The following is a 141688-nucleotide window of genomic DNA, read 5'->3' on the forward strand; positions in this document are numbered from 1 at the left end:
TGACGACAATGTCGTCCACGTACGCCTCGACGTTTTGTCCAAGCTGAGTACTGAGTGCTCCTAGGATGCCGTGCTGTCACACCCTAAAAATTTCAAATATATAGATTGTTGTTTAATTGGAATTATTAGAATTGATTTTAAAAGCCTAGAAGAGAAGATCTATTTTTTTAAATAATAAATTCCAATATAAAATGGGGCTAGATAAAATTTTATTAAATACTTTGCTTAATTCTATAATTCCTAGATTTTTCTGGGATTTATTTGAGCTAAGGAAGTATTTTTAATAAATGGAATTGCATTTCATGAATAATTTAAATGGAAAAAGGTTTTTAAAAGTCTCTTTTGGCTTTGGGCCGAAAGTCGGCCCAAAACCTTCTCTCTCTCCTCCTCGGCCCAAGTCGGCCCAGTCCGCAGCCGCAGCCGTCGCTCGCGCGCGCGTCCGCCCGCTGACAGGTGGGGCCCGCCTGTCAGACTCGTCGTCTTCCTCGCGCCGCTGCCGCCCGAAACCCTAGCGTCGCGCCGCCGCCGTCTCTTTCCAAATCCAGCCGATCCTTTCCGTTTCCGGTGAAATCAATAGAGGGGAAATGATCTTCTCGATCTCCTCTACCTTTTCCCTATTGGAACTTCGGCTAAAATCGTTTGGAAAACGGAGGATTCGATCTCGAATCGGATCGGTCTCTCTCCTCCGAACCCTAGACTTTCCTTCTCGTCGCCGGCCGCCGTGGGCCTTCGCCGCCGTGTTCTTGCCCCTATAAAAGGATCCCCGGTGTCTCCGCTACCCGTCGCCACCCTCGCCTTCGCCTCTCGTCGTCCGTAGAGCCCTAGCGCCGTGAGTCCTCGCGCCGCCGTCGTCGCCGCCGCTCCAGCCGTGCGCCGCCGTCGCTCCAGTCGTCGCCGTCGCTCGGGAAGGCCGCCGTCGTGGTCGCCGTCGCGTCGCCGTCCTCGTCCGCCCCTTCGTCGTCGCTGTCGACCGCCGGAACTCCGTCGCCGTCGTCAAGCCGAAGGTTTCCGCCGCTTCTTCCTCGTCGCCGACGTCGTCCGGTCATCGTCCGCCGTCGCTTTGGTCGTCGGTGAGTTCGCCGTGCCGTCCGCTACCCGTAGGTGCTCTCCGTTCGCGCCGCCACGCCGTCGTTCGCCGGCGAGCTCGCGCGGTTCGGTCGCCGCCGGAGATGACGTCATCGCCGACGTCATCGATGCCGTCCGCCGTGGTCCGGCCGTGGACCGGTCGATCTCGGCCGTTCGTTTTGGATGGATCGATCTCGGCCGTCCGTTCCCGTGAACCGTCGCTGTGCACCCGGTCCACCGCTAACCCTAGCCGCTGACGCAATAAATCCTCTTTTCCATTTCAAAAATAATTCATTATTGCGTCATAATTCAATTAAAATCCATATAAGTGTTTTAATCCGATTTAATCTTTAAAAATTCATAACTAATTCATCTTAGCTCGGATTTAGTTGGTTCAAGTCTTTAAATTTTTCTAAAATTGAGATCTACATGTTAAAAATATCCACATGTACTGTTCATGCTTGTTTATGTGCTGTTTTGGTGTTTTGCTCTTTTCTGTTTAGATTCCGACGTTTCCGGAGAGTCCGTTTTCGCAGGAGAAGAATTTGAAGAGTTCCAAGGCCAGCAAGGCAAGTCACACAGATCCCAAACAACCCCTTTGAGCATGTTGATCCCGTTTAAAGCTATTGTTTCTATTCAACTATTGCATTTATTTTCGAATGTCATTGGGTGGAATTAACCTATTGTTTGTTATAGCCCTTTTGTTGTTGATTACTTTATTCCTTGATACCTTGGGTTCTTATAAATTGACTAGTTGAGCTTTATATATTGGTTCAGCTAGATATTAGATGTGATTGCTTAGCCATGCTTAGAAACATTAGCACACTATTGGGATAACTTATGACTCACTATTATTCAATGATGGCTTAATGATAACTCATGATGGTTAATCATGATTGGTTAATTAATTAATTTGCCAACTAAAACCTGTTAATGGTGGGTTGTGAGCACATGGTTTTGATGGTCGTGCTCATGGCAATTAAGGACCGGTTCACGAGTTTCGGTTGTGAAACATTAACCGTGCCAACCACAAGCCAGCGTGGGCAACGGCTTTACCTTTTGTATAGCATAGTTCATTGCGGGGCACCAAACTGAGAAGTGGCGGAGATAAGCCCACGGGGGTCGCTGGGGAGTCCATGCCTTGTTTATAAGGGGGTGATTATGATCCAGGAACGGTGCGCTGTGGTGGATTGTGTTGTGCGAGGGGTACTGTCACAGCTCCTTTCTGAGGTACCTTGGTGGTATCAAGGCGCATGGTGACATGTCGTGGGGCTGTGTCTTGTGGGTACAGTGGTACACCTCTGGTCCGAGTAAAACTATTCGAATAGCCGTGCCCGCGGTTATGGGCGGGTTTAACAATGTCTTTCGTGATTAGTCTCATACCTCTCATCATAATAAAAGATACTATGACTGGTAATAATTTGATTAGCTCCTGGTTTGGAATGGTATATTCCTGGTCTGGAGATAGAACTGTGCAGCCGGGATTGGTTGTTCAGAATGGTTGGGCCTATGCAACAGGATATGTTGTATAGCGTTGGAATAATATTGTTTAATTATTACTCAACTGTTTTACTAAATTCTGAAATGTTTATTAAATGCTGTTTATGCAAATGAAACCCTATTATGCCATCCTTTGTTATCCTGTGCACTTGCATATTTGCTGCGTGGCTTGCTGAGTATGTCATATACTCACCTTGCAATCATTCATCAGAGGAGGAGTTCTACAGTGATGCTGATGGTGTGGAGGATTAGGTGTAGCCCTGGTCAAGCTGCCTGTGGAGTGGAATCGTCTGCGCTATTTATCTTATTTTCCGCTGCTTAGATCTTTATTGATTGAGAGGAACTATCTACCTCTGTAATGACATTTTATTCGCTTATTAATTAGAGTAATAATTGTACTCTATTATCAATTTGTTATTGTGTGCCTCGGCTGATTCCTGGACGAGGGTTCGTGCACATGTAAGCGTTTGGAATTTTGGATAGAAATTCCGGGCGTGACAAGTTGGTATCAGAGCCTCCTTGACCCTAGGTTATGCCAAATGGTTACCCATAGAAGCCCTCTAAAAATATTGGAAAAATAGAACTATTCTCCTCTCTTTCTCTTGTAATTAAACCAAACAAATGGCACATGCAGTTTATAATTCCTTTAATTGTTCTCATTTAAAAATTTATTTATTATTAATCCTGTGTTATTAGTACCGTACATCTATTACTGTACTAATGACTCATTTACCAGCAAAAGTTTTACAACATTATTTTATCTTGTTACAATGAAATAAATTTAGCAAGTTGATTTTATAACTTTTCTTTTATGTTGAAACCTGTTGTTCAAAAGTGCAAAATTTGTGATCCTGTTTCCAACTGTTTCAACTTATCTTGCAAGCTTGGTTTACCTTATTTACTTATCTTTTACTTTGATTTTCTAAATTTATTCAAATTAATCCAAAAACTTGTGCTATTAATTGGACAAACGTCTTAACTCCCTCCTTTCACTTGTCTTTAGATGCCGCACTACAAGCCTGAGTACTTGTTTGGTGTTGAAGGATTTGTCCAGGAGTTGCGTACGATGTCCTTTGCCATAGGATTTGGGACTGCCCCTATGTATGCCCAGATTCCTCATGATTGGGATGAAGAGAAGTGTCGAGTCAAAGCCACCTTAAACAGTAATAGTGAAGATATCCCATCAGTGATGTTCGAAGCTGGAGGGGGAAATTATATTCATGCATGTCAGGAGGTGGCAAGGATCGCCATAGGAGAGCTCCGTGATCGCTACAGTGATCAGTTGGCCGACACTGAGTATCGCTACCATCCTCGCCAACCCCAGGGAAGTGACCGTGGCAGCTACCTTGAGACTGAGGGGATTGAGAATGATGCTACCACAAGGCATTTGGTTGAAATGCTGTGGGCTATGGATGAGACCCGCGCGGAGGTTGTGCTAGCAGCTCAAGATCGTGAAGACCGGAATCGTGGAAAGATTTGCAAGCTAGAAGACAAGGTGGATCGTTTGGAGAAAGAACTAGCCGCATTGAAGGGGGAAGCACCGCCGCAGAAGGCCAGGGTTCGTCTTACCGCAAGGAAGAGAGCTCTATTCGTCCCTCGCTACCAATTGGCGCCAAAGGTCCGTGTGGTGGAGAAAGAAGTTACCCCAGCCCTAGCAGATCCTCCGGTCGTCAATATAGGTGATGATGAAGGAGAAGAATCGAAGCGCACCCATTCAAAGGTCGAGTGGGGAGCCACTCAAGATGATGAAGACGAGCCGAACGAGCCTTCAATCAACTCCGATGCCCGAAAGACCTAGAGTTCCTTGTCAAGCCGTTGTCCTAGATCGTTGTGTTAGTTTGCTTGTTTTAAGTTTGGTTGTGTGTGTGGGTCCTGCATGTGGTTTACATCAGTGGTGGGATGTAAGTGCATGCGTTTGTTTGCTTTCGAGTGTTAGGTAGTTGGTGAGTTTAGTGGTGTGAGAGAGTCTTCAGTTTTGTAATAATGAAACTCAGTTAAGATCAATAAAAGTTAAGTTAGTGAAAAAATTAATTCTCTGTCCTAAGTAGTTTTTTCCCCGGTTTCTCTTCCTGTGCTCTTGCCTGTGCCAGATGGTGCTCACTCGCAGCAACGGGAATGGCCCCAACAACAACAACAATAACAACAACAATGGAGAGAATCCCACACTTGCTCAAGTCCTGGCTCAACAGGCACAGCTTATGAACATGATGATGCAGCAACTCCAGAACCAGCAGAATCAGGGAAATAACCACGCACCTCCCCAGAACAAGTTAGCAGAATTTCTTCGTGTGAGGCCGCCCACTTTCTCTAGCACCACTAATCCTGTGGAAGCTGGTGATTGGTTGCACGCCATAGAGAAGAAGTTGGATTTGCTTCAGTGCACTGATCAGGAGAAGGTCTCATTTGCATCACACCAACTGCATGGCCCTGCCTCTGAGTGGTGGGATCACTTCCGCCTTAACAGGACTACTGCTGAACCTATCACTTGGCTTGAATTCACCGCTGCTTTTCGGAAGACGCATATACCATCGGGAGTGGTGTCTCTCAAGAAGAAAGAATTTAGGTCGCTCACCCAAGGGTCTCGCACGGTCACCGAGTATCTGCACGAGTTCAATCGTCTGGCTCGTTATGCTCCAGAAGATGTGCGCACTGATGAAGAGCGCCAGGAGAGGTTCTTGGAAGGACTTAATGATGAGCTTTCTTACCCACCCATGACTGGGGATTACCATGATTTCCAGAAGTTAGTGGATAAGGCTATTCGTCAAGAGGACAAGTACAACCGCATGGAGCAGAAGAAACGTCGGATTGCTCACTTCAAGGCACAACAAGGGAATAGTCAGAGGCCGCGTCTTACTTTAGGACCCCAGTCCATGCCACAAGGAGGTTCTTCGTCTGTTGTTCGTCCGCAGCGTCAGTTCTTCAACAACAATGCTGGCAACAACATCCGAAATCAAGCTCCACATCCTGTGGCAGCTCCAACACAACAACAGCCTGCCAAGAAGGAGCAAGGCAGCAAGCCCGGAGTATGCTTCAACTGTGGTGAACCAGGACATTACTCTGACAAGTGTCCGAAGCCCCGACGCGCGAAGATTGTCCCTACCCAGAGTAACTTTACCGCACCTACGCCAAAGGCTCGTGTCAATCATGTTGCTGCTGCAGAAGCTCAAGGTGCTCCAGATGTAATTTTGGGTACGTTCCTTGTTAACTCAGTTCCTGCAACAGTGCTTTTTGATTCTGGTGCTACACATTCATTTTTATCTATGAGTTTTGCGGGAAATCATGGGATGGAAGTAGAAGATCTTAGACGTCCTTTGATGGTTAGTACCCCGAGTAATCAAGTACTCTCTTTGCAACGTAGCCCCTCTGTCAGAATAGAAATTCAAGAAGTGCCATTTCTGGCCAACCTTATCTTGTTAGAATCCAAAGATCTTGATGTCATCCTAGGGATGGACTGGTTAGTCAGGTATAAAGGTGTGATAGACTGTGCCAACAGAAAAGTAACTCTCACCAGCAATGATGGTCGAGTTGTAACAGTTCATGCACTGTCCTCTGAGTCTTTAAGGTCAAGTCTGAACCAAATAGCTTTGGAAGAGATTCCCGTAGTACAGGAATACCCGGACGTGTTCCCGGACGATTTACCTGGTATGCCGCCTAAGAGAGATATTGAATTCAGAATAGATCTGATACCCGGAACAACTCCGATCCATAAGAGACCTTACAGAATGGCAGCCAATGAGTTGGTAGAAGTCAAAAGGCAAGTCGACGATTTGCTTCAAAAGGGATACATCAGACCGAGTTCATCTCCATGGGGAGCTCCAGTTATTTTTGTGGAAAAGAAAGATCATACCCAGAGGATGTGTGTGGACTATCGTGCATTAAATGATGTGACTATCAAGAATAAGTACCCGCTGCCCAGAATTGATGACTTGTTTGATCAGCTTAAAGGTGCCACCGTTTTCTCCAAGATAGATCTTCGATCAGGGTATCACCAGTTGAGGATTAAAGAAGAGGATATACCTAAGACGGCTTTTACCACTAGGTATGGATTGTTCGAATGTACTGTTATGTCTTTTGGACTTACCAATGCCCCCGCTTTCTTCATGAACTTAATGAATAAGGTGTTTATGGAATACCTAGACAAGTTCGTGGTGGTCTTTATTGATGACATTCTTATCTACTCCCAAACAAAAGAAGAGCATGAAGAACATCTTCGTCTTGCACTAGAGAAGCTGCGAGAACATCAGTTGTATGCCAAGTTTAGCAAATGTGAATTTTGGTTGTCTGAAGTAAAGTTCCTTGGTCACGTCATATCAGCCGGAGGAGTTGCCGTTGATCCTAGTAATGTGGAATCCGTAACCAACTGGAAACAACCGAAGACAGTTTCAGAGATTCGCAGTTTCCTGGGTCTTGCAGGTTATTACCGGAGGTTCATAGAGAATTTCTCCAAGATTGCTAAGCCCATGACACGACTGCTTCAGAAGGATGTAAAGTACAAGTGGTCAGAAGAATGTGAGCAGAGTTTTCAAGAGCTGAAGAATCGCTTAACATCAGCTCCTATTTTAATTTTACCTGATTCAAAGAAGGGTTTCCAAGTGAATTGCGATGCATCTAAGCTTGGCTTAGGTTGTGTTCTGATGCAAGATGGGAAGGTGGTTGCCTATGCATCTCGTCAGTTACGCCCGCATGAGAAGAACTACCCTACTCATGATCTTGAGTTGGCTGCAGTGGTTCATGCATTGAAAATTTGGCGTCATTATCTTTTCGGTACTCGTACAGAGGTGTACACCGATCACAAGAGTTTAAAGTATATCTTCACTCAGCCAGATCTGAACATGAGACAACGGAGGTGGTTGGAATTAATTAAGGATTATGACATGGGAATTCATTATCACCCGGGAAAGGCTAATGTTGTAGCAGATGCTCTTAGCAGGAAAGGTTATTGCAATGCTACGGAAGGACGACAGTTGCCATTGGAGTTATGCAAGGAATTTGAAAGATTAAATTTGGGAATTGTTAGTAGAGGTTTTGTTGCAGCCTTAAAAGCAAAGCCTACTCTAATTGATCAAGTTAGAGAAGCTCAAATTAATGACCCCGATATTCAAGAAATTAAGAAGAATATGAGAAGAGGAAAAGCTATCGGTTTCTTGGAAGATGAGCAAGGAACTGTATGGTTGGGCGAGAGAATCTGCGTCCCAGACAACAAAGGTTTAAAAGATGCAATCCTGAAGGAAGCTCATGATACTTTGTACTCCATTCACCCTGGTAGTACCAAGATGTACCAGGATCTCAAGGAAAGATTTTGGTGGGCAAGTATGAAGCGTGAAATCGCAGAATACGTAGCAGTATGTGATGTTTGTCAGCGAGTCAAGGCAGAACATCAGAAGCCCGCAGGTTTGCTGCAGCCTTTGAAGATTCCTGAATGGAAGTGGGAGGAAATCGGTATGGATTTCATCACTGGTCTACCCAGAACATCATCAGGCCACGACTCTATTTGGGTGATAGTCGACAGACTTACCAAAGTGGCTCATTTCATCCCAGTAAAGACAACATATTCCGGAAGTCGGTTGGCGGAATTGTATATGGCAAGGATTGTGTGCTTGCATGGTGTCCCTAAGAAAATAGTGTCTGATCGAGGTAGTCAGTTTACTTCACAGTTTTGGAAGAAGCTTCAAGAAGAGATGGGTTCTAAGCTGAACTTTAGTACTGCTTATCATCCGCAGACAGACGGACAAACCGAAAGGGTAAATCAGATTTTGGAGGACATGTTGAGAGCTTGTGCTTTAGACTTCGGTGGAAGTTGGGATAAGAATTTACCTTATGCGGAATTCTCGTACAACAACAGTTATCAAGCTAGTCTTCAGATGGCTCCTTACGAAGCGCTGTATGGTCGGAAGTGCCGCACTCCACTTTTGTGGGATCAAACGGGAGAACGTCAGGTTTTTGGGACTGATATTCTAAGGGAAGCAGAAGAAAAGGTAAAAATCATTCAAGAAAGATTGCGTGTGGCCCAGTCCCGTCATAAGAGTTATGCCGACAGTCGTCGTAGAGATCTAAGTTTTGATGAAGGAGATTATGTGTACCTTCGTGTCACGCCTCTTCGAGGAGTTCATCGCTTCCACACTAAAGGAAAATTGGCACCGCGTTTCGTGGGACCTTACAAGATTGTCAGTAGAAGAGGAGAGGTCGCTTATCAGTTGGAGTTACCTCAATCTCTAACAGGAGTCCATAATGTGTTCCATGTGTCGCAATTGAAAAAGTGTTTAAGGGTACCAACCGAAGAAGCTAATCTTGAACAGATAGAAGTCCAAGAGGATCTGACCTATATTGAGAAACCGATCCGTATCTTGGAAACAGATGAGAGAAGAACCAGGAATCGAGTTATCCGTTTTTGTAAAGTTCAGTGGAGTAATCACTCGGAAGAAGAATCAACTTGGGAACGAGAAGATGAATTGAAGTCAGCTCATCCGCATCTGTTCGCCAGTTCTTCCGAATCTCGAGGACGAGATTCTGTTTAAGGGGGGTAGGTTTGTCACACCCTAAAAATTTCAAATATATAGATTGTTGTTTAATTGGAATTATTAGAATTGATTTTAAAAGCCTAGAAGAGAAGATCTATTTTTTTAAATAATAAATTCCAATATAAAATGGGGCTAGATAAAATTTTATTAAATACTTTGCTTAATTCTATAATTCCTAGATTTTTCTGGGATTTATTTGAGCTAAGGAAGTATTTTTAATAAATGGAATTGCATTTCATGAATAATTTAAATGGAAAAAGGTTTTTAAAAGTCTCTTTTGGCTTTGGGCCGAAAGTCGGCCCAAAACCTTCTCTCTCTCCTCCTCGGCCCAAGTCGGCCCAGTCCGCAGCCGCAGCCGTCGCTCGCGCGCGCGTCCGCCCGCTGACAGGTGGGGCCCGCCTGTCAGACTCGTCGTCTTCCTCGCGCCGCCGCCGCCCGAAACCCTAGCGTCGCGCCGCCGCCGTCTCTTTCCAAATCCGGCCGATCCTTTCCGTTTCCGGTGAAATCAATAGAGGGGAAATGATCTTCTCGATCTCCTCTACCTTTTCCCTTTTGGAACTTCGGCTAAAATCGTTTGGAAAGCGGAGGATTCGATCTCGAATCGGATCGGTCTCTCTCCTCCGAACCCTAGACTTTCCTTCTCGTCGCCGGCCGCCGTGGGCCTTCGCCGCCGTGTTCTTGCCCCTATAAAAGGATCCCCGGTGTCTCCGCTACCCGTCGCCACCCTCGCCTTCGCCTCTCGTCGTCCGTAGAGCCCTAGCGCCGTGAGTCCTCGCGCCGCCGTCGTCGCCGCCGCTCCAGCCGTGCGCCGCCGTCGCTCCAGTCGTCGCCGTCGCTCGGGAAGGCCGCCGTCGTGGTCGCCGTCGCGTCGCCGTCCTCGTCCGCCCCTTCGTCGTCGCTGTCGACCGCCGGAACTCCGTCGCCGTCGTCAAGCCGAAGGTTTCCGCCGCTTCTTCCTCGTCGCCGACGTCGTCCGGTCATCGTCCGCCGTCGCTTTGGTCGTCGGTGAGTTCGCCGTGCCGTCCGCTACCCGTAGGTGCTCTCCGTTCGCGCCGCCACGCCGTCGTTCGCCGGCGAGCTCGCGCGGTTCGGTCGCCGCCGGAGATGACGTCATCGCCGACGTCATCGATGCCGTCCGCCGTGGTCCGGCCGTGGACCGGTCGATCTCGGCCGTTCGTTTTGGATGGATCGATCTCGGCCGTCCGTTCCCGTGAACCGTCGCTGTGCACCCGGTCCACCGCTAACCCTAGCCGCTGACGCAATAAATCCTCTTTTCCTTTTCAAAAATAATTCATTATTGCGTCATAATTCAATTAAAATCCATATAAGTGTTTTAATCCGATTTAATCTTTAAAAATTCATAACTAATTCATCTTAGCTCGGATTTAGTTGGTTCAAGTCTCTAAATTTTTCTAAAATTGAGATCTACATGTTAAAAATATCCACATGTACTGTTCATGCTTGTTTATGTGCTGTTTTGGTGTTTTGCTCTTTTCTGTTTAGATTCCGACGTTTCCGGAGAGTCCGTTTTCGCAGGAGAAGAATTTGAAGAGTTCCAAGGCCAGCAAGGCAAGTCACACAGATCCCAAACAACCCCTTTGAGCATGTTGATCCCGTTTAAAGCTATTGTTTCTATTCAACTATTGCATTTATTTTCGAATGTCATTGGGTGGAATTAACCTATTGTTTGTTATAGCCCTTTTGTTGTTGATTACTTTATTCCTTGATACCTTGGGTTCTTATAAATTGACTAGTTGAGCTTTATATATTGGTTCAGCTAGATATTAGATGTGATTGCTTAGCCATGCTTAGAAACATTAGCACACTATTGGGATAACTTATGACTCACTATTATTCAATGATGGCTTAATGATAACTCATGATGGTTAATCATGATTGGTTAATTAATTAATTTGCCAACTAAAACCTGTTAATGGTGGGTTGTGAGCACATGGTTTTGATGGTCGTGCTCATGACAATTAAGGACCGGTTCACGAGTTTCGGTTGTGAAACATTAACCGTGCCAACCACAAGCCAGCGTGGGCAACGGCTTTACCTTTTGTATAGCATAGTTCATTGCGGGGCACCAGACTGAGAAGTGGCGGAGATAAGCCCACGGGGGTCGCTGGGGAGTCCATGCCTTGTTTATAAGGGGGTGATTATGATCCAGGAACGGTGCGCTGTGGTGGATTGTGTTGTGCGAGGGGTACTGTCACAGCTCCTTTCTGAGGTACCTTGGTGGTATCAAGGCGCATGGTGACATGTCGTGGGGCTGTGTCTTGTGGGTACAGTGGTACACCTCTGGTCAGAGTAAAACTATTCGAATAGCCGTGCCCGCGGTTATGGGCGGGTTTAACAATGTCTTTCGTGATTAGTCTCATACCTCTCATCATAATAAAAGATACTATGACTGGTAATAATTTGATTAGCTCCTGGTTTGGAATGGTATATTCCTGGTCTGGAGATAGAACTGTGCAGCCGGGATTGGTTGTTCAGAATGGTTGGGCCTATGCAACAGGATATGTTGTATAGCGTTGGAATAATATTGTTTAATTATTACTCAACTGTTTTACTAAATTCTGAAATGTTTATTAAATGCTGTTTATGCAAATGAAACCCTATTATGCCATCCTTTGTTATCCTGTGCACTTGCATATTTGCTGCGTGGCTTGCTGAGTATGTCATATACTCACCTTGCAATCATTCATCAGAGGAGGAGTTCTACAGTGATGCTGATGGTGTGGAGGATTAGGTGTAGCCCTGGTCAAGCTGCCTGTGGAGTGGAATCGTCTGCGCTGTTTATCTTATTTTCCGCTGCTTAGATCTTTATTGATTGAGAGGAACTATCTACCTCTGTAATGACATTTTATTCGCTTATTAATTAGAGTAATAATTGTACTCTATTATCAATTTGTTATTGTGTGCCTCGGCTGATTCCTGGACGAGGGTTCGTGCACATGTAAGCGTTTGGAATTTTAGATAGAAATTCCGGGCGTGACACGTGCTGATATGTGTTGCCTGCGCTTATCAATCCAAAGGGCATCTTGGTATAACAGAATACACCGAAAGGCGTGATGAACGTTGTCTTCTCCTCATCCTCCTTTGCCATGCTGATTTGGTGGTAGCCGGAGTAAGCGTCAACAAAACTTAACAACTCGCAACCGGCCGTTCAGTCCACCAATTGGTCTATTCGAGGAAGAGGGAAGTTGTCCTTGGGGCACGCCTTGTTGAGATCGGTGAAGTCGACGCACATCCTCCACTTCCCGTTGGCTTTGCGTACCATTACTAGGTTTGCGAGCCACTCTGGATGGAGGACTTCTCTTATGAAGCCAGCTTTGAGAAGTTTGTTGAGCTGTTCTCGTATGGCTTGTTTTCGATCGGGTGCGAATCTCTGCAGTTTCTGCTTAACTGGCTTGGTATCGGGTCGCACCATTAGTTTGTGCTCAATCACCTCCCTAGGTATTCCCGGCATGTCTGACAGTTGCCAAGCGAACACGTCTGCATTGTCTCGGAGGAAGGTGATGAGAGCGAGTTCCTATCTATCGTCCAGTGATGCCCCGATCTTGACGGTCTTGTCGGGGTTGGCGCTAGAAAACAGGATGATCTTGATTGTGCCATCTAGTTTTGCCGTCTTCTTGGGCTTGCTCACTTTCTTCGGGTTCTCGGTTGTGGCGGGCGGGTTGGGAGTGTTCTCGACCATGTCGAGGCTCCGCTTGTCGCACTGTACCGCCAACTTGGCGTTCCCCTGAATAGTGATTGTTCCTTTCGGTCCAGGCATCTTGAGCACTTGGTATGCATAATGCGAGGCCGCCATAAACTTCGCAAGTGCAGTTCTCCCAATGATGGCGTTGTATGCGGTGTCAAACTCCGCAACATCAAAGGTGATCTGCTCTGTTCGGAAATTTTCAGCGTGCCCGAAGGTGACGGGTAGCGTGATCTTCCCTAGCGGTTTAGACGACGACTCCGGGGTAATCCCGTGGAAGGGCTGAACTGTAGGCGTCAGCTCCCTTCGGGGTATTCCCATTGCATCTAAAGTGCTGGCGAAGAGTAGGTTGATCGAGCTCCTGCCGTCGATGAGAACTCTTGCACCTTGATATTCCGAATAGTAGGTTCGACCACGATCGGATATCTCCCAGGTGTAGTCGCGATTTTGGGGTGGTCCGCTTCCGAGAACTCGATCTTGTGCTGGGACCACTTCATCTTGGCGGTAGTTGTCTGTGAAGTGGAGCAGACTTCGCGTTCCGCTTTTTTGTACTCCCTCTTAGAGGTGTAAGAAGTGGATCCGCCGAAGATGTGGGAGACGTGTAGGTCGTACTCTGGAAAGGCGGAGTCAGAGTTGTCCGTGGCGGCCTCTTCTACCGTTTCGACGACTCGTACTCGCTTTCCTCTCTTGATTGCTAGTTGTCTCGCGAGCTCCTTTTTGATGACGTAGCAATCTTCCATGGCGTGATTGCTCGTCTTGTGGATTGGGCACCATGGCTTGCGAGAGTCGTCGCCCTGGGGGTTGGAGCGCCTAGATGGTTCCACTTGCTCTGTGGCGAGGACCTCTCTTGAAGACTTGCGCTTCCCACTTTTGCGACTTCTCTTTTTGCTCGACTCTGGTGCGTCTTTGTCGGCCGACTTCTTCTTCTCTCCCGCTTTGCTCTTTCCCTCCTTGCGTCTCAGAGCATCGTCTGCGTGGGCGCATCTATCGATGATCTCGAATATTTTTCGGGCGGATGTGATTCGGCGTGTTGCCAACTCCTAGGTGGTGTATCGATCTCGGACGCCAGACTTGAATGCTTGGATGACAGAAGCGTCGGTGATCTCGGGGATCGTATTTCTACATTCATTGAAGTGCCGAATATAGTCCCGCAATGATTCGCCCGGGTTCTAGGTTAGAGCATGTAGGTCGTCCTCAATAGCGTGGCGCTTGTATGTCCCTTGGAAGTTGGCGAGGAATTGCTGCCATAAATCTTCCCACGAAGAGATTGAGTTTGGCGGGAGATGGACGAACCATGAACGGGCATATCCTTTCAGTGCGGCCGGCAAATAATTTGCCAGGGCGTTGTCATCTGCGCCAGCAGCATAGAGAACTGTGGAGTAGACTTGCAGAAATTCTTCTGGGTATGTACTTCCATCATACTTCTCAATCGACCCTAGTCGGAACTTCTCGGGCCATCGCATGTTACGGAGTGCAGGTGTGAATGCCCTGCGTCCGTTGCCCGGGGCTGGATGTAGTCCATGGTTGCGACGTCGTCGTGGAGGTCGATCCAAAGAAGATGACGAAGACGAGGATGAGGGGTCGCTCGGATCAGGAGCTCGGCTTCTCGAACGATGATCACGTCCCCGATCTCGACTCGGATGAGGAGATTGGGAATTTCGATATCGACGGTTGTCTTCGTCGTGTCGGTCATCACGGGATCGACGGTCGCGATTCTCGTTGGGGATGTTCTTTTGGCCGTCGTCCCGTTCTCGCCACGAGGGAGAGCGATAACGGTGTTGTCGGTGCGGATCGCCGTCATCACGACGAGAAGGAGAACGATGGCGGCGACGCTCGTTCTCGTTGCGTTCCCTCCTATTACGCCGACGTCCGTTCAGATGTTCGCGAAGGTCACCATCTTCACAGCGTGGTGGTGTGGGATCACGCCTTCGAGGGGAACGGCTGCCAGTGGCATCTCTTCCGTCGAGGTCTTCTCCTTCCGCGTCTCCAGTGGGTCGTTCTCCTTTCCCATTCGGCTCTGGACCGCCTGCGGCTTCGGCGAATGCGGCGTTGAGGTTTGTCACGGTCTCCCGCAATCGCTCTGCCCATCGGCTGGCGTCTGGGTTTGTTACCGGATCAAAAGGACTTTCCCTCAATATCGCATCCAGGTTCCGCAATTGGTGAGCCGGCGTTCTCACAACTGCGGATGCGCTTGTCTCAGTATTGTCGACCACGTTCACATCTCTGGGCGACTGCGAAAAGGATTCGTAGCCTTCCAAGAGGTGTAACATGGATGGCTCGTTCGCACCGACGAATCCCACGAACCGATCTGGAACTGGTGCCGCATCTGGTTCCTTGGCAACGCACGGGACTTGAACTCGTGGTTATTGGACGTGATGATGCGCTGGTTTGAGGGTCCTGAGGAAGATCCTGCAGTTGGTGAGATCATGAGCATTAGACCTATGGATCGGACGGTAGGTGGTACTTGTTGGAGAAGTGCGTTGTATCCCCCGTTCCCAACAGGCGTAGAGTTCAGCTTGCACATGGAGTATCACCGGGTAGTCCTCGAGAGTATGCTTGGTTGTCTTATGCACAGGACACCAAGTTCTCGGTCCTGGGGCGGTCATCCTTGTCAGCTTTGATCTCTCACATGGAGGGTGAAATTAAGCCTCCTGAGGGTTCCTCCCAGGTGTTTGGGCCATCGATGTTCCGTTCTCCACCGGAGTAGGAGGAATTGTCGGCGGGGCGTCGTTTCTCTTAGTCGTTGCCGTACCTTTCTCGCTCCCGATGATGATTGGGCTAGTCGAGATTGGTGTGACGGTATAGACCGGAAAGACAATAGATCCGACTGGAGTCCACACCAGCGGTGTCGAGGTAGAAGCTCCTTGATTGGCGCTGGCGATGGAACCGTTGTCGGGAAGTCCTGAAGTCATACTGGTAGATCCTTGAGCACCAAGTTCCCCTACTTGGCGCGCCACTGTCGACGAGTGATACTCGCGGACCGGATGAATAAAGTATTGGGGTACGTTGGAACAGGGGTCTACATAGTATGACATCAAAACAGACAAAATATAAGGATTATACTGGTTCAGACCCCTTATCAGGTAATAGCCCTAGTCCAGTTTATATGGGATTGATGATGAAGAGGACATATTACAAAGAAAGTAACCGAAACAGGCGATACCGATGAGATCGTAGTCGAGGGATTCGACGAGATCTCCCGGCGAGTTGGCTCCGTGGACTCCCGCTTTGTAACCTTTGGTGGGTGTGTTGGTGATGAGATGCGATGCCCCTTTCTCCTTTCCCTAGGGGTCCCTTTTATATCGTGGAATACCTTGACCCTCAAGTAAGACTTAGAGATATGTAAACTGACACGATATACTAGAGATTCTACCCTTTCCGAGTAGGACTTCTGCGATTCCTTAACTTCGTGGAGATATTTTCCATAATTTGAGGCGAATTCCTAACAGCATATACGGAAACCAACCGTATACATGAAGGTATACCTTATCGGTATATTCCATAAGTCGTAGGATAGAGGGTATGCCTTATACGTAACCCTAACAAGATGCAACAACAGATCCAAGGAGCACCTCAGCAAAAGCCTTGGGCAGATATGATAGCTGATGTGACGAGGAATTTTGTGATATTTTGTCTTTAGGCTATAGAATTGTGAGTTATGGCCTTCGGCCGAAACACGTTAGTGTTAACCTTTGAAAAACAAGTGATTTTTCCCATGGCCCAAAAATTTCTCTAGTGCTAGCATCAGGATCTTTGCACATTAAGTTTGTTAATATTAAAATTACAATAAAATGTTTCTATAGTTTTTTGCCATCGGCAAGAATTTTCGTGAGCTATAGCCTTCAACCAAAATACTTGAATATGAACCATTTGAAAAAATGTTAGATTTTTTCCTTGGGCCTAAAATTTTACTAGTATTAATATTGGGATCTTTGCACATTAATGTTCACAATATTACAATCCAGATAGAAAATTTTCATCATTTTTTGCCACCGGCCTAAACTCTCGTGAGCTATTGCATTCGGCCAAAACCAGTGAGTGTTATCCTTTCAAAAACACATTTTTTTCCTTTGATTCCCACTATGGTTAACATAAGGATCATTGCGCATGAAGTTTGTGTATATTAATGTTAGTACAAAAAATTTCATGAAATTTTGCATCCAGGTTTATCAATTCTGAGTTACAGCCTTCAACCAAAAACACATGACTATTAACCTTTGGAAAGAGAGGCATGAATTTTTTTTTTCCTCAAGCCAAAATTTTGCTAGTATTACAACTGCGATATTTGTGCATTAAATTTGTGAATATTAACAACAAAATAAACAATTTCGAGAGTTATAGCCTTTGGCCAAAACACGAGATTGTCAACCTTTGGAAAAAACCTAATGATTTTTTCTCGGGCCCAACATTTTACTAGTATTTGTATCATGATCTTTGCAAATGAAGTATGTGAATATTAACATTGTGATAAAAAAATTTCTTATTTTTTGCCATAGGCCAAAAATGTCGTGAGTTATAGCCTTAGACCAAAACCGGTGAATGTTAACCTTTGAAAAACAAGTGTTTTTCCCCATGACCCAAAATTTCACTAATGTTAGCATCATGATCTAACACTCACGTGTTTGATTGTAATGTTTTTATTGTAATGTTAATATTACAAGTTTGTTAATTACAATAAAAATTTTCTGTCGTTTTTTGTCATCGGCCAGAATTTTTGAGAGATATAGACTTCGGCCAAAACCCGAGAGTGTTAACCTTTGAAAAAGCATGAATATTTTTCCTCTAGCAAAATTTCCACTAGTAGTAGCATTAGGGTCATTGCGCATCGAGTTTTTTAATATTATAACATTGGTACAACAAAATTTCATGAAATTTGCCTCCATGTTAAAAAAAAAAATTGTGAGTTATTGCCTTCGGCCAAAACAACATGAGTGTTGACCTTTGAAAAAACAAGTGTTTTCCCCATGGCCCAAAATTTTTCTAGTGTTAGCATCAGGGTCTTTGCACATTAAATTTGTTAATATTAACAGCACAATAAAAAGTTTTCGTGGTTTTTTTGTCACCGGCCAGAATTTTTGTGAGCTACAGCCTTCGGCCAAAACCCGAGAGTAGTAACCTTTTAAAAAAGCATGTATATTTTTCCTCTGGCCAAAAGATACACTAGTGGTAGCATCAGGATCATTGCACATGGATTTTTTGAATGTTAACATTGGCACAAAAATTTTATGAAATTTTCCTCCATGTTAAAAAATTGTGAGGTATAGCCTTCGATCAAAACACATCTAGTGTTAGCATCAGGATCTTTGCACATTAAGTTTGATAATATTAACATTGCAATAAAAAGATTTTGTGGTTTTTTTCATCGGCCAAAAGTTTTGTGAGCTATAGCCTTCGGCCAAAACCCGAGAGTATTAACCTTTGAAAAAAGCATGAATATTTTTCCTCAGGCCAAAATTTTCACTACTGGTAGCATTAGTATCGTTGCGCATGAAGTTTATGTATATTATTCTTACTAAAAAATTTAGTGTAATTTTTCGCCTCTAGGCTATAAAATTGTGAGTTAAGGCCTTCGTGCAAAACATGTGAGTATTAACCATTGAAAAAATTGATGATTTTTTCTTAGGCCAAAAATTTTGCCAGTGTTAGTATAGGGATCTTTGCACATTAATTTTGACAAAATTAACATTTAGATAGAAAATTTCTATTTTTTTTTCAACCGTCCAAAAATTCCGTGAGCTATAGCCTTCAGCCAAAACACGTTACAGTTAACCTTTGAAAAACAAGTGATTTTTGCCATGGCCCAAAGATTCTCTAGTGCTATCATCAGGATCTTTGCACATTAAGTATGTTAGTATTAACATTACAATCAAATGCTTCTTGTTGTTTGTCATCGGCAAGAATTTTCATGAGGTATAGCCTTCAGCCAAAACCCGTGGTGATTTTTTACCTGACCCAAAATTTCACTAGTGTTATCATTAGGATAATTGCATACGAAATTTATGCAAATTAATCGTACTACCAAAAATTTCGTGAAATCAGTGTGTGTGAAGTTTTTGAATATTAACACTGGTACAAAAAAATTGTGATATTTGCCTCCAAGTTAAAAAATTGTGTCATAGCCTTCGGGCAAAACACGTGAGTGTTAACCCTTGGAAAAGAATGCATGTATTTTTTTCCAGACCCAACATTTCACTATTGTTATCATCAGGATCGTTGCGCATGAAATTTATTCATATTAATTGTACTACCAAAAATTTTGTGAAATTTAGTCTCTAGGCTATAAAATTGTGAGCTGTAGCCTTTGGCCGAAACACGTGAATATTAACCAATGAATAAAAATTTTAGATTTTTTTCCTCGGGCCTAAAATTTTACTAGTATTAATATTGGGATGTTTTGCACATTAATTCTGAGAATATTACAATTCAGATAGAAAAATTTCATGATATTTTGCCATCGGCTTAAATTTTCGCGAGCTATAGCATTCCGCCAAAACCAGTGAGCTATAGCCTTTGGCCAAAACATGAGAGTGCTAACCTTTGGGAAAAAAAACCTCATGATTTTTATTGGGCCCAAAATTTTATTGTATTAGTGTCAAGATCTTTGCGCCTGAAGTTTGTGAATATTAACATTGTGATAAAAATTTTCATGATTTTTGCCATCGGCCAAAAAATTCCGTGAGCTATATAGCCTTTGCCAAAACCGGTGAGTGTTAAACTTTGCAAAACAAGTGTTTTTTACCATGGCCAAAAATTTCTCTAGTATTAGCATCAGGATCTTTGCACATTAAGTTTGATAATTTTGACGTTACAATAAAAAGTTTCTGTGGTTTTTTGCTATCGGCCATAATTTTCGTGAGCTATAGCCTTCAAACGAAACCTGAGAGTGTTAACCTTTGAAAAAAGCATGAATATTTTTCCTTAGGAAAAATTTTCACAAGTGGTAGCATTAGGCTCATTGCACATGGAGTTTTTGAATATTAACATTGGTACAAAAGGATTTCATAAGTTATATCCTTCGGCCAAAACACGTGATTGTTAACTTTAGGAAAAAAAACGTATGTATTTTTTCCTCAGGCCAAAAATTTTGCTAGTATTAGAATCGAGATCTTTGAAAATTAAGTTTGTGAATATCGACATACCAAAAAAATTGTCAAGACTTTTTGCCATCGGCCAAAAATTCCGTTAGCTATAGCCTTCGGCCAAACCACGTGAGTCTTAAACATTGAAAATACGAGTGATTGTTCCCCATGGCCCAAAATTTCTTCACTATTGTTAGCATCAGGATCTTTGCACATTAAGTTTGTGAATATTAACATTACAATAAAAAAATTTCGTGGTTTTTTTGCTATCAGCCAAAATTTTCATGAGCTATAGCCTTTGGCTGAAACTGCCTGTGAGTGTTAAACTTTGAAAAAACACGTGATTTTTTTACCTGGCCCAAAATTTCACTAGGGTTAGCATCAGAATCGTTGCACATGAAGTTTATGCATATTGATCTTACTGCAAAAAAATTCTTGAAATTTTGCCTCTAGTCTATAAAATCATGAGTTATGGCCTTCGGCCGAAACACGCAAGTATTAACCATTGGAAAAGGTGCAAGATTTTTTTCTCAGGCCCAAAAGTTTACAAGTTTTAGTACCAGGATCATTGCACATTAATTTTAAGAATATTAACATTAAGAGAGAAAAATTTCGTGATTTTTTGCCATTGGCCAAAAATTTCGTAAGGTATAGCCTTTGGCCAAAACATGTGAGAGTCAACCTTTAAGAAACTAGTGTTTTTCCCATGGCCCAAAATTTCTCTAGTGTTAGCATCAAGATCTTTGCACATTAAGTTTGTTAATATTAACATTACAATAAGAATTTTATGTGGTTTTTTGTCATCAGCCAAAATTTTCGTGAGCTGTAGCCTTCGGCCAAAACCCGAAAGTACTAACCTTTGAAGAAAGCACGAATATTTTCCTCTGGCCAAAATTTTTCACCCGTGGTAGACTGGTAGCATCAGGATCATTGTGCATGATGTTTTTGAACATCAACATTGGTAAAAAGATTTCGTGAAATTTGCCTCCAGGTTAAAAAATTGTCAGTTATAGCCTTCGACCAAAACATGTGAGTGTGAACCATTGGAAAAAATAGATGTATTTTTTCCTCTGCCAAAAACTTTGCTATTATTAGGTTTGAGATCTTTGAAATTTAAGTTTGTGAATATTAACATAACAAAAAAATGTCATGATTTTTTTTCCATCGGTCAAAAATTTTGTTAGCTATAGCCTTAGGTCAAAACTCGTGAGTATTAACCTTTGAAAAAACGCGTGATATTTTTTACCTAGCCCAAAATTTCATTAGTGTTAGAATCAGTATCTTTGCACACGAAGCTAATGTATAACAATATTACTACAAAAAATCATGAAATTTTGCCTCTAGGCTATAAAATTGTGAGTTATAGCCTTCGGCCGAAACACATGAATATTAACCACTAAAAAATGCAAGAGTTTTTTTTTCTAGGGCCCAATCTTACTATTATTATTAGTATCAGGATCTTTGTGCACTAATTTTGAGAATATTAACATTCAAATAGAAGATCTTCATGATTTTTGCTATCAACAAAAAATTTCGTGAGGCATAGCATTCGGCCAAAACCCATGAGTGTTATCCTTTGGAAATGCATGATTTTTTCACTCTTGACAAAATTTTCACTAGTGTTAGAATAAGGATAAATGCGTGTGAACTTTCTATATTTACGTTAGCACACAAAATTTCGTGAAATTTTGCCTCCCTGTTAAAAAATTGTTAGTAATAGGGTTCTGCCAAAACACGTGAGTATTAACCTTTGGAAAAAAAAGGCATGAGTTTTTTTTTCACGGGCCCAAATATCTTCAAGTATTAGCATCGGGATATTTGTGCATTAAATTTATGAATATTAACATTACTATAAAAATTATTCATGCTTATTTGTCATTGGCCAAAAATTCTGTGAGCTATAGACTTCGGCCAAAACACATGAGTGTTAACTTTTGAAAAAAGGAGGCATTTTTTCCCCTGGTGTTACCATCAGGATCTTTGCACATTATGAAGTTTGTGAATATTAACATTATGATAAACAATTTTCGTGGTAATTTGCCATTGACAAATATTTTCGTGGCCTATAGTCTTCGACCAAAACCCGTGAGTGTTAACCTTTGAAAAAAAACACATTATTTTTATTATCTGGCCAAATTTCAATAGTGTTAGCATCAAGATTGTTGCACACGAAGTTTGTGAATATTAATGTTACTACAAAAAATATTCGTGAAGTTTTGCTTCCAGGTTAAAAAAAATTGCGAATTATAGCCTTCGACCGAAACACGTGAGTATAAACCAATTGAAAAAAACAAGACATGTTACCTAAGGCCCAAAATTTTACTAGTTTTAGTATCGTCGCATTAGTTTTGAGAATATTAACATTAAGATAGAAAAAGTTTGTGATTTTTTGCCATTGACCAATAATTTCGCCAATTATACCCATTCGCCAAAACACGTAAGTGTTAACCTTTGAAAAAAGCGTGAAACTTTTTTCCTCTACCTAAAATTTTCACTAGTGGTAGCATCAGGATCATTACACATAAAGTTTGTGAATATTAATGTTGGCATTTCTTACGATCACAGATAAATCTACAAGAGCACATAATACCCTTGTACCAATTCCCCTTAGAGTATTCTAAAGGTATCGAACACGAGGAATGTGTGTGTACTATCTACGATCAAGATTCAATCCAAGGACAAAAACTAGGATAAATAGTCTAGAGAGGATTCCTATCTCTTTTAATTAGTTAATTAAGTTAAAGGTAAGACTATATCGAATGCTTTGGGCACCAGCCCTCCCTTGGTCTGTTAGGCTGAGTCCAGCCTTGAGCTCTATGATGTACCCGAACATGGAGGGATACGAAGGGCGGACAGGGCTGTCACCACCAGCCGTCTACCTCACTTTTCGTGGAGCACACAAAAAACTAAGGTAATTTTTAACCTAGACACCATGCCTAAGTTATTAATTACTACTCTAGCCTTGCGCAAGAACTTCCTTCTTTATCCAGAGTCCTAGTACTAGAGCACTCAATTGCACACTAAGCAACGAATCCGCACTGATGAGAACATATCTCATTTGAATAAACAAATTAAAGAACATAAAGAAACTCGAACACTTACTTTGATAAAGGAAGCATCCGCCGAGGTACAAGCGAGAGAAGAAAGCCGCCAATCTCGGCTTTCTCTCGAACTCCGTTGGAAGAATGCCGGCACTCCGGTACTCCTCCGAAAAATTTCTCAGAAAAGTTCTTCTGCATATGTGTAGAATGAAAGATCCTTTGAAACAAATAGTTTTTGTTTGGTTACAAACTTTGTAATAACGCTTTTTAAGGTACGATTGAGTGCAGATTAAATCAGTGGATCAGTTTGATTGGACAATAGTCAAATATATGAGTCTTAATTGGTTCAAGTAGACTTGAAGTTATAACAGTAGTACAGTGCAGAGTTAGTGTCGAACTCTTATAACACAGTCCACCCCTAGAGAGTGTAACCATGGTTATACAGTAGGTGCAATGGAGGACAACACTTGGGCTGTGGATACACAACTGTTGGTGTGTTGTAGGTTACAAGTGAACTGCATTATCAGATACAAAGTATTGTATTTCTGGTATTGTCTTCATGATATCTCAGTACATCAATGGATGCGTACCTTATTGAGATTAGTCTTTATTATTCACATTGGAGTAATCTCTCTAACGTGTTTTTAAAGAACTAGTAGATTATATGTACGTATACAGAAAGAGTCACCGCATTAGTTTTTCCATCACCCCTTTTGACAAGCCACATATATCTCATCTCATCAACAATCAATTTTGATGCTTGTGAATGTTGTATATCTCATTTCATCTTCAGAAAGCTCAGGGAGGAGAGGAGGCCTTGTGAGGCCGCTGTGTCAGATCTTCAAATAGGCGCATTGCTTCGCAGTCAAGTCCTCCAGCAAACTATACACCATGCAAACAAACAGTATTAGCACATGAAATGTCATGATCATCCATCAGCTTGGTTGCTGATAAGTACTCCATTAATTACCTGGTGAACCCTGTAGGCGAAACGCACAGTTTGAGCAAGGAGAGCCTCACCCCTTGTTTCCCTGTCTAGTTCCTTGAGGGCTCTCTTCACGTACACCTTTGCAAGCTTGAGTGATGACAGCCTCATCTGCTTGGGATTTCATGCCTTGTGCCTCAATAAAGAAAGAAACGAAGCGAAATGAGAACATGGCTAGTACCTTGGAAGCAATCCCTGAATCAAGCATCCAGTCAGTGGGTATCCTCAATTCTTTGTACGACGGCATCGCCAAGCTCCTCAGATTCACCAATCTGCTCATGCTCTTCTCCAGCCTGACATCCATTTCACAAGCAAACAGATGAGAAGTGACATATCTCATCATAATGACATCTTGCAGAGCTTTTTTGATTGAGTGTATACTTATGTTGCAAGGCTGATGTCTTGGTGAGAATAGCCTCACAGGAAGTAAGGGTGGATCGTCATTGGGAGGGTACTTAGAGATCTGTGTGAGAAGAGAGTTGAGATGGCGGTATTCAAAGGCCGCCTCCCGGAGTGCATCGGCTTTTCTCTCTGGCCAGCTGAAGTGCTTCAATACAGCTGTCTCATCAGACTGAAATGGATCGATCGTCAATCAATAATAAGAGCAAACAAATAAAGGATGAAAGGAATTTATAAGAAGGAAGAAAGAAAGAAATGTAGTCCACTTACCAGAGTTGATAGTTGTTGGTCAAGCCAATCCACAAAGGTGAGCACTTGGTCCACATCGGCGAATGTAGTTTGTTGGAGTTTAGCGATGAGATGGTTAATCAACCCTGCTTTTGCTTGTACGTCTGCTTTGATCTGCAATGCATGTCCCAGCCACCGGAAACAAGGCAAGTAATAATCCTCTAATTAGGCAATGGAAGTCTATCAATCTTCGGTAATGGAAATCTGATCACATAGAATGACTGACCGCTAACAAGTGTGTGGATCGGTTCTGCAGTTCGCCAACAATACCGGAGGCAGCGGTGTTGGTGTTGAAGGAGTTGTACACGTTGACCAGCGCCGTCGCCTTGGAAGGCCCTTGCTGCCTTGGAGGATTTCTTCTACTGCTGTTACTGTTACTATTAGTATTAGGAGGTGGTGGCGGCGGAGGTGGCACAGGCACTCCCTGAGGAATTTCGGTAGCACTAGTAGGAGGAAGAGGAGGCCGCGGTGCTGGGGCTGGGGGAATACTCCTACATGTGGAAGGAGGCGCTTGGGAGTTTTTGTCTGCTGCTACCTGCTGCTGCTGCTGCCAGAGCTGAGCCACCGTGTGGTGCGCGAGGGCGAGCTGCTGCTCTAGCTCCTCGTTGCGCCGTTGTAGCCTATCCACCTCCCGCCTCAGGGCCTCCGATTCCGACTCCGATTTCTTCTCATCCTTGCTGTTGCCGCTCGCTCTCACAGGACTCCTTGCCGCGGCTGGCCTAGTCTTAGCTGGTGGCGCTGCCGCTGCCGCTGCTCTGTGGAGGACTTGGTTGGTCGTGCGGGCACAGAGGCACCACCGCTGCCGCCGAGCAGCTGATGCTTCATCTTTGGTTAATCTGCATACATGAATTGGTGCTTTGGTTGGCATTGGCAATGCATGGAAAGCAGTCTTCTCTCCTACTCTACTCTGGCAATTCTTTTTTTCTTTCATGCAATCAACATTACAATCATATACTCTATAGCTAGCATTGGATGCTAAAGCCCAATATGATACCACTAGTTACTACAAGCAAAGCTATTATCTAAAAAAAGATTGACTACTTAGATTTTGGCAGGGCGTTTGACAAACAGGCTGGAGTAGCTGGAAGACTAGTATACGTAGTCTTCTAGGCCATGTGAGATCAACCACCTAAGCAATTAACCAGCTGAATTTACTACTGCTACAGTACTGCGTAATTAGAGGCAAGAAAATTGAAGAGGTAAGGGAGGAGAAAGTAGCCAATGTCTAGTTTTTATGACAGCTACAATAACAAACAAAAAATGGTAAAAGATCCTACTGAACATTTTGACGACTATCAGTTGGAATATAATTTGAATTGTACAGGTCAAGTTAGCAAAGCAAAGTTGTAACTATTATCGGTTGATAATGATAATTGTTTGCCCAGTATTGCTGAATGCTGGCCTTGAATGCCATCTTTATTCTCTTTCCTTGATAGCTGACTGAATCAATCTTGTCAGTTAATTTTGTACTTTAAGCAATGGCACAATCATGAAGTACAATTGTTCAGCTTCCATGCACTAAACAAAGTCGAAGTTAACTGACGAGAATAGTAGAGGGAAATACATCATCCAAGAAAGAAGACATATTCGATAAAGATCACAACCAAACCATCATAAAAAAAATTGCAGCATGGAAACACAAGAAAAAAAAAGGGGCAAATACTTACAGGAGATCATATTAATATTCCCAGAAACATGGAGAAAAGGAAGCACCTGAATTTCGCAGGATGCAAGACGAGCATCTCCAAAGGAAATTGGTGTGAGACCAGAAGAGTGGAGAGGTGCTGCTACTTATAGCTAAAGAGAACTAATTGCTGGAGGCTGAAGCAGTGGAGCTGGACAGTGGGAATGTAGGTAGCACATTTGGATCCTTTAAAGTGAGGCCGAACAATTCAATACAACAATCTTGTATTTATGGAAAATAATGCTAAGCTAGCTAGCTCTTGGTGGAGTGTCCCAATACCCTACCTTCACATCACTTGCAACCAACCCAACCCAAGGTTCCAAAAGGACCAAGTCTCATGCGACAGATTCTTTAACTAGTAATTCACTTCTTTTCTGATCAAAATTTACAATTTCTTTTCTGATAAAAGTATACAGAGCCTTTCATGTTCAAAATATTAAGTGCTGGCCTTCAATTTGTTCTGGACCTACTGCAGCTAACCCTGAGATCCAAATAGTTTCTGAACATGACACGACCGTTTTTTTTCCCCAAAACCGACCAGCAGAACTTTCCTTTAACTGAACATTTGCAGTTTGCTAGATTCCTATATATCCAATTGATGTGCGACCAGTATTGACTTATATGGAATTGAACTTATTCGTAGTATAGAATCAAACTACTGAACAAGTATTGGGTTAACAATTAACAAATCTGATATGGAGAGTCCATTGCAGTCAGCCTTGGACGTTTGGCAAGAACAATACTCAGTAGATACATGGAAAACAGGGTAGGTTGGTCAGTACTAGTAGGTATGGTGAGTGGAGCAAGTAAGCAAGTGCAAGCAAACACAAGACTGGTAGTATATAGCTCTCAAAAAAAAAAAAGACTGGTAGTATATATATTTTGTCTTGATGTTGAGAGCTTTGCTTAAATCTCAATCATCTGAAACAATCTCACTCGTGTGACTTGAATTTGGCTCTTTTGATTCGGGCACCTGTATTGCTCCTGTGGCTAAGATGCCTCATGCCTTCCAATTCCATGCCATTCAACTTTGTCTTGAACTTCTGCGCTTCCATGCTATCTACTGCTCCCGCACCATATCACGCAATAACATCCGGCAATACAGCCGGGAACAGGGGCTCAAAAGTCAAAAAGAGGCATTTTTTTTCTCTCTTTCTTTCTTCGGTCACTCAAGGAAGAAGGGTCCCCTCGGCCCTCGCACGCACTACAACAGCTATTGACCAGTCGTCTATCAAGCCTAGTTTAGTTTCTATTTCCTAGTTCCGGCCACTACCTGCGCGCCATACAACTTGGCCGAGTGAATTCCCTAGCTCTTTACATCGTTTTAATCACTCTGTTTCCAAAATTGTTCCTTTGATCATGTATGCCCATGCAAGCATTGAAAACGAAGCTGCCAAGGACCAGCCATTGGGGGAGATTGAGCGCCAAGAATTGCTCGTGTCTGGAATGTCTGAACCAAACTCAGAACTACTGGCAGATCCTGAGCCATCCGGGTTCAGCACTGATGGACCTGAACCAGATAGCGTAGTAGGAGTAATAGTGGATGATGCCGTAGGAGTTGTCAATGCAGGATTGTACCCAGACACGGAGCTGCAAGAGTAAACACAACATTTCATTGTTTTTAGACTTAAGGGCTTTTCAGCCTCAACTCTCAAACTCTCTTAATAATATATATTAAAAGGGCACGGTCAAGCACTAGAGTGTTCATGTTTTCAGAGTTGAAATGATTTTCACCTTGATGGTAACGACATTGACGGTGCCAAAACACAGCTTCCTGAGCCTGCAAAGGAAATATACACGCATAAAATGATCTTTACAACACCAACATAATGACACTGAAATGAGAGGAGATTCATCCTTACTGGGATTGACATTGACAAGCATTGCCGTCCCCCCAAAATCGCAGCTGGAGGGTGCAGGGCTCCTCTGGTAATAGCTGTTAAAAGCATAGGATGCATGCGCACCTAAGGTATTTGGATAATAACAAGTGCCTGATGGTTGTATTGCTAAGCAATCTGCTCCTCCAATGCCGCACGCGTAGTCCAGTGCGTTCTGAAGTGCAATATCTGCTGAGTCAGCCTTGGCCACACACCATAGTTGCTGCCCAGAAAGACCTGTGGCAGTGGGTGGAGTTGTGGTGAGAGCAGGAGGTGGTATGCTGATAGCAGGCGTCATTGGGTTTGATGTTGGGTTGGTTAATGATGCAGAAGGAGGAGAGGTTGAAGGCGTTGGTAGCGGGTATGCCGCAGGTGCAGGTGAGGTGGAAGGATTCACCATTGAGGGGGCAGTAATGGGTGTAGGGAGAGGATTCAAGGAAGGAATTGTGATGGTAGGGTTTGTGGAAGGAACAGTGATGATTATTGGTGCTGGGTTTGTAGATGGGACCGTGATTGGCATCGTTGGATTAGTTGCCTGTTCTGGATTCAGGTCATCGTGGGCAGTTTGTTTGCCTGCAGTTTTAACTAATAAATAATTAATTAGTCATTGAGTGTCATCATTAGCAAACCAAAGGCTTTTATTATGTCCTGATAAAGCTCAGGTCAGCCTTCTAAGATGTACTAGTACTTAATCAAAGAGTAGTCGTTTTTTTTGTAAAAAAAATCAGGACATAATTTGTAATACCCATGAGTAGGAAACGGTCGTGATTCAGGCAATTAAAAAGGACTAATGATCCATTAGGTGGGATGTGGGGTTGAACATAGATAAATTAGATTTCCTTTCCATGCTCTTGTACTATTCTACTAATAGTAAGAAAAGAGACGAAATAGTGTTATGTCGTGGTTCCCCCATTTCATTGGATAGTATATTATCAAATTTCTCTTTCAAACAAGACCAAATTGTTAATTTGGTCAAATCCAATCCCTCGTCACGCTAAGCTCTTGCAACCAAACAGGACTGTACAAGTCGAAATACCTCTAAAACTGGTGTAGGATTAAAGGAATGATGAAAAACCCTAGTCATATGCTAGCCAAATGGAGGAGCAAACGTGGTGCATTAGGGAGCTAGAGGGAAGGAAAAGGGAAAAACATGGGAACAGAAATGAAGATCTGGCCTTGTGGACGCCAGCAGCAACTGTACAACACTGATAGTTCATACACACTGAACTGAACTGAAGGTGCAGATGGAAGCAGAGGAACAAGCACACAGACCTGAGCAGCAGGGAAGCGCGTGGGAGAGGATGCAGGAGCAGGAGAGGAGGAAGAAGAGACCCCATCTCCTGGCCATATTTGTGCTGTGTTGCTGGGAAGCTCAAGAAATGCGATTTGGGAGTGGAGAAAGGGGGGTGGGGAACCGGCGTCGGACGGGCGATATGACTATGACAGAGTGTGCGTGCTTGCTAGTAGTACCATTGCTTGCCCTTTTGGCCAGGGAAAGTGCAAAGGGTTGGTCACTCACTCACTCACTTGGTCTGCAGTCTCCACTCTGGACTGGAGTTGCAGCCTTGCAGTTGCAGGCCTTCAAGGCAGGATTTTTTTAAAAAAATATGTTATTATTTTATATGAATACACACGATTGAAAAGAATTAGGAAAGGCAGGGCACACAATCGCTAGATGGGGACGCGAACTCGCTAGCCCCAGAATTTTATTTATATTTTAGACCATTTAAATAAATAATTTTAATAATATACTCCAGGAAATTATTTTTAAAAATAAACATTTTCACCACGCTACCCGTGATGGCGTGACCAAACTGACCTGCCACGTGATTGGTAGTGGCATGGCAAAAGGTGCCCCGTGGCAGTCGTTGCGGTTGACAAGGTTAATCGGGGGCCGACGTGGCAGGCAGACGGTGGTTGGGCTTGCCATGTCAGGCTCAGTGACGTAACACCGCCATGCCATCTCGCTGGCGTGGTGGGGGGAAATATCCCCCGATCGCTACCGCCGCCCCTTTCTTCCTCCTTTCTTGTTTCTTCTCCTCCCCGCTGTTCTCTCTCTCCCAACGACGAAGAAACCGGCGCCCCCTCCCCAAATCCATCCAAATCTACTCAAAATCTGGTGTTTTTGCTCCGATTTGAAGCTCTTTTGAGTGGGAGCCCATCCCGTAAGGTATACCTTTTTTTTGTCGTTTTCTCTCGTTTTTGCATGTATTTGTAATGTTTAATGTTGAATGTAATGTGATTGAAATATGTGGTAATGAGATTCATGGGGATGGATCGGAGTAGATCGAGGTGTATTATGGAGTAGTACTCGTTTATGTTAGAGTTATTTATGTGGAAATACGGTTTTTTTTATGATATGGTTAAAAGTGGGGTTAGACATGGGATAGCACGAACACGATATTTTTAGGTTTTTGTGATTATGTAGCATGTTGTGCTTATTTTGGTGTAGAAATTGTTGTATTCCACCGCTGTATTGTTCCATAACTAGTGCTAATTGTGAATATTTAATATTCGCTGTCGTTGATTCATTGCCACAGAGAAACCCATATCGTTCATCTATGCGACGATTTAGCTTTATTATCGTATGCTCCTAATGGTTTCTGCTATTGTATGGTTCACGAATCGAAAAGTAATGGATCTGTTTCATTTTTATTAATAAAGTTGCTTCCGCATCCTACTGCATTTTCTTCCTTCTACTTGCGTTCTTACTCCTCCATCCTATCACGATATTGTTCCAACTAGCATTCAAGTGATTGCTTTGTGATGCCGGATTTAGTCATTTCCATCCTTCCAAATTGCAGTGAAAATAGGGAATAAGGAATCGACAATGCTTGAACCATTCATATCTTCAACACATAAATCAAGTCCATCAAAACCACACGAAGTTTTCTAGTAATACCTCACAAATACCGCAGATACTTTATCCGATCTTTACCCATTTAGTACCAATTTTCTAAGTACAAACTTGTCACGTTTATCATAAACAACATTGGTCATGATATTAATAAAAATATTCCTAACACATGAAATTTTCTTATCATATTTTTTTCTTCAGAAATATAAAATAGTTGGGATTTTTGCCCTGCCATGCGAACAAGGCGGGCATGGAAGTAGCCACGTCAGCGCCCAATTGGCCTTGTAAACGGCAACGACTTGCACGGGGCAACCTTTGCCACGCCACAACCAATGGCGTGGTAGCTCAGATTGGCCATGCCATTTACAATGGCGTGACAAAAAGGTTCATTTTTAAAAATAAGTTCCTGGAAGGTCTATTATTAAAATTATTTATTTAAAAGTTCTAAAACATAAAAAAAATCTCTGACCCCGCGCGAGTTCGCTTGGCTGGACAGCGAAATGCCTACTAAATTAAATGTTGACAATGAATTAGCGGTTAATTAAATGCTAATAACACTAGAAATAACCACCAACTAATTAATTTATAGTGATGCTAATTAATTATTTAATCATGCGATCCACGGTGTCGCGAATTCGCATCCACCCAATTTTCTCCGTGTGAAGTCGTGCCCTAATCATGCAAACTTGTTATGATATCATGAACACATTACGAGTTCACACACTCACCGTGCAAACTCGCTGCATGTAACATCCCGGCCCAATTACGATTTGGCCTGTGTGGCCCAATTAGGATTTGGCATGTGTGACCCATGAGAATTGGGTGCTCATGTTTAGTACCACCTTACTAGTTTAGCAAGGTTAGAACCAACTTATAAGGTATTGTCCCTCCAACCATGTCACTCTCGGTTAACCATTTTACACGAAGCGAGGACGAAAGTGTAAGTGGGGTGGTATGTGTAAGTGGGCCCGTCCATCGGATGGGCTGGCTAAGCGGTTCTGGAGGGAGGGGCTGCGAATTCACACCCCTGTTTTTGGGTTCAGAGCGTGCCAGTTGGCGGATCAGCTGGATTGCCGATGACGTATGTTAGATATTAGCAATATATAACCTATACTTCAAAACATGTTTAAACTAAGTGATTAGGATAGATCGGACAACCGCTGAGACAGTATAAATCACTTATGCTTAAAAATATTTCAAAGGACAAATTATATGTATTCATAGCATAGCCGATAGGTAAATCTAGCGTGTATCGGCTATTGTTCCGATACATTTTTATACTAAGATATCATTATAAGTTAAATATATTAAACAAGAATCAATCTATTGTTAAGATAACCTAGGTAGATCGATATCGAGCTTAATATATTTCACTTTAGTGAGATCTTAATATAAAGGGCAGATTTAGCACATCAAGTAAATAGAAAAGGAACAAGATAGCTAAACCAGGTAAGATCGGCTGAAACTCCGATACTATCTCTATTAGCAATCATGAGACATGTTAGAGATTGTGGTTCTAAATTTTACTTAATAGATCAAACTTAACTAATGCAACATTAAGTATAAAGAGAAACATAAGATCTAAACAAATCAATGAAAGCCTTTTCAAGATGGTGGATATACTATATAATCTAACTCGGCGATATTATCTAACTCTATCGGCTGATTCTTATGGAAAAAAGCTAGCCGACAGGATCGGATAGTAAGATCGATCTAAATTATATAGCATATATGATAACTCGACGATTCACATAAACAATATTAGAGTGTCATAAAGATGTAAGCACTAATCCCGAGAACGCAAGCCGCCATAACAAGCTTTACCTCTCGTCGGAGATCGAAACCGATGCAGCCCAACTCGAAAGCAAGAACTCGTCGAAACAATGAAAGTAGAAAAAAGTGGCAATGCGCCGAAAGTGTTATTGAACTGGTGTTAATTGTTTACAAGGTATCGGGGTCATATTTATACCCAAAATACATAATATGTCCACATCGGACACGACTCCACTTCTATTACAACTCTAAAATACGAACAAGTCCCTCAGGCAGACTCTTACCAAAATATCTATAAAGAAAATACTAGAATATCCTAATTAATAGATACAATTGCCTCCTTCGGACTCAATCCATGCCTAGCAATACTTTTACAATGTCTCAATCGATTCCGACAATAATTCCAAAGTCATCTTGCCAGAATCGGCTACATCGGCTTCTCCCTTTCCAATTCGGTATAAGCCGATGCAGAAGGTAGCCGATACGTGCTCCGCTTCCGATAATCACGAACTCTTTTTACTAAACACAATGGTATACTTCTGCCAATTTCTACTAAACATGTATATAACTTTTTTCTTCAAGGCAGCAGGTGTCTGCCTAAAAGCATAGAGTAAAGCAGCGTTTTTAATAATCACTTCAACGGAAGTCCACTCGGTTATCATATATCAACTAAATAATGTAGGGTTTAGGGTTTATAAAAAAATTCAAAAAAAGATACGGTAGATTAATATGTAATATATTGCTCAGCAAACAAGTATAAATTGTAATAAAAATAATAATTGACTGTGAATATACATATACCAATTAAAGTTTATTTTGTTATTGTTGTTACAACTTGTAGAAATCGAATTTGACCTTACATGTTTATGGACTGATATATTACATATTAATCAATTTTTTCATAACAATTTAGTTGACATGCGATAAACGAGTGGACATCCACCCGAATGATTAGAATCCCTCTCCGCTCTTAGGGTCCATGTTTTGAAGGGGAAAAGTCGAAAACCGTAAAATTTTGAGATTTCAAGCCGGGACATAATCACGTTTCGAGGTAAATTTTGAATATATTTTGAGAAATTCAAATTTAAAATAGTAAATTTTAATAAAATTCCATTGGAATTTGTTAAAAAATGATGGAAATTGAGGTACCACTAGTGTCAGTATCCACCCATCCATGGGAAAGGTAAACTCTCACACTGCTAGAGAATGCTAGGGGTAGAGAGACAATGCTGTGGTTTTGGTCATTTTTGTTTATTCACTTTTTTATGCTAATATTTTATGGACTTAGAAAGTTTATGGGTGTGTTTCGAAACATTAGAAATTTTATGGACTTTTATAGCAATTGGTTTAATTTTTGTAGGATTAGAAGAATTCCCAAGTTCCAAATGAGCCCTTAATACTTTATGATTTTCATGACACCCTACCTGTCCATAATATTTTGCCTTTGCTTTACTAGTATGAGATATTAAGGCATATCAATCCTACTTTTAATCGTACACACTTCTTAATATGAGTACACTGGTCCAAAAGTTCAAGTAAATACACATGGAAAAAGATATGTATCTATTATGTGTCATCCATGCAAGTCTGTGATAGTTAAAAAAGAAAAAAAAATAAGGGAAAGCTCTATTTCTATCTCTTAATTAGAGTAAAAAAAACTATCTTTACAACATGAAAAATGGGTATTTTGTAAAATTTTAGGAATTTAACATGTTTGAGTATAGAATTATGATTATCCCTTGGATTTCTTGGTACATCTTTTTCTCAACCCCTTTGCTAACTTTCTAAACTAGTATATTTTAGAAAACCCTATATTTTATTGTCAGTGTTGTAGAAAACCACAGGTATGGTCACTTGTCGCATATAACCACAGGTTTTATGGTCTAAATTTTGTAAACCCCATCTTTATTTAAATCTTGATTACTTTAACCATATTTGAAACGATATCTTTCAAAGTAGCAAACAGTTAAACTATCAACCTTAGTAAAGAACTCAATAATTAAAAAGTATTCAAATACACTATGTTTTAAAGTTTTATAACTAATTCGCTCAACGTGCATAAGAGTAAGGTTTGTGAAACTTTACAACCATAATACATGGGGTTATGTGCCACCGGTCATAATATCTAGGGTTTTATGCAACTTTGAAATAAAACATGGGGTTTGCTAAGTTTTACTCCTTTTAAATTGATTTGTTTATTTTTCTCATCAAATGATTGGACCAAAGGTTCATTAACAACTTTCTAAATACTAGCTAATGCCCGTGCTTTGCTACGGATAAAAGGAAAAATATCACAATATTTTCTAAAATAAATCAATCATATTTTACATGAAATGTGTTACCCACATTTTTCCTATAGGAAATAGGGATATCCATTTAAATTTAGTTGTTATGTAATATTAAGAAGTAGGAGGGGTGGTAGGTTCAACGCCACCACCATTGGAGTGAGTATAGAATCTTGGTGTGCCCAATTGTATATGTATGTATATGTGCCAAAGGAATGAAGCATGTCATATGCCACTTCTATGCTATTTATCGCCTTTGGAAGTTGAGCTTGGAGATGCTGAGACCAAAAAGGATGGCAAACAGGGTGGGAAACATGGCCAAAATTATGGCTGCTAGTGGCAGTAGGTCACGGCGGAAACCGAAGTAGTCCTTGATGAAGGCGGCCACAGATTTAGTCTCTCCAAATACAGAAATCTCCTTCTCATGCTCATCCCCAAATTGTGTGGTAAAGAAAACGTTGAGTGTCCACGACAATGGGGAAGTGTAGTACAACCATATCCACCATCTCGGAATTTGCTGCCATATCAGTAAACCATATATTTATGCATTTTGTAATGCTATGTATACATACTTACATTATTAAGCAATAATTATTCAGGTGAGATGATGGTTTTGCTTACTGGTGCAGGCACGATGAAGCCAGACATGAGGTTCTGCAGGGTGTAGAACATGGATGCCAATATAGATGCCACTTGGATATTTGGGGGGAGTGCCACTATCATCATTCCCAAGTAGAGGAAGTACAGCAGCGTGCACGCTATGGTGTACATGAACCAAAAGAACTTAGCTGCAGCAGTCCATGCATACCCTATCATCGGATAAGCTATGAACATGATCAACAGTATTTGCACCAACACATAAGGGATCTCCATTGCAACCTACTCCAGCCAGCCCCAAGATGCAAATGAACAACAAATAGAAAGTCATATTAAGCCCAAGCATAATACAACTAAGTCTTTTACATATAAGGTTAAGGTCTTGAGGATATGAGATACCTGTGCCAAGGAGTAGGCCCAAGGAGAGTACATTCCTGCAAACCTCTCCCTATAAACGACAGAGCGCTCAATGGAGACGAACGGCATCACCGATTGGCAGTTATTGATGCCAGTAAAAAGAGTGGTGCCGTACAGGCACCCTAGTATGGTGAATAGACCTTGTTGGTCATTTCTACCCACCAATGAAACAAAAAAAAAGAAATTAAAAAAAGGATCAATACAAATCATATCAATCATATGCATATGAACATGCTTCCTCTATATATGTTTATCAAGGATGGACATAGTGATGGTTCACAATACATACATGTGGTTGATGTCGCCTTGCTGCCAGAACAATGCACCGAAGACAATGCAGGAGATTGTTATGAATACAATTCGCACTAGGTTGTAGGAAGGACTTCTCCAATATGACAAACACTGCTTCCAGATGCAGGCTTTTAGTTGCTCCCCAAACTTCTGTGGAAACCGTGTTGGGAAATGGAGATCACTCGTGCCTAGAGCTGGTTTGCTCAAACTCTTCACTAGAGCATCCTTGTCCCTTCAATAACCAATTACTTACATCATACCAAGTTTGTTTTTCCCACAGGTGAGAATATTGTTAATTACAAGTGGCGTGATGACACACTTAAGTATCATTTGGTCAATTATTTTATCAAGACCGCTCTTGGCACCCAAGCCCCCTTGCATTTTATGTGTAACTTGTTTTGGATATATAAATGGCGCTAGATCCAAATGTGCTGAGTTTTTAAAAACTTACTTGCACATGGTTGATTCCCTGTAAATTTGGGCAAAATCTACTCCCAATTGAGCTTCCATAGATGCACAAGTAACTTCGAGCATCCATGTTGATGGGTTGTAGTTATCCTTGATATTGGGTACCCCAAGAATTGTCTGGAAAATCAAAGAGAAAAGGTTAGGTACTCGATAGTGAAAAAATATATTCTTATTCCACGGTTCAAAAGAAGTGTGTTTATGATTATATTGCACGTCCCATCATCTAATACAGACATTAGAAATCATGGAATCCAAAGAATAGATTTTTATATGACACGTAATATAAATGTAATGTACAATGTACATTGGAAATAGTGATGCTTGGAGAAGGGAATTGTAAGAATAATGTGACATAAATAAATTACTTCTTGAAAATACAAAAGACATATATTTATTAAGGAAATCAAAAGATTCACATTGCTTGCTTCATCATATGCAATGTACATTGGAAATGTAACATCTGGATAATGGATTTATACGAACAACTCGCTCTACATATACAATGCCTACTATACCCAATTATACATATATAGATAGAGAGAGTTGAGGGTGATGATATGTTCTTCACCCACGCCCATTTAAAAACCTTTATGGCTGTAAAAATGTAGGAATACATGTATTGTTGTAAAACTTTGTAGGAAAGTATTGCATCTTTGCATATGTATATACATTTGTGGTCAACTTGCCTCATAATTATGCACACATATTAAGGATTTAATGGAATATAATTTTGTAGTTTAGACTTAATATATATTAGTTTGGATCCGTTGTAGCACATGCGCACGACGCTAAATAGAAAATAATGGACTGGAAATGTAGAGAAAAATCATAACTAGTGATTAGTTTGTAACTTCTTGAAAACTTAGGTCATGAAAATAACGAAATCAGATGTAGGTAGCTAGGTCAACTTTAATTGGTTTTCATCACAGATATATGAATGGTGATACGAATCAAATTTTATTTAGCTAGATACTTTTATACAAGCAATATACAAATGAACAAATTCAAGTTGTCAATTGATACCTTGAAATAGTGGATGACGTTAGATGAATGGAGGCCAAGAGGCCCAGCATATATCAACTCTCCACCCCTTTTCATTAGCATAAGCTAAATATATATTTAAGCTAATTAGTTATAAGGTATTTCACTTTTATTTTACTCATGCAAACTAAAGAATTTTAATATCACTAATGCACATAAATATACACAAAATATCTCCCATTATTATTGAAAAAAAAATTCATGCTTAACTTCTCCAACACCATGAATACTTAAAAAGGTTACAGTTGTATGCTCTTAGCCCAGTAAATTAAGCCGTAAAGATCTATCTACTATAGCAAATTAAGAAACTTTTGGTAATGAAGACATGTCGAGTTATCAACATGATGTTTTTGTCTAGAAAAGTAAATGAATACTCCATAGAAGTTGTAACTTGAAATACCCCTAGACTATAATCATCTTACATGTATTGTTTATGTAGTAAGTTTACGTACAAATATGTATCATATTTTTTTCTTCATATCTGATATAGTAATAGAGGGCGTGTGTAGTTGAACAAGTCTGCTAAAACTCTTATGAATAATTAATGTAACATATGACCACTTTAAAGCGTATTTTTTTAATTCCATGAGAGCTATTCTTTACACTTCATAGTTAGTCCTAGATAAGACTATTGAGTTATATATGCAACACAATAACTTGAAAGTACCTCATCAAAGGCCTCAAATATTTCAATACTTGGTTGGTGAATGATGCACACAACTGTTCGACCTGTGTCTGCGACATCTTCACCGCACGCATGACAATAGCAGCTGCTCGTGCATCCAAGCCTAATGTTGGCTCATCCATGAATATGACTGAAGGATTGGACACAAGCTCCACTGCAATAGTGAGACGTTTCCTTTGCTCTGTAGATAGCCCACTTACCCCTGGTAGTCCTACTAAAGCATCTCTAATATCATCCAACTCAATTTTTTGAATAACTTCATTAACAAATTCCTATGATGGCAAAAAAATTATATATGTGTTAGATCATAGTTCCATCTCAATTATGCAATATTAAATTGTAATAATATTATTATATTGATTTACACATGTATATTTCAATTTTTTTATATTTTGTTTTAACAATGAAAACTCACTCTTCTTGTTTTTGAATCAACTTCTGTTGGTAGCCGCAACCAAGCTGAATATGCAACAGACTCCTCTACTATGATTTGTGGGGAATGAACATCGGTTTGTTCATAGTTGCCTGATATCCTTGCAAAAGTTTGTTGAATTTTAGGATAACCTCCTACTCGTATATCTCCTTCAATAACACCACCGGTTTTCCTTCCAGCAAGAACATCAAGTAGAGTTGTTTTTCCTGCTCCAGTAACTCCCATGAGTGCTGAGAGAACCCCTGGTTGGAAAGCTCCTGTGATGTTGTGCAGTAGTTGTAGCTTTCGCTCCTTGTAACCTTGCTCCCTCATTTCCTAAATTGAGAATACACTCAACATTGATTTCAGCCTATTATACTTCTAAATATATGGGAATAGCCATGAAGCACATGCTAATAGAACAAGTGAATATATTGTTCTCTTTGACTACTGAAATTCATAACAGTCAACAACTAAGCATGATTTTCTTCCACTACTAATTGTCTTGACTATTAGGAGTTTAGAATTACCACGGGGGTGTCTACATAGTAGTTCACATCTTGAAATGATATTGTAAGTGGTGTGAAAGGTAACACCATCGTCCCTGCACAAGATCACATTATTGATGTATTTAATATGAGATGCATTTAGTCATAGAATGTATAGATTGAACTAACCAGTCTTGTTAGGTGCCAAAGCATTTCCTACTTGTAACTTAGGCATCCTATTGTCCATGTCCTTGGACATGTATTTGCCTCTTCGATCAAATGTGGCAAACTTATCACGAGATATAGGAAGTTCCTGGAGCTGAGGTCCATATGGTATCAGAATAATGGTTGAGAGAATGGAACTATTTAAAAACATCAAAGGGGCATATGCTTTGATAAATATGGATAGTGGATGTATTATTTAATGTTATTTCACATATCATACTTACGTTTCATAATGGTCAAGCCAATGGCATAACCTACATTAAGCAACAAAATAAACCCAACCAATGCACCGACGGAAATCCAACAGAAGTAGCTAGAGAAGTCTAGTCCTCGATCCATTATTACCCTCCTTCCAAGTGTTACACCAGACGTTGTGGTCTAATAACATAGAAAAAAATAGTCTTTTCATATTGGAATCTAAGTAGAAGGTACTCACCTTATCTAAAAGATAGGCTAAGGATGCAACAACACGTACCTTTAGCCATCGTGGTGCCAAAAACTCATTTACAGTTAACCCTATCTCAGCATATGACAATGGAGAGATCCAAAATCCCCATTTTAGCCAATTAGGCATAGATGCTGTAAAATATGGCACGCATGGTGTTAATTAGCAATGATTGTTTAATACATAACCAAGTACACAAGAATTAGTAGAAATTTCGAATGATGTCTTGTTAGCATAGTAGGGATTATGGAAAAGAGACAGTGGCTTACGTCGAGGAATGATAAAGCCCCCAAATAGAAGGATGACTAGAAATGACATGGTACCACCAACTGAACCAGCCACCATTGTTTGACAGTATGAGGCGACACATCAAAACAACGATAATGCTCCAGTGTGGACAAGGAATAGAATGAGGAGCTGGCGGAAAAATCTAAACACAAGAATTGAGTATGTTAACACACAACATAGTCATTGCATCTTAAAGATGAGGTAATACGAATAAACACTAAAATAGAGTCTAGATAGTTTTATATAAGGAAATCCTGTAGTCTTATTTTGGTAGCCAACATCATTGAAACCTTAATAGTAAAAATAAATACACCTATGTTTGCCCTATATATGGTGGCCGTAATGTTTAGGTGACAGGTGACCTCATAGGTATGAAATGTTCACACATAAGAACAACCGGAAAGAGCCAATAATACAGTGCAATCGAATGCGTACTTCATGTGTACAAGACTTTTACAATAGAGTGTAATTTAACTTGGATGCTTCTGGAGTATAGCCAATTAGGTAGTAAGATATTGATGTCCAAGTTATTGACTCAACTAAAGAAACTGGAATCTTTAGTATAAAAGCAGGTATTGCATAAGCCCACGCCGGATAGAAATAGTAGTCTCTTTGTTTGTAAAAGACAGGAAGTCTGGTAACTGCCATAGCCAACTCAGGGAAACCATTAACTAAAAGAAGGAGCATAATAGTCAGCATGGGCCCTATCGACCCCCATATGTGTCCGTAGAAACACTGTCCCAGTAATAACAACAAGTAATCCAAGCTAAAAAGAACATGTAATATGTTAATTTGTTGAGAAAATGCAAAAACTAAAGTTTTGGCTCATCCAAATTTCAAACAACTATATTATATACTACTCCGTCCCAAAAAAGGACCAATCCTAGCTACGAACCTGGATACGCATGTTTCTAGGTTCGTAGCTAGGATTGGATTTTTATGGAATGGAGGGCATATTATGTAAGATATACTCTTCTAACAAAAACCTCAATTCCTTGAAAAATAATAATGCCAAAGTTAATGTAATTCATGTGTCAATTGAAATATAGGAAGAATTTTAAAGATATCAAATTTCAACTAGAAACCTTGATATATTACAACCTCCATTGTTTTTGGTGTTGATATAGTACTATCTGTAGCCTAAATTGTGCATAGTAAACATGAGAAAACATAGCTACGTGACATTGGGTGTAACATCATAAATCAGGTGTCAAAAACTGGATGTTTTGTATCATAGAATGTATTCATCTATACTCAAAACTATGAACATTTGAACTGCAATTTTCTCCAAAAGAGATATTTCTACTTCCTTACCTGAACAGTTTTTGTTATGTAGATGAAGGCATTTCTTCTCATGAGAAGGATTTCCCTTGCAAAATATGCCTTGAGGAGATCCCACTTGGTTAGTGAGTAGATATTTAAGGACAATGCATTATTGTGTCCTTCTGATTTATCAAAGGGATTCGCAAGCTCTTCAACAAGATTTTGAGCAACTTGAGATGCTTTAAATTTCTCACAGAAGTGATCAACAGTAATAAAGTTGTATGTTTCCTCAGTATGACTCCAGTATTGTTGTTGGTCTTTCTTAGACAAAACCTATACGTAAGTTTAGAAGAGAAATATTAACCGGAAAGTCAAAGACACATCATACTAACCAATACTCAACTGCTTAATATTAAAAAGTTGTATCTTGAACTTGTACCAACATTATAAGTACAATATACAAAATGCAGAGACTAATTAAAAAGGCATGTCTCTATAAAACAATGGCTATTTGGAATACTATAGAACCTAAAATGTCCAATTTAGTTTATCCATATTGCATCGGACGAAATCCCTAAGTAGGACAAATGACATGGCAGATTATATTAGAATTATGGAAGCTCAAATATCCACTTCTTATCATGCCTAACTAATTATTTAGATAAAATGCATGGCCCAAGTGTCTTGTATTCCTCCTTTTCTTTCTCCAATATCATATCAAATAAACCATTAACTCTTGTTGTTTCAATTTGGGGAGCTATACACACCAACTCAAATACACACACTTCAACTTCAAGTCATTAATTTCCAACAAGTACTTGATGCTGATAGTGTTCATTTTAAACAATCTCACTTCGCTGATCAGTAAGACTTTTTGAACTAATAGTACTTTTCTCATGTACCTCCTGTAGAAAATCAGCTGCTCCTTTTCTTTCCGGGCACTTGAACCCGCATGATTCAAAAAAATTCATAATGCAACTCTTAGACCCATGGTATACAATTTTTCCTTCAGCCATCAAGATAATATCATAAAAAAGATCATAAGTCTCTGGTGCTGGTTGAAGGAGAGAGACAGGTATGGTAGACTCTGAGATATGAGCCACTTGTTGGAGGCAAGAAATAATTTGGAAGGTGGTAGAGCTGTCCAACCCGGTTGATATTTCATCCATGAAAAGTGCTCTTGAAGGTCCAACTATCATCTCCCCTGGTTCCAAGACGATGTTTCAATATAAATAAAAGGAAAAACAAGCATCTTGCATTGAATTAACAACTTGACTTGTCCCAAAAAAAAATTGAGCTTGTATGGCATAAATGAAGATAACCCTATTCCTTTTGTTTTTTGTTTGGAAAAAACTTGCTGGCATGATACCTTTAGTTTGGTGGCTAGCATACATGTTTTTATGAATAGAAAATATATACTACCTGTATTTGTTTTTTTATTGGAACACTACATGTATTTGTTGGTTAGCTAGAGTGTAGTTCAATAGTACTATTATGTTTAGCATTGGAATTTACAAGGGTGTAGATCCTCCCATACATAATTGCAGAATTTTAGTTGTTGAATTGAGTGTTTTAATTATTACTGCTATATTTCAATTGAGAGATACAAACGCCATCCTGGTATTGGTATATATATACGGTTAAATCACCTGTGGTTAGTCTCTTCTTTTCACCACCTGAAATTCCTCTTCTCATTATATCTCCGACTATTATGTCAGCGCAAATGTCAAGTCCCATAATCTATTAAGCAAGAGATACATTATACATAAGGTTAAAAGTTATGTATTAAGATCCCTGAGCATTGATCATTGGACTGAGCATTCTTCATTGGACCAGTTACCTTCATAATGTAATCTGTCTGCATGCTCCTTTCTAAGCCTTCCACAGATATTGCCTACAAAAATACCTAATTGAATTGTAATGGTAGAGCTTATGCCATTTAGATTACAAATGGCTAAACACCAAACTATTTTTTCCAACGCCAAACTGTATGAGGAAAATGAGACAAGTTTTCACTGTTGTTTAGATACACTATCCAAATACCAATGTGTTGCAATGAAATTTAAAAAGTATGTTATAAGTTTTAAATTTGAAATATCTTATATAATTCCTAAACAAATATCAGTTCATAACATATTAAGCAACACACACAACTATGTATTTGTCCTCAAAAGGTCCCTTCAACTCGAGAGGTGGTGGGAGTGGCAGAGTCACCTCCATCATTATTGGCTTCTTTTACACAATAGAGATGGCAAAAGAAAGCATTCCTATAACAGAGACAAGGGGAAAGAAATAAAAGGAATACATGAATGGGTGGTTAGTGTTTACCTTTATATATGTATCTATGTCAGGGTCAGGGGTAATCCCGGCCTCCTTCTCCCTCCTAATGACTTCCTTCATGATCTCTAGTTTGCACAAGAAAAATAACGGTACTTGGTTAAGTTGAGTAAGTAAACAAACATGAGACAGATAATTAAATGTGTTATATGTACCTGCTCTAGTGCCAACGCCCTGAAACCTTGCAGAGAAGTAAAGTGTCTGACAGTCATCTCAGGGACATGAAGATCATACTGAGAAATATAAGCTGATGTCTTCTCTGGAACAAAGGAATTCAGATTGGCCCCATTATACTCAACTTCGCCGGTCACCTGCAATGCAAAATGCATTATGCAATGCGGTGATAATACAGTGAGTAGCCGATTATTGATGATCAAAATATGTAGCTGCTGTTTGGCTGGTTACTTGTGATTAGATACTTAATTGGTGGAAGAATCACATGCAATTGGTTGGGAATGAAGAAGTAAATAACCTTGAGATTTTTGTCGAGCTTTCCTGCAAGGGCGAGCAGGAGGGTGGTTTTGCCGCAGCCGGGAGGCCCAAGGAGGAGGGTCAGCCTGCACACAACACATACATCTCGATGGATCGATCACCTCAGATCACCATGAGAGGCTAATCAATTAATCGATCGAGCTGGATGGGAGGAATACAACTATCGACATACCTGGAAGGCTTGAGGATTCCGGTGACGTCGTTGAGAATGGGGATCCTTGCATGCCGGCGGCTCAACCCCAGCGCGGTGGTGAGCACCTGCTGCAGGGAGAGCACGGTGTTGAGGAGCGTGGGCAGCGGCTTGCCGGAAACCACTTGGCAGTCGGCCTCCACTTGCACGTTGCGCCACCGCACCTCCACCGTCGGCTGCCGGACGCCCACCCTCTCCATCCTCCGCCGTTGCTTGCGGAGCAGCCTCAGGTTGTCGCGCTGGATGTCGGCCACCAGTCTCTCCACCAACACCCGCCGCTCCGCCACCCCCAGCCGCCGCACGTCCACCGCCTCCGACGACAGCACCGACGTGCGCATCCTGTCGAAGGTGGGTAGCCTCTCGATGGCCGCCCATGTCAGCTCAGCTTCCTCTTCGGCAGCGGCGTCGACGTCTCCACGATCCCAGCGCAGCGACGACGACAAGGACGACATGCTCCTGGTTGCCGCAGCTCGCAACGACGATGACAGCGCGCGCACTGACACCGCCTTCTCCTCTATTTCTACTTCTTCTTATTCTTCTTCTTCTTCTTCTTCTTCTTCTTCTTCTTCTGCTTCTTCTTCTTCTTCTTCTTCTTCTTCTTCTTGATGCTGCTGCTGCTTCTTCTTGATCTTGTCCTCCATCTCCACCTCTTCGTTGATCATGCTAGCTAGCTAGCTAGTGCTGCTCAACGCCGGCCGGCCCCTTTTGATTCTAGCTCATCAACAACAATTAATCTGATCAAGGATTAGCACCGACGTGCGCATCCTGTCCAAGATGGGCAGCCTCTCGATGGCCGCCCATCTCAGTGCGTCGTCCCCACGATGATCCCAGCGCAACGACGACGACAAGGACGACAGGCTCCTGGTTGCCGCAGCTCGCAACGATGAAGGCACTACTGATGCTTCTGCTTCTCGTTGCTGCTGCTGCTGCTGCTTCTTGTCCTCCATCTCAACCACCTCTAATTGGCTCATCTTAATTTCTGGATGCTGCTGCCGCTAAACGTTGAGGAGAAATTTCAGTTGCACTGAATTAGTTATACTGATGATTGTTGTTGTCTTGTTGACAGCCAGCATCGATCGACGTCATCCAACTATACATAAAAAAAACACGTTTTGCCCGCAGCTGGTCTGCGCGGTTGCTTGCTCCAGAGCAACTTCCATTTTCTTCCTTCTTTGTTGACAAAACGATAATTAATTGATAACATAATTATTATGGGCATATACATATTGTGTGGACAAAATACAAACCACTCGATCGATCGATTTGTATGATCAGCACATGTATTAATTGATGACACTCATTAATTGATCGAGTTGTGTCGTCGTCATGACACTCATCTGGATGTGTGTTCCTGGATTTTTCTAATCGATGCTATTGCTAAGCTAAGCAATGACGCCATCCGCACATGCATGACTCCTACTACGAAGTATTTCCATATATATATACCGTATATTTCAGGACCGGCTAGATGCATGCATGATCTAAGCCTAGATCCATCCGGTCATATATCTCAAATTAGCACATGCACGCACGCCTTGCATTGTTCGTTCCTGAAAATTAAATCAAACTAATGAGATCAGTGGACTATTCAAAACTAGAGTACTTATCAGTATATAAAACATACACATATATACATGGATGCCATTTTCCAAGTTGAAGTCAAGCATTGTACTGTATGTACAAGCAAGCTTACATGTGAAGGAAAATGGTTGGGGTGCACTTGATGTTAGTGATATGCCCTAGAGTCAATCATAGAGATGATTGTATCACATAATATGTTTACATATTTATCCGACATTGTTCCTTGAAATAGATAACTCCTTATTGGTTAATGAATATGTGATTCTTTCACGAGACTCTTTATGTTGTTTGTTACTATTTCTAAAGGATCCCTGATCAAATATCATATGTGGAACAAATATGTTTATATGATCAGCACATGTATTAATTGATGATCATGTCTCATGGATCATGGTATAGAGATACCAAATTAATAATGTGGACACATGTTGGTGAACATGTTGTTGGATAGACCCAACATGAGACACTGCAAGAGCCATATGTGTTGTGTCATCAGTGATCTCATTGAGTGTTGGTGTTGAATCCTTATACCTGAGATTATCATGGTTCTCAACATATGTAGTAGCTTACTTAGGGACTGCTAAACGCTACTCCGTAATTGGGTAGTTATAAAAGTAGTTTTCGGGTATGCTATGAAACATGTAATGGGATATGAATAATCAAAATGAGATTTGCCCCTCCTATAGAGAGATATCTCTGGGCCCCTCGATGTTGTAGATTATGGAAGTGCATGGCCATGCCAAAGGTGATTGAGGAGTCAATCACAAGTTATATAATCTATCAACAGGTTCGAGTGAATGATTGAGCTATTAGAGGATGGCACATATCTAGCCTTGAGCTTAATCGATATCGTGAGGCAAAGGGATTCATACAAGTATACACTAAAGGTTCAGCCGATATGATATTTATGTATGCCCGGTGGGTCAATACGTTCTGCTAGGGGCCGCTGTTGACGCGTGGACCGAAAAGGAGTTTTCGGGTTACAGCCGAGTATATATGAACCTACAGGGTCGCACGCTTAATAGGCCGGAATAAGAGGATTGGATAGAGATCCAATATGAGCTTAATTCGGATAGGAGTCCTACAAACCTTAGAGGCCCGAGTGATGGATCCTATATATTCGTGAGGGGTGTGACCGGCGGAGGATGGCATCACGTGAGAAACCCTAGCCGTCACTTCCCTCCCCGAGCAAAACCCTAGCCACGCGCGGGTGCTAGCACATATGCGCGTGGCGTTCCGTCCCTGTACGTGTGGATACCGGTAGAGGCGCCGCTGGTTTGCGGTGCTGATCGGCGTGGGAGTACGGCGAGGAGAACGCACGAGGAGGAGAAGGTCGAGCCGGTGTGATCGACTACTTCCTCTACATCGACGCGTGCTACTTCGCGAGAGTTCCTTCGACTTCTCAACGTCTTCTTCCGCTGCGCAGCGCGTCGAGTGGTAACGATCTATGATCTAATACTTGCATGGTTTCTGGTTTACGCGATAGAAAATTTTGATTTATTCTATCGTAGCCTACGCGTATCCCAACACTTAAGACTTGATAGAGTGATCGCCTGCTCGGACAAAGCTCTTTGGAAATTTAAACTCTAAAATTCTCTGTATCCTGCTTTGAAAATGAGTGATCTATGTTCTCCTTAATTTGCCTCACAAATTTACGTGGGATAATTAAGTTCGGTATGAAACTTTTCTCCTCCTCGTAACACTTCATTCACATCAATCAATATACAGTATATATAACACATCATTGTAATTTCTAATCATACTAATATATATACATGCATATGTTATTGACGCCCGAGGTAAAAGCAGATCTCCACGGAGGAGTTGGTCAACCGAATGTCTTCTCGCTGCTGTAGCACAAGTAGAGGAAGCCATCGCCCTCATCTTTGTATGACTCATACACACTGCCCATCAGCTGAACTGCAGCCACAACAAAATTGTACAGTATGTCTGAAGCTTCAACAGAGGATCAAGCGGGACCCAAAAAAACACTACTTCATATGCAAAACTCACCAGTCTGGGGCAAAGTGTTGTTGACAAACACAAACAACGCTGTTCCTGGAGACAAATGTAGCCTGGAACGAAGTATCAAAATAAACTGCCCAACTGGCATGTTACATGGAACCAGGTACCTGCAATTACTACTGCTTTTCAGGCTTCCAAATTCAACCAGCTTCTGAGAACAGGAGACTGGCTACTTACTTGCGCTTCTCCAATTCTGGAAGATTACTCCTCGAAAATTTCTCAACAATGACCTGCCAACATAGATTTTTTTTTTAGATAATTACCTGCTAACATAGATACTAGCATGTTAGCATAAAATTCAAGCAACACATAAACAAACTAAAGGGTTAATTGGATCCATGTCATTAAAAATATGTTGATTTCAAAATATACCACTAGTATTCACGTATTTGGAACCGTGCCATTATAATTTTACACATATTCGAGATATGCTAATTACCCCTTGGATTCATTTATGAAAAAAATTGAACCAACCTGTCTTTTTCCCCTTCTTTCCCTTTCTCCTTCCTCCTCTCTTCCACGGCGCGAGAGACAGGCGATAGTTCGGCAACGGCAGCGGCAAGCGTGACCAACGATGGACATGGCCACCGCAGCCGCCATCTCCTTCCTCTCCGGTGCTCCTTCGGCCAGGATGTCCGCGTCTCCCTCCACCTCGTGCGGCCACTGGCGTCCTCCTGCACAGAGCTCCACACTGACGACAACGTTGCCATGGGGCCCTCGGTCCCCGCCGCCGACGGCATCTTCCTCCAACTACCCCGACAATGCGGCTCCTCCCTCCCCTAGTCCCTCTCTGCGGCTGGCAAGGTGGAAATGGGGAAGATGGAGGCCGACGCTTGATGGAGATAGTGACGATGGTGTCCCAGATCCGTCCGCCTCTCCTCGCAGCGAGGAGCCCTGGGCGGTGGCGACGACAATGCCGAAGTATCGAAGGACCAAGGAAAGAGCGGTGAAGAGTGGCCACTTCTCTCCTGCGAGCTCCTGCACCTCCCTCACCACGCTCGCAGCTGCCCGATGCGCCATCATCGCCACCTCCGGTCCAGCAACTGCCTCCTCCACCTCGTCACTGATGACCACCTCGATGCCCGACGCAGCGAGGACGGCCTTCATGAAGAGCACCGGTGGACCTGCACGGTGTTGTCCAGCGTCGCGAGCTCCGGCGGCGGACGCAGACGGGTCGACCCAATCGGAGAGCAGCAGGGAAGCATCGCCAACAACGGGATTTGGGTCTGAGAGGAGCATGAGCAGAGAAAGAGGAGAGGACAAGGGAAGAGAGAAGTAGAAGATGAGGGTATTTTTGTCTAATACATGCAAAAATACATATCTTAGTGGCATCACTGAGATTACAAACAAGCAACAATGGCATCTTTACAAATACACAAATAGTAATGGTATATATCAAAACCGATAAATTTTTAATGGTACAGATCTAATTAACCCAAATAAATATGGCCTTCAATTAAGGGCAGAACGAAAAGTAGTCGGTGATTTAGTCTCACGTCTCATCAGTTTCAGTGTATTTCCATGGAATTCAATGATCCATAAGGTCCATCTAAATCAATTCACAACAGAGTTGACTGAAGCTAACTTTGCTGAAAAAAAAAAGCCGGCAGTGAAACTTAAACTATTTATATCTAGGAATACCGCAAGAATGGTGCTCCATATATATGATTTTGACCCTGAATCCTGATTCACTGTAACATAAAACAGCTAAGAAATATAATGGCCAAGGTCAACAACTCGCAAATAATAGAAGCCACCTACCTACCCTTTTTCATTTTGTACAATGGTATCAAAATAGAAAGTGTGTGATCACAGCCTTGTTGGTAGATGAATAAAAATAGAATATGTAATGAAGCAGCACCTCCATCCTCTTATTACAAGCTAGATAATATTACCCAAAACCATGGATCGCGTATATGCTCTGCCATGAAACTGCCACACGCAAATGTGCACTTGTGTTGGCAAGAACTACTGGCTGACACAAAGGAGAACCATATACAATGTCTGATTTTTGAGCAATCATCATCAGTACGGTATGGGTAAAGCTCCTATCCTGAGTTTCTTGTGCCGCTCAGGAGAAACTTGAACGAATTTGAATAACATCTTGAACAATCACATGATTATATGATGCACTATTGTGACACAATGATGAGTCTCATACTCCAATGATATGTTTATAGAAGTGCATGTGAAGAAGAAAACATACAACAAAAGAATCACATGCCGCCATAGCAGTCGGCTGGCACGGGTGAAGGGAATAATCAGGTGTTGTGTGTGTGTGTGTGTTTTTTTTTTCTGTATGTTGGGGTAGCAGCAAGCACGAGGAATTTGCAGTGAAAATTGATAGCAGTGATGAAGCATCAAAGAATAGGAGAAGAAATAGTACAGGGATCCTGTCGGGGTAGGAGGCGATCATGGCAGCCGACTCCTTGGCCCTCTCCTCTGAATTCGATCTCAGTCAATACTATCCATGAACATGAATAGTAAATTTGAAAGGAAGGAATGGAGGAGTAGTAGGAACTAACCCAAGGTGAACTCCTCCTTGAAGGGCTTGGGCTTCATCTCTGTCTCTAATTCAAATGAGTCTCTCTGCTCTTCTTCCTTCCTTCCTTCCTTGATGCGAATCTCTCTCTAGCTAGGGTTCGCTGGTTGCTTGCTTGTTGGTTTGGCTTTGGATTGAACAATTCGGTGGATAGATAGATCCGTCTAGACTCCAGAAGAAGAGGAAAGGACGAGAAGAAGAAGAAGAGAAGAGCAAAATAAAGCCCAAAACAAAAAGGAAGAACAGCCCAGCCCAGCCCAGCCCATGTTGACTCCACTCCGGTCTCGTCTTCCCCAGTCCGCACCCAACCCAAACAAGGAAGAGAAAGCAACTCCACCTTCCACCGCCGCCGCCGCCGCCGCCGCAACACCAAGAAGATGGCGGCGGACTCGCTGGACATGTCCCTCGACGACCTCATCACCAACAAGTACAAGCGCCGCTCCCGTCCAGCGTCCTCTGCCCGCTGCTTCCACTCCCGCGCCGCCACCCGCGCCGCTGCCTTTCCCGATCACGCCATCACCTTTCAGGTATTGTTTCTCTTCCTTTCTTTTTCTTGATTTCTCGCCCGACCCGACGACCACCATCTACTCACTAGGGTTTCTGCCTAGGCGCCGCCCACGGCCTACGCCCACCCGACGCCCGTCGAGACCGGCACCAAGCTCTACATCTCCAACCTCGACTACGCCGTCTCCAACGAGGACATCAAGGTACCACCACCCGCTCCTCCTTTTTCTTTTTCTTTTTTTCTCCCAAAAAAATTACTATAATCTCAACTCACCGTACCTGGATAGTTGCATTTACCTTTACTCTTATTGAATTGTCATCTTTATATTCCTCAACTCCCCCCATCTTTTCATTTCACCAAACCAATTTTGCTTATTATTTAGGGTACACCCCTACACACACTCACAACTGAACCCTTTTCTTATGGAAAGGAAAACCACAGCTTTCTTCATTATTATACTCTTAAGCCCACCTACAAGCCTCAGCTTTGTATGTTTTCAGACATTTAGAGCACTCATTAACCTTTTTCACAATTTATTTATTGTCTCATTCTCACTAAATTGCTCTACAATTTGCTGCTTACTTTACTCAGGAACTCTTCTCTGAGGTTGGCGATGTCAAGCGTTACTCTATTAACTATGACAAGAGTGGAAGATCCAAGGTTCCAAACCCCCACCTTTCTTTTTTCTTTTACTTAATATGTGTCGCTCTTTTTATGTTAAAATGCTCATTATTCATACCCTGTTTTGCCAGGGAACTGCAGAGGTTGTATTTTCCAGAAAATCTGACGCCCTGGCTGCTGTTAAGAGGTACAACAATGTGCAGCTGGATGGCAAACCTATGAAACTTGAGCTCATTGGTATAAATATTGAGCCACCACCACCTGCTTTTTTTGGTTTCGCTGCACGAGCTGGATACTTCGATTTTCCTCCCAAAAGGTTAGTAGCTTCCATATACAGCATTGTTTTTCTCTCCCCATGAAACAATTAACTCTCAAAATTAACTGCTAAGACCTTGTTTGGCACAGCTCCAGACAGTAGATTTGAAGTTTGTATGATAAATTATAGTGGTTTAAAATTTTGAAATTCATCCAAAATGTGAAAAAAAATGATTTAACTAAATGTTATCAATGTAATCGTAGATCCATGAATTTGTGAAGCTAGGAATACCCAACTTCTAGAAATCTTGGATCCTGAGCTGTGCCAATGAGGGCCTAAGATAAACCTGCTCTGCTCTGTAGGCATAGTCAGTAGTACATAGTTTGATTATTATCTGCACAAATAAGTACCAGCTGATAATGTCTGCCAGACAGAGCTTCCCCGGTCACCAGTAAAGTTTGTACAATGGGGTTCTGACAAGACTGAACTTCAAAAGCGGTTCTTCTTGGAAAATCTTGCCGTACTTTTGAGACAAAATCAGAGTTTATGCCAAGATCTGATGGAAATATAGAAAATTTTAGACGAAGTAGGTTCTCCTAGGACTCAAACTTGTGAGCTCGCATTCAGCATGATAGACACATACCACCAATCTGCGTTAGATCTTGCAATATGGTTTGTTTGTTAAATTACTTGAATTACCTATAAATCCTGAAGTAACTAGCCAGGTCTTCTTCTTAGGTAGTCTTGAATTTAAGATAACCAAATTTTGCCGAAACTAGGGGATATTTTGAACCTTGGATACAGTGCCACTAGACTGCCTTGAAAGTCCAAGCAGGACAGGATCACCTGAGACATGTATCCCTTGTATTTATTAAGAATCACCTGGAAACCTTGTTTCTTGCCTCAATGTTACCTGCAGATAGTATGCCCTGGCCCTATTACAGTGTCTATCAAATGTGGAGTGAGACTGTTTACTTTTCCAGGGAACCATTTAAAATTGTTTTGTTATATGATATTATGAATCAACAGAATTTGCACTGTGTTTTTTTAAGCCTAGTGTGTCAGGAAGATTCTGAGTAAAACATGTCCAGTGCTGAAATTTTCAGTGGACCTGGCAGGGGTGGAAGAGGATGGCCTCGGGGCAGGGGCGGATTTGGTGGGCGTGGTCGGGGTCATGTGGGTCGTGGGCGAGGGAGGGGAGACCGTGGGAGTCGGAAGGTTTCTGCTGAAGACCTGGATGCTGACTTGGACAAGTACCATGCGGAAGGAATGCAAATGAGCTAGATGACCCTCACGCTTTGTTGCCTTGCCTTGATTGCATTAGGTAGAGACAGGGGGACAAACTAGTAGGCCTTCCTTGGTCTCCTTGTTAGTATTTTGTAGGGATAGATGCAGACCAACATATGCATACTCTGTTTAGATGGTGTCGTAATTTTGAGCAGGGAATGGTTACGCTTAACCTGGTGGGATAGAAGCTAGCTCCATTTGCATCCAACCAGCATGTTTGAGGTGTAGAAGGTTGGTGTTCTACTACATATAGCGCTAGTTTGTGTGAGGTGTAGAAGGGATCGGAATGGAGATGTTTCAGATATATTTTCAAAGAGATTACGGGTTGAAGTGCGCTCGATGTCGTTGGCACTTGGCAGCGCTAGCTAGCCTGTATGTGCGCGATGTGCATTGCTGTGTTTTATTTTTGGTGCAGCTTCTGCTGTTTCTTGTTAGTTACTCCCTCTGTTTCATTCTACAAGACGTTTTGATTTTCTTTTTCAAGTAAAACTTCTATAAATTTGATCAAGTTTATAGAAACATATAGTAAATTTTTCAACACTAAATTAGTTCCATTAAATCTAACATTAAATATGTTTGTGATAGTATGTTTATTTGGTGTTGAAAATATTGCTATGTTTTTTCTACAAACTAGGTCAAAATTATAAAAGTTTGACTTAGAAAAAAAAATTAAAGCATCTTATAATATGTAACACGGAGGTAGCCCAACTTTGAACTTTTAGCTAGTGTGGGTTGATGGACGCACAAGCAAAGGCATGCAGCTGGCGGTCTGGCAAGAAGATTGAATTGATTATGTGCTGTAGTAGACAAGCAGAATAGAGATGTACAGTAGATGCTAATGAGAGAGGAGTACTATGAGGTCGAGCATGTAGGCCTCCAGCTGCAGGGCCTCCTTGGCCATCTCTCCCATGCAGAACCCAATGGAAGCCAATGCTAATGCTGCTCCTTGATCTTGCTGCTGCTGCTGCTGCTGTGACAGGAACGACCGCACCAGCATCTCTGGTGCCTCCTCGTCGTCACAGCAACAGGTGTCACTGCCGCTGCTGACCCGGATGCCGGCCTCCAGGTCCTCCTCGTCTCTGCTGCTGCTGATACGACCGAGTTGGAGGAGTAGGTCGGCGCTTCGCTCCAGGGATGCGGAGACGAGGCAGTGGAAGCGCTGCGTTGCATCCTCGTCTGCTGCTGGTATTGGAGTTGGATGCGCCTGTGTGTAGAGGTAGAGCAGCTGCGCCATCCTGCCAAGGCTCCCCGCCACCTTGTGGTAGCAGCTCGCCGGGAACGGCGGCGACCACGGGAAATGGGGCTCGCCGGCAGCCTCTGCCACGCATCTCTCCAGCAGGGCCACCTGCTCCTGCACCGCCTTCACCTTCACTTTGGTCGTCGTCTGTCGTCCCCGACTGAAGCAGCCTTTGAGTGCGGCGAGGCAGCGGTCGAGCTGTGCCGTGGCCTTGGTGGACGGCCTGGCGGCGGGCTGGAAGACGAGGTCGGCCACGATGATGCAGGCGAGGCCTATGAAGGTCTCCACCAGGCGTGCGACGGTGAAGGCCATGGGCGGCTCGTCGTAGCGGCGGCCAACGATGATGATGCCAGACACCGCAGCTGCTACACCCCCAGCGCCAGCGGGGCCGTAGGCACGACTGCGCTTGAGGAAGCCGGCAGTGAGGATGAGCCAGGGGAGCAGGGCGAGGAAGCGCAGCTCCATGCGATCGATGACAAGGCAGGCCAGCGCGCCATATACGGATCCGAGGGCGGTGCCGTGAGCACGCGCGATGGCGAGAGCCCAGGTCCACTCGCGGCCGGTGGCCATGGTGGTGGCCACGATGAGCCCCGACCAGAAGCCGTGGTCGCTGCTGAAGAGCAGGCCGAGCAGGACGGCGAGGCCCAGCGAGAAGCTGCACTTGGCCGCGGCCACCAGCCTCCTCCTCATGGTGCTTCTTGTCGTTTGCCGAGGGCACTGGTGTTTCTTCTTCCTCGTCTGCTCCGGTTGCTCTTCATCGTCGTCTTTTGTTGTTGCTGCTGGGATCACCTTCACTTGGGAGGCAGCAGCGTCTGAGTGTGCAGACACAGACAGCAGCAGCTTAGGTGGACGTTGGGGCGCCGGATGAGATCCTTGGAGGAGATCCAAGCATAAGAGGAAGAGGAAAGGAGCCAGCTGCTGCTGCTGCTCCAGAGCACCAACAGAGACCGGCGCTAGTTTGGCCATCTCCATGCTGCCTGTGCCTGTGTTGCTGCAGCTGGCCGGAATGCGTTTTGTGAGCAAAGCGAGGCGTACATGGTCGGTAGCGTGCTGCAGCCATGTTGGTGTCGTGCAGATGCTGCTGATAGTGTTAGTGTTAGTGTTAGGCCAACATGGCTGCTGCAGCATGTGGGTGCAGGCCATCTCCATCCCTCGCAGAGGCATCTCGATCAACTCGTGCAGCCGCGCACAAGCTTGTTCGTCGTCGTCATCCCACCTGCTGCTGCACCACCGTTTCAGCAGCGCCGGCATTCGCTCCCACTGCAAGTCACCCTGCAATATAATGGCATATGCATATAGTTACTTAGTTAATACTAATTAATTTTAGTATAATTAACCTGTAATTAATCCTACTAGCTGGGTACCGGTATCCTAGCTAGTGCGGTTGCTGACGCTTGCTTTACTGCGCCGGATTCCTTGGCTTCTAGTGGATTCAATTCATTCTAGATTTCTAGTGCGTCCACTCACTAACTAGCTAGTGTGACTCGCATCTCTTTTCGGCAAGGGCCATGGGGTAAGATCTCCTCATATAGTATTACTCGATCATCATATCTCATATGTAACTAATTAGCACTACTAGATTCCGACGACTCTTCTTCGATCGGGCCGGCCATCTGCACGCATGCATCTACTATCTGGAGTATACTGATTTGCTGCACGCGTATAGTGTACATACTTGTGCGGAGCTTATGCGGCGGAGGAGGAGGGCGCCGGCGGAGGCTGCTCGGTCGGCCTGCGACATGATGCACGCGGCCACGCACTGCCGCCGCCGTCTGCGGCAACGACAAGATGATGCTCTCTCCTCCTCATCATCACCTGCAGCCTCGTCGCTGGAGATCAAGTGGAAGGCGTCGGCCAGCAGCCTGACCCTCTCCGCCGCCACCTCCAAGTAGGCGAGCCTCTTGTCCGTGGCGTCGCGCGTGGCCAGCCTCGGGCAGGGGAGCAGCACCCCCAGCAGCGCCGCCGCCACCCCGAGCGCCGTGCACGCCACCACGTTTGCCGGATGCAGCAGCACCGCCTCCGACCGCATTCTCTCCTCCCTGAACCTCGCCACGTATATGATGATGATCTGCCCCAGCGCGATCCGCTTCGCCACCGCCCCCGTCGACCCCGCCACCGCCACCGCCAACGTGCTCAGCGCCACCACCGCCGTCGTCGCCAGCACCGACTCCCCGGCGCCGGTGCGGTGCGCCAGCCAGAGTGGCAGCACCGATGGAACAGCGCCCATGGCCGTGGCGTGGACCGCGCTGAGGGCGCCGCGCAGGGAGCTTCCCAGCGTGGCGTCGGTGACTACGATGACGGTGACCACGTAAGAGAAGGCCGGGAAGGTGAGGTGGCGGCGGATGACGAGCGGAGCGTAGATGGAGGCCACGCCGACGATGGTGCAGGCCAGGGCCGAGCGGAAGCCCGTGGCGAGCGAGGACCGCCACCGCCGGCGGGGCTGCAGTACGTCTGGAAGATTATTGATCTGCCTCTCCGACTCGGGCGGCATGATAATTGGTTTATGGTCATGGACGGCGCCGCCGGTCTTGGCCGCCGACGACGGTGGCATTCTTTCTGATTCTAGCTATTTTAGTTATACGTACAATGTATACTCCGTATGTATGTATACGCCGTGCTTTGATCGCTTGGCTTGTCTGGCTTATTAGTTATTGACCCATGCATGCAATGCATCCTACATATATATAGGAGGTGCTCAGCTCGCTCGCGTCATCTGCAACTGCATGCCATATATCTTATCGATCGACCTGTTACTGTTAGGTCTAAGCACGTATCGATCTGTGCTCCAAATCAATTTATAAATAGTAAAATGGAAATCAGCCCGCAGCGTATATAAATAAATTAACAAGAGTAAAGTAGGAGTTTGTTTCTTTCAACCATAATTAGTGGCCACTCTTGCCACTCCACTGCTTTTGGAGCTAGCTAGCTGAGCTCATCGATCCTCTATGACATGTATGCATGCATCCATATTGATGTCGATCGGTCATCTCCGTATACTTTATTTTGTGTAGTGTATGAATTACAAGGAAATTAACCGTGCAGTGCCTTCCACCTGGACGCGCACGGAAAGAAAAGAAAAGAAACGTACGTGTGGATGCTAGCAGCAGGTCATGCGCGATACATACATATATGGTATTATAGTGTAGTGCACAACTGCGATGCGGCGAAAAGATCGCCGATCAATGGAGTATAATCCAAACAAGAAGACCACTGGAACATTGTAAGAGACCATGCATCTCTGACTCCTGAGGATCAATGCACGGCCGCAGGAGGGCATGAAAGGTTGAAATGGTATATATGCATCTCGCACAGTCATACTCCACCATGCATTAATTATCAAATCTTGCAAGGTTAATTGAAGAGCTAGCGCTAGACCTGCTTAATTACAGCATTTTTAAGGGTCAATAAAAAAATACTCAAGTATCATCTCAGTCCCCTAGCTCACAGAGTCAGTCGTCATCTCTCCCCGATCCCTCGGCGTGCTCTGTAGTATAGTGATCACAATCTCACGGTGAGAAAAGTGACCGAGCAATATCGATCTACTGAATGTTCCACTATATATCCTAGCTAGCCGTACGTGCAGCAGTAGTGCGTGGTGTAGTACCCCTGCAAGTAGTACGTACGTTACGGTCGATCGGTGACGGATGGCCCTAGCTGCAGCCGGAACGGCATGGACAGCATCGATCGATCGCACGTACGTACGTATAGGCAGCTTACTTTGGCCCTTCAAGTGCATGGAAGGGGCAGGCATGCTTTGTGAATGTCCAATTAGTTGGTACGTACCTAATTTCTTCCACTGCGCTCGGGCGCGGCGCCTGCATCATCTGCACTACATATATTTTTGCACGCATGTTGGCCGGCATACCTAGAACAAAAGTTGGTTAAAGCTATTTATCGATCGATCGAGCATCGATTCCATGAATTTTACACACACCCACACACATATATACGAGCAGCTGCTAGTTTTGTTACCATAGTGCAACTTGCACACAAAATGCTAGCTCCACACTTTTAGTGCAAATCCCATAGACATGTTAATTGTGGCTAGCTCTGCTAATCTCATCGCAATTTAATTTGCAGCGTGTTTGGGCCATCTTTGTTTAGGCTTAGCCTTATTGGCTTAGACTTTTAAGTCAACTTATTGGCTTATATATATGATTTATAAGCCGGGGGATTTAATGTCCTAAGTTTAATGGTGGAGTCATACATCTACCTCACATAAGCAAAAAAAAAAACTTCTCTAACCTAACTTTTGGCTTAATAGTATTAGAGTGACTTATGGCTTAAAAAAAGTTAAACGAATAAGCTGCTTGTTTGTTTAAGCTTAGACTTTTTATCTTATAAGTTGGCTTGTAAGCCTAAACAAAGAGGGTCTTAGAGTTATAGACTATTCATTATTTATCATGCACTAATCGCTTAGGTATATACATATGAACTCTTTTAATTTCAATCCAGCTTAACTGTTTAAAAAACAATTAGTTATAAATACGAGCACTGTTCGAGCACTACCCAATCCGTTTGTCCATGGACCATCCCAACGCCTAACGTGTTGGCACCGCACGGCATCAACCGACGGTCTCAAGCACTGATGACCGAGCAAAGATAAGAGATGGCGATGTAGCATCAGCCATTGGTGTAGGAGTGGAGCACGAGGAGCTTATTGGCGATGAGCGTGGAGGCCAACATAGTCATTAACAAGGAGGAAGAGGCGGTGTGGTCACTAACGAGGAGGAAGAGGCCACAGAGCATGTAGGAGACTGTTAAGCACGTAGGTGGCAACGGCGACATATGCAGGAGGAAGCAGAGCATATCCTAACCGGACCTTAACCCTAGTCCTTAACCCTAGTCATCTCCGACTGTCTGTGCGAGCACTTTTTTCTTTTTCTTTTCTTTTTTGAACTGTTTGAGCCATATATAAGGCTAATGGACTAATGGTCCCTTCTGGCCCATGTGCCTAAAATAGACCCATGCTAGCACGACACAACCCGTCTTCTTACTAGGCCATGCCTAGGCTCCGACCACGGGTCATGGGCTAGCACAACACAACCCATTTCATTAGCAGTACAAAAAGAACCCATATAGTGTTAGGCCAGCCTGTTAGTTTATCCACCTAGTATGGAAAAAGGGTGTTAATTTTAAAAGGAAAAAGTACGAATTACCCCTCCTCCCCGGAACTATTGCGGTAGTACGATTTACCCCCTAAACTACAATACCGGACATTTGACACCCCAAACTCTTAAAACTGGACGAATTACCACCCTAACTCAATTCGAAGCAGTTTTTATCCTACATGGCACACATGTGACGATACAGTCAGCAAAAACAAATAAAAATCGGTGGGGCCCACCTGTCAGTGCTTTATTTTTTTCTCTCCTTCTCTGCCCTCCCTCTCCCTCTCTCTCTCGATGTGAAAAGAAGAGGCGGCTGGCGGGCGATGGGCAAGGAGCCAGGCTGGGGTGGGTGGGGGCGGAGGCGGGTGCCGGCGGCTGGCGGGTTGCGGGCAGCGACGGAGGCGGCTGCCGACGGCGGGCGGGGGCAGAGGCAACTGGCGGGCGGAGGGCGCGGCGGAGGCGGCTACCGGGGGCGGAGGCGGCTGCAAGCGATGGGCGAGGAGCCGAGGCTGACGGCGGGCGAGGAGCCGAGGCTAGCGGTGGGCTGAGTAGGCTGCGCCGATCTCCATCCCCGTGAGCTGAGTAGGGGGCGCCACCGTCGTCTGCTTCCGCCGCATCCAGGTGAGCACCCATTCACCACGCACACCCTCCTCATCTCGCGACAACGACTCCCGACAACTCTGGCTATCTCCCAGAGTTCGCCGCTCCCGCCTCCGTTTCCCGCACCGGTTCGTCGAACTCCAGCTAGGACGGTCCATATCTTCACTGTCGGGCCACGTGTCCATCCACAGAAGCCTTAGTTCATTTTTCCTAGCGTGCCACGTGGCCTAAAATACTATGAGCCACGAGCAAAGAATTATCTTCGCTGGTGGCCGACCTAAGGCTACCGCAAGCGGAGATACTTCTTTACTGGCGGTTGCGTTAAGTCCGCCGCCAGCAAAGACATGTCTTCTCTGGCGGCCGTCCTAAGGCTACCGCCAGCAAAGAGTTCTCTTTGCTGGCGGGCGTTCCTTTCTCGGCCGCTAGCGAAGATGCGTTTTGGCTGACGGTAAATAACCGCTGGCGAAGATCAACATTTTCACTAGCCTTTGCTTTGTGGCGGCTGCGATTTTCGCCAGCGGAAACCCAAAATGGCCGCCACGAAAGATGGTTTTCGTAGTAGTGCCGTGTTCTGCCCCAACTTGGCCTCTGCGGCATGCAGCCGCCACCTAGCAAAGCCCTCCACCACCGGCCACAGGTGCCGACGCGGCGCCTGCTCTAGCCCACCGCCGCCCGTCCTCGCGCCGCCGCGCACCTCCCCGCCCATGTGCACTGCCCCGTGAGAGAGAGAAGAGAGAGGAGAGAGAGAGAGGAAGAGGGGAGAGGAGTATGACAGATGGGACCCACATTTTCTTTAATAAATAAAATGCTGACTGGATTGCCATGCGTACGCCAAGCAGGACAAAACCGCTCCGGATTGGGTCGAGGTGGGTAATTCGTCCTGTATTGAAAGTTCGGGGTGAGTAATGTCTGGTTTTCGGGTTTAGGTGGATAATTCGGTCGACCGCGATAGTTCAGGGGGTAATTCGTACTTTTTCCATTTTTAAATTTAGGACCTTAACTAGCTTAAGGTCTAGCTGGTTGGTGGCTTACTTTATCGTAAGTATGACAAGGCATATAGAGTGTAGCTAGGCAAAACCTTAATCAAGAAACTTTGGCTCAATTTGACCAACATGTGGGACAATGATCAAACAAAACTAAGTCTAAAAGTCAATAGCATTATATATTTTTTTAAAAGGATATATGTAGTATAGTAAAGACATACATGCTAGTAGGTATAGCAGCTAGCTAGCCATATTATACAGTAGGTAGGTGATCACTATGATGTTTGCTTGCCGCAATGGATGGTGTCGTCGTGTTTGGCCTTGCGCTCCGCCTCGAAAGATATACTTAAGTCGTGGTCCTGCACATGTGAAGCGGAGGTGGGGGATGTCCTGTGGTGGAGCCAGTCGATGATGTCGCGGAAGACGGCATCGATGTTGTGAGGGAGCTCGCCGGAGGTGAGGGCGTGCCACATGCCGGTGTAGAGGTGGAAGGTCTTGTCGGTGGTGGAGGCGGAGCGGTAGAGGAGGTCGCTGATGGAGGGGTCGGTGACCCGGTCGGCGGCACCGTGGAGGATGAGGAAGGGGAGGGAGACTTGGGGGAGGATGGTGGACTCGATGAGGATGCTGACGCGGAGCAGCTCGTACGCGGTCTTGAGGCGGGGCCTGCCCTTGTAGCACAGTGGGTTCCCTCGGATCTCGTCTCGCTTCCCCTGCATCCTGTATGCCAGGTCGATCACGTCATTCGTCGGCACCACCCGCCACGTCGGTATGATGCTTGTCATCACCTTCAGCACGCGCACCACCATCGGGTGCGGCCGCATCTCCTCCGCGATCTGCAACCACGCATTTTACTAGTATTCAACCACATGCATCCATGATATTTGAGGCAGTCAGAAACGTTTCCTTGCGTTGCGTTAAAAGAAGATAATAATCTGAAAGTGGCCGGCCGGTAGGTAGCTTAGAAAATGAGAAAGAGACAGCCTGTTCTGTTATGTAGTATAATCTAAATATCTAATCTAATCTTGGGGACGCATATGTAGACTGAATGATTCGTGGATGGCATGCATGTGGCGGGCAAAAAGAAAAAGGAAAAGTCAGAGTCAAAGGTTAAGATGGAGTTGAACGGACCTTGCACATGGGGGCGACGAGAATGGCGCCGGTCCAGAAGTCGGGGCGCAAGCGGTGGAGAAGAAGGGCGACGGCGCCGCCCATGGACTCGCCGAGGAGGAATCTGCGGCGGGGGAAGGAGGCGGTGGCGGTGGAGAAGAAGGAGTCGCAGTCGCGAACGAGGGCGTCGAGGTCGGGGACGTAGCCCTGGAGGCCGTCGGAGTGGCCGTGGCCCTCGTAGTCGATGCCGTGGACGGCGTAGCCCGATCTGGCCAGCCGCTCCGCCGTGCCGCGCATCGTCACGCTGCACTCCACCGCGTACCCATGGCACAGGCAAACCACGCCTCTACTGCTCTCCTTGGGAATCCACGCGCAGGTGAAGAGCCGCATCCCTCGCGAATTCACCACCCAATCCTCCGAGTAATCGTACCCACCCCCATCGCCGCCGCTGCTGCTCATCGATCGATAGATATTCCTGCCCTGGCTACTACTGCTACTACCACCACGGCACCACCTGGACCTGCACCTGGCTTAGCAACTTAATTAGCAGATGCAGCTGTAGAGGGCAGAAGCACTACCAAGGAAGGAAGGAAGAATTTAAAGGCAGGCAGCTAGCAGCCACGGCCGAGCCGAGGATTGAACAACGAATTTGAAACAGAGTAATTATAATAATCTACAATCCTTCGTTGAACCCGCCCGCGCGCGCGCGGATAATCAATTAATTAATTGATCGTTTTAGAACGTGCACGTAACACGTCGCGTGCAACATGTGGACACGTACGTTTTGGGGGCGACGACCGATCCATATATAATTCCCTCAAATTAATCAACGACTTCTATATATTATCGATCTCGCTCTTTATTGGTATTTCTTCTTCTTACTTCCTTAATTAACTTAATTTGGCCCTCAGAAAATTACATTACATACAGAAACAATCTATACTCCACAAAACTATAGGACGGACGTATTATAGTATATGCAAAATCTAAATCAAGAGGCCTCTCGTTTTAGTGCTAACGAGATACCCTACCTAGATGTCTTAACTGTAGTACTAGTCCCCATCAAGTAAGTAGAAAATATATTTCTATCACCTATGTTTTAAATAAAATTTTCTCTTAAACTATTCATCCGATTTATGATCCGATTACACGCGGTTGTGTTTGTAAGAATTAAATCTTTACAACAAGATCTCACATGATTATATTTTGATGAAAAATTACAAATTACTTTTATAGTATATCTAAATTACTTTTAGATTTCACTAAATTACTTTTTAGACATGTAAAAGTAATTTCAGGAAAACTTAAAAGTAATTTACATATATTATAGAAGTAACTTAAGACAAAAAGGAAGTAACTTTGTCATGACATTAAAAGTAGTTCCATTATGAAGGTAAAAACGTGAGTCTATCTAAAAATTAAATTTAATCAGTACAAAATATGGAATTGACTAAAAAAGATAATAAAATAAACAACTCACAACATTATGATTGTATAATAAGTAATTTAATCAAATCGAAAAGTAATTTATATATATGATAAAAGTAACTTACATATATAATAAAAGTAATTTACAACATATATATTTCTTTTATCAAAATATAGTCATGTAAGATCTTGTTGTAAAGATTTAATTGCAATAAACACAATGGTGTAATCGGATTATAAATCGGATAAATAATTTAAAAGAAAAATCTATAAGAAGAAAAAAAACATATATTATTTGGTGTACTAGTATGCAACCATGTCTAAGATGAGTCTTAAGACAATATAGCATACATCAGACTGCTTGATGCATCTCTCATGCATTCATTTATGACACGTCTCTATACTTAAACTTTCTACTATACCTGCCTATCAACATCGATCGCCCGCCGGCCTGTATATGGTTGATACGTATCTTCCACAACAGAAAATCAAATCCACGTCTCGTTCTTCCAACCGCACAATAGTATCACGAGCACACACAAGAGGGGTCCGTCCGATGGCTCAATGGATTGTATGGTTAAGGGCATGTACAAATGTAGAGTTTAATATAAGCTCTCTATATTAATTAATATTACTATAGACTATCCTCCTACAATGGTAGAGACAATAAGATTTCTAAACTACTCTATTAATGAACTAAATATTTTTAGAGTAAACTGCATATTGGGTCACTATTTTTTACCACTCTTTCAGCTTGGACCAGGGGTATATCTACATTTTCATATTGGACCAGGAAAATTTACAAAAGTTTCACCTTGGGGCTGTTCTCAGACCTACAGCTCCCTCTCTCCTCTTTGTGCTCTCTCACTCTCTTTATTCCCTCATCGGATGCTAGGTGGGCTCAAGATGCAGTGTAGCATGAAGCTGTCGGTCGAGCTCGACTTAAGTGAGGCACCAGAGCTATTTGGACTAAGGTCGAGAGTTGAGTTGGGCTCAAGGCTGAGCGCGGCACTGACGACAGCGCGACAGTGCTCAAGGTCATGGTCAAACGCGTAGTGACGCCAGTGTGGCTTGGTGGACGCTTCCAGCCAATGCCGATGCTGATCCATCCATTCACCGACGGACTAACCATCCATTCATTTGTCTCGGACACATTGACCTCCACGCTGTTGGGTACATGGCAGGCTTGCTGGTCACCTTCCTAATGGAGAGGATCAGCCGATCAAGCCGTTTGCTAGCCGGGCGCCAGGTTCGTCACATTCCTAATGGGGCAGCCAGTGCAGTTTGGTGATGGTTAATTTGGGATATGGAGAATAGGAAGGAGAGCTAGAGGTAGAAGCCAGCCCAAAGTGAAGCAATGGGTAAACATAAGTGGTCCAAAGTGAAAATATTTGTTTACCCCTAGTCCAACTTGCAACAATGGTAAAAAAAAGAGGCCCAAGATGCAATTCACTCATATTTTTATATTATACTTCTTTCCTTTTCTACACCCCATGCAACAAACTTTTCGTTAATAAATGCTAAGAGTCTACTCTGAGCCGTTGTCATGCATAGCAACGATGTTTCCCATTAATTCCCTCTCTTTCTTCCACTTCACCAAAATTACTTGCATGATAACGAAGAGAGTCCGTCATTAGACACCATTGTACATGCCCTAACACCCCCAGCTTGCTCACAAAATTTTAGCACAAAAGAAAACAATCTATAAAATATGCATCACCTATCGACTTCACTGGGGTGTTTGCACACGCCATGAGCAAGTTGAATGCCTCTCCCTGAAAACAAATTACCCTAAAATCAATTACTACTATACAAATGATTTTTGCAAACAACTAAAACATATTTTCGCAAACGGCTAAGTGGTCCGCCCCTCCTATGTTTTTGTAAAAATTGGCATTTTCCTAATCGGATAGCGCACTCTCACGTGAAAATCCATGTTCGCATGCGTATCTGAGACCGCATCTGAAAATATATTTGTGTAAACAGACAGGTTAGGATGCCCAAGTGCAAACTTTTTCAAAAAATAAATAATTCTATACTTAATAAAAAAATGCTTATGCTTTCCGTATCCCGTAATTATTTTGGTCGTCCCTTTTTCTTCGCCACTTTTCTCTTTTTTTCGCCTCTTGTTTTTTTCGCCGCCTTTTCCTTTTTCCGTTCTCCTCGCTTTTTTTTTTCTTCGCCTTAATTTTCTCCATCCGCCCTTTTTCTGTCCGTGGTTTTTTCGTTTTTTCTGTTTTTTTTCGTTTTCTTTTTTTGGCCTTACTTCTTTTTTTTCCATCACTCTACATTGTTTTTTTACACGTGGGTAAGGATTCATTTTTTACGGTTTTTTTTGCCGGACGAAACACTAGAACCCGCGCGGCCACAACAATCTTTCTACCCATATGTTGCATCCTTCAATTGATTGCAAAAATGATTCCCCACTACCCCTCACTATTTCCCATGATTTTATTTTTTACTTTCAATTCCGCTTTTATTTACTAGATTGATTCTGTATTTAAAAGTCACCTTTTTGTCCCGTGTTTGATAGATTCGCTCCAATTTTGATAAAAACGGAAAGAGCATATTGACTATATAAAAACTCTCAACCAATTTTGGGAGATCGAGAAAGATTCAATCAGATTTGATGGAAGGATCGATTCTAGCATTTTACGGGCACGAGACGTCTTCCGAGATTGAAGACGGCAGTCAACTATGCGAGTTGGGTCTACATTTTCACTTGTGGGCTAGGTCAAAGAGAGACGGGCTAAGCAGAGGGAGGTAACGGGTTGGGCTAAGACTGAAAAAGGAAGGAGGTAGCGGCCGGGCTGGTCTGGGACTGAAAAGAAAGGAAAAAAAATTGAGCTTGTAGGCTTTTAGCCCAAAACAAAGTGAGACTGAAAAGGAAGGAGGTAGTGTGGCTGGGCTGGTCTGGGCTGAAAAGTAAGGAAATGGGCTTTTAGCCCAAACCAAAGAGTATAATGTATGTGATTCAAAAATGGTTTTACCCGTTGCAACGCATGGCCATTTTTTCTAGTAAACACAAATGATTGAAAAACACAAGCCACCTCCATCACCGCACGAATAACAACATCGTAGAAATTCCAAACATTATAACAACATCGAGGTACTATATTTATTAACGAGGTTAAGTCGAAACGTATATTTCTGGGACATTGATTAAGAACACTCCTCCCCCGATCCAATATAACTATAGTGTATCAGGGTGTTAATGAACCCTCGATCAGGCCGGCATCCAGTCATCCCTCGACTATGCTACTATCGTCATGCAGTTAGAAAAGCTAGTGTGCCTCTCTATTTAAGAGAGCATAGAACAAAGTCCAACTCTGATTCTATTCTACGCCTGTTACCCATGGTGCTGGTGTCCTTGACCGAGGGCGCATAGAGTGCAAAACCAGTGGCCTCCAACGGCGATGTGCCGAAGCCCGAAAACACCTGGAGCCACATCGTATCATGTGGTGAGGGTGAAGATGATTGCGTCGATGTCGATCGAAACCCTGTACGTGAAGATACACCCCTAATGCCCAACCCAAAAGGTTGAACCAAGTTCCCATCTTTACCTCCAAAGGAAAAAGTCCACCGCCTTGCTGCCACTAAGAGGACTTGAAGAGTGGGGGGGGGGGGTAGTGGGATAGAGAAGGAAGGAGGGAGAGAGGTGGGAGGATGGTTTGTAGGCCCCACTCTATTTGTTTAAAAGAGAAATTATGACTGGGCTACCATGTGGACGCCACGTTAACAAATGCAACTGTCAATACTGCCTTGATTCACAAAGGAAAAAATCCATTTTAACTCGTTGTGTATGATTCATATTTATCAACCGTAAACCTGGTATAACGACTACTCCCAATTGGTTGGATCGTAGGGCAATGATTTACTTCACGGGCGAGGTCTCTAGTTCAAGTCCAGGCGTTCTCCCTCCATTAAACATAGGAACTTTAACCCCAATCCAGGGTCAAACAAAGATACTTGTTAGCCTAGTCCCATGTGTACTCGTAGCCAAACTGGGAATGAATTTTTTGCTTTTTCACTGAAGTACTCTTGCTTTTGAACTCAGCAAATCCCTCCTTTTCCCGCAACAAAGTTCTTTAGTAATCCGGGCTAACTTTTGTCCATAAACCCCGCGTAAGAAGTAAAATGACAAGGGAGGACAATTCTTATAATATACTAGTGGACAAGCTCCAGGGGAATAATCTTTCTTATTTCTTTCCCATGAAGACCAGGAACGGGCAAATCAAGAATTTTACTTCGAATTCCGGACCTCAACATCCTGCTACTCATGGTGTTTCACGCTAACTATTAAAATCGGTGCAAAATAACTCACATGGCAGTATTGACTCTCATTGTTTCTAAACGTGCACACGTCACGTGCAACATGTGGACACGCGATCCATCCATGTCAACTCAAACCCCTAATTCAGTTCTCTCAAATTAATCAACTACTCCTCCCATATACAACATTATCAGTATCCCGATCCATCTTTTGATACTACAAGCGAAACGATACTAGTTCCACCTAGTATCCGAATTTTCATACTATCTTGATCTTACTATTGATTTTCACATGATCTTACGAAATTTTAGATAGTATCCCAAAACTACGATCACTATAATCCCACCAAATATTATTTAAAATAAGGTCGATTAAAAATAATATGAATAAATATGCTCAAGTTTACATAAAAACCAATTAAATTTATCAAAATCAATATTATATGCTTTAATTTATAAACATATTATCGATAGATATTATGTAAAAAATATGTACTTTCTAAAATCTGATAATCTGATAGTATTCCGATCCTCGATAAGATGATATTACAAATAAAAAAACAATTCTACCTAGCTAATATCTCCATACTTATTACTTTGCTGGTTCTCACCAGAAAAACAAACAAACAAACTATACATATTCTAGTATGCATATTGCACCATCCCAACATGTACGTCCCTAACCGCCTAATATAACGTCGACCTGTCACACTATAGAGCTAACACTTGATGCATCTCTCATCCATAAACATCTCTATACATAAACTACCTCTGTTATATATGCCTATCAACATCGATCGCCTGTCGGCCTGTATATAATTATAATTAAGAAAAAATGTCCATTATATTTTTTCAAACTTTTTCACCGAAACACTTAACCACCTACACAATTTCATGGTTCATTTTTACCCCCATATTGTTAAAAATGATTTACCTTACTCCCTAATGATATTTATCTTGTTTCGTTTCTCTTTATATAGGTCATATTTTACAATGGAATTTGGTGAGATTGATACATATGCATTATAACTTATCTCTCAGCATTTTCTAGAATCTTTTAATCGTTGTTTACATAGGTTGGAAGCTTTGAGACCATTTTAAACATAGAGATTTTAAATTTTAAGCAAATAGTTAAGAAAAATTTTCAAACTATTTTAGAACTTTGATAATGGCCTCATGTATGGCTGTACAACATTTAAGCAACAAAGAAAAGAAATATAATTAACCAGTAAAGTGAAAAAAATTAATAGTTTAGAAATAAAATGAACCGAAAAATAGTTTAGGGTTAAGTGATCCAATGAAATAGTTTCAGTGTAAATTAGATTTTTTCTATAATTAACATGGTATTATCTTCATAAAAATTCTACAACAATAGAAATAGAAAGTCAAATCGACATCTCGTTATTCCAACCGTTGAAGCTACGGTTACATGACCACAGAAAAAATTTAGAAAACAACCTATCTAGCCACCGCCCACTAGAGTGTTTGTAAGGCACCATGACCAAGATTGAACTTTGAATATATGTCCCATTGCTTCGGACAGATCAGCCACGGCTGTGGCTAGAAGAGAAATATACATGTCAAACTAGTCCAGGGCCCTGTTTGGAAGATTAGCCCAGGGCTAATTTTAAGAGCTAATGTTTAGTCTTGAATTGGTAGGCTAAACATTAGCCTAGGGTGATATGCTTGGATCCATAGGCTAATTGAGGGCTAGAGAGGAGAGAGAGAGAGGGAGATATGGCTGTTTTTTTGTCCCCACAAAAAATTAGCCCCATTAGCATTCCTTGGAGGGGCTAATGTTTTGAGAGGGGCTAATTCACTTTAGCCCCAAATTAGCCCACATGTTTGGATCCTTAGGGGCTAATTTAGAGCTAAAAGGTGGGGGGCTAATAATTAGCCCATGGAACCAAACAGGACCCAGGTCCTAGCTGTCAAAAGCTAGGTATCTAACCAACTGCATCCTAAAACTCAAAATATAAAAAAAACCATATCATCATCCATTAGCAATTATTACATCATAATTCTCATGCAAACATGCTATGTCATCTATATTTTAATATATTCTAAAGCTTTAAAATACAAGCATGTTAAATTATCATCCCACATAATTTACACAATATTTCAACACACATTACTTTCAGTTTTGAATTACATATCAATCTATATACTATTTAAATTATCATAAACCACATCAACTTAAGTGGTTTATAGCCTTTCCAATGATCAATCAGAAATACAAATTCTATAAGCTTACATCATCTAGTTATATTACACGTTATTTCTACTATTATCATATTAAACTCTTGCAACAACCCGCGGGGTTTCATCTAGTATGTCAAATGAGCGTCTTAAAAGAATTTTGTCCCCACTAGAATTTTGTCAACTGAAATACTAAACCCTGGGGGTGTGACTGTTAGAACCAAATCAATCTACTTCTTTGGCTAGTTTGTGCAACGGTTTTATTTGACGTGACATGTTGACTTGACCACCATAGCTAATGTGGTACAATTTTATTTAAAAAATGATCATGGGGCCCATATGTGAGTGAGGGTTCTGTTTCCTCTCTCCCTCTGCAGTAGTGAGGCAAACAAAAAATGCCATTTGTCATGCATGTCAGATGGGCCTCTTCTAGGGCTAAGGCAGCGCGAGGTCGCCGGTGGTATCGAGGGGGGCTAGTGAGGGTACCGTCGGGATAGAGAAAGATTATGAAGAGAGAGAGGGGAAAGGGATCCTAGACCCTGAACCGGCAACGACCGCTCATCGTTGTTATGGAGGCTGCCATGGCTTGGCATTGGAGAATGAGCAGTTGTTGCCTAAGCTCCACATGATAATCAAGGAGATGTGAGCGGCCACAGCTACATGAGGAAGGGCTCCAATGCCCTCTGTGTTGCCCCGTCTCGGTCCTCTCAGTATCAATCTGAGTACTCAGCCGTCTCCCCAAGATAAATCTTCTTAGGTAGTGTCAATCTGAGCGCCCAACTGCCTCCTTGATATCAATATGCTTGGCCCGATGTTGATTTGCATGCCTAGCGTCCTCTCATCACTGGTCCATGCTGTGGAAATGTTTACAACAGTATGATAAAACCATGGTCGAAACTGTACGGGAATGCAAAGTGAACTGGTTTTAACAGTTAAGGAAAGCTTCGGAACCATATACCTTTTCCATGAAAATGGCTGATGCGCAATCAACCGTGTTGGTGAGTGATGTGCGAACGACTTTGATGCCCGGTTCTATACCAGTGGGACTTACCATTTTTGGCCGTGCCATTCGGGCCATACTCTCTTTTCTAGTCTAGTTTTCTGGCCGTACGATCCGCGTGAGATGATTTTTTTCATGGCTGATGCGCAATCAACCGTGTTGGTGAGTGATGTGCGAACGACTTTGATGCCCGGTTCTATACCAGTGGGACTTACCATTTTTGGCCGTGCCATTCGGGCCATACTCTCTTTTCTAGTCTAGTTTTCTGGCCGTACGATCCGCGCGAGATGATTTTCTGGCCATGCGATCCACGCGAGATTTGGAAAAAAAATCTGTACGCGTGTGCTTGCAGGGGCTCGAACCCAGGGTCTCCATCCTGGAAGCCATGCGTGCTAGCCACTTGATCTACTGCATATATTTGAAAAGTTAAATGAGTAACATTTTAGTTATACTCCAGTTACACCCTAGTTACAACTATAGTGTAAGTACATTGTAACTATTGTGTGACTGCACTGTAAATATATTATCATCTCTATATAATTTAGATATAATGTTATATATATTATTTTAATACTTATATATGAGTTATATTATAGCTATAGTGAAATTATATTGCAATTATATAAAGTTTTCTCCTTAAAAAACTTTCGACAGTTCTCTTTATAGTCCCTTTTTTCTATAGCATGCCGAATCCAACGGGGACAGCCTAGACACTTGGGCCTTGTAGCACACATGCACGTTTGTTTCATTATTCCAAATTGCATTTTTGTTTGTTTCAAATTCATATATACAAACTATAAAATTTATGTATGCAGAGTTTCCTCAGAAAATTGATTCTTCTCAAAATTATATATTTATATAAACGTTTTGGTGTAATAAAATATATGTATAATGGGAAAAAAATAGGGTTAGCTTATGGGCTGATGGCCGGCCCGTAGAACAGGAAAACACAAGTGGGCCATTCTTTTTCTCTAGATGGGCTCACGGGCTCACTGGGAAGAGGTAATTAATAAAGAACCTAATAGTGCTCTTGTGGAGCCCCACCTTTATTTTATTTTAATCCTAATAGATGATAACAAGTCAACATCTCAAGAGACTGATTTTGATTCACTACTAGGGCATGTTCAAAGGTAGCCTATGATATATATAGACTCTTAGTTCATTTGGATATATACTATTCTCTCTTACAACGGTTGAGACGATAAAATACTCTAATAATTAATACACCGAAATAAATTTTATTATTTTTCTTTCCTTTTCTCTATCCCGAATTAGCAAAGTTTCATTTTATAAATGCTAAGAATTTAAACCATTTCATACATAAGAATAATGTTAATTTCTCTCTCTTTCCCCTCTCTCTCATGACTCATGTTAGTCAGTAAACTTATTTGGTTAAGAACTTTAATAGTCTACTATTAATCATTATTGTATATGCCCTTACAACTCCTTTTAAGTAACGGCAATTAAGAATCAGTCTCATACAGAGAATAAAATATGACTATTTAGCAATCGATGTGTTGACAATTCAATGTAATCTGGGTAGTCAAAACGAAATAATTAAGAGTCCAACAATGAAGGAGTCCTGTTGCTACTTCTTTTTTGCTTCAGACGGTTGAATTGGTAACTGAAATGGGAAGAAAACTCCTAGCTTAATTAATTAGCTTGTTGACTGAAAACCACAAAAGGAGCTAGTAATTCAGTTAGTACAATCTATAGGCTTATTTTCAACCCTGATTGTGAGAACAAGCGAAGCATTATGTTACGTAGGGTAACATATCCTATGCACACAAGCTCTCACGTGTACACACGTGCACACCAATTAAAAATATCACAAAAAAATCTAGAAAAATTCATACATGTACTTTCAATAGTATTATACCTAAGGATAAAATCTTAACCTCAAATTCATTATATTTTAGCTGTAACAAAAAAACAAAAAATCTAATAGTTTTAGGGTTGTAATTCTGTAAGAATTTTGTCTTTTTTATTACTCTCTATGTAGAATAAATTTGAAGATCCGACTTTACACGTAGATGTAATACTATTGGAAGTAAATGTAATACTTTCTAGAATTTTTTTAATAATTTTTAGTTGGTGTACACGGTGTGTACACGCGAGGGTATGTGTACATAGGATACGCCCCGTTACGTAGTAAAGTTATCGTCATTGCAACAACCACAAGGAAATTAATGTTATAGCGGTACACAATATAATTAGGAGTACAAATATGATGGTTCGTTCTGCTTATATTAATAATGTTACTAGCTAGTACAATGAGGTAAGTAGGAGTAATAATAACAGAGCACAATCATGCATCATCATATATATGAAATCAAAATTAGTTTGCTAGCTACGCTACTCCAGAAACTAACTGATGCAAGACAAGACTCAAGAGTCAGCATGAGCTAGGCGTTGCAATAATCCCGCCGAAGAGTTCGGCGATGATGGCGTTGACGTCCCCCGGCGTCAGCCGAAGCGTTGCCCCGTGCCGGCGGTACAACATCCTGTACTTGGGTACCACCGCCGCTGTCGCCGCCGCCCTCAGCACCTGACCCATCTCCTCGTCTGCCGCCACCCACTTCTCCTGCTTCGCCACCGCCTGCATCACAGCCTCCTCCACCTCCACGCCGTCCGCCGCAGCAATTGCCTTGAGCACCTTGCCCCACGCCGCGCGCACGTACGCCTCCACGTGCCGCCGCGCCGCATCTTGGGCTTCACCGTCGTCGTCCCCGAGAGATGGAATTATGGCCACTTTCCTGGCCACGTAGTGCGTGTTGTTCGCCATGAAGAGGTGCCTCAGCGCCGCCTCTCGGTAGCTCCCCGCCTTGGCCTCGATTTTGCGCATCAGGACCTGCACCAACCAACCGATGGACCACGATCTCTCCGGCGATCCCTGTTGCTGGTTTATGCGGTCAAGGGCTCCCTCGTAGTCGGCCAGGAAGACGAGGTAATTCATCACGTAGCGCGTCAGCGGGTGCACTCCGCCGCCGGCCACCGTGGCCTTGGACGGCTCCTTCTCGATGGCCACCTCCAAGTTGGCCAGCGCTCCCCGCGCCGCCTCACCGGCTTTGAACAGAGCAGAGCAGCCACGCTTCGCCACCTCTGACCTGTCACCGAACACCGACATGATTTCGGGCAGGATCTCGGTGAGAGCGTCGTGCACGTCCAGCACACGGAACAGCCGCTCCGGCGCGCGGCGCGCTCGCGCCACCGCGGCCTCAGCGACGGCCAGGAGATTTGCTGCCTGGTTGTTGGCCACGTCCTCGAACACCGCGTCGCCGACGGAGGCGTCACCGGCGAATACAGTGTCGCAGAGCTCCTTCTCCGCGGGGAAGACGGACGAGAAGGCGATTCGTGCCGCGGCGAGCCAGGACTGTATGTTGTCGTCGACCTGCTCCCAGGTAAGCTTGCTGAGCTGCACCTGCACGGTGGTGTGTTGGCGGCGGAGCGTGGCGGCCAGCGCTGCGCGGCGATGCTCCTTGAAGGTGGAGATGCACTCCTTGCCATAGCCGGCGGACATCATGGTGTCGGCGAGCGCACGGAGGCGGTCCCGACTGCCTGCAGGTGGTGGTGCGAGGAGTCGTGGGAGCTCGAGCTGAAGCCTCCGCATGGCCGTGTCGAGGAGATGATGGGCCTGGACGAGGCCGTGGCCGTTGTGGGCGTTGGTGGGGTCGGAGGCGAAGAAGAGCATGGCTCGGTGGAGGTCGGCGGCGGCGCGGAGGAAGTGGTCGGCCTCCGGGGAGGAGGCATGGAGGAAGAGAGAGGAGTGGTGGTCATCAGGATGCCACTTGGAAACCAGCGTGGCCGCAGCGGCGACGGTTTCCTCGACGACGGTGGTGGACAGCGTGCGGCGGTGGCGCTGCATATCGCCGATCAATCGACTCATCATCTGCTCCGTTGTTGTGGCGGCTACCAGAGCTATATACTCGACTCGAGATAGACAGGTACTCCCTCGATAGCAAGCGTGTTTGCAGTCAGCAAATTTGTTTCTTGCAAGTAGCCCCTCTTGTTATCTTGGTCTTGTTGTTTGATCGGGTCAAGCTCAAGAATTTTATTTTCCTATATGGCCGGCAACGGCAAGAACGTACACAACCTAACAAACAATCAGCGAAGGATCATTCTTTCCGATGCTGCTACTTGGTGTTTTTTTTTCTTTCTTAATTACTAATTCTTGTTTATTTACGACAAAAATATATTACACAGTATGATGAATGAAAGAGTTGAGTTGGTTGATAAGCACGAGGAAGGAAAGTAACACAGTTGGTTGCCCTAAATTTCATTAGGGCATCCTCAATGTATGTAAGTAGGTAGTAAGGTGGGCCCATGTAAGATGGTAATAGTAGATTGAAGATGCACCACAATGTATATATATATGTAGAGTGGGTAATAAGGTGGGACCTATCTGAAAAAGAACCCCAAACATGAGCCATGCCACAATTAAAAATTAGGTAGGACCCACCACAAAGTGCTATAACCTGGTAGTAAACTTATGGCTTGGTAGTAGTTATTTACTACTTCCACAATGTATCTTACCTAGTAGTAAGAATATTTTAATTCCTAATACCCACTTCTCCACTACATTGTGGATGCCCTTACAACATACACACACAGAGTTGGCACAGGACTCATTTTCATTACAAGGCCTGATGGCCGTTATGCGGAGGAAAGAGTCAACTTTCCATCTCGAGTTCATTGAGGGAGTCAAGGTGGACTTTGTCCATATAGGGAAAGGCCCAAGGGCTTCTCTACCCACAGCCTATATGCATAATCCACTGTCCACCATGGCGCCCGCCGGCTTCTTCTTTGACCTCAGCATCCTCCCCCCTCCCCCCGCCCTGCCCATCGTCAACTCCATACCTACCAACACTAGCGCAATCGCCCGTGCCTTCGACCTTAGCTACTCCAGCGTCATGCTCGTGATCACCCTCAACGTGGCCTCCTTGCTGATGATTCCCACGCACCCATTGCCTCTGCCTCCCTCCACCGCCGCCCTTGCTGACACTACACACGCATCACCCTCTTCCTCGACTCTTCCTCTGCCCTCGCCCCCTCCACCTCCTACCTCCTTCGCACCTACACTACTGGAGAACTGATCTTTGCCCGGATGGCAAAAATCACATTTGTCCTGATTTGAATAAGAACCATTCGAACCAGGACTAAAGAATATCTTTAGGCCCGGTTCAAAAGCCCAACGCCACTTTATGCTCTTCACCAACCAGGACTAAAGATCATTTTTAGTCCCGTTCAATTGTTGTTAGGAGGTGTCAAGCTGCCGAGGATCTTTAGTCCCTGACCGGGACTAAAGATAAACACTTTAGTCTCGATTGTTTATACCAACCGGGACAAAAGATTGCGCACAGGGAAGGGAGAGACGCACACGTCACACCCTTATTTATAGCGTCGCACGGCCTCCTCGTCCAATCTTCTTTGCCCTCCCTACTCCTCCCCCTCCCCCTGGTTCTCTTGTGCAGCGCTAAGCAGACCAGAGGTAGCAGAAAGAAACAAGATGAGACTAGAGGTAAAGCAGAGTTACGTCGGGGAGGAGAAGAGAAGAGGAGAGGAGAAGGAGAGGAGAGAAATAGAGGGGAAGAACCTACCGTGGCGCCGAGTTTGCAAGGGAGGGAGATGCAGGGAGGGCCCTTGATGCTGGAGAGGTACCACCATTTCTTCGTCGACCCATGGGGCACCATCCTCACCATCGACCACCTCAACCATGGGGTGGGAGGGGAGGCGGCAGGTGGTGGCGCATAAGGCAGCGGGAACTGGAGGCGGCAGCAATGTGGAGCGATGTCGGGTGGATCTATGATGATTTGTGATTTTTTTAGATGATTTGTGAATTTGTTGATGATTTTGTTATTGAGTATGTTCATGCAACTGATTTGTGAATTTGTGGATGATTTTGTTGTTGAGTATGTTTTTTCGATTTGTGATGTCAAATTGATGTGGAGATTTGGGGATCGATGTCAGGAGCAACTCGATGTGGGGGCGTTGGTGAGTTCGGCTCGAAATCAATATGCAAGCAGAAAAAACAACGAAAAAGAGAAATACCTTTAGTTCGGTGTTGGTGAGTTCCGGTTATTTCAACTGGAAATCTTTAGTCCTAGATTGGGCATCCTGGTTTGCAACTTGGGCCTAAAGGGGTTGCAAACCAGGACTAAAGAGGGTATCCCCAACAGTGCTATGACATCGTCGCCGCGCGCCCGCTCACCAGGCCGCCTTCGACCACCTCTATTAGGCCGCATTTCACCTCTGGGGTCGTGCTCGTGCTGACCCGGCCCGACAGCCGGGCCGTGCTTGGGCCGCTCCCTCAGCACGATGGGCCAGCCTGGCATGGCACGATCGGGAAAAAAATAGTATAGGGACGTAAAAGTAGAGTTAATTAACCATATAAGACAAAGCCCAGAGACAAGAGGAATACAAAATAGACTTACTTTCCAGCCATATGGACACAACCCACAAAGTTTAGGGAGGATACATAGACTTATTCTGTGGAGAAGCACAATAAACTGTCGTGCCTTCGGGTCGGCCTGGCATGGACCGAGTCTTACTAGGCCGTGTGTGCAGACCGTGGGTTGGCACAGCACGGTCCAGCGTGTATGTCGGGCCATGCCGGGCGGCCCATTTGGCCATCTATACTTTGGTACCACTAGGACTGAGAGGCAACCGAACCGAACCGGCACAACCCATTCTCCCCACCCGCAGTGGCGCAGCCCTTCGGGAGGAGAGAGCGAAAGGAGAGGCGAGAGAAATCAGCGCGAGGCTGCTCCCTCCCTCCTTCTCTCAGCACGGCAGTTGGGGCGGTGCCGCGGCAGCACGGCGGCAACACGGCGCACGACAGCGGGGGCGATGCAGCACGATGACGGTGGCGGCGGTGTGCATGGTTTCCAGATATGTTTGTAAGGTATCCCAAACCCTAGTTTTAACCTGTGTGATAGTTCAGACTTAGAACATGAATAAATACATATGTACTCAACATTTGCATGGAAGAAAATGAAACGAGAAAATTAAATCCCCTATATATGTTACCTGTTATAAAAAATCCCCTATGTACCACTGAAAGTTCATCATAAGACCATATCACTTCAATCTAAAGAACTCTTGGTCCATACATTATCACTTTAATCTTTTCACTCAATATAACTCTTGGTCCATACATTATCACTTTAATCTTTTCACTCAAGACTATGTTTCATAATCTTTATATATACTAACTATATTTTCTGGATAATTATGCACTTTCCAACGGTGTATGTGCAATTATTTGAAAGCACACACCTCACCGGAAGTAGAGAACTTTGGTTATTCAGGCAGTTGTCATTGTCCTGTTGTTTTGTCTTAGATAAATAGATATATATCCAAGTTCAGATAATGGCAATGTTATATTGTGCTGAAATTGTTCAGATAATGACATAAATTTCTCCCTCAGATTTGGTTCATTTTTCTAAGGATTGATTGCTTGATTGTTGGTTAAAATCACGGGAGAATGGCAATATATTATGGCTGTGGTTGTAGTCTTGTAGATTTCATTTCTGGTCATGTTACTTTCATGATGATAGTTCATCTTATCATTTGTGCTTTTAAGCAGAGAATGTTTAACTGGCTTTGCAAAGATGGTGCCTTGTTAATCCATGTGAGGGGGAGGGGGAGGGGGAGGGGGACGGGGAGCGGGATGTTACTTTGTTTTTTTTTGTAGTTTGTTTTAAATATAGATCTAGTGGTTGAAATAATGGTCGGATGTTTCATTCTTTTAGAATTTCCATGATTTTTATTAATTTTTAAGATGTGATACATAGCAGCTTATGAGTGTAGAATGATAGATCAAATGACTGAAAATAACGGGTCTATCGATTAAAGTGCAAAATGATGGTTAGATGTTTTATTTTTTAAGATGTGATGGGTGATAGCTTGCATCCCAGAGGATATTTAACGTACATATTTATAATATATGTGGAATGATTTAAGATGGCATAATTAGTCAATTTTCTTTATAGTGTTTTTCGACTGCTACGCTAAGGGTCAATGTCCAATCGTATTTTAGTCTTTTTACCTAGCAAAATATATGCAATACAGGTCTTGAAGTATTTATTTAATTACAAATAAAAACAATACAAACGAATTTAATGCTGTATATAAATTGAGAATCATGATTATTTAGCTATTTAAAATTTAAATTATTTTATAGTGAGTTATTAAAAAATGGGAGAAAAGGAGAGAGAAGGGAATACATATGTACGTACGTTACACTGGCATGTACGATACATTGGCATGTACGATAGAAGGGGAGAGAGCAATCTTTTTTGAGATAGATCTGATAGGCACACCAGTTGGTGAGTTATCTATTCCTTAAAAGTTAATGTAATGGTTAAAAATAATGAGTCCACTGATTTAAGTGAAAACCAATGGCGAGCTTTTTTTTTTGCTTCTAATTTATTACAGCACCACATGGCAGTTTGAGAGCGTTTATAGGAAGTACAGTAGACTTTTAGTTTTTCTTAGCCTTTGTGAAAAAACTTATATGATGATCAATATGGAATAGAGAGAGTATCTCTTGTTTATTTACGATAAAAGTATATGATAATAAAAAGAGTTGGTTGATGAACACAAGGAACATTGGTAGGACCACCATGATTCATGGATACTCAAATGAGTATCCAAGATCTTGGAAAAAAGATTATATATATGAAGCCTATATTTAGAATGTGTATAGAAAAAGATAAAAAAGAGGCCTATTCATTCAAATATTAGGCTTTGGGTTGTAACTTTTTCTTATTCCTTCCCATTTCGAATACCCAACCTCTGGGCCCGCCCCTAACAAGGAAAGAACACAACTTTTCTTTTTTTAGGAAGGAAGGAACATAGTTGGTCGCCCTAGTTGATTGTTGCCCCTCCAACCTCCCTGCCAGGGGCGGGCCCAGCTATGATTGAAGGGGTATTCAGATGTATACCCAAGATTTTTAGACAAAAAATAGTTATATATGCTCTATAATTCAGACGAGTCTACGGCTCGGGCGCCCGATTTGTTTGGAGAAAAATCGGGCGCTGACGTTAGCATGATGTCAGCGCCCGATTTACGTGCAAAACTATTTTAAACTGATTTTTCTCTTAAATTACTTATCCAAATCATGATTTGATTGTACCATTAAATTCGTTGCAATTAAATCTTCAAAACAAGACCACACATGGATATATTCCGATGAAATATTTTTAGCTTATCATTGAATTATTTTTAAATGTTGCACGATGTTCCACCAGGTATATCAGAATTGTTTCACTAAGTAGATCAAAAATGTTTCACTCGTTTATAAAACAATGTTTTAGCTTATATAAAACAATGTTTTAGCAAATAACGAAAGAATGTTTCAGTTCACTGCAATATTTGATCTATATATAGTGAAACATTATAAGCACACTAGGTGAAACATTTTTCGGTGGAACAAAAAATAAACCTAAATCCCTTAATAGGGGGTTTACAAAATATGTAGGTTTTTTGTTGCAATGGAGTATTTCAGTTCACTGCAACATTAGATCTATACATAGTAAAACATTGCGAGTTCACTAGGTGAAACAGTTTTAGTGGAACAAAAAATAAACCAAATTTCCTTAATAGAAGGTTTCTAAAATATGTGGGTGATTTATTGCAATGGAGTTGTGTGTGTATAAGTGATATGTGGAGACAGGGGATATGTGGTGGGGGCCCAGGTGTGCACGTGATGGGGTGAGGGGGGAGCGAACGATTTTGTCCCCTCCCCCGCGCGCTCGAAGTTGAGCATTCTCGCTATACTTCGTATATGTATTCAAAAACATAAAGAAGAAGCCTCAACTATTCATTTGGGCCTTGTTTCACCATTTTTTCCTATATTGGGCCCAAATTTCCCACTCCCCTCCCCCTTTCCTCTCAGCCCACACTCATTTTGGGCCTTAACTCAGCCCAATTCCCATTTTTCCCTCTCTGACGGCCCAACAGCCGGCACATCCCCATTCCCCAAACCCTAGACTGTGCTGTGAGGGCGTTGGAGCGGCGGCGGACCGGTGTGTGCGGCGGCGGGCGGCGAGGACCGCGGATCTACGGGCTGCGGCGCGGCGGCGGCAAGCCGGCGACTGGGCGGGGGCGCGGGCGCGGCTTGGCGGCTGCAGCAGCCAGCAGGGAGGTGGCGCGTCCCGGCGAGCCGCTGGGCAGGCCGGCAGGCAGCGGCTGAGCGGCGGCCAGCGGCGCGTCGGCGGCTCGGGGCCTCGGGCGGCACCGCACGGCCGGCGGCCGGCGTTGGCGTGTGCGGCGGCTGCCGGCTGCGGGGTGCGCGGTCGCATCGGCGGCAGGAGGAGGCGAGCAGCCTGCAGCCGAGCCCCTCCTGGGCTCCTGGCCTCCTTCACCGTCGACGACCGCGAGGAGCTCCGGTAGTCCGGTTCGTCCTCCTTCCCCTATTCCCCAGCTTCCTATTGACTGTTGTTTGGTGAAAGTGGTGTTTGGTGAAATGGATTGGGAACTACAATTCAGTGATTTAGTATAGTTGCTTGCTTGCCTAGTTGAGTATTTGAGAAATTGAGTAGTGGTCTACTGGTCTAGATGGGGCAAAATTATTTGAATGATTGTCTAGTTACATTCATTGAAAGGGAATTCTTTTTGCAAGCCAAGGACAAGGACATCATCGCTTATTTTCAAAATATCAAGCGTCCAAAAGTTAATCTCTAAATTGTAAGATTTCTTCCCAATTTATCAGTTCCTATCATTTTTGTATTCCATATGTTGGCATTTTGATATGTTTACCAATTTTATGTTATATACGCTATATATTATAATTATTAGTGTGTTATACTATACAAGCTAATTTTTAGGCTTTTAGGTGTATGAACAAAATTTTTTCCTCTTCCCATTTCGAATACACAAGTTCAAAAAGCTGGGCCCGCCACTGCTCCCTGCCCCTGCCGGCCTATGCTCATGTGAGGTCAAGTGCTAATTGGTGAATTACAACTATGACATCAAATGGATCTATATTTCTATCCACTATGATTCCTGAACAAGTGAATTAGTGAATGTGCCGCCCCTTCCGGCTATGTGAGGTGAAGTGCTAACTGCTAATGGGTGAATTAGAACTATGAAATCAAATGAATCTATATTTCTATCAACTTTGATTTTTGAACAAGTGAATCAGTGAATGTTCTGCTGACTTGCTATGAACTGTGAAGATGGTAGTGTCAATTGGTGAATTAGAACTATGAACTGTGATTTGTGACTTCTTCTCCAAAGTTTGTGACATCATGGCTAACAATACGTAAGCGTAGAGTGAAGCAATGACATTGTAGTTTTCTATTTATTTGTAAGATCTTCTGTATTTAAACTATCTATATTGTAGTACTGATGTTTTCTTCCATCCTTGGAGAGGTATATACCTCATAATTTGAGAAGTAAAAATTAAACCTGTTTAACTGGTGAGAAAACTAAGTTTATGATTAGCACCGACGAGACTATTCTAGTTGTTGTGGGGTATATAAAGGTATATATACCTCATAGTGTTAGTCTGGAGGTATATACCTCTTCTTAATTAGCACAAATATCTATACCTATAAAAAATGTAGGAAAATGTCGCAAATTTCTATAAAGATAAGTTTCCAATCCTATTCCAACATGTAAGATTAATTTTGGTAACTCCTTTTATGGATAGGTATATCTCAAATACGAGGAGGTATATACCTCTCCAAGGATGGGAGAAAATCTCTGTAATATTTGCATATTTTAACTTGCTTATTAAGTTAGCCGACTATTGTTGTTATAACACTATTATTATATTGTTATATTTCTAATTTTGTATCGCCCTTTCACTAACTTTGAACTTGTATATAAAATTTTGGTATGTTGTATTAACCTGCAATTTTGAAGGACTACCCAAGGAAAAATTCCTAGCTACACCACTGTCTGCCATGGCGCTTGCTGGCTTCTTCGACCTCAGCATCCTCCCCGACGACTCCAAATCTACCACCACCAACACTAGCATAGTTGCCCGCGCCCTTGACCTCGGCTACTCCGCCGTCGCACTCGATCACCCTCACCGTGCCCTCCTCGCTGACTCCCATGCACCCATTGCCTCCTCTCTCCTGCTGCCGCCCTCTGCCCCCCTCCACCACCGCCGACATCCCTTCCTACAGTACACGCGCATCACCCTCTCCCTCGACTCCGCCGCCGCCTGCACCTCTGCCCTAGCCCCCTCCGCCGCCCGCCTCCTTTGCACCTATGACATCGTCGCCGCGCGGCCGCTCACCCAAGCCGCCTTCGACCACCTCTGTCAGGCCACATTTGACCACCTTGATATCGTTTCCATCGACTTCTCCCACAAGCTGCCCTTCCGCCTCAAGCTCCCCATGCTCAAGCTTGCGCTGCAGAGGGGCCTGCACTTGGAGATCGCCTATTCTCCCCTCATCGCTGATGCTGCTTCAAGGAGACAGGCCATAGCCGAAGCCAAGGTTGGCCATCTCTTGCTCTTCCTTATTATCTTCGCATATCTCTCTATATCGTAACACTAATACTTAGTTCCTTAGTAACCAAAGCCTTTTCATCTTTTTTCAGCTCTTGGAGGAGTGGACTAAAGGAAAGAATCTCATCATCTCAAGTGCTGCTCACACTGCTTCTGAAATTAGAGGACCCTATGATGCCATAAATTTATCTTCTTATTTGCTTGGCCTTTCTACCCAACGAGCCAAAGCTGCTCTATCCGTCAACTGCAGGTCACTTGCACATCTCTTATATGATATCCGGAGCTTATTTTAGAAAGCTAGGCAGTTTAGTCTGAATCATGATGCTGTGCCATGTATTCTAAGCCATTTGTTCATTCTCAGGTCACTGATTTCCAAGGCTCTGAGGAAAAAGCACTTCTTCAAGAAAACCATTAGAATCGACGGGCTGTTACCAAATAAACAGTTGAATTCAGCAAACTTCAAGCTTGCTGACTGGATTGGTTGGGATCCTATGCCTCATGAAGCAGATCTGCTATCTTTGGACGTTAATCCAGAACCTTCTTCCGACAAATATGAATTGCTGTCTTACAAAGGAGAACCGCAATCTCTTGATATAAATCCAGAACCTTCTGCCAATAAAGATGAACTACTGTATTTACCCATAAATGCTCTCACCGAAGCATCAAGTCATGTACCTTATGATGGTGATGAGTCCCTCTTTGTCGAGCAGCAAGAGCAGTTAAGCCATGGCAACGAAATCCTATTCCCAGTTGAAACTCAAGAAGGGCCTGTGCAAGTTAGCAGAGGTGAAAGTCTTATGACTTGTGTATTGTCTACCTTGCCAGCATCTTGTGAGCAGCATAGTGTTGCTACCAATTTGGATAATCCTGGAAACAATGAAACTGTTATGGCTCATGATGTGCAGACTGCTGCTGTCTCTTCCTTTGATCTGAAAGGCATTGAGAAACATGTTGAATCTCTGCATGACGCTATGGAACTAGATGGTACAGAGTCAAGTAAAATGAACCTCATTGCAGATTTTACCGCTCCCTTATCTTCTGATGATAACTTGGTGTGTTATGCTATTCCATGTAGTATGGAACTTTCTGACACGAGTGTCGTGAATAAGTGCCCTCACCAGTCTACTGGCTTCCCAGATTATGCTAAAGCTTGTACAGAATGTGACTCTGGGTTGACCTCCTGTGAGAGGGTTGATCGGGCAACACAGGATCATGACATTCTTTCTGGTTCCAGTATTTACTCTAAGAATAAGGACCTCTACTCTTACAGTGACATCTCAGTTTTTTCTGTGACTCACAAAGATTTTGCAGAACCGCTAGAGTTGCCTCCATGTGGGAAAGATGATGAGGCGCCACCAGATCTTGCAGCTCAATTGCACTGTAATTCATGCAAGGATGTTATGATGCCACCGCAAGTTATAAGCGATGAAGTAGAGCCAGTTGACAGAGGAGCAACTATTTTAGTGGAACATACTCCCTGTGGTCCAGAGACTGCCTTGACTGCTTTTCTTTATGATAAAGGATCCATTGATACAACCAGTAAAACTGATGAGTTGGCAAAGCAAAACTCAAACTCTCTGGAGGGAGATGTTGCTAAAATACATGAACAACTACTAAACTATTCTTATGCTAGTGGTGAGGTGGAGATATCCCTAACTAGATCAGGTAAGATATGAAGTAGGCATTGTTAAACAGTTTGAATTTGTTACCTTTTGTGTTTACTGGTGACTATTCTTGAGATTTTTCTAATTACGAAGGCTATTTTGTTCTCTGTCCTGTCCTTTCATGCTTGCAGCTAGTATAAAGTCAACAGTGAAATGATTCACTAGGTTTTGAGGAAGATCAATTTAAGGGATCTATTGTTTCATTGTGTTTGAACTTAGCTTAACATGTATTAGTTTATATAAGAAGTATTGAGCATTGATTTTAGTATGAAGACAATCAAAGAAATTGAGATTTATGCATATCTTTTAAGCATATCTGAAGTTTTGTTGGTTTTGCAGAAAAGCGAACCAAAAAATTAAGGTCGCAACATCCGATTTATGTTCCTTTCTTGGGCTTCCTCAAGTCTGTGTCCTTTAAGAAGAAAGCATCCAAGGTAAGAAGCCTGTTCGTTTTTTTCATACCTATTAGGATTATTTATTAATCTATAGGCTGTTTATCTCCTAAACTTTTACACTCCTAGATAGTTACTCTCCTAGACCTTTGGTCTTATGTAACTCCCTGGTTTTGATTGTAACTCAGCACTAGCATTGATTGTAATTCTGCTATATATATATGAGAGTTCACCTCCCCACATTGGTGAGGCATCTATTCCACTTTCTCCACATGGTATCAGAGCCTAGGCTCTTACCTTCTTTTCCGCTGCTCTAGCACGCTGCCATCACAGCTGCATCCCAGCCATGTCGACTGAATCAACTCAGTCCTCCACCTCTTCGGCCTCGAGTGGTTCTTCTTCCAGCACCACCAGCGAATTCCTCCACCCCTACACCACGGTCGCCGTCAAATCCCACGTCCCCATCACCCTAGAAAACACCCACCCGAACTACAACAAATGGAGGGCCTTCTTCACATCTTTGTGCGGCAAGTTCGGGTTGATGGCTCACATCGACGGTTCAGCTCCAACACGCCCCAATGACCCAGCCTGGGAACAGGCCGACTGCTACATCCGCAGCTGGATCTTCGGGTCAGTCGCCGACAACGTCCTTGACCTCGCCATGGAGCCCGATCAGACCGCGCGGGAGCTCTAGGTCGCCATCGAGGACATGTTCCACGCCAACAAAGAGCCTCGAGCGATCTTCCTCAGCCACCAGTTTCACTCCATGATTCAAGGCGACTCCTCCATCGACGATTACTGCCAGAAGATGAAGACCGCTGCCGACGCTCTTCGCGACGTCGGCCACGCCGTCACTGAATCCCAACTCGTGCTTAACCTCCTCCGAGGCCTGAACGAGCGCTTCTCCAACACCGGAGATAACATCGCTGGCGCAGCCGTCCTCCCAAGCTTCACCTCAGCGCGCAACACCCTCCTGCTGAAGGAGTTGCGCATCGCCAACGAAGCCAGGGTGGCGGCGGCCACGGCGCTGGTGGCCGGCGGCGGCTTCGGCTTCGGTTCCTGCCCTCCCGGCGGCTGCATCTCCTCTGGCGGTGGGGGTGGCGGCAGTGGGAGTGGTGGCGGCGCACGCCAGACCTTCCCGGGCGGTGGGACTGGTGGCGGTGGCTTCCCTGCTGGTCAGGCCCGCACCGGCGGCAACACGAACCGCCGCAACCGCAAGGGAAACGGTGGACGCGGCGGCGGAAATGGAGGAGGGAATGGCGGCGGCAGTGGGGGTGGTGGTGGCGCTCGCCAGGCCTTCTCTAGCGGCGGTGGCGGCGGCGTTTCCTCTGGTGGCGGCGGCTTCTCTGCTGGAGGGAGTTCGACCGGCTGGGTGGCCAACCCTAGCTGGAGGCCGGCCGGGCCTTGGGTTTGTTTTAACCCCTGGCCGGCCCAGCAACAGGCCTGGCGCCCCTCTTCGGCCGGCCTTCTTGGGCCGGCTCCGACGGCCCACTACTCCCAGGCCAATACCACATGCTGGGCCATTTGTGTCGCCCACATCTGCTCCTACAGGCCAGCCCAATTGGGAGCAAGCTGGCCTCATTGCAGCACTGAACCAGATGGCCTTCCAAAGCCCAAACAATTGGGTTTTGGACACTGGCGCGACATCTCATATGTCCTCCACTGATGGTATCCTCGTTACACGCTTGCCTAACTCTTACACTTTTATTACTGTTGGAAATGGTTAAACTATTCCCGTTACTTGTCGTGGCACCTCTTTTCTACCCATAGGAACCACCAAATTTGCACTCAAAAACATCCTTGTCGCCCCTTCCTTAGTTCGTAATTTACTTTCAGTTCGTCAGTTTACCCGCGACAATAAATGTTCCATTGAGTTTGATGAATTTGGTTTCTCTGTTAAGGACCTTCAGACCCGGCGGGTGATTCTTCGCTGCAATAGTCACGGGGAACTCTACACCCTTCCAGCTGCCACTCCCTCCAACACCGCGTCCTGCTCCCTTGCCACTTCTTCCACGCTTTGGCACCGTCGTCTCGGTCACCCTGGTCCAGCCGCCATCCACAGTCTTCGGAATATGTCCTCTATTTCCTGTAATAAAATAGACACCTCTTTATGTCATGCGTGTCAGTTAGGCAAACATACCCGATTACCTTTCGATAGGTCTTTATCTCGCACTTTCGCTCCCTTTGAGCTTGTCCATTGCGATGTATGGACCTCTCCGGTGTTGAGTACTTCGGGTTTTAAATATTATTTAGTGGTGCTTGATGATTTCAGTCATTTCTGTTGGACCTTTCCACTCCGACACAAATCTGATGTTCATCGTGATCTTGTTGAGTTTGCCGAGTATGTTTCCACCCAATTTGGCTTACCACTCAAAACCCTTCAGGCTGATAATGGCAGAGAGTTTGTCAATACCGCCACCACTTCATTTCTTACTAGTCGTGGCACCCAGCTACGACTCTCTTGCCCTTACACCTCCCCCCAAAATGGTAAAGCCGAACGGATGCTCCGCACCATGAACAACTCCATACGCACCCTTCTTTTACAGGCCTCTATGCCTCCGTCCTACTGGGCTGAGGCTCTCGCCACCGCCACCTACCTTCTCAACCGGAGACCCTCCTCCTCTGTTCACCACTCACTACCTTTTCAGCTCCTACATCGCACCACCCTAGACTACTCCCACCTTCGCGTCTTTGGCTGTCTTTGTTACCCAAACTTGAGTGCCACGACTCCACATAAGCTTGCCCCTCGCTCGACAGCTTGTGTTTTTCTTGGGTACTCGGCCTCCCACAAGGGATACCGATGTCTGGATCTCTCCACTCGCCGCATCATCATTTCGCGCCACGTCGTGTTTGACGAATCACGATTTCCCTTCGCGGCAACTCCCCCTGCTCCCTCGTCTTTTGATTTTTTGCTGCAGGGACTCCCTCCAGCGGTCGCTCCCTCATCAGAGGTTGAGCAACCGCGACCTCTCACGGTGGCTCCCTCCTCGGAGGTTGAGCAACCGCGACCTCTCACGGTGGCTCCCTCCACGGAGGTTGAGCAACCGTACGTTCCCCTCTTCGGCCGACGCTTGCCGAACGACACCGTCCCTGCAGCACGTGACGCCCGCTCAGCTGGCACGCCCTTGGTTAGCGCCTCCTCGATCGGCGCTGCCCCGTCGGTCAATGCCACCCGAGCCGGCACCGTGTCACCATTCCGCCATGTCTACACCCGTCGGCCCACCGTGACGGTCTCGCCATCATCTTCACCCAATGTGGTTGTCACGGCTGCTGCTCCTCAGCCGCATTCCATGGTGACGCGCTCCCAGACTGGCTCTTTACGGCCGGTTGACAGGCTGACCTACACGGCTACCCACGCCACCGCTGCTTCTCCTGTTCCGGCCAATTATCGCAGTGCGTTGGCTGATCCCAACTGGCGCACTGCCATGGCTGATGAGTACAAGGCGTTGGTTGACAACGACACTTGGCGTCTCGTTCCTCGCCCTCCCTGGGGCCAACATTGTGACGGGCAAGTGGATATTCAAGCATAAGTTCCACTCTGACGGCACTCTTGCTTGTCACAAGGCCCGTTGGGTGGTCTGTGGTAACTCGCAGCAGCATGGCATCGACTACGACGAGACATTTAGCCCGGTTGTCAAACCGGCCACCATACGGGTTGTTCTCAGCATCGCTGCATCCCGTGCTTGGCCAATTCATCAACTGGATGTGAAGAATGCGTTTCTTCATGGTCACCTACAGGAGACCGTCTATTGTCAGCAACCCTCCGGGTTTGTTGACCCCGCTACCCCTGATGCTGTCTGTCTATTGCAGAAGTCCCTGTATGGTCTCAAGCAGGCTCCCCGTGCGTGGTACCAGCGGTTTGCCACGTACATTCGACAGATGGGATTTCTGCCTTCGGCGTCAGATACATCTCTCTTTGTTTACAAAGATGGAGATCATATTGCCTATCTTCTGTTGTACGTCGACGACATCATCCTCACTGCTTCGACCACGTCACTACTTCAGCAGCTTATGGCTCGCCTCCGCTCTGAGTTCGCCATGACAGACCTTGGTGACCTCCACTTCTTCCTCGGCATCTCTGTGACGCGCTCCTCCGCCGGCTCTTCCTCTCGCAGCGCCAGTACGCTGTGGATCTTCTTCACCGGGCCGGCATGTCCGAGTGCCACTCTACATCGACACCAGTGGCCACTCGTGCCAAGCTCTCCGCCACCGACGGCCTGCCCATTGCCGATCCTTCAGAGTACAGGAGCATCGCTGGCGCCCTACAGTACCTCACGTTGACTCGGCCGGATTTGGCTTACGCCGTTCAGCAGGTCTGCCTCTTCATGCATGATCCGCGGGAGCCTCATCTCGCCTTGGTCAAGCGTATCCTCCGGTACGTGAAGGGCAGCCTCTCCACTGGCCTCCACATCGGCTCCGGCCCGATTCAGTCCCTCACGGCATACTCCGATGCGGATTGGGCGGGTTGTCCCGATTCTCGTCGTTCCACGTCCGGCTACTGTGTCTTCCTTGGAGACAATCTGGTTTCTTGGGACTCCAAGCGCCAGACTACTGTCTCTCGTTCCAGTGCTGAGGCGGAGTACCGTGCCGTTGCTCATGCCGTCGCCGAGTGCTGCTGGTTGCGGCAACTGCTACTGGAACTTCATGTCCCAATTGCTTCGGCTACTATTGTCTATTGTGACAATGTCAGTGCTGTTTACATGACAGCGAATCCCACGCATCATCGACGGATGAAGCATATCGAGATCGACATCCACTTTGTCCGTGAAAAGGTGGCTTTGGGACAAGTCCGGGTACTTCATGTCCCTTCATCGCACCAGTTCGCGGACATCATGACCAAAGGCTTGCCGGTTCAGTTATTTACTGATTTTCGGTCCAGTCTGTGCGTTCGTGCTCCTCCCGCTGCGACTGCGGGCGGGTATTAGGATTATTTATTAATCTATAGGCTGTTTATCTCCTAAACTTTTACACTCCTAGATAGTTACTCTCCTAGACCTTTGGTCTTATGTAACTCCCTAGTTTTGATTGTAACTCAGCACTAGCATTGATTGTAATTCTGCTATATATATATGAGAGTTCACCTCCCCACATTGGTGAGGCATCTATTCCACTTTCTCTACAATACCAGATTATAGATTATGTTGAGTCATGAGGGATATTGCTAACATATGTGCACGCTGAATCCTGTATCAGGTATGGTTTTTTGAGGATACCGCTAAACACGAATTCCTTGTCTGTTATCAGTGTGATATGAATAATGAAAAACAAGAGTTGGTACTTGACTTCTTTTTATATTGTATTGGTAGAGATATTGTTGCTTGAACTGTGTGACAGGATACTCTTTATTTAGATAATTACAAACTCATGTAGTTATAAGTTCAATGTGCCATGATGCCACGTGGGAGCTGTTCTACAACCATAGCCAGTCTGCTTAGGTAGGCCTCTCGAAAGTCAGGTTTGGCTAAGACTAGGTAACCTTAGCTCTAGCTCTGTGCAGGCTTGAGCCAATCTAGAGTTGAACAAGCCTAAGTTGAGGTTTGAGCTTACATAAGCCCGAGGTGGACTAGATGAGACTTGATAACTACAAAATTTTAGGTACTCCAGCATACATAGGCTTGAGTTCAGCTCTGTAAGGATAGTTTAACTTTAAACACACATGCATGAGCATATCACAAGGCTATAAAACAGTACTACCTCCGTCCAAAAATAAGGGATTTTTCCCATATAATTACTTGGGTAAAATCCCTTATATTTTGGGACAGAGGTAGTATATATTAGTGTTATGGTATAAACATGTGATTGAAGACTTATTGAGTGAACTGCATGCTTAGCTCAATGAGTGCTTGAGCCTGTTTTGGGCTCAAGCTCAGCTCCACTGAGTCTGAGTCAAGCTCGCAATGCTTGTCAAGTCTGAACGCTCATTTGACAGCCCTGCCCAAGAGGAATGCATCCTTTATTTAACCGGACCGTATCAGATTAGTAGCATTAAAGTTCCAGTTAAGTCATCCTTTATTTAGTGTTCAAAGGGTGGTGTTTGCTTAATCTTAAGTATAAGGTTAATCAGACAATTATGTCTCCCTGTTCCTTATACTGTCCCTCCCACGATTTCCTAGCCACAACCAACAAGACCGATGCAACCTGGTCCTTGCTCATCACGTCACCAAGAGACCACAACTATGTGCTGTGCTCTTTGTTCCAGGGACTGACGCAAAATCTAGTACGCAAAATTGGATTCTAGTACGCAAAATCTTAGAAAAAAAAAGCTCTGATGATGCTGAAAATATGGCATCTGGATCATAATATGAATCTCGTGATCTCGCTACTTTTTCCCTCCCTTCTGCTAATTTTTATGGATGCAGTTTTCAAGACAGTGTAGACTTGGTGTGGCTTGTTTAGAATAAAGATAATTTTTATTTAAGGCCGAAGCAGGTGAACGTGTAGCTGGTAGAGCACCCAGTAGAAGTGCCACCCGCCTAGGGATTGAATCCTGGGAGCCACATTTGTGCTCACCTCCCTGTGCTACAGTTGCAGAGGGTCCCAGGCTAGCAAGACGCATGCGCTGGTGAGGTTCCTGCCTGGCTAGGTTTTGATGGGACCCCTTCTTAAAAGCTAAGTCAAGGGGGTCGTCCTTCCCCCTTGATCAAGTTTTTTTTTTTGATTTAATGCCGAAAGAAATAGAAGCATGAATTCAGTATGCAGTTTCAATCTTTCAGATTTGATATGGAGAAGGTTTAAGAGACCATGAAAGCAATAGAAGGCCTCACCCCCACAGATGCACCCAAATGAAGATGTGGAGACTGAACAAAAATCTTTTAATTATATCATTCATGCCACTAGACTGAGGTCTTACCAGCCTTCATCAGTGTCGGGTCTCATTTGCCTAAGATCATGACATTTGAATTGACTCATTGGGTGTTCCTAACTTCACACTACATACGAATAGTGTTGTACCTTAAGATACCTGTAGGAGTAAATTAGTGAAATTGCTGACTTTTTGTCTCTTAATGCCAATTCTTGGTACAATTGCATTTCTGTCTAGTCTGTTACTCAATTCTGTAAATTCTGTATACATATCAACATAACAATTATTGCTTTCCACTCATGCTATAGTGGTGCGACTATTCTTAGAGTTGACCTACAAGAAGAAAAAGTAATATCTACAAAAACTGCACACTATCATAATAGTCCCACTTGTTGTCACTATCTTTACCCCCACCCTTCCTCTTTCCCTCTCGCCTTTTGAATTTCATAATTCCCATCTACTGATTCTTGTAATTTCTTTTTCTGTGCACCTAATTATCAATGCTTAATTCATCTGATAGTGATGGTGCTCTTAATTGAAACCAATGCAGGTTACATCCAAAAGGAAATCATAGCAACTGTAAGAACTTACAATTTAAGAATTTTGCTGCACATGAAAGGAAAATGAATCTCTATGCAAGGTTACTCCGTGGTGCCCTTTGACTTTATCCTGTCGGGTTGGCTAGGCCTACTTGAGGTTGGTCGAGCTCAGTTGTCAGGATAAGTCAACAACTCAACATGATACGCGATTCTTAAGTGGGCTACTGTAGGGATTAATCAGAAGCTGTGCCATAGCAGAAGGCAGACCTGTGGTGGATTTAGGACACTTCCAGTTACCTCACCAACAAATTGCCAATTGAAAACTGCGTCCTGGATCTAGAGCAGCAAACTTCTGTCCAATAGATGGTTGAAAAACAACACAGATTCCTGTGGATCTCTATCTTGTAGGCTGCAATGTTCAAAGGGGACATGATTGTTCCTCACCAAAATCTTGGGAGATGTCACTTTTTGAAAAAGCTTACCATAGGATTGCTGCGGACTTTGGAGGGAGAATCTTATCGAGGACCGTCTTTTATACTTGTATCTAATCATGATCAGCATTCGGTGAGCTTCCTGCACATCTTTATTTTCATTTATCCAATTTTGCATATCCTTGCCTTTATGACTGTATCCGAGCATCCTATCGTTAATGATCAGGGATGACAAAACCTTGGAATCAGCCAAATTGGCATATCCAACCCCAGAATAGTGAGTTTGGATTCTTGCAGCAAAATGGTAGGGCCTGATGTTAATTTGTGGTGAATAGCAATTTGAGCAATAGTGCCAGTGTTGAACAATGGCATATTCCCTGGTGTACAGCAGGGAATATGCATGGTTGAAGGATGTGAGTGGAAGAGGTAGGAGATATACCCAACTTGTCCATGTCTCCTTGAATGGTCTGTACTGGCTGCCTTGGCCGTAGTGTTGGTGTTGAGATTGCCGGGTAGCTTGTTGATTGTGGCACTTTTTATACTAATCGATTGATGAGGTAGATTCTCTTTACGAGAAAACTTGTATTGATTAGTTGCTGTTGGGCTGATGTATGTGTTGTGCGCAACAGCGAGCTTCCATTCTGTCTGTCATCTAGGAGTATGCTAGTGGCAGTGGTGGCTATCAGTCGTTTTGATGCTTGTACTAGTACCTTACTAGCCTGCATACCTTTGACATGCCAGCTTCCTTCTCATCATTGCAAGGAAATACAGGGATATGCTATATACAAAGTGGAGCAGCTCATGTCAAATCAGGGCTTAACCAAAATTAAGAGTTGACTCCTTTGAAGAGATCAGATCAAATTGAAGAGAAGCTAGTGGCAGTGGAAGTGGAGGCCAAGGCGGCCATATATAAATGGCCTGATCAATGTATCTACCTTCACGTACGTACCTGGACTAACTACCACAATGTATCATCATCAGGGCTGGAGCTCATCATCATCTTCGTCGTCGTTGCTCCGCCGGGTGGAGGAGGAGGCGGTGGGGAGGTACAGCGCGGAGGAGCGGCGGGAGCGCATTGACAAGTACCGGAGCAAGCGCAATCAACGCAATTTCGACAAGAAGATCACCGTAAGTAACTAACTACTAGTATTTCATTTTAATCAACAATTAACATAGATCCTTCTCTCTCATTACTTAGGTAATTCATGTGCATGGTTGCTTTAATGAATTGCAGTACGCTTGCCGGAAGACGCTCGCGGACAGCCGGCCGAGGGTGAAGGGCCGCTTCGCCCGCAACTCCTCCGACGACGGCGCTGCAGCTGAAGTCGAGGTGTCGCCGGCGACGAATAATAATGTGCCGGAGTGGTGGCCGGCAGTGCAGGAGGCGCTGGCCAGGCAGGAGCAGGAGGCGGCTGGCCTCCATCTCTGCGACACCGCCGACGATGACCTGCTAGCCGCCTACCTCGGCGTCTCCTCCATCGATCTCTACTCACCCCGCGGCCACTGATCGATCCATTCAATCATCACTGCTACTCTGCTACCAACTCCTACCTCTTAGCAATTCATTCATATATCGATACATCATCCACAAACTGATCGGTCAATCATGTCGATTGGATGCATGATGCTGCAGCTTAATCAGAATATAATACTTATATTACGAACTAATCTATTCTTATAGAGTTATGACCAACTTACCCCTTCAACTATTACGAAAATACGGCTTAGACCCATTTACCTCATCAACTATAACGAAAATACAAATTACCCCTAAACTCCAATAGATATTTTACCCCTGACTCGCAAAACCGTTCAATTTACACCCTCAGTCAATATAGAGGTGGTTTAAGCCTATCTGGTATTAAAAATTAATGAACCCATATAAATTGATATTAATGACCCTCCACATGTCAGTATATTTTCACTTAAAAAACGATTTTCGCAAACACCATGTTTTATTTAACAAGTGAGTCATTAAAATTTCACTTGTAAAGATAATGAGAAGCTCCTGTGGTCTAACGCATAATATGCAAAAAAATATATTTTTTATCTAAGAAGGATCGCGTGTGAAAATTAGTTTATGCAGGCGCTTCTCTTAGGTGACCACCCGCGAAAATCGAATTTTCATAGACGGTCACCTAACAGGGCTGTTTACAAAAACAGTCGACAACACTAAAAGGAGGTCCAACACCGACATCACCTCCATGTAAGTCACCAAGTAGCGTGCTACTTCCTCTCCCTCATCTCTCTTCCGCTCTCTCAACATATAAGCTCAGATCCAATTGATCCCTCAACCCCTCTCCCTCCGTGGCTCTCTCTCCCTCGTATCTCTTCTGCTCTCTCCTCAACAGCGTGCCCAGAGCTCGTCATGGAGGCGGTGGCTGATAGCGTCATTCAAGGAGGAGATGGCTCGCGGTGTGGTGGTCGTCGCCACCACTACCGAGCCTCGTCGCAGCCTCCACCGCTCCCCGCGTATCGGATCTGAGAGAGGGAGAGGGGGTGGTGGAGGCAGGGAAAGGGGAGGAGGGAGGAATGGGGAGAGGGAGCTGGGACTAGGCGGCGATGGATCCGCCATCGAATGGAGTCACCACCGCCAGCTCCGCCTTCGAACGCTGCCATGGAGAAGTCGTCGCAGCTCCTCCCCTATCAAATCGTTACCCTCCCCGTCGAGCTCAGCCGAGCCGCTATCCTCCCCACCGCTGACCCCCATCACCGCCACTGCAACCCCCGCCGCCACCGGTGGGGCGGCAGGGAGGAGGAGAGGGAAGCGGTGGTGGCTGGAGAGGAGTAGGCGGTGGGTGGGTCTGGAAAGGAGGTAGCTAGGTGGCAGTAGGTGGTGGTTTTTAATGTCTTCAATTTTTTTAGTGCGGTGATGTTTTTCGTTGGTACCTCTTCAGCAATTGTCAGTGAAAATCGATTTTCGTTGGTTGCCACTTAAGAGGTCCGTTTGTAAAAATATTGCTATTCACACAAAAGCAAACTCACACAGTGAGTTTAGAACCAAAGTAACAAAACATCAAGCAAACACAAACCAACAGACACCAACACAAAATAGAGATCCCACAACTAATGAATTCTATCTGTGAACCTCCACCCAAAGTTGGGGAAGAGCTACATAATCGTTGACTCAAATTTACGACATGCATCATTAATTAGCTTGATATCTTACCTTTGTATTTGAGCCCAACACCAGAGCCATCCTGAAAAGTACTTGCAAATAAGATTTTGATGGTGATTTATCAAGAACAATATCATTCTTACTAAGCCAAAGAGCCTAACATATAGCGGATGCTCCAACAAGAATAAGTTTCTTAATTTTTTTTATCAACATCCACCAGCCAATTCCCAAACATATATATGAGATGCTACATTTCATGCATGCTCTTTCATCCCTGGAGCTCTTGTTGATCTTATGGCATGATCGAGTCGTTACAAACTCAAATTAATACAACAAATATGCAGTGAAGTTTGGGGTAATTACTTGCAGTGACGTGTGTGTACAACTAGCTGTACAGTAACTGCACAAGAATGGAACATGTGGTACGTTTTGGCAAGCACAACTGTTAATTAGCTGCTTACACCTGTAATGCCAAATGGAGCCAGCTGCTCAACGCCATTTTGGCTGGCGCTGAGGTCCCCCCCGCCAGCCAGACAGAAGGCCTGCTGGGGTGGGACTCGGCCGAAAACGGCTAAGTTCCACCTCAGCGCCAGAACCCTTGGTGCTAACGTCCCCAGGACTTAGCGCCAACTGCTTTGGCGCTGATGTTGGCCATCTCAGCGCCGAATCGGTTGGCGCTGACATGCCTGCCACGTCGGCTGGGGGATCGGCTCTGCCGCCACGGTGGCACGATGTCAGCGCCAAGTCCGTTGGCGCTGACACGATCAACCTGGCACTGAGCCGACGGTTTATTTTTGGTTGAAGTTTTTGGCAGGGGTTAGTTTCGAAATAAGTTTTTGAAAAGGGTCAATTTGTCAAAAAAAAAAAAAAGGCTCTCCCTCTATATATATATATATATATATATATATATATATATATATATATATATATATATATATATGTATATATATGTATATGTATGTGTATATATGTATATGTATGTGTATGTGTATACATATATTTATATGTATATATATATACATATACATATACATAATATATATATACACACATAATATATATATATATATATATATATATGTGTGTGTGTGTGTGTGTGGGCGCGCGCGCGCGCGCGCATGGTGGGCTGGCAACAGACTATCGAATTCGAGGTCGGCAACGTGTACGTGGCTAAAAAACAAACAAGATTTAAACTTATTATCTCGGTGACAATTGAACTAGCCAGCTACATGCATGATTATTCACGAGAAACGTACTAAGCAGCTGGTTTTAGCATTTTCCATTTTATATATGTCTATAAAAGCTTGCCAAAGCCAACAGTAGACACACAAGTAATGAATTGAAGCAAAGAGATCGATCGATCAATCGAGAGAGAACAGCAGCATGCACCATTCGAGCCGGTCTTCGTCTTGGCATGGCATCATCAGCTCGCCGCCATTCCATTTCCTGCAGCTGCAGGGGAGGTACAGCGCGGAGGAGCGGCGGGAGCGCATCGAAAGGTACCGGAGCAAGCGCAGCCACCGCAACTTCGGCAAGAGGATCACCGTAAGTATTTCATTACTACTGGTTGAGCAGTTCCACTACCTAGTGTATATTATTTGATAGAAAAACCTCCTAATATATATCTCAGATAATTGTGGACCTTTAGATTGCTTTAAGATTCGTGCCAACACCTTAAACCCTAACCCTTCTTCCTTCCTCCTCACTCCCACTGCCGCCGCCATTGCCATTCCTCCTCCAATCCTCCCCCATCTCCTCCACTCACCTTGATGGCGCCGGTTGAACCTCCCCTCCTCCCCGCCTCTTCTTTTTCTCAAGCTGCTGGCGGTAAGGTGTCCCCATCTCGTCATCTTTCTCGTTTTCGGTGGCTTCCCGCTATATGAAACACCACCACCGTCCCTGTCTTCTAATGACTTGCTCCACTTTGTCCTCACTAGCAACATTGGCCCACCGCCCGCCACCGATCCCAAGGCTTCAGCGGTGCCATCGCCGCCTTGTCAACGAGTTGCCACTTGGTAACTCCCACGGTCATCCCTCTAAGACCGGATTAGAATTTTATCCCTCTTCGCGCTCCCTCCACCCCTAACCTCATCTAGAAACCTAAACCCTAACTCGTTGGGTTAGTGTTAGTCGTTAAAGTTCGTTGCTTGACCAGGCCCCGCCTATGCCCAAAGAGGAGGAGGCCTGGCACGAAATGTGAAGCATATCAGAAGGTTAGAAATGTGCAAGATTTTGGTCCTAATTTTTATTATAACATGATTTAGGAATTCCGTAATTAGTACTGCATTAAGTATTCTTAATTTTAACATTGCAAAGCTGATCATGTGTACGTGCATTAATATTTGGTATTCATTGATCAGTACGCTTGCCGGAAGAGGCTTGCGGACGAGAGGGCGAGGGTGAAGGGCCGCTTCGTCTCCAGCTCCGGCGGCAACGATAATATATAATGCACCTGCACATGAGCTGCCGCCGTCGCTTGTCAATCTCAGCAATGGTGGTGGTGCTGCTGCTGCAATCATCCCAACAAGAAGTGTGCCGGAGTGGTGACCGGAAATGCAGGCGTCATTGGCCAGGGATGAGATGTGTGGCGGCGCGGGCATGAATCTCCACCTGTGCGACGCCAACAAGATGGAGCAGGTTGCTGCCTACGTTGGCGTCTCCTCCATGGACCTCTGCGCCTACCTGCACTACTCATGGCCGCCCGTCTAGCTAATTAGCTAGCTAAATCGCATCGATTGATTTTGGTTCGTTGTTATAAATTCCTCAATGATCTAGATCGGCACCCGACTTGCAAAATTGATCTGTAGATCAAGCAGCAAAGGAACATTTTGAAGAAACAAGCAAAACATTCATTCGTTCCCTCATTTTTGTCTTGTTATACTATTTTGTTAGTCCAACGTGTTGAATAGTGTCGGGTGAGAAGAATATATAAATATTAGACACGTTATATTAAACCTCAGGGACCAGTATATATAGGAGTACATGTAGAAGAAGAGGTATATAAGGAAACAAGTCTATTCAAATCAATTCTATCATAAGATATCTTTTACTACCATATACTCTAACATCCCCCACAATACAAGCGTGAGCAGCACAGACGCTTATATTGGAGAAAAATCCTAGGAGAGTGCTCAACACAGATGATAGCCTTTTGTGTTGTAATCGATGTAGCTAAAGTGAAGGGTAAAAAGTAGCCATGGTCGATGAAGCCATGCATAGAGTAGCTGTGGTCGATGTAGCTGAAGTCGGTGGTGCTGATGACGAGGTAGCCGAGCCACATGACGCACAAGGGGCATCGTAGAGTGGTCGTGCGTGCGCAAGATCGCTCCAAGGACCAAGGTGTAAAATGATGTGCTGAAGACAAATATGGTGACACTGGAGAACAATGTATCACACCAGGTTTGCCAAGCCTAGGGACAACTCGAGAAGATGCACACAATGGTGCTGCCAATACCGTGCGTGCGAGGTTGTCGACCAACTTGAGTATTGCACCAGTGTCGAAGGGGACTAGCAGAGAAAGCCTTAGAGACGGTCGCAGTGCATAGAGCGGCATAGAGGAAGTGGTATCAGTGCATCTTGCTGTTGTTAGAGTCGAATGGACATGTTTGAAGAAGAGACAACGCTGGTGACGTTCGTAATAAATAACAAGAAGGGCCCGAACTAGTATAAATCCTTGTCATTTATCTGCTAGGTACAATCTAGCGTACACCATAGGATCAGGTCATGGCCCTACAATTTGCACGCATGTAGCTTGGCTAGCACACTCAACCAGGTAACTTCCCAATGGGGCCTCCAAATACGTGAGTGGACGTGAGTAAGCCAAAACTCACATGTACACTCCTCCACCTTATCCTCTTCCACAACAAAACCCTCCTCCTATCCTCTACACGTGATGTACCCCATGTACCCCCATTGCATGCGCCACTGTTGGTTGACGCCCGTTTCCCGCTGTGTTGACCCCGCCCATCGCCTTTTCCCGACCACAACTAGCAGTGCCACTGCCATCTCACCATCACTCAGTTCCCGGTAAGACACTTCCACAACCATCTCTCTAAACACAGCCTCCCCCCTTCCCCGTTCCTCTGGCTGCCCCTCCAACCCCCACCGGTCCACCCCTGGTAGGGAACCCTAATCCATCTGGGCTTGGACAATAATGGTTGTGCCGCATTGGTGCTCATGCGCGTCCTAGCTGTAACGCCCCAATTTTCATTTGGGATTAAAAATCATTAAATAATACATTTTCTAGAAATTAAATAAAAGTTAAAGCAATTTAATCAAGTGAAATTATAGAGGAAATTAAAAACTCCTTTAAAAATCTTCGCCGGGAATATTTTGTAATATTCTCTGTGCCCTAATAAACTCTCTGAAATTTCCTGTGAATTTTCAGAGCTCAAGAAGTAATTATAATAATACAAACACCATTTAATCAATTAAATTAAATTGTAAAACAAATTAAACTTCCCCTTCCTCCTTTTTGGGCCGCTTTTGGCCCAATCCCCCTTCACCTCCCACAGCCGCGCACCCCCTCTCTCTCCCTCAGGCCGGCCTATCCCTCTCCCTCGGCCCGGCCCTTTTGCTTCCCTGGGCAAAGTCTATTTTGCCTCCCTCCTCCTCCTTCCTCCCCTCGCTGACAAGTGGGACCAGCGGTCCCACCCGTCAGCTCTTCCCCTACCTCCGGCCTCCCAAGCCAAAACCACCATGGCCGCCTTCTCCCCATGTCGTCGCCTCCCCGTGCCCACTACGCTCCCCTCCCCCACGTCGCCCGCGATCGCCGCCCACCTCCTCCACTCCACACGCGCGCCGCGCCCACAAATCGGCACGGATTTGAATTTCAAATCCGCCCCCCCTCTCTCTCTCTCTCTTCCTCCGCGTCGCTAGCCGGTTGCCACCCCTCTCGGCCACAATCTCTCCTCCCCGAGCCTATCAAAAATGCTCCCCGGGGCTGCCTCTCCCCTTCTCCCCATTTGCCCGAGCTCCCCACACCCCCTCCCGTGCTCCCCACGCTACCCTCCATCTCCGCCACCCTCCGGTGAGCTTCGGCCGCGCAGGCCCCACCTAATCCCCTTGGCTGACGCCATAAATAGCTTTAATTGCACAATAAATTCGGTTTAACTTCTAGAAATCCATTTAAATGGCTCAAAACTTCTAAAATTCATATCTAATTTATACGAACTTCAAATTGAGTCATTCAACTTGCAAAATTCATCTAAAATTAAGCTCTACATGTTTGTTTCCTTTTCATGTATTGTTTACTTGATTTTTATTAGAGTTTTTTCTTGTTTTGCGTGCCAGCACGTAGATTCCGCCGTTTCGGAAGTCCACGGTCGCGAGGAAAGAGTTCAGAAGATTATATTGAAGAAGCAAGGCAAGTCACACATTCCCCTTGAGCATGTTGATCCTAGTTTATAAATGTTTTATTGTTTGCAAATAAAATTGCATGTCTTGCTAATTATGTGGGATCAGGGTTTTACCTATATGTTCGTTTGTGCCATATTACTTGATGTCTGTCCTTTGTCAAACTTGGGTGATAATTCGACTAGCTTGTGTTACTTAAGTTGACCTAGCTAGAACTATAGTATTAGCCATGCTTAACTACCACTAGCTCACATAATGGGATAATCACATCATTAGACATCTCGTATCTTGACGAGCTGCGTGCTCGAGACATCCGACCTTGTTTTATTGGTCGTAATTATCCAAATAAAACACGACTTAATGGTGGGCTATGGGTGCATGGTTTTGCTAGTCACGACCATGGCAATTAAGGTCCGGTTCGCGGGATGAACTGGAATACTTACCGCGCATACCACAAGCGGGAATGGGTAACTACTTGATCTGTAGTATAGCTTTCCTCCGGCTGACGTACCCAGGCTAGAGTGGGAGTGGTGGAGTATGGATGGGCCCTGCGACGACCTTTGCTGCTTTCGGATTCACCGTGGCACCAGGGGGGTGGGCTGCCTGCTGGGGCGGGGACAAAACCTGAGGTGTGGCATCTATTGGTCCGAGGAAGTTATATAAAGGGTCTTGTCATGATCACTCGACATGATGACGTGTCTGGCCGGGCACAGTGACATGCTGGTGGATTGTGTCTCGTGGGTACAGTTGTGCACCTCTGGCCAGAGTAAAACTATTTGAATAGCCGTGCCTGCGGTTATGGGTGATCGATCAGATTCACCATGATTAGTTCCATCCTTAATAATTGGTTAATGAACTGGTGTAATTTGGGTGGTTTGGTTGGGCCTGTTCAACGTGGTGTAGCGTTGATCAGTGGAGATTTAATATTACCTTAATTAAACAACTGTTTTACCGTTTTCAACTATAAATGCTTTACAACTGTCTTTATGCAAATAGCCACAAACCTCCCTTTGTGCCCCGTTGCATGAGTGCATCATTGGTGTGGCTTGCTAAGTATGGTGGTTACACTCAGCCTTGCTATTGTTCCCTCTTTTCAGAAGTGTAGAGCTTCTGAGCTAAAGACGAAGTTTGAGGACCAAGGCTCAGACCCCAGTTGAGTTTTGTCTGTGGAGTGGAGCTGAAGCCCCGCTAGGATCGTCTTTTTCTGCTGCTGCTACTTTCGTTTCAATGTGAGGACTAAGTGCCTCTTCTGTAAGTATTTTACGCTTATTTACGTTTGGATCTGTATATTTACTTGTCGTTTTATGTACCCTGGCTGATTCCTGGACAGGGATTTAATAGACAAAATAGTCTGAAAATTTAGGCTAAATTTCTGGACGTGACACTAGCAAATCAGAAGTTTATCATAATCCATTTATAGGTAATGAGCGTGCACTTGGTATGCCTGTCTCTTGGATAGCCAAATAAAATTTCTACTTCCCCAGTCTCTAAATATAATTTATTTTGGATTGAGGAACTATATTAAGAAATTATGTGGAATAGAATTAGAGATGGTACGTGAATTACTTAAAATGAGGAAGTAGATGGAAAAATTTAACCGGAATGGTTGTGATTTGTTGAAAGGGAATAGATAGAGAAGTTATGTTATGTTTTGGGATCGATAAACTTTTGACGCTAAAAGTTACTATTATTCGAGTAACTTCAGACTTTCATAATGTAATCAACATAATGATGGCATTATTATCAAGGAGTACTACACTAGCTCTAGTGGCCGAGTAGACTCCTTTGATCCCATGCGCCTGACTCTCTCTCTCTCTCGAACTGTCACTCATCTGACTGGGTAACAGTTTGTCTCCCTAGCAAGAGTCGCGCTGCTGATCGATTTCAAGCGAATTCTGTTTAGTTTTAGGGTGTAAAGTTTTTAAAGTATACGGACATATATTTAAAGTATTAAATGTAGACTAATAACAAAACAAATTACAGATTCCGCTTGTAAACTGTGAGACAAATTTATTAAGTCTAATTAATTTATCATTAGCAAATGTTTACTATAGCATCACATTGTCAAATTACGGCAAAATTAGGTTTAAAAGCTTCGTCTCGTAATTTACATACAAACTGTGTGATTGTTTTTTTTTCTATATTTAATACTCTATGCATGTGTCCAAATATTTGATGTGATGTTCTTTATCAAATTTTTTGGAATCTAAACAGTAGGCCAGGCAAACATGCACAATCAATTAATGTACCTGCAGACATGGAAAACCCTTAACTTGGAAAACCCTTAACTTGTTCACCTGTAAAGCGAGCGAGCTAATTCATGGAATGTGTACTGCGTACTCCAGCTCTATATATATATATATATATATATATAGTAGCTAGTAGCATGCATGTAGCTAGACTGTGTCAGTGTATACTAGCTAGAGATCCAGATCATCCAGCCCATGCATGAACAGGTTAAGATCTTGAGTAATTTATAAGTCCATATGTACGTCTAATATTTAGGCCTTGTTTAGATTCAAACTTTTCTTTTCGAACTTCCAACTTTTCTCCGTCATATCAAATGTTTGAACATATACATAAAGCATTAAATATAGACAAAAAAAAATTAATTGCACAGTTTACATGTAAATCGCGAGATAAATCTTTTGAGCCTAATTACGCCATGATTTAACAATGTGGTGCTACAGTTAACATTTGCTAATGATGGATTAATTAGGCTTAATAGATTCGTCTCACAGTTTACAGGTGGAATCTGTAATTTGTTTTGTTATTAGTCTACTTTAATATTTCAAATGTGTGTCCGCATACTTAAAAAAAATTTTGGCACACGAAATAAACACAGCCTTAGTTAAGAAAGGCCTAATTTTTGTCATATATATATAATATTAAACGATGTTCATTGTATATGTATTACTACTCCATCCGTCCCAAAATATAAACACTTTCGGACTTTGACACGGTCTTTGAGATGCTACTTTGACAAACGATATCTGTAAAAGTAATATGTTTTAAATAAAAAAATTTGCATATTGTGATAATTTATTTAATGATAAATCTAGTAACATCAATTTTACATAATTGCAATTTTAAATAAAAAGATTTGCATATTGTGATAATTTATTTTTTATATTTTTTCTATTAATAGCCAAAGTTACAAATATTTGAGTTGATACTATGCTTAAAAATGCTTGTATTTTGGACGGAAGGAGTACATCATACATATGAATTGATAGTTGTGAAGTTTATTAATTACCTCACCCCTCCATTTAGAAAGCTAGTACGTACTCCAGCCACGTATACCTCCTCTCATCAATCCTCACAACTAATTTATAGTCCTTGAGACTCTGTTATGTAACTAGCTTGGCTAAATCTCAGTCAACTCGAGCATGCTAAATATTCTTGATACGAGGGCCTAGATGATGTATTCAGCATTTCTATTCAACATGGAGAGACGTCAGTGGGAGAGATCGCGAGGAAGGGCTACCATCGAAGACAATGTTGACTTCCTCAACAAGCCCTTAGGAGAAGTCTTTCTTGGCAACATTGAGACCAGAGCTCCATCAAAGAAGAACATTTTGAAAGGAACACCAAAGAAGAACATTGGAATATGTTTTTGAGTTGGGTGACGGTGGGAAGAAGGTATTAGGTAGTGGGGAGGGTTTAGAGGGACTAGACTAATCTTTATCTATTATAAAAATTGAAGATGATTCTCTACTAAACTGATTTTTCGTACGTCATCACTTATCCGTGTCGGTCTTGTTCTCACAATTAACGCCACAAATTGATATCGTTCTGCAACCTACGTGCTCGCGTGATACGTCCGATACCCGTGTCCTGTACTCCCCCTGTCCCAACATAAATCAACCTAGCTTGTACTAGGATATGACACATTCTACTCCAACGAATCAGGACATACTCTATGTTCAGATTCGTTGTACTAGAATGTGTCGCATCCTAGTACGGGGTTGGTTTATTTTGGGATGGAGGGAGTACTCAGTACGCAAGCGAGGGACTCTCACAGGCTAGACCCAAGGGCCCCCCCATGTTATCTGTGTGTTGCGAGGTTAATTTTCCTAAATTCAATGAATTGTAAATGATGTTGCATGCTTATATATATAAGTTTTGATATGTACTTATTGCTAGTGGATGATGTGGTATGTTTGCAACTTTGCATGTTTTGAGCTTAGATCTAGTGGGTTAGGTATAGATCTCACAACTCATAGCAAGCCGGCACTTGACCTTAATTTCACATTTGCTAGCTAAGTACTAATTGAAGAAGTGTCATGCATATGCATGAAATTAATCGATCAGAGTTGCATTGAAGTAGGTGGTGCAATGGGCATAATGCAGTCAGCAGGAAAAGTATACATACAGGCTATTTAACTCATCAAACAGGTCCATAAATTAGGTTTTGAATGGCCTCTAGCTGCATGGGATCAGAAGGAAGGAAGGAAGGAAGATATCGATCTGGGGAGGAGAGATAGAGCAAAGAAAAAAAGGTATCGAGATGACAGATGGCATGAACTCGATCTGCAAGTTTTTATGGCTCGAGCGGCAAATATATGCAGCAATATATTGAAGGCCTGGCAGCATCTGCTAACTGCTGATGAGACAGTGCGTAGGAGTATACTAGAACAGTACTTGTTTGAGTTCAAATTAAAACCCCTTTCTTTGTCGAAGAACTGCTCTAACTCATGACAACGCTCGTAGTGGAAGGAGCGGCACATGTTCAGCCACTCCACATTTTCAGTGGCTATATCATCTAGCATTCTGTCTGTTTTGGGGATTTTAGGCAGCTACATCGAGAACGCGCGATATGTTAATTTGCAGTGCAAGTAAGAATCTCAAGTCCCATGTGATGCAAATACCAGCATATAGCTAGCAAATACTACTTACCTAATTGAAATAATATACACATATAGTCAATTGCTGGGAGGTCATTCTTCAATTTGTGTCAGTCAAGCGTGCATGTAATGTATGGGTGGGCCTTCATCAGAGGGTCTAGTGGTACGTAGGAAAAGAACAAAAAGAGAGTGAGAACTGAAGGAACTGTAGAGATATATAGGTGGTGTCTCTCTCCATCATCACCTTATGATGCAGTACCCAATAACCAACTGCAGCCTCAAGGCAGAAGGGTTGTGTTGTGTGTTACACAGCCTAGCATATGCATATGAATGCATTCCCCATTACTCTCTCTCTCTCTCTCTCTCTCTCTCGTAGCTTGGTGTAGTACGTACTACAAGCTATAGCTAGCAGGCAGGCAAAACTTTAAAAACACATGCATCCTCCTCTGCTGTCTAGTGTAGTTGAAGAGAGAATTGAAGGGGCATCGATGATCGATCGCATTCAAGATTTCACTTGAATGCCGGCTAAGGACAACAGTGTGCATGCAATTACGTATCCTCTTGCACCCATGCATCCTGTCCCTGTCCCTGCTAGCTGCATATATGCAATTGCAGCGATCACTGCCCTCTTCCATTCCACACTACGTACTCTCTGACCTCTGAACGTCTAGCCATTCATTTAACATTAACTAGCACCACTGCGCTGCGCTGCAGCTGTGGTACTACTGTTTGTCAATTCAACGTAGACGAAGAGAAAAAAGTACAGCTTAAAGCTGGAACGGAACCTGTGAAATTTACATGCATGCGCAGCGGTATAAGAGCATGCCTAGCAGCTCATCTAAATTGGCTACTCCACATCTCGGTTTGGATGACTATCTAATAAAGATTCCTTTTCTATATTTCTTCCTACTTCAACACATCATCCATATCATCCTTATTATACCCTTCATATCACCTCTTATATATTTTAATAATACTAGAAAAAATACCCATGCGTTGCAACGGGTGAAGTCTATTTTGATCTTAAATGTTATATATGATTTAGTTAAGGTGAAATTCACTATGGGAGTTCGCTTGGATATATACCCCCTCCATCCACAAAAGTTGCACCTATTTCACATTTGAGTTTTTTCAAATAAGTTGTTCCTATTTGTAATCTTTATGCATTCAAGACTTAAATGAAGAGATAAATTAAATGTTTTATTAGAACCCAAAGAGTCATCTAAATACTTATTGGTTGCATGCTTGCATTTACTCCTTGATTTTGTAACATCCAAGGTGATTTAATTTCTCCTTGGTATTGGTGTCAAAAGTAATATGTGTAACTTTTGTGAATGGAGGGAGTATATTTTTAGAAAATCATGAGCTATAGTTAGGAGTCCGATCGTCTCAAGTTAGCATGCGAGTTCTTTTAAACAGATTTCTTATATGATTCCTTCTGTATTACCAAAAGTGAACGACCTTGAAAATCGACTTAAATACGGATATGTATTTCCAAAAAGAAATGAACTTAAAAACCAACTCATACACAGATGACGTACCAAAATACCGACAAAAACATCTTCAATTTTTATATATTTTAATAATATATTGTAACCAACTTTTCTATGTATGTGTTTTTTTAAAGCTTGGATTAGTTAAAAGAAACAATGTATCACTATTCTCTAGACATGCTTCACTGATAGTTACTAATTTAATCTCTCACATATATGGATGGTTGATTAATAAAACAAGTACTACGTTTACTATGAAAGAAAATAATAATAATAATAATAATAATAATAATAATAATAATAATAAAAGAAGAGATAACGCCTTTCCCCAACCCCAGTCCCCAGCCTCATAGATGTGCGATACTGCCGATGTGGCTAAGCGGGTGGAGCGGCGACCGAAAGCGTGCGCGGAGGGAATGTGCGGTGGGAGCGGCGACGGAAGCAAAGGGGGAGGTGCGGCGGTGGAAGGCGGGCGCAAAAATTGGAGGTGCGGTGGGAGCGTCGATGGAAGGAAGGCGCGGAGGGGGATGTGCGGTGGGAGTGGTGGCGGAAGGCGCACGCGGAGGAGGATGTGCAGCGACACTGCTTCTACTCCGACTACCTCCACCAGATCCTGTTGGTACCACCACTCTACCTCCATTCCCCAACCTCTATTCCTGAATCTGGGGAGGACGTGATTCTAATTGTGGCGCGAATTTGATCCGAAGACAGTTGTGGGATGGTATAAGGAGAGAGAAATGCCAATTTGACGTTCCTCTCTCCAGGATGGTGGATGCGCTAAAATTAGAGGCTGTGATGGCGCATCTGCTGGAGCCCCTTTTTCTTCCCCCATACGTTATTTTCGGAATGGCGTATGTGATAGAGGAGCTGCTGGGATGCTCTACGGAAAGAAAAAGAAATGAAATAGTGAAGCGGACATATATACCAGATTCCAGCTGCTAGCTCGATCCATCTTGCTAATTACTAGTGAGTTAAGAGTCTAAATTGCAGAAATTGAATCTTAGCCTTACCACCACTGCTGATTGCGGAATTAATTTTGTACTAAGCATTAATTTTATGAAGCCATTGAACTTGCCTTTGATCTCTACTTCCATCCTTTATTTTATTTTCTTCCTTCTTGATGCATATATTGCAATATCCGCCTGCTCGAGATTGCAGGAGATCTGTGGCTACTGATCACCAGCTTGATCAACTAGTGGTCACCGATGGGTTGATGCATTGGGGAAATTTAACTATTTGCCACTATATTAGGTTTGGCATGCAATTATACAAATGCCCCTCTTAAATTTACTTTTATTTTTCTCTCTAAAGAACTGGTTTAGTAACTAGTATTTACTACTTTTCTTCACGTGGCATGCCAACGTGATAACCCACGGTGAAAAATGTGAGATCCACTCATCAGTATCTTTGATTTCCTCACTATACGATCTTTTTTCACGAGTAAAGATCCCACACTGTTTTTCACCCTAGGTTGCCACGTTGGCATGCCATGCGGGCAAAAGTGGTAAATAGTTAAGAAACCACCCCTTTATTAAAGGGGGAAAAATAAAAGCAAATCTAACAGGGTAATTTGGATAATTGTCAAACCTAATAGTTACAAATAGTTAACTTAATTTCTTGATGCATCATGTAGACAACATCCTTCAGTGCATTGGCAGCGACACTGGTCAGGGATCGCCTCACGAACCCCTTCCTACGCTTTGAGATAGATCGAGCTCTCTATGGTTTAGGGTTTAGCGATAGAGACTTATGTGTCATCGGCCTCCTCTTGGTGTCTTAACCCCATATAAATGCATTGGTGAGACTCAGGGGCCAATTTTGATTAGGAATCTAATTAGTTGTTACGGATCACAACAACTTTTTTAATCTCTTATTTTCTTGTTGGGAAGAAAACCGGTGGAAAATTGTATCTCCCCCATTTTGTATGGATACTAACCAATAAGATCAACCAACAATTAGGAATCAAACAAACAATAACCCAGCTGGTGTTGTACTACGAGGTATGCATAGCTCATGTATTAAAAAATAGTAATCCTTGGAGACAAATTCGTTTGATTCAATCAGGTTCCGGTAATTTCTTAAACTTGAAATATACCTCGGAGAAAAAAAAATAAAAATAGTAACTAGTTGAAACTATATATTATGGTTATTTATTCTCTTTAGTTTTGTTGATAGCGGGTCTTGTTTCGTCCCTTTTATGATTTACTATCATGTTTTTATTTGGCGTTATTTGAAATTTTGAATATAGTTAGGTTGTGTACGTGCACCTAATTAATATCAAAAATCCTTATACACGGGCATCTGATGAGAGAGAAAAATATCATGTGCCCGCGCGTCTCATTTCGCGTCGCTAGGACTCCCCACGCCTCCCTCGCTCGCGTCGCCTCCTTTCCCTGTCGGCGCCGCCTCCTCTACACGAGCTCCCTCGCCTGTGCTGCCTCCTCTCCCCAGCCAACCTCGCCTGCGCTGCTTCCTCTCTCCCGTCAACCTCGCCCGCGTCGTCTCTTCGTCGGATCCGCCGCTGCATTTCTTCTTCCTCGACGTCGACGGCGGTTTCGTCCCCATGGTGGTGGCCGACACGGAGGATGATGCATGCGCGGCGAGGTGGCAACGACGGCGGTGGTGGTGGTGGAGGAGACTCGCCGGCTCCCTCTCTCTCCCTGGAGCACTCCCTCCTCATCTCCACCGCCCTCCCCCTTCTCCTCCTCTAGATTCGGTTATGAGGGCGGTGGAGAAGATCAATGCGGGCAACCCTGTGTTTGTCAGAGAGGAGGAGATGCAATCTAGATTAGGTTCTATGTTTTTTATGTGTTTCAGCTAGTGTACTCGTGATGTTTTTTGTGTTTGGATCAAATGTTGCAATGGATATTTCGATAGTGTTCCATATTTCTATTTTCGACATTCAGGTTTCGTTGATATTTCAATGGTTTAAAAGCAATGTTCAGCTAATATACTCGTGATGTTTCTTTATGTGTAGATCAAATGTTGCAGTGGATTTTAGATAGTGTTTAATATTTTTATCTTGATGTACACTGGGTTTGTTTTGTTGTACACAGGGTTTAAGTATTTCAATGGCTTAGATCGTTTTGTTGCATATGTTAAACCAAATTGTTTTATCTAGTGATCTCATCGTGTTTCAATTTTTTTAAGAACAGAAATATTCTTTCGCTAAGTGCTGAAACATTGTTTCTATAAATAATGGTGAAACAACGCACTGATTTTTTTGGAAAAATCTGGCGCCCAATTTGTAGACGCCTCCAATTAATAAGTGCCTGAATAAGATTTTCCACTATCCAAGAAATCATAAACTAAGTAAAGCTGGTTATATATGCTGGCTAGCTAGCTAGCAACTCCGGCCTATATATACATAAGCAGCTTATCAGATAGCTCTACCAGCTGCAACGACTCGATCTCATCATATCGTGTCACTCGCGCTAGTCACGCTAGATCGAGTGCTAGTGATCCATCGATATTCGATACATATATATAGAGAGAGAGAGAGATAGAGAAATCGTGTGTAGGTACGTAGCTGAGGAGGATGCCTCAGACCCCTTCGACGCGGTGGTGCCCGACGCCGGAGCAGCTGATGATCCTGGAGGAGATGTACAGGAGCGGCGTGCGAACGCCCAACGCGGCAGAGATCCAGCAAATCACGGCGCACCTCGCCTACTACGGCCGCATCGAGGGCAAGAACGTGTTCTACTGGTTCCAGAACCACAAGGCCCGCGAGCGCCAGCGCCTCCGCCGCCGCCTCTGCGCGCGGCACCAGCAGCAACCCTCACCGCCCTCCTCCACGGTGCCTCCGGCTCCCACTGCTGCTGCTGCCGGTGCTGTCGTGCAGGTGCACCCCGCGGTGATGCAGCTACACCACCACCACCACCACCATCACCCATACGCTGCGGCCGCCGCTGCCCAAAGTCATCACCTGCAGCAGCAGCAGCAAGCTGAGTGGCCGGCGGCGGTGGACTACTGCAGCACTGCATCGGCGTCAGCGTCGGCAACTGCTGCTGACATGGCGATCCCGCCGTGCTGCCGGCCGCTGAAAACGTTGGAGCTGTTCCCGACCAAGAGCACCAGCGGCGGCCTCAAGGAAGATTGCTGCAGCAGCTCCAAGTCCTCCTCTTGCTCCACCTCCACCAATTAATTACTAGCTACTAATACCAGAGAGAGTAATCCTACTTCCACTCTAAGCTAGCTAGCTGCTAATCACTTAGATCTATCGATTTAATTTGTTTCTGCGGCCATATGCGTTAATTCGTACGTACGTACGTGTGTGCCACTGCCAATATGCATGCCACATGTGTGTCGGCATATCGTTCGTTTCGTTATCGCTTCCTCGATCGATTACATATTTGATATTGTTCTTAAATTAGTTTTAGCTATCTAGGTTAGTCAATTTCCCTCGACTCTTTATGTAATCTGATGAGCTAGCTTAGCATCTTTGTGTACCAATGGACTTTGCTGATCAATTATCTATATATCGCTTGCTGTTGATTGACTTTTCGTTTTCGACACCTAAGGGCCTGTTTACTTCGCGAACCAAAATTTTTGACATGTCACATCAAATATACAAATGCATTTGAAATATTAAACATAGATTAATAACAAAACAAATTACAAATTCTGCCTAGAAACTGCAAGACGAATTTATTAATCCTAATTAATCTGCCATTAGCAAATGTTTACTGTAGTACCATATTGTCAAATCATGGCGCAATTAGGCTTAAAAGGTTCGTCTCGCAATTTACACGTAATCTTTGTAATTAGTTTTTTTCTATATTTAATACTCCATGCATGTGTCCAAACACTACTAAGTGATCTTTGCCGAGTGGGGAAAAACCACAATTGTCCCGGTTTGGATAGGAACTAGTACTAAAGATCATTTTTCGTCCCGGTTTAAAATTTCGATGATTTTTAGTCCTGGTTGGCAACACCAACCGGGACTAAAAATCATCTTTAGTCCCGGTTCATTCAATGTGACAGGAAACTAAACAGGCTGACAGAGTGAAAAATTTTTGTTTGGAAACTAAACAGGATTTTTGCCAAGTGCCATCTCGTCATTCTATAGCTAGTCAATTAGCCGATTCATATGACATTTCAATTGACTAGCTATATAAGGACGAGATAAGTTTCTATTTGACAAATTTATTACGTATAATCCTGACTGTTTTTAAACAACCATTAGAAATAACCTATACTAATCTCTAACGGTTCTGAATCGAAGACTTTAGAGAGATCACATGGCATCTCTAATGGTTATTGACCTTCATGGAGAGGTCAACAGTATGATATCACATAATCACAAAACTTAAGCAATGCAAATGTATGGCAATTTGACATCATGCATGGATGATAACCACTCGAAGATCTAAATCAAAATCATCGCGCGATTGAACTAGAACAATTAATATCACACTTTCAAACATAGGAAGATGAACTGTAGGGCGTATATATAATATATATAGTAATGTCATATATTCATGTATCAAAATATAAGCTTGCACAATAACTTGACACCAATTATATATAGATCTTAACAAAAACCATGTTGCAGCTATGATCAAGCAGAACAACCAAACTGATGATAAATAAATGAATAGAAGTTACACTACTACGAACATAGTTTTTGATGGTGACAAAATCTGGTTGTGCAGGCGGCCGAGCCACCAGCCTCTAACAAATTAACTACCAGTTCCACAACCGTCTATGAAAAATAGATTTTCAGAAGCGAGTACTCTAAGGAGACTGCTTGTGAATTGATTTTCAAATGCGATAGTCTAAAGAGATATGTCCATGCAAATGTCTTTTGGTGCAAAAGAAAATGGAAACTTTAATCTAATCATAGCCCGCAGAATCCCAAATTCACAAATTCGCCAAATCCATCACGGTGCCCCTCTTCATGCAATTGCAGCTGCAGCCATGCGACGATGTCCTCACCATAGTCATTGTCGCTGTCGTTGAGTCAAATGCCTCGTCGTGGTTGTCATCACCGAGCCACCATCGTCACCGAGGGGGTTGACGAAGAAGGGTAAGGAGGCAAAGCGAGCAGATTTGCCACTCCCAAGACCATGGGCAGCGCGCTCAGTGGTCGAGTCGCTAGGAGGGAGGGAGAGGAGCAGTTTGGCGGTGGTTGGCAGTGGTGGCGACATAGATGGAATAGAGCGAAGGAGGAGAGAATTGGGAGAGAGGTAAGAGACTGCGCGACTCATGGATGGGCCGGCGCATTTTATTACCGCTCCTCAATTTGCATAGGCCTTCTCGCTAGGAGGCTCTCACCTGTGAAAATAAAGATATTTTCAAAAAAAATAAAGATATTTTCGGGCGGTCCTCTTAAATGCTCAATAGTAAAAATCATTTTTAAAGGTGAGTTTAGACCACAAGACCTTCTCAGTATTATTACCAGCGTAATTTTAATGGTATAGATAAAAAACCCATTTGTCTGGGAAAATCATCTTTCATATTATTAACTATTAAATTTTGACAAACTATAGGTATATGTCACTAAATAAATGAAAATCATGTTAGGACTCTGTGCTGAACACACAAACTGATAATAAATAAATAGTACTCCATTCGTTTATAAATTTCATACATAAGTCATTTTGACTTTCCCCAAAGTCAATTTCTTTAGCTTTGATCAAGTTTATAGAAAAATATAGTAACATTTTGAATATAAAACAAAAGAAATTATCAAAATATATTAAATGTTAGATTTAATAAAATTAATTTGATGCTATATGCGTTGCTATATTTTTTCTATAAAATTTGTAGATTGACTTAAAAAAGACAGAACGATTTATAATATATATGGAACAGAGGGAATGGAAGTAACATGGGGGAGGCGAGATCGCTGTGACGGTTCAAGGTAGCAATTGGGCATGTGGTTGGAGATGGCCCACAGGCTATGGCATGGCCAATTTTCAGATATATATATATATATATATATATATATATATATATATATATATATATATATATATATATATATATATATATATATATATGCATCCAAAATTCCCCCATCTAGGCCGGTAGCTAGAGTTGCTACCAACCTTCCTCTAGGAAAAAGTGAACTTTAACCCCCTCAACTATGGTCCAAATATGATTCATGCCCTCTAAACGTGAAACCGGGTATATCGACTCCTCCAACTATCAAAACCGGTGCAAACTATGTCCCTCGGTGGTTTTGGCTGACGTGAAACCTATATGACGGTGTTGATCGGGTTTTCATCCTATGTTGCGTTGACATCGCAACCACGAGCCCTCTTCACCTCGCATGGCTCAGCGGGGTGGTGTGGAGCTAGCTCGATGGTTCGGAGAAGCTCATGGTGGTCCTCCTGTGCGCTTCATCTAGGAGACGGGTAGAGGCGGCGCCAGAGAAAGGTGAGGAGAGAGGGTTGGCCTAGAGGCAATGGGCGGGCGTCGTAGAGAGGAGGGGCAGAGGGAGAGAGGTGGTGGGGGAGAGGAGAACGGCTACCTCCATGGCTGAAGCTCCACCTAGCCATCCGAGGCAGTCGCTGGTGGTGGAAGAGAGAGGGGAGAGGCGGTTCCGCCGAGCTCGTGGGTGCGATGGCGCGAGGCAAAGATAGAAAGGAGGGAGGATGACATGTGGGCCCATATATATATTTTGTATGAATGTCTGTTAACAACGGAATTTTGCATCAAACTCAGAGAGGAAGGAACAAAATCGAAGCAGATTTGGTGCAAGATCGAGTTAGATTTAGAGTCGGACTACGCATCGGCTGGTATTGTATCGGCTGGAAACAGAGTACAGACTTGGCTTAGCCGATATGGCGAATGACTGATACGATATGACTTGGGCTCGGTTTTGGCCTAGTTTGGAATAACCGCCATCGCCAATTATAGATAGAGCTCAATTAAGGCAATTGTATCTATTAATTAGGGTATTTATGTCAGTTTTTGTTAGAGATATGGTAAGAGACCGTCATGCGGTCTTGTTTGTATTTTATCTTTAGGAAAGTTTGAGTCATGTCTATAATGGACTAAGCCCTTGTTTAGTTCCCAACTTTTTCTTCAAACTTCCAACTTTTCCATCACATCAAAACTTTCCTACACACATAAACTTCCGACTTTTTTCTTCAAACTTTCAATTTTAGTCAAACTTTCAATTTGAGAGTGGAACTAAACACACCCTAAGCTTGTATTCGGGGTATAAATATAGACCCCAGATCATTGTAATAGAAGACAACAAATCCAATACAACTTTGGTGCATCGCCACCCATTTGTTCTTCTTTTCGGCGACTTCTCTCAACAAGAGGTAAGTCTCGATGGCTTGTGCTATCGGAGCTATTATGCCGCTTTAGATGTTTTATCATGACCCATCTGCTATCATATGTCTTAGTTAATCTAGTCTTAGTATCTCGCTTTAGCCCTATCAACTAGTTCTCACTTTAGGGTTCTCACCGATATCGGCTAAATCGTCTTACTAGATTAGATTAGCTGAGGCATCCACCATCCTGAAAAGCGTTTAATTACTTGATTGTTTAGACTTTAGGTTTCTTTATATACTTTGCGATGCATCATCCCTAGTCTTGTTTTGAACCCTAAAAACTAACCTGGAATTAATCATAATTAAGGATAGTATCAGAGTTTCAGCCAATCTTACCTAATATACATGCTTCTTTACTAGTTTTATGTATATTTACCACTTATATAGACATATCACTCCAATAAATATATCAAGTCTAGATCAGTATCGTCCGGGTTTGCAAACTTGGTAGTTGATTGTTATTTGATATATTTCTATAGATTGATTTGTTTATATAAGCTTGTACTAGAGTATTAGCTAGTAAATTATCTTTATTTACCTATCTTGCTCTAAATATTGTTCCATCAGCTATTTCTATAGTATCCTCTAAAATACGTTTGATAAACCAAACAAATGATATAACTGCCGATGAGGCATATTTAGGGTTTGTGCTTAATTTATATTTCAATCCATTGCCGATCTGGTTCAACTACATCGGCTAGGATCACTAACGATACATCATCGGCCTATCGGCCGATTGGCTATCGGCTGACTCACTCTATTTATTGTTTTCCTTGCTGGTTTCAAGATCAAACCAGCCGGCACGCCCTTAACACACTCGAGGCTAGCCTTGGACCTGCACTGGGATTAAGTAGATCTCCCAGGCCGCCGTGTTTTCCATCAACAATGACATATGGGTCCCACATATTTTTTAAATTCTAATGCCACAGAAGAGCCACGTCAACGCCAGGTAGGATGAAGACAAGGTCAACACCTCCACGTCAGTCAAAACCGCTTGCAAAACCACCATGGGACATAGTTTGCACCTGTACTTATAGTTGGAGTAGTCGATATACCCAGTTTCGCGTTTGGAGGGCATGAGTCATACTCGGAACATTGTTGAGGGAGTTAAAGTCCCTTTCTCTATATATATGCATAGTCAACAACAACGAGAGGCTCGAGAGAGACTACTTTATTCACGCTGGTTGGACAGGTACTTATGGTTCAAAATTCCTATGCGGCACAAACTCGCGACGTAATGAAGTCGCCTGCGTGCTCTGCCCCCTCTTTTTCTCCCACATGTTTTTTCTCAGGGTTCGATGAGCCTCCAAGCACAAGGGCACAAGACTTTTTTTTTCAATTTCAATTTCACCGTGACACTGATAGATATCGAAAATTTCACATTTTGTTCCTTTTTGAAAACTTATTTCAAAATAGGTCCAGCCGAAAACTATCATAAAAATGGACCCCAACCTCAGCGCTAGGGCCGATGGCACTGAGCTCTAGCATGCTGCTTAGCGCTGAGGTAGTGACGACCGTCACAGGCTGTCGAGCAGGAGACTGGGCCTACAAGCTGACGTGGCAAAGGTCAGCGCCACCCGCATCTGTGCTGACCTCCCCAACCTCAATGCCAAGCCTGTTGGCGCTGAGGTAGTGAAATACCCCTCTACCCGTGCCCATACACTTCTCCCTCATTTCGCACAATCAAACTAGGGTTTCTAAGGGCTCTTGGCAGTTTCGAAGGTGAGTTCACTCCATTCCATTCCATCTTCTCATTTGTTGTGTTCGATTTGTTCCTCCTCCATTAACCTTGTTGGATGTGTTGCTATGGCCCTTTGTATTCTGTTGCCTTAGGGGAGTTCTCCAAATTCGAGCCTTGATCAATTTTGGATGAGACGATGATGTTGTTCTATCAGCGTTACCTTCTTGGGGGCATTGCCTTCGAGTTTTTTCCTTCCTGTTTTGCTAGCTCAGGACACTTGGGTGTGGGAGAGCAACGATGACACCCTTGTGATAGAGTTAGCGTTTTCGTGCTTTGGTGTAGCAGGTTCATCTTCTCAGGGATTGTATGGTTGGTTTGTTTTGATAGCGTCAGAGTTTTTAATAGTTTTTCTTGTAAATTTAACTAATTATCTTAATTGCAGGAGCTACGTTCCTTCGGAAAAAAATATGGGTACGATTTAATGTATGTTTGCTTCTATCTCGAAGAATAGATAAGGATGCATATGTAGGATTGTAGGTATATGAATCGAATATAATGTAGATGCATGCATGGAGCGATGGATGGCAAGTGAACAAGCCAAATTGGCCGACAACCTGGCATGGAAAGCGATGAAGTTGCTCTCTTCTCGCCAATCGATCGATGAGATTTAGCGCTACAGTATTATACTCTTACCATGTTGTCTCACAATTGGTTAGGCGGCTCCATTATATTTGTCTAGTTGTTGCATGTATGAGTATATCACCGGATTAGTAATGCACAAAAGTTTTTGAAAAGAGAGATTGAGGGTTTTTGTTTTATAGATTCAACAGAGTACTTCAATGCATAATATAATAATTATCTTACTAATAATATAGTAAAATTTAAAAACATGCTTTTTAGAATATGTCAAACAGATACAAAGTAGCCAACTAGCCATCTGTCTTACTTTTAAATTTGTCATTTTAATTAAAACAGACGTAAAACATTTTTTCTCTTTACTTAATTTGGTATTTGGCACCACGATGCAGTATTTATGCCTGAATTATATATTTGGATCACGATAAAACTAAAATGTCACGGCCAAACCCATCTCCCTGATGGCAGTGCCATCGCAGCGGGCGGACGCCCTTTGGCGCTGGTCGTGCCAAGGTCACCTCCACCGCTTCGGTCGAACCGGATTCCGCTATCCAAACTCGGCCGTTCTCTGCCATAGTCAATCTTGTTCCCTGCCGCTGTGGTCGGCTGACTGCTCTTCGGTTGCGAGGGACCGGATCTTGTTTGACGTGCCGATGGTCGTTCCCGATCTCGAGGGCCGGCTGATGGCACACACTCACTACCATCTTCGAACGCGGAGAACGCCATGCTACGCACCTTCCTCGCCAGCTGCTCTAGGCCTCTGCCCCTTAGGCTGCTCCCACTACCCCTGCCTCCGGCGCCTACCGTCGTGGTTGTAGGGGTAGTGCCGAAACTCAGCAAGAGGATTATGGCCAAGCTCGCGCCCGCTGGCCCGAGTCACACGGTCTCGCACACGCAACACAATCTGATGCGCAAGCTCAGGCTGGTGCCAAAGAAGGGTCTATTAACGCTAGAATTTGGTAAAATTCTTTAGTGGATTCGGTTAAGGAAAAAGTAAAATCAGTCGATGGAAAGCTTATCCAGAATAGACAAGTTCAAAAAGAATCATGAAGACCATGACATGGTAGCTTCATTTCTACCATATAATTTACCAACTGCAGTCCTACAAACCTCATTCATCAAATCCGATGATCCAAATTCATCGCATCCAACACCTCAAATCATCCCACGTTTCCCCTCAGCTGCTCACCCCCTCTCACTCCGCCCACCCGAAAATCACTCACAAAATCCCCATCCTCCCCCAATCATCCCCGATGCCGCCAACACATCGCGCCACTGTCGCCCCGTCATCTCCTATCCCGGTTCTCTCTCCCAAACACCCCAAACCCTAGAACTGTCATTATCACCGATCCATCAAAGCGCCATCCTCCGCCATCACCGCCGCGCCATCTCCTGAATCCCCATCTGCCGCGCCATCTCCTGAATCCCCGTCTGCCCCCTCAATCCGTCATCGTCGCCGTCGAATCCCCATCTCTCTCCGATCCTCCCTCATCGCCGGCACTGATGATGGGGACACTAATGTGTTGTTATGTGGTAGTGCATCATATCGAGAATTTGTGTAAATAGGATAGAACATTGGAAATCTAGTGGATTCTTTATTTTTTTTAATTTAATATCAAAGCGAGAGTCCAAACTATATACAACTTGGTACTTATTATTTCTGAAATTTATAATTATTAAATTAAGAAAAAAGCTAAATTGGGAGTCCAACAAGAGAACAAATAGGCAGTGATTAATTCCAGTTTTGAGAAATTTAAATCATGGAAAATATATAAATTATACTCTAAACCAAGTATATTGCGAATTTCAGAATTATTAACCATGAAAAGACTAAAATTTAGACTCCAAATTGAGGACGACTCAATACTTGTTTCTTCCGAATTATGAAATTATTAAATCATAGACCAGCTATAATTAGCATTCCAAACCAGGAAAAAGTCAATTTCTTCAATTAATGGCAAATTTTATAACTATAAATTCAGGAAAAATTTATAACTGAGACTTCAAGCCGAATGCAACTCAATACTAATTTTGGAATCATTGAATCATAAAAGCTAAGTATAATTGAGGCTCCAAACCGAATACACAACTTTTCAATTGTGAATTTCAGATTTATTTGATCATGGAAAAAGTAGGGTTAATTAACACTAGCTATAAATTCAATGCATACAACTCAATATTTATCAATTATGAATTTAAAAGTTGTTAGATCATGCAAAAGCTAAATTGAGGCTGCAAATTAATTAAACTAAGTACAAGTTTGTATACTTATAATTCCAAATTTTTTGAGGAGAACGACGGCAGGAGATCTGCCGGAATTTAAATTAGGGAAGGGCGAAACCTAGCAAAAAGTTTACAGGAACTATAACAAAGAGGAAATACAACTTAAGAAGAAAGGAGGATCAGGGGGGCTTGAAAGCAAGCCTGCGCAAGTCCATATCTTGTTTAATAAGGTGTGCTACTTCACCTACTGTGAGGCAAGAATTTTGAAAAATTCTTCTGTTTCTTTCTAGCCATATATTCCACCAAGTAGTTAGTAATGAGCCTCTGATCGCTTGCACTTGATCTTTGCTTCCCGCAGGGTTGGCTCCAGTTCACCAAGTTTCAACATGAGGGGGGGTGGGGCGTAGCCAATGGGCCCAGATTTTGAAATTGGCAGATTAGACTCCAAGTTTGTCTAGTAAAAATACACTCATTGAGCAGGTGGTTTGTGTCTTCAAAAGAACAAGTGCAAAGGCGGCAAATCCAAGTGCACGGCCAATGTCTTCGAAGTATATTTTGTGCAGTGAGGGTTTTTTTATGAAGGACAAGCCATCCAAAGAATCTTATTTTGGGCTCCGCTGGAGCCTTCCAGAGTGAAAGAAAGTCAAGTTTTGCAAAAGAACCTTCAAATTGGTAGAGATACGCACTCTTGGCTGTGTAGGAACCGTAATCAGTCCAGTTCCAGGTAATGTCATCCGGTTCTTGGGATAGCGAGGCCAATTGAATTAAGCCTCCTAGCTGTACGAGCTCATGAATTTCCTCCACGGAAGTAAATTGTCTAAAAGAGGCTAGCCATTTGTTGTCTGTAAGTTCAAGTTGCACAGATCTTTGTTTTCTCTTCGCCAAGCTAAAACATCTTGGTGCAATGTCTTTTGGGAAGCGATTTTGTAGCCAACTATCATGCCAGAATCTTGTTTTGGCGCCATTTACAACCTAAATAGTTGTTGCAGCTTGGAAGAGTCTATTGCCAGATTCGTCACAGGGCAGGTTCATGCCCACCCAAGGCTTTTCTTCCTCTTTCCAATTAAGCCATAACCAACGAAGATGTAATGCCCTAGAAAAGCGTTCTAATTTCAGGAGACCAGCCCCTCCCGGAACCTTCGGTTTGCAGACAGTTTGCCAGTTAATCAGGCTATCTCCCGAGTTAGAGTGGTCTAGATCTTCGCCTTTCCACAAAAAAGATCTTCTAAAATAAAATTAAAGTAAATACTAAATCGAGGAGGCTTTGTTTTCGTGTACTATAAGTACTAGATAAGTTATGCATTTTTAGATGAAACGTGATCGAGTATGGATGTACAGTAGAGTATGGAGTGTCCATGCTGTACGGCTGGTTTCACAAATACGTACTGTACAAATTACAGATGAACGCCTAGCTAGCTAGCTCTAGCTATAATAATTGTGGACACGCCCACTCCATATACATGTGCATCTCTTGTCCTGTATATATGTCCTTTTTAATGTGTGTGTATAATTAATTAAGCAGTGAAGTGAATCGATCTGATTAATAATTAATTCATGGATGGATCCATCGGGGATATACTGAATTGTTCAAGACAAGATCGATAAATTAATTGAGCGGCGGCGGCTGGGACTATATATAGAGAGATAGAGAGAGGGGCCGGGGGGGGCAAAGAAGAGGAATTTAATTATAAGAGGAAGAGGGAGAAGAAGAGCTTAGGTACAGGCTCCAGTAGCTAAGCTAGTCCAGTACAAGAGATCGATCGAGAGACAGAGGATCGGAGAATCCAAGTACTGGGAGGCAATTAATTTGAGTTGAGATCGACTTGAGAGCTAGCAGAGGCTCATCTCATCTAGGCCAGCAGAGGCTCTTCGCTCGCTTATTTCATCCATGGCTTCCAAAGGTATGTACTACTAGCTAGTATCTTAATTTCTATCTATATCTATATCTATATATGCTGAATTTACTGAATTCGATTGATCGTACGTTTGTGGACCGATTTATCGATCGGTTAATAATATACTATAAGCAGCTAGCTGGAGTAGCTTAATCACTACTTTGAGGAAAGAAGTAATTAATTTGCTCAATCGTTCAATTCTTTCTTCGTTAAGCAAGCATGTAGAATATCTAACCTACTCTCTCTATATATATGCAAAATTAAGCTGACGGGCAGGGTGATTTTGAGGCCAGCTCTCTGCTGCATGCATATATACTCCATATAACTTAATATGTACTAAATATTTTTCTGGTATATAATAGTACTTGTGGATTTACTAGCTAGCAAGTACTCAAACTAATGTACTTAGCGAGTGTTTACTGTGCTGCCTGCAGTAATACTCCTAATTAATAGAGGAGTAAATTGCATTTATGGTACACGAACTTATCTGGTGGGTGTAAATAGATAGATCAACTTGCAAACTATGTATTTCGGTACAACAACTTTTGTAGCCCATATAAATTAAGGCCAAAAATAGTCCGTGTATTTGAAAATAACATGATGTGGCACCGGAACTATGCGGCTGAGGAGACAATTAGTTGCACACCGTTGTAAGGGCAAGAAAATGGGTTGCAGTAGTGGAAAGAAGCACATATCCTGTAGTAATACCAAAGTAGTAGTTTCTAAGACTGGAACAACAAGAGTGGCTGGTGATGAGACTGATCAACGACAGAAGTGTAGCTGCCAGCTTCATCTCATACTAATTGCCACGTATTAAAACAGTACGTAGTGTAATGGCCAATCGACCCTTCACCAATATCTCTGAGCACTTGTAGCTAGTCAGCGATTTCCATGTTGCATTGAACTATGTCAGGGATGGGTGAGTGTAATAGAATGCACGAAACAAAATTTCCATATGCTTATGATTTTATAACTTTAATTTGTGAAGAAGATGCAAACATGAACTGAAACGAGTCAAGAAGGAAAGCGACATGGCATCCGTGTCAATGCCACATCAAATTATTTTGAATGCATGGTTTGTTTTGGCCTGGTTTGCACGGACTAGACAAGTTGTTATACTAAAATGTACAATTTATAAGTTATTGTATCTATTTGCACCCACCACGTAAGTTTGTGTATCGTGAGTGCAGTTTACTCTTAATAGAGATAGCTAGTAGAAAGCATAGAGTGATAGGCGGAGGTCCCTCAGGCGCAGGGTGAGGGAAAGAAATTAAGTGCAGGATTATCGATGGATGTGCCTTATCCAATATAATCGCCCAATACATCCGATATGATCCTCATGAATTGGTTGGCCAGATTATTGTATCAGTCGATCGATCGATTCCCCATGGCCATGCATAATCGATTGTCCAGATTCATTTCTATAATTTAAATAAATCTTTTTGAAACAGATCGGAGTAGATATTCGTGCCTCGCTCTACTACAACATGCTGTCCTGTCCCGTAGTACATCGATCGATCAATACTTGCTAGTGATCTATCGATATCAATAGCTAGGTAGCCGACGACGACATTTCTGTATGTTGTCCCTTTTACTAACTAATTAGCTTCTTAATTAATAATTTATTAATTTGCACCCACTCCTCATCGTTCCATCTCCATCGATATCATCATTAACTAACGGTGAAAATTAATTTTTCAGACAAGCTAGTACAGAAACTGATGTGATCTGATCTGATGGATAAATATAAATAGAGAAACGATCGATCAAGACCTGCATCTGCTGCAGGCAGGGGCGAGCATCTGAATCGATCAAAGCAATATGCATATCTACTACCTCCGTTCCATATTACTTGTCTTTTTGAGTTTTTGTTTGTCAATGTTTGATCATTCATCTTATTCAAAAATTTTTAAAATTATTATTTATTTTGTTTGTCATTTGCTTTATTATCAAAAATACTTTACATACTACTTATCTTTTTTTATATTTGCACTAATTTTTCAAATAAAACGAATGGTCAAACGTTACAAATAAAAAATCAAAAACGTCATCTATTATAGGACGGAGGGAGTATCTATCTATATGTCTATCCGATCGATCCCCAGCACTATAGCATCAGCATCATATCAGAGCATATATGCATGTATGGTCCATGCATGCATGATGAATATACTCATACCCTCCATCATACCGTACGCACAGAGAATCCAATTCCATCGTCTCTTTATTTCCACGGTGTGGTGTATAATTTTTTTATTACATACATACTCGATCCGTATTTATTTAATATAGGGTTGTGTTGCGTTTTTAATTATATATATATAATTACTCCACAAGTGCAAGTGGAATGGAATAGTGAACAGGATCGATCGGAGCAGCTACGAAAGCTACAGTTACGAGTAGATAAGATCACTGCAGTAGTACACATGCAGGCCACACAAGTGAAGTGATGACAGCCAGAGATTAATTAACTAATTAATTAACTGCATTCATGCCTAGCTTGGCGAGACGAAAACTTGTCATGCTTGCCTCTTGTCTGCTATTTGGTGGCATCAATCAATACAGTATATACTACTCCTAGGAACGAGGACTCAACAACTATACGCCCTCCGTGTAAAAAAAAAAAAAAAAAAAGACAAACCATAGGTTTGTATCTGGACATGATAGGTTTATCTTTTTTGGACAGAGGGAGTATATTAGAGTACACGTAATGGTAAAGTAAGTTGCTCTCTATAAAACATATACATCTCAACAATAGACTAGATTAATAGCAAACCACCTCAATAGTATGTCTACATGGGTATTTATAGCCCTCTAATACATTGCCTCATTTTTCTCTATAGAGTATCTCCAGGTTAGTAGATAGCTTTGCTCTCTCTCTTCATTTAATCTCTTCCAAGTAGGAAAATATGCTGACATGGATCTCTTGTAGAGAGCCTATAGATAACCATTACGGGTGCCCTTAGAGCAGGTACAATAGCAGGCTATAAGCCAGCTGCAAACATATTTTAAGCAGATAAATGAGGAGAGAGAATAGCAGCGGGCTACAGATTTGTAGCCAGCTGTAGCACGGACTCCAAGACGTAGTGTGTATGACAGGTGGGACTAGATATTAATAGTGTAGTATGTAACTATTGTATGAATGAGCTATTAGATTGGCTATAGATGAATTGAAGTTAGTTGTTGGCTACACTATTAAACTTGCTCTTAGAGCAAGTTTAATAGTATAGCTTACTATTGGCTCCACTTCATCTATAGCCAATCCATACAATAGTTGCTTACTATACTATCAATATATGGTCCCACCTGTCATACGCACATTGCGTCTTGGAGTCCGTGCTGCAGCTGGCTACAGATCTGTAGCCCACTGCTCTTCTCTCTTATCTTTTATCTCATTAAAATATGTTTGTAGCTGGCTAATAATCTGCTATTGTACCTGCTCTTACTCCTTATTAAGGTTCCAACTAATTAAATTGTAGTACTCCTACTGTAGTGGAGTACCATATTACTATATCTTAACATACCGTGCCTAGGAGATAAGTGAACAATAATGATCGATCCCCATGTGCTCAAAATCAAAATCATGACCTAACTTCGCGCGAGGTTTTGATAAACTAATTAATATTAACCAGACCTAAGCAGTGTCCACTGTATATGTATATGTAGATGCTGGTAGATTTTCTCTCCCATCTCTACTTTTTTTTTTACTTGGCTTAAATAGGATAATCTAGTACTTATTAAGCAATACAATTCAAATCTATTTAATTATAGACTCCTATTCTTTGGGTATTTTATACTTGATAATTTGCTAAAGTAGCTTTACGGATTCATCTATTTAAACACGATACATGATGTGCGAATTTATCATAGAATTCAAATATATTCCAACTACTTTTTTCAAATTAAATTTCTAAGGTATGCAGTGTAATAGAATCAGATTCATTGGATAGGAAGCAATGAATGACTCATAATCATTTGAAAGTAAGGAAAAAAAGAGAGACGAGTCCATTTTACATGTCAACTTTCGTCAAAATAAAAATTCATCCCTAAACTTCAAAATTGGATACTATTTATCCCTTAGTTTTTAATACCGTTTTCTTTTGAAAAGTATGTACATCATTTTGTTTATATTTTTTCTCAATCATTTACTAACTTTTATAATTAATATATATTTTAACCTATTTGAATCGGTCAAAAGATGAAAAGTAAATGGTTGAGGGATGAATAATGTCTGGTTTTAAAGTTTATGAATAAATGTTAGACTCGATGAAAATTGGGGATGTAAAGGGATTTTTCTATTAAAAGAATATGCGATTTTGACATGTACAAATGGATAAGCTCAGGCACGTCCATTGCGGTTTCACCAGAGCCAATCCATCTTGCAAGATTCCAATGAAATAGAGGCATACATGGAATATATTCTGGAGACTCTGAAGATTTGAAGATGTTACAGATAAGATGATTTGAACTATATAATTCCAGCTACGTAAAAAAGCTAAGACAATGACTATATATGAGATGGTAGCATATGTGAAATGGTTTAGTGAATACTTAAAACTTTATTTAGGTGTTTGGTTAGGAAGAGAGAGAGTGGTGATAATTATAAGGGACAATTGTTTATTTGACTTTGTTTTGAAGCTAACTACCAATTTGACTCTATTTTTTCTAGTTTGCTTATTTGACCTGCTTTTCGAAAATGAACACTCCGTCTGACCTGTTTCTACAACACCGTTAAGAGTTCATTTTAAAAAAGAGAAAAAATAAAATCACATTTCATAATGACTAAAATACCCTCCAACTCTATCCTCATCTAACCCTTTTCTCTCCCGGTCTCTCTCTCTATCATGATCCCTTCTCTCTCCGGCGAGGGAGCTATGGCGGGGAAGGTAAGCGGCAGAGCCGGCTGGTGGAGGGAGGGACCACCGGCGGCGGCGGCGGGCCATGGAGGGAGGGGATCCACACCTGCGCCAACTTGCGGAGGGAGGGCGGCTGCGCCGGCGTGGATCAGCGGTGGCGCCGGCTGATGGAGGGGGGAGCACCGGCAGCGGCGGGGGGCCGTGGAGGGACAGGATCCACTTCGGTGTCAACTCGCGGCGGGAGGGTGGCTGCGCCGAGCATGGATCCACGGCGGTGCCGCTGGTGGAGGGAGGGAGCACCGGCGGCGGCGGCCGGCCGTGGAGGAAGGGGATCCGTGCCGCCGTCAACTTGTAGAGGGAGGGCGGCTGCGCCGGCAGAGTTTCGACCCATAGGAAGTCCACCCCTGCCGCTTCCAGCCCGCCGGCGAGGGGGAGCTCGTTGTCCAGGCCAGGTAGAGCGGGCCGATGACGTGGCCAACGCCGGCGCAGGCGCTTGTATGGAGGGAGGAGGTGGCAATGGCAACGCCGGATTCGCGGACCGCAGCTCGAGATCCACCGCCCGGACTCGCCGCCGCCACTCCTCATCGTCGTTGTCACCAAGGCCGGCGCCGGCTCGCCGTCTCGACTTTCGCCGCCTCTCCCTGTGGTGGATCCGTGGAGGAGAGGAGAAGAACTCGCAGCCGCCACTCCTCGTCGTCGTCGTGGTCGTCACCAGGGCCGGCGCCGGCTCGACGTCTCGCCTTTTGCTGCCTCTCCCTGTGGTGGATCCTTGGAGGAGAGGAGAAGAGAGAAGATAGGATTGGAGAAGATAGAACTGACGGGTGGGTCCCACATGTAATAGGGTCAAATGAGTAAGGGCAGAAGAGACATTTTGTGCTTCAGTTAACACCGTTAGACGCCCTTAACGGAATAGGGTCATACCATGTCTTCAATTTTGAAAAGGAGGATCAAATAAGCAAACCCTAAAAAGTAGGGTCAAATTGGTAGTTAGAGTTCAAAACAGGGTCAAATAAGCAATTGCCCCTAATTCAACTAGTTGATACCTCGCGCTTTGCTGCGGGATATATGGATGATTGCATGTTATACATTATAGAAATGATAGATGTATATATCTAAATAATGTAAAAATGGTGTGGAGGTAATGATTCGACATTGCTTGCGTATTGAGTTCTAAAAATACAATAAAATTAATTATAAATGATATGTCATGTTTGATGATATTTAAAATACTCTAGATAATAATTACTAGTGGATGATGATGTGGCACGCTTGCATATGATTTAAAATACTCTAGATAATAATTGCTAGTTGGTGATGATGTGGCACACTTGCATGTTGAGTTTTAGGAATTAGTGGGCATCAACTACATAGAAAGTATAGTTATAGATGCGGGCACACCCAAGGCAATTTGAAAGGGGGTTATGGTAGCTGTTATGAAGAGGGGAATGTATCATTGCAGGAGAAGATTCTAGTGCACTGATTTTTTTTTTACTAATGCCTTATTGTAGACTCATAGTTACAGAGCATATGATAAAATCGTCATTCTATAATAATGCTCGGTGCTAACTTATCTCTATCAAACTATTATTGAATGATTTCAGTACTCCTTATGTATTCATTATTCCCATGCTTGATAGTAGATTGAATTTCATAGTGAAGCATTAGTAAAAGTTGCACAAGTTTTTTTTAAAGGAAAAACAAAATGATATACTGTTGCAGGCACAGAAGGAGGCCATGGTGGCGTGGAGAGAAAGGAGCAGCAGCAGCAGAGGGGTTACCAGCTGCCCCGTGACTCCCGGGGATCACTCGAGGTGTTCAACCCCTCATCCGCTTCCTCCTTCCGCACTGCTGCTGCCGCCCCCACGTCCACCTCCCCCTTCCTTGCTATTCCCGACAGGGAAGAGGATAATGTGGTGGCACAGCAGCGGGCAGCAGAGTGGGGCCTCGTCCTCCAGACCGACCACCACACAGGCCTCCCCCAGGGCGTCTCCGCACGACCCTCCTCTGGCTCCGCACGCACCAGCTCTGAGGACAACCCACAGCAACAGCAGAGCGCCGCCGCCATCCCACGGGTGTCGGAGGAGCTACGGGCGGCACTATCAGCGTTCCAACAGACGTTTGTGGTGTCTGATGCCACCCGCCCCAACCACCCCATCATGTACGCCAGCGCTGGCTTCTTCAACATGACCGGCTACACCTCCAAGGAGGTTGTCGGCAGGAACTGGTTCGATCCTCACACACACACATAAACACATCAATCCAATTATTCAATTAATAATCAATTGTGTGTGTAGCCGCTTCCTTCAAGGCTCTGGCACCAACCCCCATGAGATTGACAAGATCAGGCAAGCCCTCGCAAATGGCTCCAACTATTGTGGCCGCATCCTCAACTACAAGAAGGACGGCACGCCATTCTGGAACCTCTTAACCATTGCCCCTATCAAGGATGAGGACGGCAGGCTCCTCAAGTTCATCGGGTCAGCTATTTTCCCATCACATTAATTACATACATCACATAAACAGATTATTACATTTCAGCACCATATTTTTATTTGGCTGTTTGCATTGTTATTCCAGGATGCAAGTGGAAGTTAGTAAATACACTGAAGGGAAAAAGGATACTGTTGTTCGTCCAAATGGACTTTCAGAATCACTCATCAAATACGATGGTACTACTAAATGTTTATCTTTTGCTACAAAAGGGTTTTATCCATAAGGTCTTGGAAATTTACAACTTTTGGTTTCAAACTAAAAAAGAGAAAAAAATCAACAATTAATATTTACAGCTCGACAGAAGGATCACGCCCGTAGCTCAGTGTCTGAGCTCTTGTTGGCTCTCAAAAATCCACGCTCATTGTCAGAATCAAGCAATAACACCTTAAAAAGAAAATCACAAGAATCCCTAAGCATGTCAATGAGCGAAGTTCCTAGTAAGAGAAGCTCTGAAAGTGGATCTCGCCGAAATTCTCGTAGCGGAACAAGGAGCTCGCTTCAGAAGATCAATGAAGTACCTGATCAAGTGAATAGAACTAGAAAATCTGGTCTGCGTGCATTTATGGGGTATGCATACAAGTCAAATTATATAACATGTTGTTTGCATTTATCTTGTTTGTCTTACTTAATTTGTACATGCAGTTTTCTTGGTATGGGCCATGGAAGTGTAGAGAAGAACATGCTGAAACCTAGAGATGAAGATCCACTGATCGATAGTGATGATGAAAGACCTGAGAGCTTTGAAGATGAGTTTAGGAGGAAAGAAATGAGGAGGGGTATAGACTTGGCTACTACACTTGAACGTATTGAGAAGAATTTTGTCATCACAGATCCAAGGTTGCCTGATAATCCCATTGTAAGATCCATATGGAATCTCTTTTACCTCTTACACCGCACCTGTTCTTTTTATTAATATGGATATTAAATTTTCATGAATGTATGTTTTGGTTCATATTTCAGATATTTGCATCCGATAGCTTTCTGCAATTGACAGAATACAACCGTGAAGAAATATTAGGGAGAAACTGCAGGTAATGATGATCCCATCTTGCCCCTTTTGCTGCACAATTTACTGGAAGGTTTTTAAATTTTATAGAAAATTTCAGGCTTTTGTAAAATTTTTGCACTTTAACGGTATAAGTTAGCTTTTCATGTAAAATACTAGTGAACAACTTGCCTGGTGCTTTCTTCTGCCCTTTGTGCAGGTTTCTTCAAGGCCCTGAAACTGATCGTGCAACAGTTAGGAAGATAAGAGATGCCATAGATAACCAGGCAGAGGTCACAGTTCAGCTCATAAATTATACAAAAAGTGGTAGGCTACTCATCACTTGTCTGCATGTTTTTGTTCTCAACTTATAAATATACTAGTTAGTTGATACCCCGCGCTTTGTTGCGGGATATGTACATGAATACATGCTATACATTATAGAAAATGGTAGACGTATATATTTAAATAAGGTGAAAATGATGTGGAGATAATGATTTGACATTGCTTGCATATTGAGTTCTAAAAATATAACAAAATTGTAAATGATATGGCATGTTTGCATGATATTTAAAATACTCTAGATAATAATTGCTATTGGGTGATGATGCGGTACACTTGTATGTGGTTTAAAATACTCTAGATGATAATTACTTGTGAATGATGATGTGGCACACTTGCATGTTGTATTTTAAGAGTTAGTGGACATCAATTTTATAATAAGATAGGATATGTCTTTTCACAGTAAAGTTACCTTCCCTTCATTACTTGGACAGGTAAAAAGTTTTGGAACCTCTTTCACTTGCAACCAATGCGTGATCAAAAGGTACTATAGTGACAGACATGGGAAAAGTTTCTGCTGAGTTATTCATTATATTTGTCTACAATTCTTTTGTATGTAATTTGACATGAGTCCAATTTGCCTGTGGATCAGGGTGATGTTCAGTACTTTATTGGGGTTCAATTGGATGGAACTGAGCATGTTCAGGATGATGCTGCAAAAGAGGGAGTCGTGCTGGTTTGTATCTTGAAAAATCATATTTGTGCAACTGACAAAAGCAACACAAATAGATATGGGCAGTCCCATTGTCATGTTTTGTAGTCTGATGCTTCTGGAGTTTTATTAAGAACGAAGGCTATGTTCATTTGCAAGAGTTGGAAACACAGCTGTTGCGCACGGGAAACGGAGCGGTCCATTAGCACATTATTAATTAAGTATTAGCCAATTTCTTTTCAAAAATGGATCAATATGATTTTTTTTTAAAGCAACATTCGTATAGAAACTTTTTGCAAAAAACGCACTGTTTAACAATTTGAATAGCGTGGGCATGGAATACAAGAGAGATGGGTTGGGAACATAGAGAAAAAAACTCAGCCTAGCTGGAATTGCAAAAATGCTCTATACCCGAAAGTCAAAACTAGCTACAGAACTTGTGATACATCTCACATATTATAAAATCTAATCTACGTGACTAGCATTCTCTTCTAGAAATAATTAATAGTTTTCTCTTATCTTTTCCATTTTTTAACATGTTGTTTCATTTTTCCTCATAATTTACCCTTTTATGTCTCCATGAGTGAGTGAATTTTGATTAAAATTTCTCACATTAGATTACTGTGTCAATGCTGCCAAATTGTTTGTGAATATTAGTGACTAATTGCACCAAATTTGGACAAGGCAAGCCTAGAAACACTGCATGAGTAAACAAGTTGTTGCATTGGTCCGGATAAACAAAAGTTGTTGCATTGGTCCGGATGAACTAAACAGTTCAATGTTTACTAAACTTTGCTATGGACCTTCAACTTTATGAAAGCATAAAAGCATAGTTTGTTGGAAAAATAAACTGGAATGTTTATGTGCCAGGTTAAGAAAACCGCAGATAATATCGATGAGGCTGCAAAGGAACTCCCGGATGCTAATTTGGTCAGATTAAAGCATCACTCTTTGATTCATCATATATGTGCTTGCAGTTCTAACAGTAACCCATGCTCACATTCAGAGACCGGAAGATCTATGGGCTAACCACTCAAAAGTAGTCCTGCCAAATCCACATATGAAGGATACTGCATCATGGAGAGCCATCCAAAAGGTATGATTTGACTATAGTTCACTGAATTCGCTACGCAAACATCACTTTAAGGTTACTGCATATAGCGGCCTCATCTTTTCGCTTATGCTTATCAGCCAAAATTTGAATTTTCAACCTTAAATTCGAAGCTGATTTTGAGGTTTTTTCATCGAAGTTTATTTTTCAGCTTTTGCTTTTAGATCACTAAGAACACGTATATAAAAGCTTCATTTACAAATTACTTTTCATTTGCAAATATGTCGTTTGGCTTATTCCATAGATAAGCCAAACAATAGGGTTGTAAGTGTCATTATCTGGACAAACTTGGAAGAGTTATATATCATTATCTAGACAAACATGGGAGAGTGATTTACATGTCAACCTCTATGTTTTAAAAGTGTCATTTTAATCTCATCGCTATTCTGTTGTAGAATACAACAGCCTTTATAGAACACTAGTTATTTGCCTACCATATTATATGCCATCACAGCCAGGAGATTTATACTGATGTATAATACAATAGCCTTTACAGAATATTAATAACTAATATCTCTTGTAGGTTCTCGAGAGTGGTGAAAGTATTGGTTTAAAACATTTTAGGCCAGTAAAACCATTAGGATCTGGTGACACTGGAAGGTAAATCATTTCATGGTTTGGTTAAATTGGATAAACATTGAATTGTTGCCTTTTATTGCTAATACATTTGACTCATTTTACAATTGTTGTTTCAACAATGTGTATTATGATTGGAATTGCAGTGTACACTTGGTAGAGTTGTTGAATACAGGAGAATACTTTGCCATGAAAGCTATGGATAAAAGCATCATGCTTAACCGCAATAAGGTTTGATGCTTGTTTCACCTTTTAAAATGTGTACATTTTTTGTGAATAAAAGACATTGTTTATACTTCTAGTTATGTCTATTGCATTATATCTCTGAGTACATTATAATGTCTCTAGGTTCACAGAGCTACTGCTGAACGCCAAATCCTTGATCTATTAGATCACCCATTCCTTCCAACATTATATGCATCATTTCAGGTTTGCTCTATCAATAATCTAGCTAAGATGTCCTATTTATGTATAATCATTTCCATTTCACTCTATAATGTGGAAGCTATCCCTATTATCTAGTCTTAATACCCCAACATAGCTATAGAAATCTTTTTGCAGTACATCAGTTTTATGTGGTATTTTCTGATGAATTTTCCTTTTCAATATATGGCAGACAAAAACGCATATATGCCTCATTACTGACTACTGCCCGGGTGGTGAGCTCTTTGTGCTTCTAGATAATCAACCTCTGAAGGTTCTACATGAAGATGCAGTCAGGTCATCATTTAAACTATTGTTTTCGCTTAGTTCTGATGGGATGATGTGTGTGGCTTTGTTTTGAACACACGTTGGCAGCATATGTGCTAATCATTGTGGCAAAGACATGCTACTTTGATCTGTTGTGATTTTGTTTGATTCAATTATTGTATGAGAAGACAATAAGTATTTGTATAATATTATTTCATTATTCACAGGTTCTATGCTGCCGAAGTGGTTGTTGCACTAGAATACCTACATTGCCAAGGTACATATACATCATTATTGATAACTTGCATGCATTAAAAATTCTCTTATTTCAATGATCATTAATATATCTAGGGATGCCTATCAACTTTACATAAAAAGAACATGGCCTTAATACTCATAATTTATCCACTTTGACTGCATGCCATACATAAATATTGAACCATATAGCACTTCTTCAATACAGTTGAATCCTCACAAGAAATCCATGCATTTACTTGGTGGGTAATAGATGTCTTGTCTCTTTTTGACAATTCATGATATTTAGTTGGAAAATAGTTACTCCCTCCATTTCAAATTACTAGTCGTGTAGATTTGTCCTAAATCAAATATGTTTATCTTTGGCTATTTTTTTTTAGAAATCTATGTAGTTTAACATGTGAATTACTCCCTCTGTCCCTAAATATTTGACGCCGTTGACTTTTTTAAGCATGTTTAACTGTTTGTCTTATTCAAAAAAATTTAAATAATTATTAATTCTTTTCCTATCATTTGATTCATTGTTAACTACTTTTATGTATACATATAGTTTTACATATTTCACAGAAAAATTTTGAATAAGGCGAATGGTCAAACATGTTTAAAAAAGTCAACGGTGTCAAATATTTAGAGACGGAGGGAGTATATAGTATGAAACTATTTGTCATGGTGGATCTAAAAAATATCAATCTTATTATGTCAAATATTAAAATGTTTGACTTAGGACAAACCTAAAATGACGAGTAATTTAAAACAGGGGGAGGACACTACTTCTAAATGTGTATTATTTCCTTCTTTGTCTTCAGGTATAATATACCGAGACTTAAAACCAGAGAATATCTTACTTCATAGAGATGGGCACATCTCCCTTACAGACTTCGATTTGTCTTGTCTAACATCTTGCAGACCGCAGGTAATAATTTGATAAATCTCTTCTCATAAAAGTAATATTAATTCATGAACCTCTTTCTCTTCCAAAAAGAATCATAAAACGTCACAATTATAATGCGCTAATGAGAAAATGAACCACATTTGATTTAAATATGAGTAGTAAAATTCACTTGCAGTATCACTGCTTGCAAGGAGGGTGCAGTTTAGTCACTCATCTTGCAAATTGTACAAATAAGTCATTCATCTTGCTTCGATGGTGCAAATCTTACCAAATACATTGTCACATGGATTATTTGTTTTTGAATTGGAGGTCATATTGACCTAACATCATGCTTTTTTTAGCCATTTGGCAAGGCAAGCATTAAAGTTACAAACTAATACTCATTTTTTTCCATGTATATGCTACTACTCCCGTTGTCAATGAACACGACCATATTGTGCTTGTCAATCAATAACAAAATTCATCTTTAATTGGATTTTACTACTGGTGGTATTGCACGTTCTCTTATTTATGGATCATGTGACCATGTTTGCAAAACAAATTAACATAGAGCATAACTTCATTGCGAACAACCCACAAGACACATGTTTTATGTGCTTTGCACCCCCTAAAACAAGATGAGTGGCTTGTTTGAGCATTTTACAATATGGGTGACTAAATTGCACCCACCTCACAAGTTGCGGTGCTAGCGATGCATTTTACTCATTAAACATGCTTTGCCCATCGTGTGGTAAGTATTTTTTTTAACAGTATACTAATCCTCAAGGGATAGCACATATTATTATACTAGTGTAATATTGTTTTCAATCTATCGTACACTTCAGCATGTATGTCAATAAGTTCATTATCATCCCAAGTTACAATAAGTATTTTTTATGTTATTTGGTAGGTCTTTCTTCCCGAAGATGCTGATGAGAAAAAAGGGAGAAAAAACAGGAGTTACCCCATATTTTTTGCTGAACCTATGCGAGCATCCAATTCATTTGTTGGCACGGAGGAGTACATTGCGCCTGTACGTGCATATGGTCTTCTAACTTACCTGTTCTACACTGTTTGGCAAGCTTTTATTCATTCCCAATATTTCATCTTTGGTACTGAGTCTGTGCATCCTTGTCTGTTTGCAGGAGATTATTACAGGAGCTGGCCATACAAGCGCTGTTGATTGGTGGGCTCTAGGTAATTCTTCCACCAACAATATAGTTATCTTGTTAGACAGTCCTTGTAGTCTATTCAATTACTGTGAATAAATAAAGTATTGAAAATTAAAAGGTGAAAATAGTTTAGAACACCATTATCATATCATGCATGGTTACATTACTGTATCAGACATGGTTATGGTTATGAGGTGGTGGTAATGAATCTATTTGTTGATTCAGGGATTCTTCTATATGAAATGTTGTATGGTTATACACCTTTTAGAGGAAAAACGAGGCAACGGACATTTGCTAATATCTTGCACAAGGATATCAGATTTCTTGCTAGTATATCGGTAAGTAAATCAAGCGTCATTTTTTTTTAAGTTGGAGAAGTTAAATCGGTTTGAGTTTTCAGGTCAGCCTAGCGGCGAGGCAGCTAATGTATAGGTTGCTACATAGGGACCCTGCCAACAGGCTAGGGTCCTACGAGGGAGCCAATGAGATAAAAGGACATCCCTTTTTCCGTGGTATAAATTGGCCTCTTATACGCGCCACGGTAACGTAACTAGCTATATCCTGCTGCTATACATGAGTGTTTAATTTGGATGATGAGATTCTAATGTAGAATGTGTGTGTGAATGAAATCAATAATGCATTGTAGGCGCCTCCAAAGTTGGAGATCCCACTATTTTCCAAGGATGACATGGAGAAGAAGGGACTAGTAACAAATAACCGCACGGATATGTTCTAAAGATCCTGATGATGATCTTCAATAAAAGAGAGGGACATATATTGTTGCTTGCTTTGCGTGTGTAGGCCAAGATTAAGATTATGTCATGTAAATATGTAATGTATCGTACAGACCTTGTTGTGTTTGAACCTAGTATGCGATCCATCATCTTAATAAGATGCAATGCAGCGCAATGTGTGCCAGTGAACAGTAATGAGCTTGACTTGAGTTTATAGTAGTCTAGTATAGTGAGTAGAGGAAAAAAAGAGTAAATTGCATTGACAGTACGTAAACTTGTCAAGTGGGTGCAATTTAGTATACGAACTTGTAAAACACTCATTTGGATGTATGAATTTGTTTGATGTGTGTGAACCAAGACCAAAAGAACACGACATGGCCAAGTTTAGCAAGTTAGACGTTGGTTAGGACATGATGTGCACAGGCATAAGACTGATAAGGGGCGGGCCCACTTTAATTCATGGGTATTCAAATGAATACCCAAGATTTTGGAAAAAAAAATACATATATGAAGTTATATTATTACATATGTATATATAGAAAAAAAAGGAAAAATGCTTATATCTATTCAAAACTCAAAAGAAGCCCAAACTGAACCCTCCCACCACCCACCATTTCAGGCCCGTTGGCCCAATAGAAAAAAAAGGCCCAATTCCTCTCTAACCCTATCTCATCTCCTCACCTCCCTCCCCTTCCCATCCCAGCCGCCACGCCCACGCGTCGCCAGCCGCCGCACGCGCCCATCCCGGCCGCCTGCCCACGCGCCTCGCCCGTCCTCGCTGTCGCGACGTCGCCGCCCGCCGGTCGCGCTGCCCAGCCGGCCAGCCCACCAGCCGTCTGCGCGCGCGCGCGCGGCGCGCCTCGCCGTCGCCCGGTCGCCGGCCGCCCACAGGCCATAGCCGGCTCCGCACCTCGCGCCTCCTCGGCCCTCGCCGCTTCGCCGAGTCGCCGGACGCCGGCTCGCCGCCTCCGCGTCTCCGCACGACCGCACCTCGCGCCCGGCGGCCGCCTGCACGCCTCGCGCCCTCGCCGCCTCCGTCCTCGAGACCTCGACAGCAGTCTGCAACGGTGAGTCGCCGAGTGCCCGTAAGACATGCTATATTGGTAAACTTGACTTCCGTTTTTATTATTGGTATTTTTATCTTTCTCCAAACAATCTTAAGCCTTATTAAACATTTTATTGAATAGGCCTTATTAAACAATCTTAGGCCTTTTTTATCTTTAGCTAGAAGAAATTAATTAAGACGAGATTTTTTTCCCCCTCTCTTTGAAATTTGAATGAATTCAAAGAGAAAACGCTAGTAGTGACCGCCGCAACTTACTAACGTAGGAGAGGACAAGGAACAGGATGAGTTTGCCCAGGCTGAGGGCACAGAGGTGGTCGATGAAGCATAACGCGTACCACGTTCCTGAGCAAATGCCACTAGATGATCGATGATCAAGAACCACATATTAAAACCCTAAAAAAAGATGCCGTCAAAAAGGCGTGCAATTTGATTATTCTTATCATCGGATGTCATGCATTGCAATTTGATCACACCATTTACACGGATTATTCGAGATAATATAATTTCAGTACAAATTCAAAGTCTTTTTTCCCGGAGAATATAATTTCAGTACAAATTCAAGTACTAATTAACTTATTGACAAGGCATTGTCGACGAGCATGGCGACGCCGTTCGCCGTGGCGCGCAGGGAGGGCGGCAACGTGTCGTGTAGGCGGTCGCTGCTTCGAGGCGGAAGATGAAATGGTCCTCCCTCCAGAACCGCATAGCCAGCCCATCCGACGGGCGGGTCCACTTACACATACCACTCCACTTACACTTTCGTCCTCGCTTCGTGTAAAAGGGTTAACCCTGGAGTGATATGGTTGGAGGGAAGAGGCCTTATAAGTTAGTTCCACCCTTGCTAAACTAGCGCACATAGCTCTCATGGTATTAAACATGCACACATAGCTCTCATGGGCCACATAGGCTTTGTCCTAATTAGGCCAGGATGTCATAGAAGTAGACACGGATGACATGGCTGGCGGAGGTGAGTGAGGTTGCCACAGTGTTGGCGGCATCGGCGGTGGCAGCGGCGGAGCAGGAGTTGGAGTTGAAGTCCTCTTCGTTGACCTCGAGTTTGCGTGTTGTCCTTGACCTCCTCCCTCTCCGCGCGGTGGAGGTGGTCTCGGCAACATCAGAGTTGCTCTTGGGAGGAGCTCGATGGCAAGTGCATGCTCAAGAGCGCCTACAAGATGGCCATGGCGGCGTGCTCTTGCTGCTGCCACGCGATGGTGGGGATGCCGTGCTACCTCTGGAGCACGTTGCGGAGCACCAGACGCGTGCGCCGTGTACACTGCCATGACGACGACAACGTGGAGGAAGGAGGAGGAGGATGGGACGGCTCATTGTCAGACTTCGGCTGGAGCTCCAGCAAGGATGAGGAGGGCTCCACCTCCACTGAAGGTGGGGAGTATGGTGGCCACGGCGGCGGTAGAAGGGAAAGGAGGAATCAAGACCAGATGCGGCGGTCTCTGCGGCTGAGATATTTACTTGTTTGACTGACATATGGGTTCTGCATGTTTTGTTTTAATTTGTTAGTCTTCAATTTTTCTCTTTTAATTTTTCTTTTTAGGTCAAACTACCACGTAAGCGTCACGTCGATGCCACGTGGGATGAAGACCTAGTTAAAGGAGCCATATAGGTACCATGCCAGCAAAAACCAGGGACAATACTGTTGAGAGACCTTGTTTGCACTCGTTTTCATAAGTTGGGATGCTGTATCCGCTTATTTGCGGTCTATGAACGAATTGGTAGGCCTGCAATTGGGCTTTGCTCTCCCATGTTACTTGCATGAATAAGTTTACTTTAAGTCCCTCAAAAATTGTTGCCAAGTCTGTAATTCGTCCCTGGACCTCAAAACCGAATACAACACATCCCCAACGTACAAAACCAGTGCAAGCGAGATCCCTCGGCACTATTGTCCCCGGTTTTGGCTGATATGGCGCCTATATGGCTCCTATGACTAAGTATTCATCCTAGGTAACATTGACATGGCAGTTTGATCTTTAAAAAAATAAAATGAGCAAAATTGAAAACTAACAAATTAAAACAAAACATACAGGGCCCATATGCTCCTTTAATTTTTCTTTTTAGATCAAACTGACACGTAAGCGTCACGTCAATGCCACGTGTGATGAAGACCTAGTTAAAAGAGACACATATGCGCCATATCAGCTAAAACCAGGGACAATACTGTCAATGGACCTTATTTGCATTGGTTTTATAAGTTGGGGATGCGTTGTATCCGGTTATGAGCGTTCTAGGAAGACTCGGCGACAAAAATTGGGATCTAAAGTGAACTTATTCGTTACTTGCATAACAAAATGTTATGGGCTTCATCTTGTCTTGTTGTTGCTAGTACTTTCTAGAGCACTTGGCGTGGAGGGATGGCAGCGGCAGCTCGCTTGCTGCCGGTGGCGGCGAAGCGACTAACGACGACGGCAAGGGCGAGGCGCCTCTCCACCTCCACCTCGACGTCCCCGCCCGCCACTGCCGTACTCTACGACCAGCACGGTCCGCCCGACAAAGTCCTTAGGGTGGCTGAGCTGCCGGCGGCGGAGATCGGCGAGCGCGATGTGTGCGTGCGGATGCTGGCCGCCCCCATCAACCCCTCCGACCTCAACCGCG

General features: G+C 43.2%; 11 protein-coding genes and 2 pseudogenes across 32 annotated transcripts in view; 5 read left to right on the forward strand and 8 right to left on the reverse strand.

The window, feature by feature from the left end:
* Positions 1 to 12618: 12618 nt before the first annotated feature.
* LOC127756918 (uncharacterized) lies at positions 12619 to 13107 on the reverse strand. Its single transcript, XM_052282305.1, has one exon. It carries the CDS (start codon positions 13105 to 13107, stop codon positions 12619 to 12621), a length of 489 nt encoding a protein of 162 aa, XP_052138265.1.
* Positions 13108 to 23233: 10126 nt separating this feature from the next.
* On the reverse strand, positions 23234 to 26608 carry LOC127758164 (protein CHUP1, chloroplastic-like; annotated as a pseudogene).
* A 412-nt stretch (positions 26609 to 27020) lies between these two features.
* LOC127758165 (glucan endo-1,3-beta-glucosidase 12-like) lies at positions 27021 to 29591 on the reverse strand. Of its 2 annotated transcripts, none has more exons than XM_052283783.1 (4): positions 29412 to 29591; positions 28125 to 28724; positions 27997 to 28042; positions 27021 to 27852 (listed from the first exon to the last, which is right to left on the reverse strand). In XM_052283783.1, the coding sequence occupies exons 1-4, from the start codon at positions 29485 to 29487 to the stop codon at positions 27591 to 27593; spliced, it is 984 nt and encodes a 327-aa protein (XP_052139743.1). In that variant the 5' UTR covers positions 29488 to 29591; the 3' UTR covers positions 27021 to 27590. The 2 variants fall into 2 exon arrangements, with proteins under 2 accessions (XP_052139743.1, XP_052139745.1); XM_052283785.1 differs by having other exon boundaries at positions 27023 to 27852; positions 28125 to 28712; positions 29412 to 29590.
* A 3320-nt stretch (positions 29592 to 32911) lies between these two features.
* On the reverse strand, positions 32912 to 45743 carry LOC127757765 (ABC transporter G family member 41-like; annotated as a pseudogene).
* A 2159-nt stretch (positions 45744 to 47902) lies between these two features.
* Positions 47903 to 51005, reverse strand: LOC127757261 (autophagy-related protein 8D). 3 transcript variants are annotated; one of them, XM_052282752.1, is made up of 5 exons: positions 50825 to 51005; positions 50686 to 50741; positions 48477 to 48529; positions 48288 to 48415; positions 47903 to 48194 (listed from the first exon to the last, which is right to left on the reverse strand). In XM_052282752.1, the coding sequence occupies exons 1-5, from the start codon at positions 50859 to 50861 to the stop codon at positions 48103 to 48105; spliced, it is 366 nt and encodes a 121-aa protein (XP_052138712.1). In that variant the 5' UTR covers positions 50862 to 51005; the 3' UTR covers positions 47903 to 48102. The 3 variants fall into 3 exon arrangements, with proteins under 3 accessions (XP_052138712.1, XP_052138711.1, XP_052138713.1); XM_052282751.1 differs by having other exon boundaries at positions 47906 to 48194; positions 48288 to 48406; positions 48774 to 50741; positions 50825 to 51002; XM_052282753.1 differs by having other exon boundaries at positions 47908 to 48194; positions 48288 to 48406; positions 50825 to 50999.
* A 102-nt stretch (positions 51006 to 51107) lies between these two features.
* Positions 51108 to 53944, forward strand: LOC127757260 (THO complex subunit 4A-like). Of its 3 annotated transcripts, none has more exons than XM_052282748.1 (5): positions 51108 to 51368; positions 51450 to 51548; positions 51938 to 52006; positions 52099 to 52283; positions 53315 to 53944. In XM_052282748.1, exons 1-5 carry the CDS (start codon positions 51219 to 51221, stop codon positions 53505 to 53507), a joined length of 696 nt encoding a protein of 231 aa, XP_052138708.1. In that variant the 5' UTR covers positions 51108 to 51218; the 3' UTR covers positions 53508 to 53944. The 3 variants fall into 3 exon arrangements, with proteins under 3 accessions (XP_052138708.1, XP_052138709.1, XP_052138710.1); XM_052282749.1 differs by having other exon boundaries at positions 53330 to 53944; XM_052282750.1 differs by having other exon boundaries at positions 53342 to 53944.
* Positions 53945 to 54040: 96 nt separating this feature from the next.
* Positions 54041 to 57298, reverse strand: LOC127757308 (uncharacterized). The gene is made up of 2 exons (XM_052282811.1): positions 56423 to 57298; positions 54041 to 56019 (listed from the first exon to the last, which is right to left on the reverse strand). Exons 1-2 carry the CDS (start codon positions 57296 to 57298, stop codon positions 54346 to 54348), a joined length of 2550 nt encoding a protein of 849 aa, XP_052138771.1. The 3' UTR covers positions 54041 to 54345.
* A 4285-nt stretch (positions 57299 to 61583) lies between these two features.
* On the reverse strand, positions 61584 to 63203 carry LOC127756863 (caffeoylshikimate esterase-like). Its single transcript, XM_052282247.1, has 2 exons — positions 62570 to 63203; positions 61584 to 62274 (listed from the first exon to the last, which is right to left on the reverse strand). The coding sequence occupies exons 1-2, from the start codon at positions 63005 to 63007 to the stop codon at positions 61717 to 61719; spliced, it is 996 nt and encodes a 331-aa protein (XP_052138207.1). The 5' UTR covers positions 63008 to 63203; the 3' UTR covers positions 61584 to 61716.
* Positions 63204 to 73794: 10591 nt separating this feature from the next.
* Positions 73795 to 75336, reverse strand: LOC127758021 (exocyst complex component EXO70B1-like). Its single transcript, XM_052283625.1, has one exon. The coding sequence runs from the start codon at positions 75334 to 75336 to the stop codon at positions 73843 to 73845; it is 1494 nt and encodes a 497-aa protein (XP_052139585.1). The 3' UTR covers positions 73795 to 73842.
* A 6115-nt stretch (positions 75337 to 81451) lies between these two features.
* On the forward strand, positions 81452 to 95432 carry LOC127758074 (uncharacterized). 11 transcript variants are annotated; one of them, XM_052283701.1, is made up of 8 exons: positions 81454 to 81847; positions 82073 to 82137; positions 83320 to 83900; positions 84004 to 84161; positions 84273 to 85576; positions 85915 to 86009; positions 94721 to 94867; positions 94974 to 95432. In XM_052283701.1, exons 3-8 carry the CDS (start codon positions 83361 to 83363, stop codon positions 95244 to 95246), a joined length of 2517 nt encoding a protein of 838 aa, XP_052139661.1. In that variant the 5' UTR covers positions 81454 to 81847; positions 82073 to 82137; positions 83320 to 83360; the 3' UTR covers positions 95247 to 95432. The 11 variants fall into 11 exon arrangements, 7 of the variants coding, with proteins under 7 accessions (XP_052139662.1, XP_052139664.1, XP_052139661.1 ...); XM_052283699.1 differs by having other exon boundaries at positions 81454 to 82137; XM_052283700.1 differs by lacking the exon at positions 82073 to 82137.
* Positions 95433 to 111972: 16540 nt separating this feature from the next.
* Positions 111973 to 113003, forward strand: LOC127757918 (WUSCHEL-related homeobox 3). Its single transcript, XM_052283509.1, has one exon. It carries the CDS (start codon positions 112091 to 112093, stop codon positions 112694 to 112696), a length of 606 nt encoding a protein of 201 aa, XP_052139469.1. The 5' UTR covers positions 111973 to 112090; the 3' UTR covers positions 112697 to 113003.
* A 10027-nt stretch (positions 113004 to 123030) lies between these two features.
* Positions 123031 to 138364, forward strand: LOC127757825 (phototropin-1B). Of its 3 annotated transcripts, XM_052283408.1 has the most exons (23): positions 123033 to 123284; positions 129854 to 130358; positions 130429 to 130611; positions 130712 to 130803; positions 130921 to 131194; positions 131270 to 131483; positions 131588 to 131658; positions 131833 to 131939; positions 132389 to 132438; positions 132547 to 132630; positions 133477 to 133536; positions 133613 to 133702; positions 134241 to 134317; positions 134440 to 134524; positions 134642 to 134722; positions 134910 to 135013; positions 135211 to 135260; positions 136045 to 136151; positions 137020 to 137142; positions 137255 to 137306; positions 137507 to 137619; positions 137682 to 137822; positions 137928 to 138364. In XM_052283408.1, exons 1-23 carry the CDS (start codon positions 123272 to 123274, stop codon positions 138015 to 138017), a joined length of 2766 nt encoding a protein of 921 aa, XP_052139368.1. In that variant the 5' UTR covers positions 123033 to 123271; the 3' UTR covers positions 138018 to 138364. The 3 variants fall into 3 exon arrangements, with proteins under 3 accessions (XP_052139367.1, XP_052139366.1, XP_052139368.1); XM_052283407.1 differs by having other exon boundaries at positions 123031 to 123284; positions 130921 to 131483; positions 137682 to 137827; XM_052283406.1 differs by having other exon boundaries at positions 123032 to 123284; positions 130921 to 131483.
* Positions 138365 to 138733: 369 nt separating this feature from the next.
* Positions 138734 to 141688, forward strand: part of LOC127757241 (enoyl-[acyl-carrier-protein] reductase, mitochondrial-like) — a 5399-nt gene continuing 2444 nt past the window's right edge. The window contains exons 1-3 of one of the 5 annotated variants that reach the window (XM_052282718.1): positions 138734 to 139082; positions 140634 to 140811; positions 141430 to 141688. The exon at positions 141430 to 141688 is cut by the window's right edge and continues 291 nt beyond it. In XM_052282718.1, the coding sequence (XP_052138678.1) occupies positions 140800 to 140811; positions 141430 to 141688 (271 nt within the window). In that variant the 5' untranslated portion in view covers positions 138734 to 139082; positions 140634 to 140799. The other 4 variants (XM_052282721.1, XM_052282720.1, XM_052282719.1 and 1 more) reach the window with 4 other exon arrangements.

Source organism: Oryza glaberrima, chromosome 12 (assembly GCF_000147395.1).
Source record: "Oryza glaberrima chromosome 12, OglaRS2, whole genome shotgun sequence".
In the NCBI taxonomy this organism is placed as follows: Eukaryota; Viridiplantae; Streptophyta; class Magnoliopsida; order Poales; family Poaceae; genus Oryza; species Oryza glaberrima.

What these genes read in the sequence shown, in the direction of transcription:
- LOC127757825 (XM_052283406.1), top strand. An exon ending in ATCACTCATCAAATACGATG is followed by an intron (nt 130,804 to 130,920) that starts GTACTACTAAAT and finishes TAATATTTACAG; the next exon opens with CTCGACAGAAGGATCACGCC. An exon ending in CTACATGAAGATGCAGTCAG is followed by an intron (nt 135,014 to 135,210) that starts GTCATCATTTAA and finishes CATTATTCACAG; the next exon opens with GTTCTATGCTGCCGAAGTGG.
- LOC127758074 (XM_052283698.1), top strand. Translation starts at nt 83,361, where the DNA reads ATGGCGCTTGCTGGCTTCTTCGACCTCAGCATCCTCCCCGACGACTCC. An exon ending in AGGCCATAGCCGAAGCCAAG is followed by an intron (nt 83,901 to 84,003) that starts GTTGGCCATCTC and finishes ATCTTTTTTCAG; the next exon opens with CTCTTGGAGGAGTGGACTAA. An exon ending in GATATCCCTAACTAGATCAG is followed by an intron (nt 85,577 to 85,914) that starts GTAAGATATGAA and finishes TTGGTTTTGCAG; the next exon opens with AAAAGCGAACCAAAAAATTA.
- LOC127756918 (XM_052282305.1), bottom strand. Translation starts at nt 13,107, where the DNA reads ATGGGAATACCCCGAAGGGAGCTGACGCCTACAGTTCAGCCCTTCCAC.
- LOC127758165 (XM_052283783.1), bottom strand. Translation starts at nt 29,487, where the DNA reads ATGGCCAGGAGATGGGGTCTCTTCTTCCTCCTCTCCTGCTCCTGCATC. An exon ending in CGCGCTTCCCTGCTGCTCAG is followed by an intron (nt 28,725 to 29,411) that starts GTCTGTGTGCTT and finishes ATTATTTATTAG; the next exon opens with TTAAAACTGCAGGCAAACAA. An exon ending in GCTTGTCAATGTCAATCCCA is followed by an intron (nt 28,043 to 28,124) that starts GTAAGGATGAAT and finishes TTTCCTTTGCAG; the next exon opens with GCTCAGGAAGCTGTGTTTTG.
- LOC127757308 (XM_052282811.1), bottom strand. Translation starts at nt 57,298, where the DNA reads ATGCCACCGTCGTCGGCGGCCAAGACCGGCGGCGCCGTCCATGACCAT. An exon ending in GCCGCATAAGCTCCGCACAA is followed by an intron (nt 56,020 to 56,422) that starts GTATGTACACTA and finishes ATTATATTGCAG; the next exon opens with GGTGACTTGCAGTGGGAGCG.
- LOC127757260 (XM_052282748.1), top strand. Translation starts at nt 51,219, where the DNA reads ATGGCGGCGGACTCGCTGGACATGTCCCTCGACGACCTCATCACCAAC. An exon ending in ACAAGAGTGGAAGATCCAAG is followed by an intron (nt 52,007 to 52,098) that starts GTTCCAAACCCC and finishes CTGTTTTGCCAG; the next exon opens with GGAACTGCAGAGGTTGTATT. An exon ending in TTCGATTTTCCTCCCAAAAG is followed by an intron (nt 52,284 to 53,314) that starts GTTAGTAGCTTC and finishes AAACATGTCCAG; the next exon opens with TGCTGAAATTTTCAGTGGAC.
- LOC127758021 (XM_052283625.1), bottom strand. Translation starts at nt 75,336, where the DNA reads ATGATGAGTCGATTGATCGGCGATATGCAGCGCCACCGCCGCACGCTG.
- LOC127757918 (XM_052283509.1), top strand. Translation starts at nt 112,091, where the DNA reads ATGCCTCAGACCCCTTCGACGCGGTGGTGCCCGACGCCGGAGCAGCTG.
- LOC127757261 (XM_052282751.1), bottom strand. Translation starts at nt 48,899, where the DNA reads ATGGCGGCTGCGGTGGCCATGTCCATCGTTGGTCACGCTTGCCGCTGC. An exon ending in AAAGAAGGGGAAAAAGACAG is followed by an intron (nt 48,530 to 48,773) that starts GTTGGTTCAATT and finishes CTATGTTGGCAG; the next exon opens with GTCATTGTTGAGAAATTTTC. An exon ending in CCAGAATTGGAGAAGCGCAA is followed by an intron (nt 48,407 to 48,476) that starts GTAAGTAGCCAG and finishes TAGTAATTGCAG; the next exon opens with GTACCTGGTTCCATGTAACA.
- LOC127756863 (XM_052282247.1), bottom strand. Translation starts at nt 63,007, where the DNA reads ATGAGCAGCAGCGGCGGCGATGGGGGTGGGTACGATTACTCGGAGGAT. An exon ending in TCGTCGCCCCCATGTGCAAG is followed by an intron (nt 62,275 to 62,569) that starts GTCCGTTCAACT and finishes GCGTGGTTGCAG; the next exon opens with ATCGCGGAGGAGATGCGGCC.